The sequence below is a fragment of the Anopheles ziemanni genome, chromosome 3 (genome assembly GCF_943734765.1).
Source record: "Anopheles ziemanni chromosome 3, idAnoZiCoDA_A2_x.2, whole genome shotgun sequence".
NCBI classification, from domain to species: Eukaryota; Metazoa; Arthropoda; class Insecta; order Diptera; family Culicidae; genus Anopheles; species Anopheles ziemanni.
In genome coordinates this window covers 20,116,996-20,255,093 of record NC_080706.1, presented here as the reverse complement: position 1 = coordinate 20,255,093, position 138,098 = coordinate 20,116,996, and the positions used below count along the sequence as shown (strand labels likewise).

Below are 138,098 nucleotides of genomic sequence, written 5' to 3'. Positions count from 1 at the left end.
AATAACACAAACCTTCAAGCGAACAACAACCCTCGAGGTCACTTCTTTACGCTTCGGCTCCAGCGCCCAAAGTAAACATTCCAAAACTGTGCCCATTTTTACGAGAGCAGGCCAGTTCGGCTCAATTTCAGGACAATGTCGATCGATCGATCGAAAATGTGAAGATTAATAAAGAGATTTCCGAAAAAAGTGTTACCATAGAGCCAGGATAGGCATCATCACTACATTCGACTGCATCGTGTTTTGTTCACCAATCATTCTGTTTCTCACTCTCCCTCTCTCTCACTCCATCGTTTTTTCTAGACGTAGAAAAGGAATTCTTTAACTATCTTTCATGCTCATAGGAAACCATCCGATTTCCATAACGAGCCGCATCGAATCGAACGAGCCCCCATCTACGAACCGTAGAGCAGGATCGATTCGAGCGGAACAATCACCGATTGAAGATGTCAAACGTTTGAGGCTCGAGGGGAACAAATCAAGGCACTAGAAGATGACTGGCGGAGAGGCTTTGGAAAAATATGAAATATTAACAAAACAGAAATTATGACAATAACAAATAACTATTGACCATCGCTGCTGACAGACGAACGAGACCGGGCTCGAACGGTTATGGCGGGCTGTGGCGGACGATAAGAGATTCACCGATATGTTTATGTACCAACATACGACGCTTGAACATCAGCCTGGCGGGAATGAAGAAAACAACTTGCGCATGACTGTCGGCAGGATGGGAATAGAGCACAACGAATACACTGGAGAGCATTCGTTTGGAGGTACAGATTTACATGGAATAATCATGCGCAGGTTTTAGAATAATCAAAAACGAACAAACGAACGACTTCAATGTAAGCGACGAACTCTTTTATCGACTGATAATTTTTCTTTGTGAGGCCTCAGTAGAAAAAGTAGTATTGTAGGAATAATAAAAACTAAAAATTACAATTAATTTTCCTTTGTTTCTAAGTCATTGTTTGCTGTAGATTTTTCCTAATGCAGCATTATTCCATGCAATATAATTTGGATACACATTCCAAACATTCGTGTCACGTTTCAAGCGCGTTCCAATTCTAGTTAATTATTCTTCACATGAACACCACACGGCTGAGCACGTGCTTCGTTCCGCTCTTCCGTGATCTGTAAAATAAAATAAAATCACTCCACTTGAGCAACGCTTTCCTATCCTTCTTTCGTATCCCTCACCTGCCACGTGCGCCTCCGGAAGCCGTTCAGCTCAATTCAAATTCTTCCGGAAAAGAAAATTCAGCGGTGCTTCAAACGACCTGCAGAAGGGTAGAAGGGTGATTTTCAATCGTTCACCCTTTCTTTCGTCTCCTTGCACACCTGTTACGGTCTCCGCTACAGGAAGCGTGCGTTACTGGCGGACCATGTTATTCCGAAATAAACAAAACCCGGATGAAACACCCAACATAGTAATATCTCAGTGCCCCATAAGCCGTTCTATTACAGGACGTTTTTTTTCAGTTTCCTATTCAAAACACCAAACGTGTAACCCTCGAAGACGATCGTGAATTCTATCGATCAAACGAAAATGAGACCTTTCGCTCGCTCGCCTACAACTGATTTTCTCGATGGAGTTTTGTGTTTCGGTGTATTCTACCATCCCGCTTAGAAATGGCGCTTGCGTTCTCACCTTCCTGGCGGTCTACCATTGTGTTCCGTCGGAGGTCCGGCGCCGCTCAAAGTAGGAGTCGAATGTGATCATTAACATAATTTATGTGCCCAGTGCGTGTTTGTTTTTCTTCATGTATGAAACCATCCGTCGGCCGTTTTCTTTTACTCCGGAATTCGTTATCCGTAGCCAAGTGACAAATCGGTGCAACGGTGACTACAATATTCGTAGGTTTAATATCCACACCAGGCAAAACTCCTTCTGGACTTAAAAACAATCAAAACTTAGTCTTTCAGGAGCATAAGGGATGCCTTTTAAAGCGCAGTGATGGTTTAGAAATTTTCGTTTTCCTTTGTTGAAATGCTTAAGGAGCTACTTTGGTTGAAATCTGATTAAACAAAACAACTCGACATTGTAAAGTATTTTTCCTTAGGGAACCTCTGAACTTGGGCAATATACTAGCATGTAATGTAGTTGATGATTTTGTGTGAGCCTTTTTAAAACTTGATTGATTTTTATACATTCGCTAATATTGATGAACTATGATGAAAACCTCAATTGTAATTTAATTCCTCACAATCATTTTTTTTCCAGTTCAATGACACAGATTTGTCGTAAATAATTCACTTTGGCTCCAGCTATCCACGAGTATCTTAAGTTTCAAAAGCATCGAAACATTTGCCCAATATAAACTATCCCTGGTGGTGCCAACGCGGTTGCCAAATTATCTCCCAAAAATGGATAAAACCTTTCACCGCACCATACCAATCCACACCAGCACCATCCTAACGAACGAAAGGCAACATTTAAAAAGGAACACACCCACACAGACAGCTTGGATGATACGATCCGGTATTTAACCAAAATTTGGTACCAATTTTGCTCCCTAATTGACAACTCCAGGCGCCGCTGGTGAAGCTGCGAAACGCGCATCGAACCGGGAACCCTCTGGCAGACATCGATTTCGGTACGTTACCAATTCCGATAATCTGTTGTCACCGAGCCGAGCAGCTCGTTGCCTCTTCGTAGCACAAAGTTCCAGCAGCTTGTGCATAAGGGGAAACACTTTCTTGTACGTTCCCCACAGAACGTGTGGCTCCAAAGGCAAGAGCACCCGGGAGTAACCCAAATCCCTTCCGCTCTCCATGCAAGAGTCGCTGGAATGTGATCCTCATTATTATTCTCTCGATGGGCAAGACCCAGCAACAGGGAACTTTGAAAATAAGTGAACAAGCGCAAAGGGAAATGTTAAAAATAACAATATGAATAAAATACTTTTGCAGAAAGAACATTTTGTCCGGAAGGGGGTTCTTAAAAAAAAGCTTTCCCAAAGAGATCGGTATTGCACCCGTGCAGCACTATGACTCAATCCAATCATCCTAGAGGCGACGAGCGGAATAATATTGAACCAAAAATTGTTTTATCTTGACCAAACCAATATTCGAAGGGAATTTAACGACAGAGTAAGAAATGTGTAGAAGTATGTTTGAAAAACTTCGTTGTCTATAAAATATCCCATATTAAAATGATAAATTCCATTCAGGATGCTTCTTCAAACCTCATTAGCTCAGTTGTTTCGGATCAACCGCACCTAATCGCACCTCGAATCTGTCCATCGGGCTGCATGTGTGTGTTAATACAAACATCAACGACCCGTCGATCGCAATGGAGCGGACCCCAAGAGGGTGGCCAACGGGGGGCAGAAATTGAACTTTGATCAAAGGTTACGATAACGCTTCCGACACGGTCAAACGGGGTAGCATCTGAGCAGCTGTTAACCGCGAGCAGAAAAGGGCCCCGGAAAAAAGAACACCAACCGAACTCAAAGGGGCAGAAACGGCAGGACGAAGCGGGACGAGGTGAATTCAATCTCGATGACGATGACATCCCAACATCCACCGTCCTCGGCAAACGGGGCGAGACGATCGACGATGCGAAATCGGGCCCAAAATGTGGTACGCGTTTCCGCATCGAATCCTGCTGGCGGGCTCGATCGTTTACCGTTCGACAATGTAGTGGTCTAAAGCCCCGGCGTATGCTCATCGAAAACGGAGAACCTTCTTCGGAGTCCATCCTTCGAGGAGTGGAACGAAATGCTTCAATAGAACACCGGAACGTAACGAAAACGTAAATAAACGCATCGGAGAAGGGTGAATTAAGTGCAAAAAAATACTGGCAGTCAAACACACATACACAGCACACACACATAGCTGCACGGCGATGGAGCTCGCGCGTCTTGTACCGATCCGGGAGATTGCACTTACAACACTCATCGCGGAAAAATATTGGTTTTGATGTACGCAAATAATTGGCCACCCACAACTGGCACCGATGGCAAGAAAGCGAGAGCGAGAGAGAGTGAGAAGGAGAAGAAAGAACTGAGCAGAAACCCAGGAAAGGTTCGCACAAGAAACTTGGATCGCGAAATTGGCCGTCCGGAAACTGCGGGGTATTTTGGTATCGAGAACACTCCGGGCACATCAAGCAACCGTCCAAACCCGATCCCGCAGCAGAACCCGATCCAACTCGACGGAGGAGAGTCAAGATGTCCGCACACACCCACGACGATAAGGACCCGAAAACATCTCCGGCGTTGACGCAGGAGTCCCGTGTCGGGATGGCTCCGATCCGAACGCAGACTGTGTTTCTGGAGTAGGACAAGTCTTCGGTTCGTACAAATCGATTGATCTGATCAGCGTGTAAGTAGGAGGGCTGGTGGACGATGCCTGGAGGCTGGGGGAAGGTGATCGAAGAGCAATTTCCACGCGTCTTTACTTTTCCTTCTGAGCTCCAGGATACGGATAAAGCGAGGAGATGAAGTCAATATAAACTCCTCCTATACAAACACACTACACTTGAGTTGTTATGTTGCGTTTGCTTGAGAGCAAGATCTGAGGCTCTTCAATGTTCAAATGCATTCCCTCCTTTTCGCTCCACCTTCAGCTTTCTCGATTCGGACAAACTCCGAAAGTGTGGCTGGTTGAAAAATGTTGTAACTGTAGTAACACTCAATCCGGTGATCCCGAATCGACGATGATGAAGATGATACGCTGACAACGCTCGTTGTTGCTTTCCAGCGTTCGCAACACACTGACACTAACGTACGGAGTCTTACGGACGATTTGGTTCAAGACCGAAACCCACCGCAGCCAACCGTCATCCAGAGTCACCGGTTTTGATTCTATCAGTACGCGGCCGACGGTTCTGCGGGATGGAGGGAAGCTAACGTTACACAGCGGCAGCCGACGCCTTCCTCGACACCCCATGCGTCGCAATTTTCCGCGTAACAAACAGCGGAACCAACCTAAATACTTCGTTACTCGGTTGGTTTGAAGATGCGTAATCTGTTTCGCCGTGGCGACTTGCGATCGTTACGGGGCGCGATCGGCAACCTTTCCCATCTCGTACGTGCTCATGAGCCTTTCTTAATTAACTCTTTAAATTGCCTTTCTATGGAAACAGTGAACACGGGGAAGATGGATCAACAAATTCTGACCGTCTCGCCAAGAAGCTTGTTATCGTGTTTATCATCAAGCACACATATTTGTAATCCCCTATTACGTGTGTTTTTTATAGCAAACTTTCACAAAACATACCTGCTTTTGTTTTAAACTAACAGTTTAATCTTATACGATCGTAACTGGAATATATTGACCCCCTTTGTTATAGTTGTTTATACCACTGGTCCTTTTTAACTCACTTGCAATTTATAATTGTAACCCGATTGTAAGTTATAATAATTTATATTATCAATAAAAGGTTTCATCGTCCTTTTATTTGCTTCAACTAGAGTAACTAGTCCAACTCCAAACAGCATGAAACGCTGTACGTTACCGAGTAATCTCATGAATAAAAATGGTCTGAGCAATTGTGCATTGATGAATTGTTGGATTGGTAACTATACTCCGGAAACATTGACGAAAGGTCCCATCAAAACGGTTGGAGGGTAGTGTGAAGGGGCATAAGGTTCGAACTCTACGTAGTTTTCGACGTAAGGAATCCGATCAAGTCCATTGCGCAAGACAATCTTCGACGAGCATGGAAAATAAAGGCCAGGGACGGGTCTGGGTAAGCAGACAGTGGTGCACAATCCCATATTGAACCAAGCGCCACGATCGTCCAAATTGATCTGCAACAAAGAAGTTGACCACTATGCAAAGTCCTCGCGAGTGAATTATCCCTGGAGTCCGTACGCTCTCTACCAATACCATTCGCTCGCAAAGGCAAAGATATAGAAACAAAGAAAGGTAAAATCGTTTTCCTAACTGACAGTAATGATTGCCTTTTTTCCGAAGTCCGTCCAAATGCTCCCTCAACTTCCTGCAGCCAAGCGACGAACGCCTCAAGATGCGAGCGGTTTGATATGCAAAACAGCGCTGGCAGGCAAGCGTTGCAGCTCAAAACTGACGACCACCGATCGAACGACGACCGTGATCGGTGACAGCTGGAAAATGGACGATCATTTTCCCAGCAAGACCTACAAAAGCACACCAGTAGCACCCTGTTTCCTATTTACCCGGTACATTTCAATCCCACGTGTCGCCGTCGTCGATGAGGACAATAAAAATCACAGCAGTGCCACCAACGGCACCATCAGCAGGGAACGATGGCGCCGGCCCGATAAGCATTGATGGCCTTTTTTAGGGGGGCTTTGTCAAATGCTCCTTGACAGCTCAAGCGGGTCATCCGATAAGGTTGTTTACGGAAACAGCATGGAAGTGGAGGTACGGGAGTGGTTTTAATTGATACTTTGGCCACAAAGCAATTGCAATGGCGATGGAGGAGACAGATTTGAAAAGATTGTGCGGAAAATAATTGACTAGGGAAGTGTGTTAATAATATTTTACATAATAAACATCATCATTTTGTGATTCAAACGAACTATACTATAATCAAATATTTATGTAATTTTAAAAGTTCTCACCCGTTAGTGGGGTGATAAAAAGGTAAAAAAATAATTTATCCCCTTTGTGTATTCCATCACGTCCATTTTATGCTTTTACCATCGATCGACTCATTGATTCACTAAAGTATGCAGTTTGCCTGAAGCCCATTCTTAATGCGACCCAATGGGAAATTATATTTATCAGCTACGGAACCCACCGCCCTGCAACACCCATGCTGCGTTGGTATGTGTGTACGTAAGTGTGTATACTTAATTTATGTGCTGCACTTAGTCAGTGATCTATTTCCCACCGAGCAATAATTTATCTACCTTCTACCTCGTCCCGCCCAGCGGGCTCATTTACACCATCGTGGCCACCATGGCTGGCAAAGCACCCAAAATCTCGTCGGCTTTGCTCGTGGCCCTTAAAAAGCAATCAACGAAGGCATTTTTGTTGCCAAAGCATTGGAAGGGATTGAACGGCGGCGAACGTCCGTCGGCAAATATCCATCGGTTGCGTTCACTTACTGTCCACTGCCGTGGAAAAATTGTGCGAGTGCCGACTCCAAACCCCGGCGGTAGGGGTAGGCAATCGCCATACGGTACCGAATCTCTATTAATTTACTTTTATTTTCAACCCTCTCACCGGCAGGAGGGCTTTAGTTGGGGGTAGCAATTATCCAAGAGAAAACCTTCCCCAGCGTCCTGCTTGCCAGCCGTGAGGGAGATCTATTCACGCCGAAGGAAATGTGCATACTCTCTTGTGAGAACTGCTACTCATTGGCGCCCGCAAAGTGTATTCGTCGTGTCAGTGGTGTGAAAAAGTGAGTTGCAATAAGTTCGGTATGAAATTATAGATCCTAATGTTTCTTAGAAATTGTTGATCCCAATGGTTTGTTCTTAAATATATTTAAAAAAAGTAAAGAAAACAAATTATAAACAAAACCTTCTTACCAATATTACTGTATTCTGGGGTTCTCATAATCTGGCATAAAATATAATTGTTTAAAGCCCAACCAAAACCGTCAAGATCCAGCTACGATGATCTTCTCAGCATCACATACAAACACAACAGAACGTTTGGATTTGACTTTGGTTGTTATTGTTTCGCTGGAAGAACTTTTAACACAAATTAGAACCCCTGCCCCTTCCGACCAAGGTTTTCGTTCTTCACATTCGTTCTGAACGTCGCTACGCTTCCGGACCACAGACGACCGCCTATGGCTCCCACAGAACACGCCGAGCGCGCGAAAACCCGTTCCGTTAATCCCAAGGCCTCGCAGGCCCGCCAGCTACACCAGAGATGACCTCTTCCTCCTGCGATCCAAAGTTCAGGTGCGAGTTCACGATCGCACATCGCACGCCACAGACCGGACCCATCAGCGGTGGTAGACGGCGGGGTAGAACTCAAAACTAGTTCACTCGACTCGGGGGGTGTCGCGTCCCCTCCTTGAAGTGGACCATTTTAACCGACCAGCCCCTGCCAGCCGCATTCTGATAGCCCGAGGCTAATCACCCGGCTGGCTACCTGACTTAGTTCAATGTTTGCACGATCACTTCACACCTAGTCCGCTCATCCAAATCCAGTCCAGATCCTCTAGTAGCTCCCCGCTGTTTCCTAACTCGGAACCCTTCCAAAGAGGCAAACAAGCGCGGAGGCTACCAGTGGCCGGGCTGCGAACGCAATTAGAATCGACGTGTGACTTATCGATCGCTGCGGTTAATTCCGCTTCGAGCTGTGCTTGCGTCCAGACAGCGCGAGAGACGGCGAACGAACTAGCGAACCGGCTAGTTGCAACCGCAGCCGATAGGGAGAAAGTCTTCCTGAACATGAGGCAAAACAACCCACCGCAAGGGGGGTTTTCCCTGGGTTTCCAAACAACCCTACGGAACTGAAGCATTACCGGACACATGTTTCTTGGACAAACTGTGAAATGGATTCGTTTTAATTACTTCTTGTAGGCATCACCACCCATGGCTTGACCACACACTAGACGTGAAGAGGCAGATCCCGTACACTACGCGCTTACCGTGGATCGATTACGGTACCGAAACGATCATGGAACACTGAACGGTTCCTGATCCAACGGCCTTTCTTCTTGGGCTTTTAAAAAGACTGAGAGGCCCATCGAATCGACTTAAAAGTTGAAATCAACCAAAGATCACAATATATCGGCACCGGGCGTAGCTTCCAGCGAGTGGCCTACGATCCATCCAATCCACTGTTCATGGCGGGTTTAGTCAGAGTTCTCCAATCGCTCTTCGTTACTGGAAGTTGGATCACATTATGACACTAGACTTTCAGTGCTCTTAAAGGTGCGAGACACCGGCTGTCAATTTCTCTCGTGGTCCTTTCGAAAACTAGGTGAAGTAAAGCGATCCGTACCTTCGAAAGGACGCACCAGTGACGGACGGCCAGTAGCGGAACCTTCTGGGCTTTTAAGTCGGCCTTTTGTAGTCCGGCAATGGTCAGCCGAAAGCCGAAAGCCCGTTGATTGATAGAACTGTAACGCAGACTAATTGCATTCACGCCGACTTCGACGTTCAGGGAGCTCCCTGGCCGGTATGGGAAATGAAAGGAGTGTTTGACAGTTCACTTTCGTTCCATTGATTCGGGGCGCAAATGCGTCAGTCAGCTTCCAGGCGCCAGTAATGGCGTAGGCTGCCAAAATCCGACGATCCTCAAGCCAGTCTCACACAAAATCTACTGAAAAATAAAAGTAAACCTGTTGTTACCTTTACGTTGCCTTGTCGATGGCAATATCAGCGTACCAGTTGGCATATCCTTTGCATACGGTTGCTCCCTTTTCGTACATTGTATTCATTCGGATCCTATCTTGCACTAAACCGACTAGAACCGACAATGGCTCGAGGCTAATTGAAGCTATTTCTTACACTAAATATTATTTACCTGCGCAGCTCTGTTTACAACCCATCATATAACCATATGATCAATTGGGAGTTTAAATTGTAATACTCTATCAAAAACGAACATCTGAGTTACGACCAACCATTTGAAGACCACCAAAATCTTCACCGGTTGCCTGAACATTCCCTTTGCTCCTATTTTCGACACAAGCATTCGACAAACGCTGTTCACTAAGTGGCAACAAGTGTCGCCATAAAATGCGACCTCACCAATCACTGCCGAACATCAAAGTCAATCTTTACGGCTGCCTGGTAAACACAGCGTCCCATAAAACGCATCACCGAAATACTCGTCAAACCCGGATTAGGAATACCAACAAAAATCAACCCACTCGGCCCGAGTGGCAACAAGAAGAAACGAGACGTTCTGTGACGACTCTCTGCAGCACGTCGACCAGGCAAAGACGAAGGGGAAAATGGGAACCGGTGAAAACAGGACCGACTGATCGCATTTTACAGAAGCCTATAAAATTAATTACCTCCCTCCGCGCGTCGGTCGATCGTGGTCAGCAGGTTGGATGGGCTCTAAAAGTGGGCTCTTAAATTCGATTAGTCGAGCCATTGTTCACACATTAAGTGGGCCTATTTTTAATCCCATCAAACGTGTCGCTCCGGTCTGCGGTTCCACGGGATGAAAACACTCTACGCAATGCTAGCCTACCTAAAGCAGCATCTTGGCAAGCTTTTAAAAGTACGCCGGGGAAGAACGAGAAAGATAAACACACTGTTTGAAATTGTTGAACAGACAGTTGCGGGGAAGAGAGGTGCAATAAATAAAAGATTAATAGTCATTTGAAATGTTTTATAGGAAGATTATTTTCCAACGATTGAAACTACCATTCCAAATGATATTCTTCCTAAATAAAGTTTGAAAAGTTTTAAATATGAAAAGTAATGAAATATTACATAACGATGGAAACGTACGTACGTATAATTATTGAATGTATGAAACCATTTCAAATACCTTGTTTACCTGGTAAAAAAGGGAACAAGAACGCTCAACAAAAGAATCTTTTCGAACGAGTTGAACATTTTTTTGTTTCTCTCAATTCCTGGGTAGTCTATTATAATCAACGCCACACGCCAAGTGGGAATAATGAAGACCCGAAGACCCGCGACGACGCTTGTGGTGCGTACGCTTGAGCACGCGGTTCCTTACCTCCCTGCCCAGCACTCGCCCCGCCGGACGGGGACGTGGTTGCGCATGAGCGTAACAGCCGGGTGGCGCACATGGTGGCGCGTGTGCCGCTCATTTAAGGACCCAACGAAAAAGGCAAAACTTAATCGTAGACGGAACGGCAAGCCGATTCGGTGGAATGGACAATAGCATGAAAGAGAAAGGACGACACACACATAACGACAAAGAAAAAGATTCTCCAACCATGAAAACCTGCCCAATGTTTTACGAAGTGGTTATGTTTTGAGAATGTTAATTTGCATGTAACGGCTCCCGCTGACGATCGGACGATTTTAATTCTATCGATTGGGTTGTCGAAGTGCGGATGCAAGCGTACGAGGGATAAGAGAGAAGGAACCCAAAACCGAATCCTTAGCGAACAGCGATGATGTTGTCGATTACTAATTAAACTAATGTTCTGTGCAGTTCGCGCATGGTTGATAAATATTTATTAGGGCTGTCCAAATTTTATTCAAGCATAGAGTACGGTAGAGGCGCTTACTTTTTAATCCGTTCCTTTGATTTGATTTAAACTGTAGATAAAATGACGACTTACCTTGTAAACATGATGAAAGCAGCTTTCAGCACCAACCGATAAATATTTTCATAAAACTTTTCAAATTAACACTCCCCCTAGAAACACTTCCACCGAAAGCACATCACAATAGTTTCTACTAATGTATGACACAAATTTTAAGCTCACTTCAAACGACAATGCCGCAGCACATAATCACTGTTTTTGGGGCTCTCGAACTCGGGCTCTTGAGCACACATTTAATCACATTATACTTTTGAAAAACTCAACCGAACATAAACCTGCAAAACAGCGTTTAGAAAACAAGAAAATCAACTTGAACTCTTAATCTGAATACATATTAAATTTATGACCTGAAATTGTTTGCAATTCTGAATTCACTTTATCATAGCGTTCAAACATTTTCTTCAATGCCAGCGGAACGACGAGAAAAACAAATCCCACTCACAGCACCGTATTTTCCCAGGGAACGCATCTCTCCTGCTCGGTACGATTGATACACTCGCGCCACTGGACCATCAACACGACGCAAAGGGGTGCCATCCCCTCCCCTCCTCCCGTGGAGCCATTGGGCCGGTTCGGTTGGAAAATAAATGACAATCCCGCCAAGCACGCTGCGTGTCGCTGGACGCCGGGCTTGCGTTGCGTCTGGTTGAGTTAGTCCTTGCCGGTCGTGGCTGCGCTGGACGCAGGGTGTCGTGTCGGTTAGCCGCTGCTCCCAGCGCAGCGCTGGCGTGAAATTGTCGTAACAAAGTGATGTCATTAAAAAAGTCCGATGGTGGCCACCGGTTGCTACCAACGCCCGGTCCCGACTTCCAGAACGCACCGGCGGAACCCTTGGACGTCCCTCGAAGCGCCTACAGGAACAGGGAGCTTCCTGCAAGTGAACACTGGAATGAGAGAAAGAGAAAGAGATAAATAAAAAACGTAGCCTGTAGTAAAGTGTTCCAGCACAAGGAGAAAGCAGTGGGAAAGGGTGATGAGACAGACAAACAGCAATCCGGAACGACAACGCGACATGGAAACGATCTTGTTAGTGTCAGCAAATGCGTTGTGCGGGTTGTCGGTTGTCTACTGTTCCGCCGGAATGGGATCGATAAATTTCAGAGTTCGCTTCATCATTTGCGTTCCAACTGCGATCTAGGGAGAGCCAGAGAGAAAGAGAAAAAGTGGAAGACAGGGGCCAAACGGGCGCTTTCCAACTGGGAAGCGTGTAAATGACAACCTTTCCCCTTCGGCCATTGAGAGGGCCAACATCTTGGCAGGGCTTTCTGACCTACAAATGATCGAAGCCGGCAACGGATGCGGGTGGGAAAATTGTTTCCGATAGAAATTGTGGTACAACAACATGCCACGGAGCGCGAGAGACGGTAAAAAGCTTCTCCGCTCGGCATCGATCCAATTCGATGGCAGGATCGTCTTTACGAGCCTTGTCTCCTGTCCTGTTTTACTGCAGGCGAATTCATTTGTTTCACTCAGCACGCTCCATTTATTGCTCCCAGGAAGTGAATTCATAAAAACGATTTTTATTGGCTATTTTATTAGCTGCCATTCATGGGTTTGGACAAAACGATGCATTATATTATTTGAACATAACGCTTGGACATATTTCATTTAGATCACTTAGATGAATTGTTAAATGTTTATCTTATACATTTTTTTACAAATATTCAACCCACTAAGAAATCAAATAAGCATATTTTTTGCCTTTACTAAAACCAAAAACTTTTTAAGAAAAAGAAAAGAACATCCTTTTCGAAACAACCTTCTCACTTTCCAACCGCAAAACATTTCAAACCAACCAACGAATGCAGCAGCTTGTAATTGAACTGTTCCTGCACTACAAAGCGATCGCACAAGGAAAACCCACAGACTCCCCCGGTGACACCGGGACTGTCGGGATCGAACGCTTGTACTTCTTGACATCGGACACACTTGCTTGCAAGCTCAGCTCCGGCCTCGCATTCACTCTGCATAGACTCAATGGAATGAAGGAGGGACTTACGAGTCAACCAAAAAAAATCCAAAGCTTAAAACATGTCGCAAATAAACCAAAGTCATGTTGAATAAAGTTCACTGTTTAAAAGAATGGAGCTGCAAACGATCGGGTGAGGGCGATGGGGAGACGGCCTGCCCGAACACACAAACAATTTCCCCAGAAATGTGAAGGAAGAAGCGCTTGAACGAGGGGTGGCGCTATCTGCTGTTCCAGATTTTAAACCTTGCTTGTAGCGCTCGCCCAGAGGCAGACCAGCTTTACAGGCGCATCCAGAAAACATGCGGGTAGCGTGTAGTAGGGAAAAGAAAAACAAACCACAGTCGTCTATTTCCTACTCCATCGGAGCTGTTTGTGTCACCCAGAAGGCTTGTCATGTCGGACGCCGAACTGCCGCACCAGAACTGAATTCCCCACCAAGACCAATAGCTTCACTCTTTGACAAATCGGTTACATTTTAATTTCGATATCGGAACTTATGTTCTTTGTGCGGCGATGATGGAGCCACATATTCGTGGACGAGAATGGGTCGAATATCACCTAATCGAGTCGAATGATATCGAGAGCAGCCGTGACTCAGTTGGGCAGTTTTGTACGCCGCCGTAGCGCTGATAGCCGAAGGCCCGCAGCAAAGACCAAACGACACAAAAGTATGGTCCATTGGGTATGATTAATGACATGCCCAGGTGGGGAAAACCGGCGGAACCTATGGATCTTATCGGTGGCCTGTCGCGAACCATTTCTCTAGCAAATCGAACCTAAAGATGTCATCGTTTTCAAGGCTTCTTGGGCTCGTTCCGATGTTGAGAGCTTGTTTTAAATTAATGAATATTTTAAAATGCACCCTCTCGAAGGATTTTCGAACTAAACTAAATTCTGTGGTAAAAATACGAGTGGAATAGTAAATAATTCAATTTTCATGTTTTTGTATAATTAATCGAATCTATTAGGACACCTATGATAAATCATACGAACTTACGCTAAATTCAAAAACGTTATGATCTCAAATCTTCTTACGGACGAATTAAATACAGAAGACACGAATGATCAAACAAGTAACAACCTTTGGATGATTTAAAATGTGATTTGAATTAATTGAAGAAACTGAATATATACTATTCTAACTCAGACAGATAGTAAATAGATTAATGTCTTTGAAATGTTTAAAATAGTATTTATCAAACTAAATCATCAAGCTTCTTCCGCACCAGGTCCGCTGTTTAATGTCTCCGAATAGGAAATCAGTTCATTGGCCATTAACGTAAAACAACGGAATCTTTACTTGTTTTCGATTCCAAAACTGTTCCGAAAAACTGTACCTTCCCTCAACACCTAATAGTGGAGCTTATCGGGACATCCGCGTGACCAGACCACCGTTGTTCTTCCGGACAATTTAGTTCCTCAAAGAGTTTTACAATTCCGAGAGGATTTCATAATGCTTCTCGCACCGAAAAAGAGTTCTGATGGGAACAAATAAACAAACAAATAAAAAACCAAGGGAACGTGTTGCATCAACTCACGTGCTCAGTTATAACACTCCATCAGCAGAAACCACAGCATGGATGGCTGCATCGATATGCTAGATCTCGCTGGCAATTTAAATACCTTTGGATGCACAAGAAATTGCCCCTTTTTTCATCGTTGTTTGTTCTATAATTTCAAGCCATTCACATCGACGGACGGACGAAAAGGATGCGCGATCGTGCTGGAAAGTAGCTGCGATCCATTCTGTTTATTACTGCAGTCTCGAAAATAGTTCCTAAATTAACAGTAATAAGACGGGAAGCTCGATAGCTAGAACGGACTCCCGCCAGCGTAGACGGCAGGCGAACGACGCCTAGCCTCAGGTTGGAAAATTTGAACCAGGCAGTCTGCGCGAGAAAATCGATCGAGTGCAAGACAAGGAATCGTTTCTCGCATTGAAAGCGCGAACCAAATCCGGCACTGTACGCCACCACCAACAAACAGTGATCGTGGCGAAGGGGGGGCACATTTTCCGTGATGATGATTTCGATTCGCGATCGCCCGAAGATTCGAGTACGGATGCGCTTCGTATGCCGATCGTGGTCCTGCCAGCTCGTGGCAATCGAGTTGTTCCTCTTGAATAAAAGAAAAAGAAACACGAGCCTCCTTCTTCTTTATCCCGTCGTATTTTTCTAGTGTAGCTCAGTGAATTCCAAGTGTTGGGAAGAATGAGCAGGGCGGAAAACCGTAGCATTCCAGTGGTCCCAAGCCCAGCGCGTTCTGGCCTTGTGCCACGCCTGGGAAAATTTTGAAGCTCCTCTGCTCGCACCGCCTTTACCTTGCAATCTTGCGTATCCTTCACCATCCATAATTCGTGCTTTTCTAGTACTCTTATCCGTGGTTTCTGCCAAAGTGCAGTTTCAAAGCAGAAATGGTATTCATTTCTTTCCGATTTGCTTGTGCTAATCAAAACTAAATTTTTAACTAAATTGACAATTATGTCAAACTGTGTTCCCTACTCTTTTACTTCATGCCTTGTTAACTAAATCTGTAAGCAAAATTCAGGAACCCCGCCACCTTATCTCAGAATATTTGTTTTATACTTTAACTCTTCATCCGACACTTCTTTGAAAAGAACCATCAAAAACCGGGTTTCAACAAAAAGCACATCTGAAATCCAACACGTCAAAAACCACCCAGCTGGTGGAAAAGCTCCATTCCGAGCCAAATCAAATGGCGCCTACTTGAACAAAGGTAGAATGATTCTTTCATCAAACGCTCATTGAATCTCGGCGTCGTTGCGGGGTTGCGGATTGAGTTCGCGAATGATGAACAACCATCATCAAACCGCAGCCCTTTCAAGCAACATTTTGCGAGCTCAGCACACAGGACGCAAACAAACAAAACGGTTTAGTGTTACCGCAAAGTGTAGACAAAAATAAGTCAACAAAAATCCTTCGCCATATCGCACCGTATCGTTTTTCTTCTCCCCAATCAAATAAACTTCCTGCCCTTAGTGGGCCTTTTCCATCTTTCTCACCCTACGAAGACCGCTTTAAACGCAAACCGGGAGCTTTATGGAATACAAACGATCCGTCGAACGTAAAAGTTGTGCCAGGGGATCTTCGAGGATGGCTTACATGCTAAAAGGAATAAATAAAGCACGGCGTATGCAACCCAAATGGGTTTAAAAACGGCACTCCACCAGAAGAATACCGAGGCCCACCCCAATGCTGCGTGTTTTATTTTTCTCTTTTGTTTGTTTGTACTTGAAATATTACCGATTGTCCAGAACAAAAGAAATCATTCTCGGTCTCCCATTTCAATAAAATAAATTCCCCTGCCGGTTTTCCTCCCAAGGCGCCGGAGGATCGTCCTGCTCTCTGTTCGCGTTGGTAGCTTTCTCTAGCTTAAACTGCTTTTTTCCCAACATGCTACTGGAGAGAAGACAATCCTTCCTACCTTTCCCCGCCAGTACATATGCCGAACCAAGAGCAAAATACACGGTGGACTTACGGACCTACCTCTAGGCTTTTAGAGCGGCAACCTCGCCATGGGGCAGTACTGGAAAATTAAGACAAGCCCAATAAAAATAAAAACACGCAACCCCGCTGGCGGGACCCATCCCTTCCACCTTGTACGATGGGGCGCCGGAATGTTGGCGACATATTCGGAAAAGTCAAATGAATTTTCTGCTGCTCCCGCGACAGGCAAAACGTCCTCTGATAACAGATACACCACGGTGCATAGAAACCCACCGTCCGTCCGATCAGAACGTAAAGAGTACGTGTAGAGGAGAAGCATCTGCAGCATCCATGTCCTGCGAACGATAACCTCAATCAATGGACCCCTCGCAGAACGCGGGTGGCGAGTGTGGAACGACGGGAGAACATTTTTCTACCGACGACAACTGTCCACAGGGTGAGATTTGGGCTGCCGGGAGCGCGGGAGTACAATTTTCAAATATTATGTTCACAATATAAAAATCTCGAACAAGACATTGTTCTCGTGCTAGCATCGGCCGGCATCGGTTCGGAAGGAAAGTGGCGAACGATCGGGGCCTGGCGCAGGATGGAAAGTGCATGTACGATTATATGCCCGTGTATATTTATATCCCACCACCGTGCCGTGCCTTATGAAATGTTTTGTCTGCTGTCGGATTCCAGGATTGTTTCGTTTGCTTCTTTTTCTCGTATTCTCCTCTTTACTTGCTGGCATTTTTTCGCTCAATTGTATCGATCGATGCTTGTCGCGGGCGGTACAATCGGGTCGAAAGATTTTATTTTCCGTTTGTTCGCTCGTTTTGCTCCTGTTTTATCGTCGATTTGTTTTCCGTATCGCAGCAAAAAATTGTAGCTTGAGGAGCGTTTGCTTTATCGATCAAAAGTCAGCCCCCGCCAGGCGATCTCTACTACCGGATTAAATTCAACAATTGCTTTCCGTCCGACTCCCGTTGTCAGTAGGCCACCATGGTAAAACAAGCGCTAGCGTAAAATATCCTTACATATCATAAGCATGCATGATAAATGACAAGGCAAATAATATTGCCATTATTTATAAAATTATTTAAATAGTTTTTAAGCCGCTTAGTTATTCAATAACCATTAATGGTCTCCCAAGATTATCTGTTCAAACGTGTTGAAATATAATTATTGCACATTTCCCTTGTGGCTTAAACGGTTAATACAAACGTCCACTTGGCAGAACACTTCTTCGAGTTTCTACCCGTGGGATAGCTATCAATGCCTATGATATTTGTGCAAAGAATTCCCTGTGCACTTTACCATTCACAACGGTCGGGCGTCTTGTAGCTGATAATCGGGTCACAGCAGGAAGCTTATCGAATCGCAACCGATTTCCAATACTCCCCCTTCGAGCGCACAGCAGCCGGTTGGTAGAGGGAAAGCCTTGAAAGCCAGATCGTCCGTGTCGTTCGCCAAACCGCTCAGCGGTACACGGTTGGTTCTCCCTATCACCCTATCTTGATGCTAATGCCGATGGTCGATACGTAGTGCAGCCTGACGCAGCCTATGCAACAACGGTCACCTGCAGGAGGTGGTTGATAGCAGCGAACAATATGCTAGGGAGCCCAGCCAAATGTTACTCGCACAAACGTGTTGCGTTAACGCTTTACGCGTTTTTCTCCTACCTTTCTCAGCGAGCCAGTGTACGCTGCAGACTATCTGAAGAATGTCATCATCATACCAAGCCCCGAGGGTGCATGTGAGAAAGTGTCCTCAAAGTTGAGGCAAGAAAAAGCATGTGTACAGAAAACATTACGCGGATTTCCATGCGTTTGTCACGAGCGATCGGTTGTTGTTGATCTCTTAGATAGAAGCATGTTGCGAGTTAGTTTCATAAAATGCTAATTTCGAGATAGACAAAAACTAGCAAAGAAACACTGACCAGTAAAAGGTTGGAGCTGGTTCCGATTTCCCGTCGGGTATGTATAAAAAAAAATTACTAAGACATTGGCATGCCATACTTTGTACATTAGCTTTGGAGAAAACCGGATGTAGTATGGTTCACTTCTACAAATTTCCCCCTGGCTCTAATTATTATAATTAAAGCTTAAACAAAATTAGACTTCCAACTCAATAAAAAGTCAATTCAATTTTTTTGAACGCTTTTCTTCGTCATACACGAGCTGAAGCCGATGATACGCAGTATTTGCAATAATTTTCTAATTTCTGCACTGATTTTTGTCACCAACCTGTGAATGCTGCTTTGATTTGTTGAACAGTATTCTTCTTTATCATTTTTGTTTACTGATGCAAAAAAATCTTCACAACCATTAATTATCACAGCCGTTTCACACTGAGTTCACTTCATTTTGTTTAGCAGTATTACTTCGCTTTTCAAGCTATCGCTATGAAACCAAGAGGGGTTCGTCGCTTGTTGCACGCATGTCGGTCATTGCTGTCACTTGTTTGTTTCTGCGTTATGCGGTTGCGGACTGTATTAAACACTAACTGGTGTAGTTTTGAAATAAATTTCACTACATTTCCACAATATTAAACTAAACCACATATGCTACTTAACGTTGCGAAGTTTATTCAATCCATTTTCTAATGTGAAGATATATATATTTTTTTTCATTTGCATTAAATTAACTTTCCGGCTCATGCATATCTCATTCAATCATATATATTTTCAATCATTAGTTGCTTTTTTCACAAACACTGAAGTGAACTGAGTGAACCGCACGCGTCAAAAAGCACTATACAACAACTTAAATTCCAATCGACAAGAAACCAACAAAAATGTCGATTCGCGCGCACTGATTCACTTCGAACCGCTCTGATTTCACTCGCTAATATAGCGCTAATCACATCAGTCAACATAAGACACTCTTTGCAGTGATTTCCTTTTTCCGTCTAACAGTACTCTTGCTTCTGCATCTGTCTGTCGGTTGTCGTCAGATTAATCTTCGATATACATTACAAGCTGCTTTGTAGTTTCACATTGTTTTCTGTTGTTTTCATATTTCCACTATAACCAACTCATGATTACCAGTATTCAGTAGCAACTTACAGATGACTAAATAGACCTCTAAAGGGTCTTTTGCGACAAGACACTTTTAAAACTTCATTTTTTCTAATATTTCATGTTCACGGCTCAAACAATACCACATCTTTCCTAAAAGTTAACACGGAAGTTTGATCACATTTGACAATAGAAGTTGTTTCAAATAAATGGAGATATGCGTACACAAAACTTGTAATTGGTGGCGAGAATGTACTATCTCGTCGAGAAACACCACGCCACACGATCGCGTCTAAACAACGACGGCCGACAGAACGCGTCTAACAACTTCGTCCAAAGCGATCGAGGAGCGCACTGATCCGAACGTCACCTGGATCGATCCCACGAAGCGCGAGTGTTCGCGCAACTGAGGATCGCTGTTCGCGGAACCGAAACAAACCGGCTAACAACATGCCGTCCGCGATCACTCACACACCGTTCCAAAGGTATTGGTAAGCCAGCAGGTTTCTCCACCGATGGCACCGGAATCCCGGTATCCACCCGCTGGCTGCCCAGCAGCTACATCCAATCAGTAGCGTGCTACGATCATTTGCTGCTCCACCGACGAACAGAGACAACCGGATACGGTCCACGTGGGCTCTTACGATCGAGCGAGGAGACCAACTCGCGTCGTTATTCCAACAACCCGCGCAGGCCATTCATTCTCGCTTACTCCTCCTCTTTATGTGCATCACACGGAATGTGATATCATTTCAAACTTTCATTCTTATCACTTTAGCCTTACACCGTTTTTAAATCCCTTTTGCAACCAATATTAGCTTCTTTCTATCCTCTTGACTTCTCCAGGCAATTTATAGCTTCACCAGGACGTTAGTGGAGCAAGTCGTTCATGGTTTTGCATTGCTTTAGTCACGAAACGACAGCATTTCTGATCGATCGATCAATCGGTCGAAAAAGTCACGATTGAAAGGTATGTGATGTGCCTCTTTTGATCCTTCCATTCATTGCGAGGCTAAGTTGTCTCTCTATTAATATAATGTTCTTATAGATCCAATTGTTTGACTTATCTTCTGTTTTTTTTTTCATTCTATTAGTTATTGGTTTCACTGACATTTGTTTTGTTCTAATCTGTATATTCTATTTTATATATCTTACTATATGTGTATATACTTTATATTTACTTTTCAAATACACAATAAAATCTCATTGCTACAACAGCCGCAATAAAAAGCTAAAACACACATAATGATTTTTTTAGGATAAACTTAATTCAATTATAATTACACCACCTATAACACCAACGTAAAAGCAATAGCGAACATGAGTTTGATAAACCAAAAATTAAGTTTTCGTGGCGTACCAAAATATTATCAAACTCGATGGAATTTTGTTTATGATTTTTCTTCTTTCAAAATTTCATACTTTATCTCCAACGTATTTGGCAAACACAACCAAACCACATTGCTTCAAAGAATAAGAAATGTGAGAAAACAAATCGGAGGCAACCTAAAAAAGGATTTTAAAAACTTCATTTGCCCCCCTTTATGTCACGACATGGGCGTGGTCGTGCGGTGAAGCGTAAAGCATCATTTCAGGTGTAATAAATGTTGGAGACTTCAAGCAGTAACAACAACAACAACCCATAGCATTTAAAAAAAGATGAAATTATCGCCAACGAGTGAGCCAATGGTCAGCGTGAGAATTTCTTGGGCTACTGTCGCGGTACAATCGGATCACGATCGTATGAAGCCTCTCTCGTTCAACCTCACTGGTTTACCATCAAATGGCTTATTTGGTTTTTACATATTACAATAAATTCTATTTTGTTCGTAGAATACAAGATGTTTGCCTTCGCTTATAGTTTTACAGACTAATAAATTTTGTTGTTTAAATATTTTTCTGAAATTTAACCCTTCGTTTTCACAGACTGAACAGAAGAAAACGTCAAAGTTAGATACTACATTAAGTAGCAATTTCGTATGCACTGTTCACCGTGAAGTGAACATAAATCCAGTCCACCATTTTAAACTTCCCCGTTAAGGGAAAAAACTGGCTTTCCTTATTTGTTGAATGAACTAACATGTTGCCCGACGAAAAGATGGGGGCAATTAAATTCAGTTCAGTACTTTTGAAGGCAGCAACGGTAGTTTCGGATATTCAGGAAATAAACAGAAAACAACGACGGAAGCGTGACTGACAAAGTGAACCCGTGCGTAGAATTGTTAAGTATTGTTCTTTCATGTTTTAATGAGTTTCTCAGCTTCTTGCGCAGAATGACATCAGACCGGATCAACTAGTCTGAACCAAATGTAAATGATGTCTAAGTGGCCCCTTTCCTTGATACATTGCCGGACCACATGTTCAAGAATGTACTTTGAATCTTTACTAAGATTCAGTTGTAAACTTGTTTATTGGCATAGCAAATATGACTATGTTCGCAGATAAGTTTAGCTCTGTACCAGCAGCGGCTCTAACGGTAAGCGGACTAAGCGGCCGCGGAGGGCCCCGAGCTGTGGATCACAAAAATAATAGCAGCATTCAAAGCTGGATTTCAGCAAATCAAGGAAGCGTTAAATAAAATAGTTACTGCTGAAAATGAAAAACAGGGGACAATTTAGGAAGCAAAATCATTGTTAATAAAAATGTTTAAATTTGAAATTTATTTAATGACCATAATCTGGAATAGAATTTTGCAAAGAATGAATGTGACCAACAAGTCACAACAATCAGTAGAATGCGAAGTAATAAAAGGGTCAATTTTACTTCGATCTCTCACACATTTTGTTAATAATTTCAGAAATAATTTTGATGAAATCGAAAGGGAAGCTGCAAGACTAACTGTCTTATCGTTTAATTCGAATGAGCGAATTCGGAAAGGAACAAACAAAACTCTGAATAATTTCAGAGTCAATACCTTCTACAGCATTTGCGATAATATAACTGCCCAAATAGCTCAAAGAGCAGACAAATACGAAGAAACTATTGAACCGTTTAAAATATTTGTTGACTTGAATTTATCAATAGAACAAAAACTACAATGCTGCTAAAAATTAAAAGAAGTTTAAGCAAATGACATTGATATAAATGATTTGGACGATAAAATCGAACAATTTTTATTGTTACTAGCTGATTTGATTTTTTTTTTTGCATAACGAGCGGTAGAGCCGGTTAGAAAATCGGCCCATGAGCGCCGGGGCTCACCACCTCGACGGCGTGGATTCGAATCCCAACCGAGACCGGACCCTCCCCTGTACGAGAGGACTGACTATCCACGTACAACAGGGATACAAGTCTCGTAAGCCCTTAATGGGCAGGCATGACCAAGAGGTCGTTACGCCAAGAAGAAGAAATAATTATGTTTGGTGTAAATTGATTAGACCAATTTTGTGTCATTGAAAATATTTGTTACGAAGAAGAAGATAGAAGAAGTCTAAGATGAGATTGAGCGCTCAAACTATGATCATTCGATTTAGTGACCAAAATACTACGAAAATTCCATTCAATGTAGAAACCCCCCATAATGCCATTCAATGTAGAAACCATAAATACTGCGAAATTGATACCCATATTGCATTTTTACCATTTTTATATACAAACAACGGTGACTTTTATTTTTAGCCTTCAACCAGAACTCGCCCGAGCAGCCTTCAACCAGAACTCGTCCGAGCAGCCTTCAACCAGAACTCGCCCGAGCGGCCCTGAACCAAAACTCACCCGAGCAGCCCTGAACCAAAACTCACCCGAGCAGCCCTCAACCAGAACTCGTCCGAGCATCCCTGAACCAGAACTCGTCCGAGCAGTCTTCAACCAGAACTCGCCCGAGCAGCCCTGAACCAGAACTCGCCCGAGCAGCCTCGAACCAGAACTCATGCCATCCTCTACCAGGATTTCGTTAGATTGTTTCGTTAGATTATTCCCAGTCAATATTCGCAGCACTTGAGCCACTATCTTGCGTAACTCTTCCAACGTTTGTGCAAACAGTAGGATATCATCAATGTAGACACCTCCTTCAAAATTCGAGACACTGGAGCACAGTTCACATAAAACATAAGCCGCGTAAAACGGTACATGCCATCCTCTACCAGGATTTCGTTAGGTAGCGCTAATCGTTAATGAACTCAAGATGAGCTTCTGTTGGGTGCGCGCATGCCAAGCGCCAAGCGAAAATCGTCTTCACGAGCTCATCGAGCTGCCCTAAACCGTGCTCATCCCAAGCTGCCCTCCACCAGAACTCGTCCGAGCAGCCTTCTACCAGAACTTGCCCGAGCAGCCTTCAACCAGAACTCGCCCGAGCAGCCTTCAACCAGAATTCAACCTAGCAGCCTTCAAACAGAACTCGCCCTGCCAGTCCTGAACCAGAACTCGCCCGAGCAGCCCTGAACCAGAACTCGCCCGAGCAGCCCTGAACCAGAACTCGCCCGAGAAGCCCTGAATCAGAACTCGCCCGAGCAGCCTTTAACCAGAACTCGTTCGAGCAGCCCTGACCCCGAACTCACCCGAGCAGCCCTGAACCAGAACTCGCCCGAGCAGCCCTGAACCAGAGCTCGCCCGAGCAGCCCTGAACCAGAACTCGCCCGAGCAGCCCTGAACCAGAACTCGCCCGAGCAGTCCTGAACAAGAACTCGCCCGAGCAGCCCTGAACCAGAACTCGTCCGAGCAGTCCTGAATCAGAACTCAACCGAGCAGCCTTCAAACAGAACTCGCCCGAGCAGCCTTCAACCAGAACTCGTTCGAGCAGTCCTGAACCAGAACTCGCACGAGCAGCCCTGAATCAGAACTCGCCCGAGCAGCCTTTAACCAGAACTCGTTCGAGCAGCCCTGACCCCGAACTCACCCGAGCAGCCCTGAACCAGAACTCGCCCGAGCAGCCCTGAACCAGAGCTCGCCCGAGCAGCCCTGAACCAGAACTCGCCCGAGCAGCCTTCAACCAGAACTCAACCTAGCAGCCTTCAAACAGAACTCGCCCTGCCAGTCCTGAACCAGAACTCGCCCGAGCAGTCCTGAACCAGAACTCACCCGAGCAGCCCTGAACCAGAACTCGCCCGAGCAGCCCTGAACCAGAACTCGCCCGAGCAAACCTGAATCAGAACTCAACCGAGCAGCCTTCAAACAGAACTAGCCCGAGCAGCCTTCAATCAGAACTCGCCCGAGCAGCCTTCAACCAGAACTCGTTCGAGCAGCCTTCAACCAGAACTCGCCCGAGCAACCCTGAACCAGTACTCGCCCGAGCAGCCCTGACCCCGAACTCACCCGAGCAGCCCTGAACCAGAACTCGCCCGAGCAGCCCTGAACCAGAACTCGCACGAGCAGCCCTGAATCAGAACTCAACCGAGGAGCCTTCAACCAGAACTCGCCCGAGCAGCCTCGAACCAGAACTCGTCCGAGCATCCCTGAACCAGAACTCGTCCGAGCAGCCTTCAACCAGAACTCGCCCGAGCAGCCTTCAACCAGAACTCGCCCGAGCAGCCTTCAACCAGAACTCAACCTAGCAGCCTTCAAACAGAACTCGCCCTGCCAGTCCTGAACCAGAACTCGTCCGAGCATCCCTGAACCAGAACTCGCCCGAGCAGTCCTGAACCAGAACTTGCCCGAGCAGTCCTGAACCAGAACTCGCCCGAGCAGCCTTCAACCAGAACTCGTTCAAGCAGCCCTGAACCAGAGCTCGCCCGAGCAGCCCTGAACCAGAGCTCGCCCGAGCAGCCCTGACCCCGAACTCACCCGAGCAGCCCTGAACCAGAACTCGCCCGAGCAGCCCTGAACCAGAACTCGCCCGAGCAATCCTGAATCAGAACTCAACCGAGCAGCCTTCAAACAGAACTAGCCCGAGCAGCCTTCAATCAGAACTCGCCCGAGCAGCCTTCAACCAGAACTCGTTCGAGCAGCCTTCAACCAGAACTCGCCCGAGCAACCCTGAACCAGTACTCGCCCGAGCAGCCCTGACCCCGAACTCACCCGAGCAGCCCTGAACCAGAACTCGCCCGAGCAGCCCTGAACCAGAACTCGCACGAGCAGCCCTGAATCAGAACTCAACCGAGGAGCCTTCAACCAGAACTCGCCCGAGCAGCCTCGAACCAGAACTCGTCCGAGCATCCCTGAACCAGAACTCGTCCGAGCAGCCTTCAACCAGAACTCGCCCGAGCAGCCTTCAACCAGAACTAGCCCGAGCAGCCTTCAACCAGAACTCAACCTAGCAGCCTTCAAACAGAACTCAACCTAGCAGCCTTCAAACAGAACTCGCCCTGCCAGTCCTGAACCAGAACTCGTCCGAGCATCCCTGAACCAGAACTCGTCCGAGCAGCCTTCAACCAGAACTCGTTCGAGCAGTCCTGAACCAGAACTAGCCCGAGCAGCCTTCAACCAGAACTCGCCCGAGCAATCCTGAAACAGAACTTGCCCGAGCAGCCTTCAACCAGAACTCGCCCGAGCAGCCTTCTACCAGAACTCGTCCGAGCAGCCTTCAACCAGAACTCGCCCGAGCAGTCCTGACCCAGAACTCACCCGAGCAAACCTGAACCAGAGCTCGCCCGAGCAGCCCCGAACCAGAACTCGCCCGAGCAGCCCTGAACCAGAACTCTTCCAAGCAGCCCTGAATCAGAACTCAACCGAGCAGCCTTCAAACAGAACTCGCCCGAGTAGCCTTCAACCAGAACTCGCCCGAGCAGCGTTCAACCAGAACTCGTTCGAGCAGCCTTCAACCAGAACTCGCCCGAGCAACCCTGAACCAGTACTCGCCCGAGCAGCCCTGACCCCGAACTCACCCGAGCAGCCCTGAACCAGAACTCGACCGAGCAGCCCTGAACCAGAACTCGCCCGAGCAGCCCTGAACCAGAACTCGCCCGAGCAGCCTCGAACCAGAACTCGTCCGAGCAGCCCCGACCCCGAACTCACCCGAGCAGCCCTGAACCAGAACTCGCCCGAGCAGCCCTGAACCAGAGCTCGCCCGAGCAGCCCTGAACCAGAGCTCGCCCGAGCAGCCTTCAACCAGAACTCTTCCGAGCAATCCTGAATCAGAACTCAACCGAGCAGCCTTCAAACAGAACTAGCCCGAGCAGCCTTCAACCAGAACTCGCCCGAGCAGCCTTCAACCAGAACTCGTTCGAGCAGCCTTCAACCAGAACTCGTTCGAGCAGCCTTCAACCAGAACTCGCCCGAGCAATCCTGAACCAGTACTCGCCCAAGCAGCCCTGACCCCGAACTCACCCGAGCAGCCCTGAACCAGAACTCGCCCGAGCAGCCCTGAACCAGAACTCGCCCGAGCAGCCCTGAACCTGAACTCGCCCGAGCAGCCTCGAACCAGAACTCGTCCGAGCAGCCCCGACCCCGAACTCACCCGAGCAGCCCTGAACCAGAACTCGCCCGAGCAGCCCTGAACCAGAGCTCGCCCGAGCAGCCCTGAACCAGAACTCGCCCGAGCAGCCTTCAACCAGAACTCGCCCGAGCAGCCTCGAACCAGAACTCGTCCGAGCATCCCTGAACCAGAACTCGTCCGAGCAGCCTTCAAACAGAACTCGCCCGAGCAGCCTTCAACCAGAACTCGCCCGAGCAGCCTTCAACCAGAACTCAACCTAGCAGCCTTCAAACAGAACTCGCCCTGCCAGTCCTGAACCAGAACTCGCCCGAGTAGTCCTGAACCAGAACTCGCCCGAGCAACCCTGAACCAGTACTCGCCCGAGCAGCCCTGACCCCGAACTCACCCGAGCAGCCCTGAACCAGAACTCGCCCGAGCAACCCTGAACCAGAACTCGCCCGAGCAGCCTTCAACCAGAACTCGCCCGAGCAGCCTCGAACCAGAACTCGTCCGAGCATCCCTGAACCAGAACTCGTCCGAGCAGCCTTCAACCAGAACTCGCCCGAGCAGCCTTCAACCAGAACTCGCCCGAGCAGCCTTCAACCAGAACTCACCCTAGCAGCCTTCAAACAGAACTCGCCCTGCCAGTCCTGAACCAGAACTCGCCCGAGCAGTCCTGAACCAGAACTCGCCCGAGCAACCCTGAACCAGAACTCGCCCGAGCAGCCTTCAACCAGAACTCGTCCGAGCAGTCCTGAACCAAAACTCGTCCGAGCAGCCTTCAACCAGAACTCGCCCGAGCAGTCCTGAACCAGAACTCGCCCGAGCAGCCTTCAACCAGAACTCGCCCGAGCAGCCTTCAACCAGAACTCGTCCGAGCAGCCTTCAACCAGAACTCGCCCGAGCAGTCCTGACCCAGAACTCACCCGAGCAGCCCTGAACCAGAGCTCGCCCGAGCAGCCCTGAACCAGAACTCGCCCGAGCAGCCCTGAACCAGAACTCGCCCGAGCAGCCCTGAACCAGAACTCGCCCGAGCAGCCCCGAACCAGAACTCGCCCGAGCAGCCTTCAACCAGAACTCGCCCGAGCAGCCTTCAACCAGAACTCACCCGAGCAGCCTCGAACCAGAACTCGTCCGAGCATCCCTGAACCAGAACTCGTCCGAGCAGCCTTCAACCAGAGCTCGCCCGAGCAGCCTTCAACCAGAACTCGCCCGAGCAGCCTTCAACCAGAACTCAACCTAGCAGCCTTCAAACAGAACTCGCCCTGCCAGTCCTGAACCAGAACTCACCCGAGCAGCCTTCAACCAGAACTCGTTCGAGCAGTCCTGAACCAGAACTCGCCCGAGCAGCCCTGAACCAGAGCTCGCCCGAGCAGCCCTGAACCAGAACTCGCCCGAGCAGCCCTGAACCAGAACTCGCCCGAGCAGCCCTGAACCAGAACTCGCCCGAGCAGCCTTCAACCAGAACTCAACCTAGCAGCCTTCAAACAGAACTCGCCCTGCCAGTCCTGAACCAGAACTCGCCCGAGCAGTCCTGAACCAGAACTCGCCCGAGCAGCCTTCAACCAGAACTCGTTCGAGCAGCCTTCAACCAGAACTCGCCCGAGCAACCCTGAACCAGTACTCGCCCGAGCAGCCCAAACCCCGAACTCACCCGAGCAGCCCTGAACCAGAACTCGCCCGAGCAGCCCTGAACCAGAACTCTTCCGAGCAGCCCTGAATCAGAACTCAACCGAGCAGCCTTCAAACAGAACTCGCCCGAGCAGCCTTCAACCAGAACTCGCCCGAGCAGCGTTCAACCAGAACTCGTTCAAGCAGCCTTCAACCAGAACTCGCCCGAGCAACCCTGAACCAGTACTCGCCCGAGCAGCCCTGACCCCGAACTCACCCGAGCAGCCCTGAACCAGAACTCGCCCGAGCAACCCTGAACCAGAACTCGCCCGAGCAGCACTCAACCAGAACTCGCCCGAGCAGCCTCGAACCAGAACTCGTCCGAGCAGCCCCGACCCCGAACTCACCCGAGCAGCCCTGAACCAGAACTCGCCCGAGCAGCCCTGAACCAGAGCTCGCCCGAGCAGCCCTGAACCAGAACTCGCCCGAGCAGCCCTGAACCAGAACTCGCCCGAGAAGCCCTGAATCAGAACTCGCCCGAGCAGCCTTCAACCAGAACTCAACCTAGCAGCCTTCAAACAGAACTCGCCCTGCCAGTCCTGAACCAGAACTCGCCCGAGCAGTCCTGAACCAGAACTCGCCCGAGCAGCCTTCAACCAGAACTGGTTCGAGCAGCCTTCAACCAGAACTCGCCCGAGCAACCCTGAACCAGTACTCGCCCGAGCAGCCCTGACCCTGAACTCACCCGAGCAGCCCTGAACCAGAACTCGCCCGAGCAGCCCTGAACCAGAACTCGCCCGAGCAGCCTTCAACCAGAACTCGCCCGAGCAGCCTTCAACCAGAACTCAACCTAGCAGCCTTCAAACAGAACTCGCCCTGCCAGTCCTGAACCAGAACTCGCCCGAGCAGTCCTGAACCAGAACTCGCCCGAGCAGTCCTGAACCAGAACTCACCCGAGCAGCCTTCAACCAGAACTCGTCCGAGCAGTCCCGAACCAGAACTCGTCCGAGCAGCATTCAACCAGAACTCGCCCGAGCAGTCCTGAACCAGAACTCGCCCGAGCAGCCTTCAACCAGAACTCGCCCGAGCAGCCTTCAACCAGAACTCGTCCGAGCAGCCTTCAACCAGAACTCGCCCGAGCAGTCCTGACCCAGAACTCACCCGAGCAGCCCTGAACCAGAACTCGCCCGAGCAGCCCTGAACCAGAACTCGCCCGAGCAGCCCTGAACCAGAATTCGCCCGAGCAGCCCCGAACCAGAACTCGCCCGAGCAGCCTTCAACCAGAACTCACCCGAGCAGCCTCGCACCAGAACTCGTCCGAGCATCCCTGAACCAGAACTCGTCCGAGCAGCCTTCAACCAGAACTCGCCCGAGCAGCCTTCAACCAGAACTCGCCCGAGCAGCCTTCAACCAGAACTCAACCTAGCAGCCTTCAAACAGAACTCGCCCAGCCAGTCCTGAACCAGAACTCACCCGAGCAGCCTTCAACCAGAACTCGTTCGAGCAGTCCTGAACCAGAACTCGTCCGAGCAGCCTTCAACCAGAACTCGCCAAAGCAGTCCTGAACCAGAACTCGCCCGAGCAGCCCTGAACCAGAGCTCGCCCGAGCAGCCCTGAACCAGAACTCGCCCGAGCAGCCCTGAACCAGAACTCGCCCGAGCAGCCCTGAACCAGAACTCGCCCGAGCAGCCTTCAACCAGAACTCAACCTAGCAGCCTTCAAACAGAACTCGCCCTGCCAGTCCTGAACCAGAACTCGCCCGAGCAGTCCTGAACCAGAACTCGCCCGAGCAGCCTTCAACCAGAACTGGTTCGAGCAGCCTTCAACCAGAACTCGCCCGAGCAACCCTGAACCAGTACTCGCCCGAGCAGCCCTGAACCAGAACTCGCCCGAGCAGCCCTGAACCAGAACTCGCCCGAGCAGCCCTGAACCAGAACTCGCCCGAGCAGCACTCAACCAGAACTCGCCCGAGCAGCCTCGAACCAGAACTCGTCCGAGCAGCCCTGACCCCGAACTCACCCGAGCAGCCCTGAACCAGAACTCGCCCGAGCAGCCCTGAACCAGAGCTCGCCCGAGCAGCCCTGAACCAGAACTCGCCCTAGCAGCCCTGAACCAGAACTCTTCCGAGCAATCCTGAATCATAACTCAACCGAGCAGCCTTCAAACAGAACTCGCCCGAGCAGCCTTCAACCAGAACTCGCCCGAGCAGCGTTCAACCAGAAGTCGTTCAAGCAGCCTTCAACCAGAACTCGCCCGAGCAACCCTGAACCAGTACTCGCCCGAGCAGCCCTGACCCCGAACTCACCCGAGCAGCCCTGAACCAGAACTCGCCCGAGCAGCCCTGAACCAGAACTCGCCCGAGCAGCACTCAACCAGAACTCGCCCGAGCAGCCTCGAACCAGAACTCGTCCGAGCAGCCCTGACCCCGAACTCACCCGAGCAGCCCTGAACCAGAACTCGCCCGAGCAGCCCTGAACCAGAGCTCGCCCGAGTAGCCCTGAACCAGAACTCGCCCGAGCAGCCCTGAACCAGAACTCTTCCGAGCAATCCTGAATCAGAACTCAACCGAGCAGCCTTCAAACAGAACTAGCCCGAGCAGCCTTCAACCAGAACTCGCCCGAGCAGCCTTCAACCAGAACTCGTTGGAGCAGCCTTCAACCAGAACTCGCCCGAGCAACCCTGAACCAGTACTCGCCCGAGCAGCCCTGACCCCGAACTCACCCGAGCAGCCCTGAACCAGAACTCGCCCGAGCAGCCCTGAACCAGAACTCGCCCGAGCAGCCTTCAACCAGAACTCGCCCGAGCAGCCTCGAACCAGAACTCGTTCGAGCATCCCTGAAGCAGAACTCGTCCGAGCAGCCTTCAACCAGAACTCGCCCGAGCAGCCTTCAACCAGAACTCGCCCGAGCAGCCTTCAACCAGAACTCAACCTTGCAGCCTTCAAACAGAACTCGCCCTGCCAGTCCTGAACCAGAACTCGCCCGAGCAGTCCTGAACCAGAACTCGCCCGAGCAGTCCTGAACCAGAACTCACCCGAGCAGCCTTCAACCAGAACTCGTCCGAGCAGTCCTGAACCAAAACTCGTCCGAGCAGCCCTGACCCCGAACTCGCCCGAGCAGTCCTGAACCAGAACTCGCCCGAGCAGCCTTCAACCAGAACTCGCCCGAGCAGCCTTCAACCAGAACTCGTCCGAGCAGCCTTCAACCAGAACTCGCCCGAGCAGTCCTGACCCAGAACACACCCGAGCAGCCCTGAACCAGAGCTCGCCCGAGCAGCCCTGAACCAGAACTCGCCCGAGCAGCCCTGAACCAGAACTCGCCCGAGCAGCCCTGAACCAGAACTCGCCCGAGCAGCCCCGAACCAGAACTCGCCCGAGCAGCCTTCAACCAGAACTCGCCCGAGCAGCCTTCAACCAGAACTCGCCCTGCCAGTCCTGAACCAGAACTCGCCCGAGCAGTCCTAAACCAGAACTCGCCCGAGCAGTCCTGAACCAGAACTCGCCCGAGCAGCCTTCAACCAGAACTCGCCCGAGCAGTCCTGAACCAGAACTCGTCCGAGCAGCCTTCAACCAGAACTCGCCCGAGCAGTCCTGAACCAGAACTCGCCCGAGCAGCCTTCAACCAGAACTCGTTCGAGCAGCCTTCAACCAGAACTCGCCCGAGCAACCCTGAACCAGTACTCGCCCGAGCAGCCCTGACCCCGAACTCACCCGAGCAGCCCTGAACCAGAACTCGCCCGAGCAGCCCTGAACCAGAACTCGCCCGAGCAGCCTCGAACCAGAACTCGTCCGAGCATCCCTGAACCAGAACTCGTCCGAGCATCCCTGAACCAGAACTCGTCCGAGCAGCCTTCAACCAGAACTCGCCCGAGCAGCCTTCAACCAGAACTCGCCCGAGCAGCCCTGAACCAGAACTCAACCTAGCAGCCTTCAAACAGAACTCGCCCTGCCAGTCCTGAACCAGAACTCACCCGAGCAGTCCTGAACCAGAACTCGCCCGAGCAACCCTGAACCAGAACTCGTTCGAGCAGCCTTCAACCAGAACTCGTCCGAGCAGTCCTGAACCAGAACTCGTCCGAGCAGCCTTCAACCAGAACTCGCCCGAGCAGTCCTGAACCAGAACTCGTCCGAGCAGTCCTGAACCAGAACTCACCCGAGCAGCCTTCAACCAGAACTCGTCCGAGCAGTCTTCAACCAGAACTCGTCCGAGCAGCCTTGAACCAGAACTCGCCCGAGCAGTCCTGAACCAGAACTCGCCCGAGCAGCCTTCAACCAGATTTCGCCCGAGCAGCCTTCAACCAGAACTCGTCCGAGCAGCCTTCAACCAGAACTCGCCCGAGCAGTCCTGACCCAGAACTCACCCGAGCAGCCCTGAACCAGAACTCGCCCGAGCAGCCCTGAACCAGAACTCGCCCGAGCAGCCCTGAACCAGAACTCGCCCGAGCAGCCTTCAACCAGAACTCGCCCGAGCAGCCTTCAACCAGAACTCACCCGAGCAGCCTCGAACCAGAACTCGTCCGAGCATCCCTGAACCAGAACTCGTCCGAGCAGCCTTCAACCAGAGCTCGCCCGAGCAGCCTTCAACCAGAACTCGCCCGAGCAGCCTTCAACCAGAACTCAACCTAGCAGCCTTCAAACAGAACTCGCCCTGCCAGTCCTGAACCAGAACTCACCCGAGCAGCCTTCAACCAGAACTCGTTCGAGCAGTCCTGAACCAGAACTCGCCCGAGCAGCCCTGAACCAGAGCTCGCCCGAGCAGCCCTGAACCAGAACTCGCCCGAGCAGCCCTGAACCAGAACTCGCCCGAGCAGCCCTGAACCAGAACTCGCCCGAGCAGCCTTCAACCAGAACTCAACCTAGCAGCCTTCAAACAGAACTCGCCCTGCCAGTCCTGAACCAGAACTCGCCCGAGCAGTCCTGAACCAGAACTCGCCCGAGCAGCCTTCAACCAGAACTCGTTCGAGCAGCCTTCAACCAGAACTCGCCCGAGCAACCCTGAACCAGTACTCGCCCGAGCAGCCCAAACCCCGAACTCACCCGAGCAGCCCTGAACCAGAACTCGCCCGAGCAGCCCTGAACCAGAACTCTTCCGAGCAGCCCTGAATCAGAACTCAACCGAGCAGCCTTCAAACAGAACTCGCCCGAGCAGCCTTCAACCAGAACTCGCCCGAGCAGCGTTCAACCAGAACTCGTTCAAGCAGCCTTCAACCAGAACTCGCCCGAGCAACCCTGAACCAGTACTCGCCCGAGCAGCCCTGACCCCGAACTCACCCGAGCAGCCCTGAACCAGAACTCGCCCGAGCAACCCTGAACCAGAACTCGCCCGAGCAGCACTCAACCAGAACTCGCCCGAGCAGCCTCGAACCAGAACTCGTCCGAGCAGCCCCGACCCCGAACTCACCCGAGCAGCCCTGAACCAGAACTCGCCCGAGCAGCCCTGAACCAGAGCTCGCCCGAGCAGCCCTGAACCAGAACTCGCCCGAGCAGCCCTGAACCAGAACTCGCCCGAGAAGCCCTGAATCAGAACTCGCCCGAGCAGCCTTCAACCAGAACTCAACCTAGCAGCCTTCAAACAGAACTCGCCCTGCCAGTCCTGAACCAGAACTCGCCCGAGCAGTCCTGAACCAGAACTCGCCCGAGCAGCCTTCAACCAGAACTGGTTCGAGCAGCCTTCAACCAGAACTCGCCCGAGCAACCCTGAACCAGTACTCGCCCGAGCAGCCCTGACCCTGAACTCACCCGAGCAGCCCTGAACCAGAACTCGCCCGAGCAGCCCTGAACCAGAACTCGCCCGAGCAGCCTTCAACCAGAACTCGCCCGAGCAGCCTTCAACCAGAACTCAACCTAGCAGCCTTCAAACAGAACTCGCCCTGCCAGTCCTGAACCAGAACTCGCCCGAGCAGTCCTGAACCAGAACTCGCCCGAGCAGTCCTGAACCAGAACTCACCCGAGCAGCCTTCAACCAGAACTCGTCCGAGCAGTCCCGAACCAGAACTCGTCCGAGCAGCATTCAACCAGAACTCGCCCGAGCAGTCCTGAACCAGAACTCGCCCGAGCAGCCTTCAACCAGAACTCGCCCGAGCAGCCTTCAACCAGAACTCGTCCGAGCAGCCTTCAACCAGAACTCGCCCGAGCAGTCCTGACCCAGAACTCACCCGAGCAGCCCTGAACCAGAACTCGCCCGAGCAGCCCTGAACCAGAACTCGCCCGAGCAGCCCTGAACCAGAATTCGCCCGAGCAGCCCCGAACCAGAACTCGCCCGAGCAGCCTTCAACCAGAACTCACCCGAGCAGCCTCGCACCAGAACTCGTCCGAGCATCCCTGAACCAGAACTCGTCCGAGCAGCCTTCAACCAGAACTCGCCCGAGCAGCCTTCAACCAGAACTCGCCCGAGCAGCCTTCAACCAGAACTCAACCTAGCAGCCTTCAAACAGAACTCGCCCAGCCAGTCCTGAACCAGAACTCACCCGAGCAGCCTTCAACCAGAACTCGTTCGAGCAGTCCTGAACCAGAACTCGTCCGAGCAGCCTTCAACCAGAACTCGCCAAAGCAGTCCTGAACCAGAACTCGCCCGAGCAGCCCTGAACCAGAGCTCGCCCGAGCAGCCCTGAACCAGAACTCGCCCGAGCAGCCCTGAACCAGAACTCGCCCGAGCAGCCCTGAACCAGAACTCGCCCGAGCAGCCTTCAACCAGAACTCAACCTAGCAGCCTTCAAACAGAACTCGCCCTGCCAGTCCTGAACCAGAACTCGCCCGAGCAGTCCTGAACCAGAACTCGCCCGAGCAGCCTTCAACCAGAACTGGTTCGAGCAGCCTTCAACCAGAACTCGCCCGAGCAACCCTGAACCAGTACTCGCCCGAGCAGCCCTGACCCTGAACTCACCCGAGCAGCCCTGAACCAGAACTCGCCCGAGCAGCCCTGAACCAGAACTCGCCCGAGCAGCACTCAACCAGAACTCGCCCGAGCAGCCTCGAACCAGAACTCGTCCGAGCAGCCCTGACCCCGAACTCACCCGAGCAGCCCTGAACCAGAACTCGCCCGAGCAGCCCTGAACCAGAGCTCGCCCGAGCAGCCCTGAACCAGAACTCGCCCTAGCAGCCCTGAACCAGAACTCTTCCGAGCAATCCTGAATCATAACTCAACCGAGCAGCCTTCAAACAGAACTCGCCCGAGCAGCCTTCAACCAGAACTCGCCCGAGCAGCGTTCAACCAGAAGTCGTTCAAGCAGCCTTCAACCAGAACTCGCCCGAGCAACCCTGAACCAGTACTCGCCCGAGCAGCCCTGACCCCGAACTCACCCGAGCAGCCCTGAACCAGAACTCGCCCGAGCAGCCCTGAACCAGAACTCGCCCGAGCAGCACTCAACCAGAACTCGCCCGAGCAGCCTCGAACCAGAACTCGTCCGAGCAGCCCTGACCCCGAACTCACCCGAGCAGCCCTGAACCAGAACTCGCCCGAGCAGCCCTGAACCAGAGCTCGCCCGAGTAGCCCTGAACCAGAACTCGCCCGAGCAGCCCTGAACCAGAACTCTTCCGAGCAATCCTGAATCAGAACTCAACCGAGCAGCCTTCAAACAGAACTAGCCCGAGCAGCCTTCAACCAGAACTCGCCCGAGCAGCCTTCAACCAGAACTCGTTGGAGCAGCCTTCAACCAGAACTCGCCCGAGCAACCCTGAACCAGTACTCGCCCGAGCAGCCCTGACCCCGAACTCACCCGAGCAGCCCTGAACCAGAACTCGCCCGAGCAGCCCTGAACCAGAACTCGCCCGAGCAGCCTTCAACCAGAACTCGCCCGAGCAGCCTCGAACCAGAACTCGTTCGAGCATCCCTGAAGCAGAACTCGTCCGAGCAGCCTTCAACCAGAACTCGCCCGAGCAGCCTTCAACCAGAACTCGCCCGAGCAGCCTTCAACCAGAACTCAACCTTGCAGCCTTCAAACAGAACTCGCCCTGCCAGTCCTGAACCAGAACTCGCCCGAGCAGTCCTGAACCAGAACTCGCCCGAGCAGTCCTGAACCAGAACTCACCCGAGCAGCCTTCAACCAGAACTCGTCCGAGCAGTCCTGAACCAAAACTCGTCCGAGCAGCCCTGACCCCGAACTCGCCCGAGCAGTCCTGAACCAGAACTCGCCCGAGCAGCCTTCAACCAGAACTCGCCCGAGCAGCCTTCAACCAGAACTCGTCCGAGCAGCCTTCAACCAGAACTCGCCCGAGCAGTCCTGACCCAGAACACACCCGAGCAGCCCTGAACCAGAGCTCGCCCGAGCAGCCCTGAACCAGAACTCGCCCGAGCAGCCCTGAACCAGAACTCGCCCGAGCAGCCCTGAACCAGAACTCGCCCGAGCAGCCCCGAACCAGAACTCGCCCGAGCAGCCTTCAACCAGAACTCGCCCGAGCAGCCTTCAACCAGAACTCGCCCTGCCAGTCCTGAACCAGAACTCGCCCGAGCAGTCCTAAACCAGAACTCGCCCGAGCAGTCCTGAACCAGAACTCGCCCGAGCAGCCTTCAACCAGAACTCGCCCGAGCAGTCCTGAACCAGAACTCGTCCGAGCAGCCTTCAACCAGAACTCGCCCGAGCAGTCCTGAACCAGAACTCGCCCGAGCAGCCTTCAACCAGAACTCGTTCGAGCAGCCTTCAACCAGAACTCGCCCGAGCAACCCTGAACCAGTACTCGCCCGAGCAGCCCTGACCCCGAACTCACCCGAGCAGCCCTGAACCAGAACTCGCCCGAGCAGCCCTGAACCAGAACTCGCCCGAGCAGCCTCGAACCAGAACTCGTCCGAGCATCCCTGAACCAGAACTCGTCCGAGCATCCCTGAACCAGAACTCGTCCGAGCAGCCTTCAACCAGAACTCGCCCGAGCAGCCTTCAACCAGAACTCGCCCGAGCAGCCCTGAACCAGAACTCAACCTAGCAGCCTTCAAACAGAACTCGCCCTGCCAGTCCTGAACCAGAACTCACCCGAGCAGTCCTGAACCAGAACTCGCCCGAGCAACCCTGAACCAGAACTCGTTCGAGCAGCCTTCAACCAGAACTCGTCCGAGCAGTCCTGAACCAGAACTCGTCCGAGCAGCCTTCAACCAGAACTCGCCCGAGCAGTCCTGAACCAGAACTCGTCCGAGCAGTCCTGAACCAGAACTCACCCGAGCAGCCTTCAACCAGAACTCGTCCGAGCAGTCTTCAACCAGAACTCGTCCGAGCAGCCTTGAACCAGAACTCGCCCGAGCAGTCCTGAACCAGAACTCGCCCGAGCAGCCTTCAACCAGATTTCGCCCGAGCAGCCTTCAACCAGAACTCGTCCGAGCAGCCTTCAACCAGAACTCGCCCGAGCAGTCCTGACCCAGAACTCACCCGAGCAGCCCTGAACCAGAACTCGCCCGAGCAGCCCTGAACCAGAACTCGCCCGAGCAGCCCTGAACCAGAACTCGCCCGAGCAGCCCTGAACCAGAACTCGCCCGAGCAGCCCCGAACCAGAACTCGCCCGAGCAGCCTTCAACCAGAACTCGCCCGAGCAGCCTTCAACCAGAACTCGCCCGAGCAGTCCTGACCCAGAACTCACCCGAGCAGCCCTGAACCAGAGCTCGCCCGAGCAGCCCTGAACCAGAACTCGCCCGAGCAGCCCTGAACCAGAACTCGCCCGAGCAGCCCTGAACCAGAACTCGCCCGAGCACCCCTGAACCAGAACTCGCCCGAGCAGTCCTGAACCAGAACTCGTCCGAGCAGCCTTCAACCAGAACTCGCCCGAGCAGCCCTGACCCAGAACTCACCCGAGCAGCCCTGAACCAGAACTCGTCCGAGCAGTCCTAAACCAGAACTCAACCGAGCAGCCTTCAAACAGAACTCGCCCGAGCAGCCTTCAACCAGAACTCGCCCGAGCAACCCTGAACCAGTACTCGCCCGAGCAGCCTTCAACCAGAACTCGCCCGAGCAGCCCTGACCCAGAACTCACCCGAGCAGCCTTGAACCAGAGCTCACCCGAGCAGCCCTGAACCAGAACTCGCCCGAGCAGCCCTGAACCAGAACTCGCCTGAGCAGTCCTGAACCAGAACTCGCCCGAGCAGCCTTCAACCAGAACTCGCCCGAGCAGCCCTGACCCAGAACTCACCCGAGCAGCCCTGAACCAGAACTCGTCCGAGCTGTCCTAAACCAGAACTCAACCGAGCAGCCTTCAAACGAAACTCGCCCGAGCAGCCTCGAACCAGAACTCGCCCGAGCAGCCTCGAACCAGAACTCGCCCGAGCAGCCCTGAACCAGAACTCGCCCGAGCGGCCCTGAACCAGAACTCGCCCGAGCAGCCCTGAACCAGAACTCGCCCGAGCAGCCTTCAACCAGAACTCGCCCGAGCAGTCCAGAACCAGAACTCAACCGAGCAGTCTTAAACCAGAACTCGCCCGAGCAGCCCTGAACCAGAACTCACCCGAGCAGCCCTGAACCAGAACTCGTCCGAGCAGCCTTCAACCAGAACTCGCCCGAGCAGTCCTGAACCAGAACTCAACCGAGCAGTCTTGAACCAGAACTCGCCCGAGCAGCCCTGAACCAGAACTCGCCCGAGCAGCCTTCAAACAAAACTCGTCCGAGCAGCCCTGAACCAAAACTCGCCCGAGGCTCGTAACCGGGCCATGTAAATTGGCCGTGCTGCCGGGGGCCCTTGAACAGGGACCTGTCAACGGGTCCTGTCAACGGGTCCTGTAAACGGGTCCTGTAAACGGGCACTGTAACCTGGCCCTGTAAACGGGCCCTGTAACCGGGTGCTGTAAGCGGGGCCTGTAACTGGGTCCTGTAACTGGGCCGTGTTACCGGGCCGTTTTACCTAGTTTGATAAAGAAAAGGAAGCAAAGAATGAAATTATATCGAGAAAAGTATTATAAAGAGTAGTTATCAATAGAAAATTATCATGACGTCTCGGTTCGGGACTTGGATGCCGACCACAATGAACAGAAAGGTTCAGATCTTAGAAAACTATTTCAAAATTTAAGATTCATTAGTTGAATATGAAGAGTTACATATCAACAAGCAAATAAAGGAAAAGGAATAAAAACACCAAAACGGCTTTATACTATAGCAATAATTTAAATTCTTCTCCTGATATTTCCTATGTCGATCAATTAATATGTAAATCTATGGAAAAACATAACAACCGCAGTCATGACAATACTGCAAACATATACAATTGATTACAAGCCACAAACAAACAAGTTCAACTTTGTTCAATGGTATAGAAACATGTAGGGCAATGGAACTATCTGTAGGGCCCCGATTACCCTTGCGCTTGGGGCCCTGGAAAAGATTGATCCGCCTCTGCTCTGTACTGCTCAAATATAAAGATATCCTACAAATATCAAATAACATACATTTTTTATGTTGTTGCCACCTATTAATATGTAAGTAATTCATTGCAACCTATTAATATGTAATAGTAAATGTGTTTCGATTACCATGTTAGCACCTCAGCTTACCAACGCCTTATCTCACCTGTTTTATCATTTTATTAGCGTTAACGTTTCCAAAGCAATTTTTCGTGATCATTTCTTGCTGAAATAATTACTGATCGATTAAACCATGTTATATTTTGTGTAATACGCTCTTAACAATTGTATGGTCTTTAGACAAGCAATTCTTATAATTTCTTCATTTTTTCAAAAACCGTTAACATCTCTAGCGAAGTTGCGAAAAGGCTCATTTATTGAGAAATTTCACAAAATTCCATCATATTCGAAGTTGATTTGTCGTTAACAATTTCATATACTTTTTCTTTTCTTTTAGCCTTTCCTTGTTTAAAAATATGTATCAAATTTACATTATTTTTGATTACAAATAGTCGATCTTAATCGTTTAACGTTTTCGAAACAGATTTGTTCATCGAAACAGTGTTGCCAGCTTAAGCTGAAACATTTTTGATAGAGATGATGATACTAGCTCCGGAGTGGGATCAATTTGTTAACACCAATCCGCAAAAGGAGCGAACTCATTGGTTATGACTCCGAGAAAAAACATTTGTCTCAAACCGGTAAATTTTTATTACACTCGGAAACGCCTGAATGAAGGATTTCGAAGTAACAATCTTACCAACGCTGTTTCATGACTGCATATCTTATATATCCTTAGCATGTTGAGGCTTTTTTGATTCTTACTTATTGAGACAACTACCCAGAGTGCAAAATCATCGTGCTTTCTCGTTCTGTCTAATCGAACATTGTTAACAACAAAACGAGATAGCATGACGATTTTGCACGCTGGATAGACTACTCCCATTTACTCCCGGATCCAGTTCCTATTCCCCTATGCACGATGAATCCCCATAGGAGCTGATGACGAGTTAATGAGTCTCAAATTGGGATCGGGTATATCCATACGATCCAGCTCCGACCTTGTATCACTAGTTTGGATGAGGAAATCCGAATGGCGAAAGAAGAGAATGGTGCGTGATTGGCATAAAAATCACAAAAAGACATACTTGAGAACTCTTTCTTAAAGTTATATTATTGTATAGTGCTTGTGTAAAGTAGTAATAATACCAGTACTTCAACTCTTGCCAGCGCGTCCTTGCGAGAAGGTCTTGAAAGTCATCGCTTTCGAAAGTGCGCATCTTGTAGACGCGCGATATTTATTGAAAACATTCGCCAAGTTGCTCATATTACGAACTGTTTTCCCTTCGTTTACTAATTAACCAGTGCACATAGTGGAATAGGATTTTGGTATTTAGTTTCTTAATGTTTTTATTTGTTTAGTTTGCATTGTGACGCCTATTCCTCCCTGCAAACTACCCCGCGACCTTCCTGACAAAAGTTATCTTATCGTACGCGTGCCAAATTTGTTTGTGTACCCGCGTGTGTAGTATATTTTGGTACCGTCGCTTGTTTTGATTCCGTCGTCAGTGGACGCTTTTATAATAAAAACAATACAGGCAATTCCGATTGCCCAGCAGAGTTTGTAAATCTGGACAAAAACTTATCGTAAGTCAACGAAGATGTCTGACAAATGGATCGGCAAGTCCGTGTCGATACACTGCCGCGATGATATCGGCGTATTCCAAGGCATCATCAAGCGGGTCACACCTGCCGAGGTGGTCATTACGAAGGCTGTCCGCAATGGCATACCGTTGAAGAAGAACAGCGTGGAGGTGTCGCTAAGTGCGCGCGACATTGTAAAGTTCGACCTGATCTCGTGGAGCAACGTTCCTAGCATACCGCTGAAACCGGTGGCAACCGTTGCTGCCAACTCGGGCATGGTTACCTCCCTGGATGACCAATTCGATGGGATGACGTTGATGAACAATGGCAAGCAGCACCATCAGCTGCAGCAGCAGCCCCAACCGCAACCGTTTCATAACGGTACCGGAAGTGCATTCAAGTTGGCCAGTAAATCGCCAGGTCCCATCAAGTATGCCAACAACACAAACCCCGTATCGCAGAACAAAGGGGACAATGGTGGGTCGATCAAGAGCACCAGCCATCCGATCGACATTAACGGGTCGGCCTCCAAGTCTAACCACGTGGTAGCTAACTCGATGGCTACAAGTGCAACGATCGGCTCGTTCTTCAATGGACGACCGATGGCGATGAGCCAGTCGTTGCCGTATGCGGAGGGCAGTGCTAAAAAGAATCCCACCAACGGAAAGGTGTCTCGTAGCAGAAAGAATCTTGCCAAGGACAGCACGTTCGGTTCGCCTGACGACGATCCGCTTCTGATGGACGAAGAGTTTGACTTCGAGAAGAACCTGGCGCTGTTCGACAAACAGGCTATCTGGAACGAAATTGACGCAATTCAAACGAAGGCTTCGGAAGGGGAGAAGAAGCAACGGCAGGCACCCAACTCGGCGGCCAAAACGAAGTACAGACACGACGAGAACGTGCTTGCGTCCACCCCGGCTCAGTACCGGCAGATTGAGATCGAATGCCCGGCAACGGCTCTAGCTAGCCAGGAGTACGTGACGGATGAGGGACTGGTGATTCCTTCCGTGCCGGCCACGGTGCGCAACACGGTCGAGCAGCTAGCCGAAGGCAACGGTTTGTCCCGGCAGCGACAGAACGACTTCCTGGCGCGGGGTGCAACGGAGCTTGCGCTACAACTGCTCGGCGGCTCACGACGCCTTACGCCAAACAATCAGCACCAGTGGCCGAAGATTGTGGTTGTATGCGATGGGACACAAAGTGAACGGTTGAATGAGGTTGGATTTTCAACCGCGCGGCAACTCGCCTGCCACGGACTGGAAACGGTTGTGTACGTATCTTCGGTCACTGATCCGACGCGTGTCAGCACCGAACTACCTTTGTACATGGCTACTGGAAATAAGTTTACCCTTGATGTTAATAGTAAGTATAAACGATCGAGAATATCAAGTGTACGATTTATACAAAATCTCATATCACCCATTTGCTTCGTTCACAGCTCTACCTCCGTGTGATCTCGTGATCGCGGCGGTGACCACCCCCAAACTGAGCGAACGGTTACGCACATGGATCACGAACAGCCGCGCACCAGTTCTTGCCATCGATCCGCCGGGGGCCGGCCTTGAGGGCATCTCAATCAAATGTTCTATCTTGCCGATTCTGCCCGTGAACGGAATCGACGCGAACGACGCTTGCGGACGACTGTACCTGTGCAACATCGGCATTCCGAATCAGTTCTTTAACCGGGCGGGCATCGCCTATAAAAGTCCGTTCGATAAGTTCGTTATACCGATTCATTGACGAAAGGAAGATTAATTTTAACCTGCGGAAGAGGCAGTGCACCCTTTCTTGGACCACCAAGAGCGTTTTAATTTACGATTCGTTTTTTCTTCTACTTACGACCGTGGACAACGCAACAAGTAAAAAGGATTAATAGATCCTTACCCACCTACGTCCCGCTCGGTACCGGTGGCACATCATGAAACCCTTTTGAAACTTCTGCAAATATAGGTTGGGCACCACCCGATCGATGGGGAAAATTTTATTTTGTATCCTTAAAAGGGTGGAAGGTACACACAGGATAATAAATGCGCTAAAATAACATCAACAGCAGCAACCAAACAAACAACCGTGTGCCTTCAATTCATTTTTATTTACATTTTTACATGACCTATTAATTTTCACAAAGCTGGTCGTTCTTACGCAAAAATCAACTTTCCTCGCGAAAAATAAAAGGTACGTGAAACGGAAGAAATAACATATTTTGCTGCGATTAATATGATGATTAAATCCTGTATACGCTATGATATGCATGCACTGCAGTTACATTAAACAAATGTATTTCACCGAAAAATGAAAGAAAACAGAGAACGTAAAATTAAAAAGTAACATCTAAATATAAGGAACATCACGTCCATTTGTAGGCGATCCTTCGCTTACAAATTTTACATTTCGTCGATTGGCTCCAAGCCGAGCAAGTTCAAGAGGGTTTGCAAGACGTTGTATATGGCTTCCAGCAGATGCAATCTAGCAAACATAACCGGAAGCAACTTTGGTCTGTTGTCGGTCAGAATTCGTGTACTTCTATAGTACTTGCTAAGGCACGAGACGAGGCCAAACGTAAACTCCAACAGATGATGTGGGGCGATCCGTTCTAGGTCTTTGTCACCCAACGTGCGTCTCATGGCGTACGGAAATCCGATCACATACACGTACAGCAGATGCCACTCTTCCGGGTCGGTGAGCAGACCAAAGTCAACCTCGTTTACGGGTGGAATTCGTGGGTAGCCTTCCTGTTCCATCATTAGTCTGTACTTTTTAAATATCGACACCAAGCGGGCAAAATTGTATAGAATAAAGGCGGCCCCCTTGGTTGCAGTTGGTGTACGCGTAGTGCCTTGCCCTGCTACGCGCATATCGATTGTGCTGGAATGCTTCTGTTGAAGCACATCGACGATGGCAGCCGAGCGGCCCAAACTGGCCACAATTCTCTCGAGTTCGTTAACATCACGAATGCGCACTCCGTAACGATGTTGGGCGATCAATTGCATTTCGTTCGAACGTCGCTTAATATAGTCATCCGCATCTGCGAGGTCGGAACCAATCAGCACCGGGCCGGACAGTATTTCCACAACATGCTCGGCCATTTCGCCCAGCTGCTCGTTGGCTACTTTATTTTTTCTTTGGACAAACGCAATCTTCTTTACGGGTGCCAGCATATTTGTATCTTCCAGCTGGGCCTTTTCTACCATGATATATCCAGCATAGGTAAAACAGTTTTTCATAACCTTTGTTAGCGCGTTCGCCCGGAAATGTGCCATCGAATTTGAAGTGGCTGCTTGGATAGCCGGTGAATCTAGGCATAGTCGTTCCGAACCGTTGCTACGGTTTGTCATGGGCAGTTTCCATTCCATCGCAGCGATGGCATTACGAAATGCAATTTTTCGTTCAAACCAAATGTATACTACGTTACTAGCGATGGAGATGCGATATATCGGAAGCGGCCAGCATGTACTGGTTCGTTGAAGCGCCTCCACGTCGAAACTGATGTCGGTATCAGTTTTGCTCTTGATCATCAGATCGCCCATTTCACATAGCCTTTTGTCGAGAAATTTAACCGTTGTGGAGCATCCTTCGTTGTGAAGAAACTCGTTCAGTAGTCGTTTAATGTCGAATATTATTTCCATTTCGAATGTAGCTGATTTGGGCGATTTGTTTCTTGTCTCAGAACCACAACGGCGCAACGAACTGCGTAGGACTGGGAAATTCAACTGAACAAAACAAGCGGCCGTTGACAACAACAGATGACAGAGGCTGCAAAAGAGTAGATCCATATCAAACAAATCCGTTGGGTTTTGATTTGTAAGTAACTTGAGCAACATTTCTGAAAATATAAATACGGACAATAAAAAGCAATTAAAAAAATTTGTTTTTCCTACATTTCCTAGCGGTATTTTTATTGTTCAACAAAAAAATATTCTCGGGTCAAACTTTTCTTATCTGTCATCCGTTAGGCAACCTGGCGTGTGCTACAAGCACTTTGAACTATCGTTTCGCATCAGCTGTCAAGCAGACGGTCGTCGTGCTGTGGAAACTGCGAACGAACAAAATTGTCCGGAACGGAGCGCTCTAGTCGTAGCTGTGTTAAAGAGCATAAAGAAAATACCCAACCGTACGCGCCCCGCGAGGTCAATCTACATATTCGTTTCCGGTTTCATAGCAGCTTCTCCGTGCTTAGTGTGGAAATTGTAACCGAAGCGTGGTCGTGAGTTGTTTTTCCCCCTGCATTCCTTGTAGCTCGGCAGGCTCTGGCGACGATTCTCATATTCGTACGTGCTGCAGCGTCTGAATCATAGCGCATTACGATGTAATTGACATCGAATTCGCAATCTTGTGCTGTCCGGATTCTTGAGGGCAGTGGTGTTCAGTTGATAATCCTGCGGAATAATGTAACGTAGACCGAAACGTGTATAGTGGCGTAGGAAAAAAAGAGGCGAGCAAAATCTCAAGAAGTTGAAAAGAGAAAGAAAGTGAAGGGGAGGAAAGAGTGTAACGAAAAGTGCAGTGCATGAAGTGCAACAACGTTCTGGCAAGTGCGTACCAGAGCGTAATTGCTGTTCATTTCGATAGTTCTGCTGTGCATAGGCGTGAAGCGAAGTGTCCTCCCGTGCCCCGAGGCGGATGGACCCGTGTTGAAGGTTCATGGAGAAGGGCAGTGGGGCGCACATTCCGTTGCTCCCGTTCCTGCTCGATGTAGAATCGTTTTTCTATTTTCCCGTTGTCCGATGACTAACCCTTGCTCTGGCTAGAAGGCACAACACTAGCGTACCACCGGAAGTATTTGGTTTGCGCGGGTGAAGCAAGTGGTGTAGCAGTGGTGTGGCGTAAGCACTCATCCATTTGGGCATGCGATCGCACATCAGCAACCTTCCGTCAACCCTCCTGTATCGCGGTTCGCCATCGTCCGGTTCTCCTTCGCTAGCCGTCGATTCCCTCATGGCGCCACAACGGCCACCCCGCAGAAGGGCGCAGTCCGTGGGCAACTCGAGTTACGGCTCCAGCCCGGCGCTGGCATCCCACACGCCACGAGGATCACTTTTTGCAGCGGTATGTATTCCAACCATAAGTTTGTCGTTCGCCAGCCCTTTTAAGTATTATTACTACCAGTCTCCGTGCAAGATGTGTGTCACTGTTGCCGGAACAAAAGCCGCTGCAGACAGAAAGTTTACATGTCTGTTTCCCGTCTCTGTAGAACCACTGTTCATGGTGCACACAAAGTAGACCAAGTACCTCTTTTCCCTCGTCGGGTTCATGTCTCGCGATCTCAATGCCCGCCGATCGGGTGAGGATGAAATCTCAACCCACCGTCGTAATGGTTATGAGAGTAATTTGATGCACTGATAAGATAGGCCAGTCCACCGGATGTATGAATGTTGCGCAAAAAAAGCCAACTTGTGCTCATCATCAAAAGAGACAACAGGGCAGCTCAGTGGCCAACGAATGATATCTCCGATTACTGCAACTGGCTCTGCTTTTTGGCCTATTGTTGTCGGGTGTAGATAATCTGTAGACGAACAGCACTCAGACGACCTTCCCCGTAAGGCAAGATAGTAGGTATTTAACATATGGAATTCCGTGTGTATTCTTTGAGCACCCAAGTGGTAGTCGACGATCCAATGTTTATTTTCCCTTGAAGAGGAGGTATTTATAGTTCAAAATAAATTGCAATTCAAACATAAACTTTCCGCACACAACCTCAGCACGCCCGGGCGCCAATTGGTATATTCTAATATCAGTCACGTTTCGGGGCGAATGCAACGTGTTTGAATGCAAATTTTCCAATAACGAACGGCGCTGGTTGGATGGTTTTTGGTGGAAATGGTATGCGTCATCCAAAAATCACAAACTGGCAAATATACGTAGTAAAACAATGGTTGTTCTCATTACATGCCCACATTATTATAAAAAATTAGGATATTATAAAAAATGCTGAACGCCGTTGCACAATCTCAAAAGCTAATTTTAAGTTGATAATAATAATTTAACGATTACATGCTTCTTTAATCGTGCAATGTGGGATATTATAAAAAATGCTGAACGCCATTGCACAATCTCAAAGGTAATTTTAAGTTGATAATAATAATTTAACGATTACATGCTTCTTTAATCGTGCAATGTGGGATTTTTATGGTGTTTTAAATTTGAAAATAATGTAGCACTTTCTTATTATTGCTTTTCATAACCCACTATCAAAATATACAACTTTATTTGTTGCTATTTTGAATAACAAGCAACCGAAATTAATTAAATTATTATGCTTTTCAACATCAGTCCCCCGAAGGTTTCCTATCGGGTTCAACCAAATCACATGACACCAATGCACAAACGGACGGCATGTGCCCTTCCATTTCTATCCAAACACTTCACTACTAGATCGATCTGGATCTATCGACGTGTCACATCCGGTTAACTTCACTGCCCCGATGTTACATGCCTACTGGATGCGATAGAGGCTCGATGGATGTAGCACACGCACAGCTCGAAACGGGTTCTGTAATCCCGTGAGGAGGATGTTTTTTATCAATCCCCTGAGCCAATCCCCACCATCGAGGTATGTCGAAAATAAAACCGGCTCGCTGATTGTGATGTTTTCCCATGCGCCAGCGGTCGTCAACAAGTTTGACAAGAAGGGGCATAAAATGTACTGTTGTTGTAAATAAATATCTATTAAATAGACTAGACCCAGCTCAGCTCTACTTTCCTCATTCGATTTTTTTGCCCGTTAGGAGTAAGGGATGTTCATCCTTTTCGACCTTAATTTAGGTATGGTGTGCATACACATTTGCTTCAAATGGATCTGCACTAAATAGAAGTTGTCGATCCCTGCCTAATACCATATGGAACACAAAAAGAGCTTTTGAAAGCTTCCGTCCTTTTTATGCGCATTAACGAAACTAACACTTGGGTGGGTTTTTCCATAATATTGTCCCCAACCCTGTCCAGTTTACGCGATGAGCGAGCCACTGCGCGGATAGGAATATGGTTTATGGTTGGACGGACAGAAACGCTGACGATGCTTCTGGAACATCCGTATCTCCGCAGAAACCATGCTGATTTCTGCCATTGGAAACTGTTCAGATGTATATGCGTCACCGTGTGGCATTGCAACATACTCGTCGTCATCATCCCTGCATACGTAATTAATCCATTACGACCGGGTGTCGCCAAGTGTTTGGCAGTTTCGTTATCTTTTCGACCAGGCGGGAAGGGATTTGGTCCCCCTGCGATTCTTGCCGGCTTATCCAAACCTGGCAGAGCCCGTACGATAAACGCGATAGTGGGACCAACTCCTCGAGGTCATGAGTCAGGACGAGCGCCAGTTAGAAGATCCAACGTTGGATGTTCGGTGTTCCTGTTCGAACCGCGTACCGCCTGCTGCTGTGGTCGATGCTACTACACTAGAAGCCTACTACACAGGAATAACACGGTTGTGACACTATTCCTTTCACGCCATCCCAGGGACACTTGTTACACACACGCTTATCGGCTACAGGTTCCCGGCTGCCGGCCGCGCACCTCCCTTGCCACGTGTTATCGGTGCGTTAATTATCGCGTTGATAAGCGTCCACACTGCTGGTGCCCTTCACCGGGCCGCGAAAGTGTCTATTTTTGGTGGGACAACGGAAGGCAACGGATTCGGTGGCACTGTCACAGGTGTCGACGCAGGAAAGCGTCCAAAAAATGGACACATACTGAACCCGCTACCATCACAAACACCTTTCGGTTGCTAGCATCGCGATCCATCCTCCACTACAGCGATCCGCGGACATCATCATCGCCACGCCGTGTATGTGTGCTGGCAGGCTAAAACCAGAAATAGGTGACAGCGACTCGACGGCGATGAGTCGTCGATTAGTTCCGTAGAGAAGCAGATGTTTCGGGCTGCTGTCGCAGATACAACGTCGTCGGTTTGGCGTGTTGACGGTGGTGCTGCCGAGTGCACAAAAATATCGCACTTCGTAAAGTCCGCGACCCGCCAGCGGCGCGATGTAGCGAAATACGGGCGGCCCTAGCAAGCACACAGGAAAACAAAGGATAACTCTTAGTGTGAAGTTCCCAGTGGTTCAAAGATTAGTGACTGTCAACAACGCACTGAGTAAATACTTCCACCAGTTGCAGTGCGGTGCTGAAAAGCAACGAAATCGATTGAATCAATGACCAGAAGAACGATGCTGATTAATCTGGTACGTGTTGCCTACTTGGATGATGTCAAAAACATCACACCCGGAGTGGCAGACTGCCTGTGTGAGGTTTGCGGGGGGATTTTTCTTCCTGCCCCATGGAATTCGAATTTGACGATAAGAGGGACGGGAAAATTGAGATTAGTTGACCTGTCAAATTAGTGTGCGCGTGTGTTTGTTTCTTTTAAATGTTATTTGTTGATTAATTTACTACTGCTTCCGGTGCTGCATTTTTTCCGAAACAATCTCTACTAATCAATAACCTTTGACACTCTGTTTACTTTCTTTGATTGTCGTTCTGGATGGCTATGCATTGCCCGCTGGCTCCCATTAATCCGGTTGCATCATCACCCGGTGAATCTGCAGAACGACGAGGATGCCTGCTACGTCCGAATCAAGGTGATCGGGGCGAGCGGCTTGGCCAAGAAGGACATCTTTGGCTACAGCGATCCGTACGTGAAAATCGACCAAAACACCATCACCGGCGATGTCAACGTAGACCAGATGGTGACGAAAACGAAGCGAAGGGTAGGGACGACGCACTACGGAATGATTTACCGCTCGTGTGGTTTTGTTTAAGGATGCTAAATGTACAATATATTAATGGATATTTTTTTTGTATGAACCCAAGACGCTGAATCCGGTCTGGAACGAGGAGTTCATTTTCTGCGTCAAACCCAACGAACACAAGCTGGTGTTTCAGGTGTTCGACGAGAACCGGCTGACACGCGACGGATTCATGGGCCTGGTCGATCTGACGTTGATCAATCTGCCCCGTGAAGCCGAGGGACGCACGATCGCCACACAGACGTACACGCTTCGCGCAAAGCGCCAGCTAAGCTTGCGCATCAGCATGAAGATACGCGGTACGCTCGAGCTCTACCATGCGATCATGCGTGATGACGACCCGGCCATCGCAAACGCGACACCCCAAACGCCCGGTCAGTCGCTTCCCTGGTCGCCGGTACCGTCTGTTACCGGAGCCGGAAATCGGACTCCCGCAACGAGCACACCCGTCTCAACGCACCGGACGGTGGCGCCGTACCCGCAGCAGCAGCTTCCGGTGCACCACCCGCAGCACCACTACCATCAGCGCCAGCAGCAACCGGAGCCGTTGCCACCGGGCTGGGAGGTGCGTCAGGATCCGGTGGGACGAACATACTACGTGAATCACGTAGCCCGTACTACGCAATGGGAACGACCCAGCATCCTGCCAGCCCCACCGGGACTTAACGAAATGGTTGCCGCCTTTCAACGGCGGTTCCACATCAGCAACGATCCGGACAATGGCAGCAATAACACGAGCATGGTAAGACACAAACGCTGCTCGAAGATTTTCCTTGACAAAAAATGGAGTATTTTGGAACTTTTTGAAATATTTGTTTTTTTTTTCTTTTAATTCGATCGGGTTTTTCATTCCTGGGAATGTTTTCTAAACCCCGGGTGAGAAGAAACAGTAGCACAATTGTTTTTTGCCGGTTCCTTTGTACGGGTTTGGCCGATTTTTGCTGGCCCCCATCAGTTCTTCCCATCGTTTACATTTTCCACGATTGATTTCCACCTCCCTGTTCTCCCCATTTTAAGGCGGACAACGTCAGTATTACGTCGGACATTGGCAGTGGCGGTGGTGCGACGGTCGGGGCCACGTCGCCTGGCGCTGGCACATCCACTTCCGGTAGGGCCGCGACCGAGGGAGACACTACGGGCGGGGGTAGTACGCCACTACCAGGTGGTAGTAACACGGAACCGGGCGAACTTTCACCGTCACCCTCAAGCACTTCGATCACTAGCGGAACGGGTACCATTAGGCCGACCCGTCGCGCCCCGCCACCGCCACCATCGGCGTCGATCTCCGCCCGTTCTAGTCCGGCCGGCACACCGATTCCCAGCGAGCGGCGTCGACCCTCCCAGAACAGTAGCGTCACCTCCGACATCGAACGTGCCAATAGTTCCATGGTGAACGGTGATGGAGAGCCGGCGGCAACCGACACCAGTAGTACCGCGACCGAAGAACCAAATAATTCCTCCGACGTTTCCTCTAGTGCGGCCAACGGCGATGATGGCAGAGGAAGCGGTGCTGGTGTTCGAGAGGTTTGTTCATATCTCCTATACCTTTTCGCTGACATCATGCTCCAACGATGCAGCCCGCATACAGTATCAACATCATTGTGCCATGTATGAGTTGCTCAAATGTGCTCCACCAATTAACTTATCCGTCATGGAGCGGCAAATCTAACCTATACCGGAAATTGGCTGTTTTTGGTGGAAGAAATCGTACCTTTAAGCTTACTAACAAACGGAGAAGGCTATGCACTAACCGAACCTCCTATGATTGCGGAGACCAATGGGCTGAATGCCCTTACAATTTGTTTTCTAAACATAGAGGAGGAGTATTCACTAGTCGCACCTACTGTGTTCTACATGCCTAGCAAAGGTGCCAAGGGGACCCAGGTGACGGTCGCTTCTGATGCACTCGTTTCGCTCTGTCGCTCTTTCGCTCTATCACTTCAATCAACTGTCCCTCTAATATACTTCCTTCTTTCTCTCCTGCTTGCTATCCATTTCGACCTTTGATTGTGTCACATTCAACGTATACTATTGTTTCCCAATAATGTAAAAACACTTTTGTTTTTAAATTAATTTTACAAAAATCCCTTTTGCCTGGTATCCGCAGATTTCGGGCAAAATGTGAGAAAATGAGTCAAGAAATTGAAATTAAATAGTTTAAAACTAGAAAAACAAATCTATGGTACATTGTTGCCACACTGAATGATCATCGGAAAATTTGTTAAATGGATTAAAAAAACTAACAGATGATCTTTATAGTCTCATCACGTCATCACTTATCGATCAAGAGGGATTTCCTCTTAGTAGGTGTTTTAATTTGTTTAGTTGTTCGTTTTAGTGCATGATTGGAAATGTGAGATGTGTATACTCCACCAAAAAAGGAAAAGGGTCCAATGTGTACACTTTCAGATTTTTCATAAAGGTTTCATTTTCCACCCCCCACTTTTTTGTAGGCCAATGAGAGCGCTTCTTCTTCCACCGTCAGTGGCCAACCGGCATCCACGGGATCGTCGAATGCACTGCAGCCAGAGACACCAACTTCTTCCATTGCTCACGGCCAGCCAGGATCTCCTGCCGGGGCCATCACCGAATCACCCGGTAGCGCCCCGAGTGCCGCCGGTCTACCGCCCGGTTGGGCCGTACAGCTGGCTTCCAATGGGCGGCTGTTCTTCATTGATCATATTAATAAAACCACCTCCTGGGTAGATCCACGCACCGGGCTCGCCAGTCCCATACCGAGCGCCAACAGCGAGGGAGGCTCGAACGCGTCCGGTACGGCTAACGGGACCGCTGGCGGAGGCGGCCGGGATGCACGATCGTCTGACGATAATCTGGGCCCGCTGCCAGAGGGCTGGGAAGAGCGGGTTCATAGTGACGGCCGGACGTTCTTCATCGATCACAACACGCGCACGACGCAGTGGGACGATCCGCGGCTGTCCAACCCGAAGATTGCGGGCCAGGCGGTTCCGTACTCGCGCGACTACAAACAGAAGTACGAGTACTTCAAGAGCCAGCTGCAAAAGCCAAGCAACGTGCCGAACAAAATCGACATCAAGGTGCGTCGGGCATCGATTCTGGAGGACTCTTACCGAGTAATCCATGCCGTGACCAAAATCGACCTGCTCAAGACGAAGCTATGGGTGGAATTCGAGGGCGAAACCGGACTCGACTACGGTGGGTTGGCGCGCGAATGGTTCTATCTGCTGTCGAAGGAAATGTTCAACCCATACTACGGTCTGTTCGAGTATTCGGCAATGGACAACTACACGCTGCAGATCAATCCGAATAGTGGGCTGTGCAATGAGGAACATCTCAACTACTTCCGGTAAGCGCTAGCGGAGGAAATTCCACATCCTGGTACAAGACATGACCTGAATGGTAACACGTTTTTTTCGGGTTCTGTTTTGCAGATTTATAGGTCGCATTGCCGGCATGGCTATCTACCATGGCAAATTACTCGATGCGTTCTTCATCCGGCCGTTCTACAAGATGATGTTGCAGAAACCAATCGACCTGAAGGACATGGAAGCGGTAGACACTGAATACTACAACTCGCTGCTCTACATCAAAGAGAACGATCCGGCTCCACTCATGCTGACGTTCAGCGTGGACGAGGAAAGTTTCGGCACTACCAACCAGCGCGAGCTGAAACCGAACGGTGCCGACATCGAGGTGACGAACGAGAATAAGGACGAGTACATCAAGCTCGTGATCGACTGGCGGTTCGAGGCGCGCGTAAAGGAGCAGATGCAGGCATTCCTCGAGGGCGTCGGTTCGTTGGTGTCCCTCACCCTGCTGAAGATCTTCGACGAGAACGAGCTGGAGCTGCTGATGTGCGGCATCCAGAGCATCGATGTGAGCGATTGGAAGAAGAACACGATGTACAAGGGTGACTACTACGCCAACCACGCCGTGGTGCAGTGGTTCTGGCGCGCGGTTCTTTCGTTTAGCAATGAGATGCGGGCTCGACTGCTGCAGTTTGTTACCGGTACGTCGCGTGTACCGATGAACGGCTTCAAGGAGCTGTACGGATCGAACGGTCCGCAGTTGTTCACAATCGAGAAATGGGGCACGGTGAACAACTTTCCCCGGGCGCACACATGGTAAGGCCGAACGTCGTTCACGGAGTGTGTTATCGCTTTCTAATCGAAAACTCTGCCTTTCGACTTTCTTTTACTTACCGTACAGCTTCAACCGACTAGATCTACCACCGTACGAGAGTTACGCCCAGTTGAAGGAGAAACTAATCAGTGCTATCGAGGGCAGTCAAGGATTCGCGGGAGTAGATTAAACCAGCTGCTACTCTTGACGCATAATACAGCTCAAGTAAACAATATGGACTGCCCTTAGTCATTGGGGGGTTTTATTATTATGCAACTTAGCGACTACTTGTCATGGTAATCGATATCAATGTTGATGAAGTATTCCGCGTACCCATGTTTAGAGCGTGGTAATCCCCGACGTTTGTAGCATACTACCCACACTACTTTCGCTTTCGGTTCGGTTTCGAGAATGTCGAACGTTCCTTTTTTATATTTTTCACACAATCAATGTGAATGGTCCTATGTAGGGACATCACCTATCGTACATTCCGTAGAAAACGTCTCATAATTTTTGCTCCCATAAAAAGCTCGTTGGTTTGGCAGAGATAGAAAACAACAGTTTAATACAACACTAATGCAATCATCTTGCGGTCACGTTCTGCATTTTTTTTTTAATTTTGGAAACGAGGACATGATGTGCATCTATCCGTTTTAGAAAAGTCATCTGGATAAGTGATGGTATATCATGCATGCAAGTAACTCCAAGCCAAAAACATAAGTGATGTGGAGGAGCATCGAAGTTTGAATTACTGACCGATCCCTTGACTGTGTTTTCGAAGACGATGGCAGACAATGAATGCGTTAAAAAAATCAGTATTGCAACAGATAGAAACGGGGCTAAACGCGGACGGTTTTGTGAAAAGTGTAATTCAGTGCCTTCAGTGGTTTACTTCCGATACGATCTTATTCCGCCGTTGCGTGTGTCCTTCTTTGCGTTCTTTCTTTGGAAATTTTCATTTCATGCTAAACATTGTTTGCCCAACATGGTCGAGCTAACCTGAGATTCTGTTGATAAAATACGAAAATTTAATCATACCTGAAAAAAGTACACGTTCACTTTACATCACACACCAAAAAATATTAAATCATCGTTACAAAACAAACGGATGTAATCACCTGTGGCGTGGCATTCTCAGTGCGCGAAAGTCAGTTTAGTAGAGGCATAAGAAAGGGATAAAATCATGTCCGCTAACCGGTTCGAAGACGCAGTGGTGAGTGAGGTATTTAAGAGGAACATAAGATCCGGAACGATAAATCGGAACCGCCGGTGAGACAGAGTCCCACATATAAAACTATTGTTACTTGGTACTTTTACTACTTCGAAAATAATCAAAGTAGGCGTTGAATTATTCGGAGATTATTGCTGAAGAAGGAATACATCAGGCGCACAATTGCAAGCGTGATGAGGAGGAATACTAGCTAGTTTAGTCGTCGTAGTTAAGTAGGGAGAAAATAAAACCGTTCCGTCAAAGGCAACCGTGGTCTAACCAGTCCAACGCCATTGGATTTGCTGGCCCCCCAGGAAACAACCCAGCGGTTATATGCATATACATAATAGCTTTAGGTAGAAAGGAAAATGGTGCGCAATGTGTTTTTGCACCGTTGGTATATTTTTAATCGACTATAAGAAAAAAAGAAAGAAAGATTGGGCGATAATCGGAGGACGCACATGGACCGCAAGTAAACGAAGAAACGGAAAAGGTAATACATAATAAAATAAAAAAGTGATGCTACTTGTAATATTTTGGTTTTTTAAATAAAAATGCATTAAAAGCGAATATTGTAAAATTATAATTGTATGCTGTGTACGATTTCTTTAAAAAAAATCATTCTTCACTTAAACTTTGAACAACCACTGTAGAACGCTCTTTTATATGACAGTTGTCAAGATATCACAGAGATTTCAACAACAAAAAAGAAGAAATTGTCTACCGAAGAACTACGCCGGGTGGACAGAACTGATAGTAAAGTGCATTGAGTCCAAAGGCGTTCTTTAATAAGTTAGTAATTTGTTTAAAGAATATTTCGTTGTATCCTTGTGAAAAATACGGTCCAAAATGCGTTATCACCAGCTAATTCTCCTCGGATTGGCGACGCTTGCTCTGGTGCAGTGCGTAAGTGCAGCCGAGAAACTGAAAATAGGCGTTAAGAAACGTGTCGATAACTGCACCGTGCGCTCGAAAAAGGGTGACCTAGTCCACATGCATTACACGGTAAATATGCACTTATAAGTCGCCAACGCCCACAAACATTACATAGTTGATGTTTGTTTTCGTTTCAGGGAACACTCGAGGACGGAACGGAATTCGACAGTAGCATTCCGCGTGGTGATCCGCTTACGTTCACCCTTGGCATGGGCCAAGTAATAAAGGGTTGGGACCAAGGATTGCTAGGAATGTGCGAGGGTGAAAAACGGAAGCTTGTCATCCCGCCAGAGCTGGGCTACGGGGAGCGTGGAGCTGGCGAGAAAATCCCACCTAATTCGGTGCTTATTTTCGAGGTGGAGTTGATGAAAATAGAGCGCAAAACAGAACTCTAATTGAATGTACTGCTTTGGCGTTAAGGCCTCTGTGCTTGTGCACGATATCAAAGTGAAAATAAACACTTATTTTTACTATTCATTTAATTTTGGGATTGAGTTTGTTTTGTTTGTTTATTATTCGTCCGGTTGTAGTTGACAACATCTGTACGGTAAACAATTATCTTTGTAAATGGCAGTCAATATATAATGAAGAGAAAATCGGGATGTGGGATATATTATTATTACCAATTATTATTTCTATCGTACGTTAATGCTAATATTTTTTAATTGCCTTTCGTATTAAGGCTAAACGTTGTTTGTGTGCTTCCGTAACAGTTGCTCGCTTATAGGGTCTCAGCTCATCGGTTCCGAAACCAGGAATCCACATGTTCCAATTACGTTCTGTAAAGAAACGAATCGTTTAAAAGCCGATCCCAAATCAATCGTGAACCCTTCAACTTACCTAGATGCAACTGTACATCTCGCACTTCCACCTTTGGAACTTTCCGGTGTTTGGCCAGGAGACAGGCGGCGTTGACCGTGTTTTCTACGAAATCGTCCGCAATCTGCAGTAGCAATTCCTCGACCTCCTCATCCAGCTGCTCGGTCGGATCTATCTCTCGCACCAGCTCTTGGAGCCGTGGTTTAGTTAGCAGCTGTGTTGCACTATCGGTTGCGCTACTGCCAGCGCCAGATGAAGAACCTCCTGGGCCGGAACCCTTGGTATTTCCGGTGACATTCGATGATCCAGTAGTTGTGGCTCCAGCACCGAGCGCTGGACTGCTCTGAGAAGGCGATGCCATCGAAGTGTTATGCTGTGGACTTTACTGTTGATGATCGGTAGCTGTTTTTTGTGGCCGAAGAAAGGATAAGAAAAGACTTTGAGAACAAAATGAGAACAGGATGTATAGCGTTAACAAACAATCCGGAGGAAGATGGATCTCGGGCACTAGGAAAAGGAAACCCCAACTCGCCTATATGGGAGGCGTCCTCGAGGGTTAGGTCTAACTCACTGAGAGCGTCTCCTGAAGGACGCCGTGATGGATTCTATGTTACTTTCCTATTGCACCTAAACTCCTTACGTATCGTTATATGTATTCACGAAACACACAACTTTTAAAACGAACCTGTGCTTGGGCCTTCCGTCCACCGTCACGGCTGCGAGCGAATGATGCTTTGGTGGATTGTTTTGTTTTGACTACAAATTTGATGACAGCTAAGTTGTCGTTATGACGTTTACGATTTGAATGGATCTAAGCGACCGGAGCTTGAAACAATCGGTCGAAAAAATAATAAATTTGCGGAATTTCGTACTTAATAGATTTTATTTGCCATACACAATATTTTTCACAGCCAGAAATTCTCACTCCATCGAATTTCGAGTAATTTTAGCCACGGTGCACTTTTGAGTGTTTGTGAAATGGGGTTTTGTTTACGAAAGAAATGTACAGACAGCTGTTGTCGGTTGTGTATGCGTGCCATCCGGTCGAAATGTGGTACACGTTCAATTAACATCACGTTTCAATTCACATTGCTTTGGCTAAATTAATCGCACAAACGTCGTTGCCGCGCAGAAGAAACTCGTTCGTAGCTCGGAGAGCAATACAGTCGACCGTCTTATCATCACTGTCAACGGCATCAGCAATAGTAGCCAGGTGGGTAGCACGAGTTTGACGTAATCAAGATTACAATATTGAGTTTAGTGACGAGAGTTGTTCTGTGTTTAGAATCTTTGCAGCCTTGAGCGTTTAGATAAGATGTCTTTAATACGTTCTCTGAGCACGGTTCTAGGAAAGAGGGTATCATTTGTGCGGTTTGTCCAATCGGCAAAGGTAGGAGCATAGCGTGTCATTAACACACTGTTGCAAGTACGCAAAAGTATCGAACCATGAACGGAGACTCATTTTTCGGTATCCCCCTTCTCCTGTAGTGCGTTTCGTCGGATGCCGCTGCTAATAATGCACGCGCCGGAGGTAGCCTGTTGCACGCAAAGTTCCCTGGAGCCCTGGAAGCCTCCTTCGTGACGGCACCAAAGCTTTCGCTCCCGGCGGACATCGAACCGATTCCGATATATCGCGTGATGAACAGCGAAGGTGCGGTAGAGGATCCGACGCAAGATCCCAACCTCGATCAGGCAACCGTGCGAAAGATGTTCCGCGATATGGTGTTGCTCAACACCATGGATAAAATCCTGTACGAATCACAGCGTCAGGGCCGCATCTCGTTCTACATGACCAACTTCGGCGAAGAAGCAAGCCATATCGGCAGTGCAGCCGCCCTCAGCCCGGAGGACTGGGTGTACGGGCAGTATCGTGAGGCTGGAGTATTGGTATGGCGCGGTTTTACCATCTCCGATTTCATCAACCAGTGCTATGGCAACGCGGAAGATCAAGGAAAGGGTCGTCAGATGCCGGTACACTATGGATCGCGTAAGCTCAATTTTGTGACCATCTCCTCGCCACTGGCCACGCAAATACCGCAGGCGGCAGGAGCGGCTTACGCGTTTAAGCTGCAGCCGAACAACCAACGGTGCGTGATTACGTACTTCGGTGAGGGAGCAGCCTCGGAGGGTGACACCCATGCGGCGTTCAACTTTGCGGCTACCCTCGACTGTCCGGTGATATTTTTCTGTCGCAACAATGGATTTGCTATTTCCACGCCATCGAAGGAGCAGTACAGAGGGGACGGCATTGCCGGACGGGCGGCCGGGTACGGTATGGCGGCACTTCGTTTCGATGGTACGGACGTATTTGCGACGTACAACGCAACGAAGTTGGCTCGCGAATACGTGCTACGTGAGAACAAACCAATCGTGCTGGAAGCGATGGCATACCGCATCGGGCACCACTCGACGTCGGACGATAGTACCGCGTACCGACCGGCGGAGGAACTGGAGGTATGGAACACGGTCGAGCATCCGATCACCAAGCTCAAGCACTACATGGTCCAACGCGGGTGGTTTAACGAGGGGGAGGAAAATGAGTTCGTGAAATCCGTCCGCAAGCAGGTCCTGTCGCAGATTAATCAATCAGAGCGAATTCCCAAACCGGACTGGCGTGAAATGTTCCAGGACGTGTACACGGAAATGCCCGCGCACCTCAAAGAACAACTGCGTGAAATGGAGAAGCACGTCGAAGAGCACCGGGACCATTATCCGCTGAAGGACTTCAAACAATAATCGAACGGGTTTTACTTCCCTACTTATTGTCTTCCCATTCCAGAACCTCGTTCACTAAAGTGCATTTATTAGCTACGTAAAACGTTTTCAAAACGCCTGTAGGCAAAGGTTTCATATTTTCGGACAAATAGAAAGGACCAACAAAACGAGAAATTTTCCTAGCCTTTCGCGCAATCATGTACCTCGTGCCTTATTTTTTGCTGCAAGCAAAAATATATAACCACATTCAATTTACAAAGCATATTAGTGTAGTGTATTCTAGTGACCATGGCGTTTAGCGTCGAATGGAGAAATCTTTGAATGAATAACTAGTGACTTCCTTTGGTACGCTGAAAACCGCCTTGTCGATACGGCTCGATGGACTTCCCTTCGTCTGTAGCCAATACTTCCTGTTGGTATCGAAAGAAAGAGAATGATTGTTAAAGACAACGGTTGTTAGAGAGGCGTCCGGATCAGTAGTTACATTTCATTGAAGGGTTTTTCTTCTCCCTCGAGCTGTCCTTTGACCGTGTCATCCTTAGTGTTCATGCACCATCCACGAACGCCTAGGGTGGCTGCCTGTTTTTGAGTATACTGTACCAATTGGTAGGTAAAATATTGTTGCATAAAAAGACGTGGCATCTCATTCGACAGCATCTACTTACCTTACGAAAGAATACTCCTGCAATATAAATGTAAAAAGAACACACTTTTTAGTTGTTTCTTACAATAGAATACGAAGCTATAGGATACATACCCTGCACTATACCAAAAATCTCAAAATCACAGGATAATATTTTGGTGCTCATCGTTGATTGGTATCCAGAATCAGTCAGCAATGATTTGCCCTCAAATGGTTGGCGAACGTCTGAGCAAAGTACTAGTTCCTTTGCCAGGAGCCGAGTTGCTATTATTGCAGTAAACGAAACGAAAATAACTAGCCGATCGTTAGCAACCATTGCGTCCCATGTCATTTGTTGGTGTCTTTGGGAAGAGGCAGGCGAAAATAGTGTTCTAAGCCGACAACATTACAAAACCATGCTTGCAAGCGATCCACCATAAAGCTAGTTTATTATTTAGGGAATCGCGCGAAGAAAAATAAATAGGACTTTACTGTAGGATTAAAATAAGTCTGATTTTAGCCAGTGACTGCGACTGAACAAAATCTTTCGACTGTTTTCGATCATTTTGCTCAATAAACAATCCGCTGTCACATTTGTTGTTACCGATGGGCAACTGTCTTGGGCAGCTTTTCATTGCGCCAGTGTGTCGAAACAAAAATACGCATCTCGTTCGTCTTAACCGAGCCCACAGCATCCGCGAGTGCAAAGGATTATACTCATAACGTTAACAGCGAAAGAAATATGTTTAAAAGTGTTCGAAGAACCTTCACAATAGATCTTCCACAAGGCGGTGCCGTTGAAAGGTCCAAATAAGTGTATCAAAACACCTCGTCCCTAGCAACGTGGTGCACAGACACACAACCACACACCCCATGTTCGTAGCAGTCGAGCATCTGTCAAAATTGCGAAAGAAAATTCGGAACGTTGGATCCGCAGCAGTACGGGACGGCAACGACGACGATATATGGTCGAATGTGACGACTATCAGCAATAACAATAACAACAAGCAGTCCCGACAACCGCAGCACTACCAGTTGCTGTAACCGCGGGTGAAAAGTGGAAAGAAGAAAAGTGAAACGATAATCCCCTTGAAAAGAGAAAGTATTTGGCCCTCGCCGTCATTGTCGTGGGCCGCCATCGGTTACGCCGTCACATCGTCTTGCTCCCGGGTGTTTTCCTTCCGCCTGGCCCGAGAGTCTGTGTGTCTCGAGCATATTTTCTTCGCCCCCCTGTCAATCCTGCTGCGAAGTGCGTATCATTCGGAGGAGTGTACCCGTGTATGTTTGTGCAGCGAAAGTGCAGTCCGGAACTGTCGCAAGGTTCTCGTTCGAATTGGGGACAGTAGTCTAGTGAATCGTGGCTGTTTGCACCGAAGATATGTGAAGCTTTTTTGTGTAATTTAACCTTAGAGTGGACCAGTGTAGGCATCTTCTCCCTGATCCCGTCGAAAAATCCGTGTGTTCAACGTATCCGAACGTCCGAATAGCAAATAATCTTACGTGACACCAATGGTCCTTCAGTGTTTGGTTTCTTTTCTTCGTCGCGCGTAACGGATCGACTTAAAAAAACAAAATCGGTGAAAACCCCACAACGCGAAGAAGCAACACCCAACGTAACGTGCACTGCCGTATCTCTTGATAGGAACGACGCGTCGTGTTTGATAAGACCGCGGGTTCAACGGCAGCGTAACCGAATAATACTTGCCCCGCGGCCTCACTCCCCCTTCGGTGGACGCTTGGAAGGTTCAAAAATGTACATTGCTTTGCGCTGCGGGTACACAATCGTATCTTGATCGGTGTAAGATTCCCTTCTGACCCGCTTGTTTTGCTTCCGTTTGAAGCGGCCTCCCAAAAGAACTGCGCCGTAAGGTGCCTTCGGTACGGACTCTGCGAAGGACAACCACGGGGCAAAAGGAGCGAGTGTAAACAAGTTGGCCGACTGTCCTCGCGTCAGTGGAAAAACTGGGTGAACTGTATCTGGGCCATCTGGTGGGGATACTGCTCGCACTATTTACCAACTTGGAGGAAGCCAGCAGACTCTGGTCGAAGATACGGAAGAAAATGGATGGCAGCAGTGGAGGTGCTGGCGGTGGTGGTGGTGGTGCCCACAGTACAGTTAACTCTTCCATCGCTTGCCCAATGGCTACGGACGCGGACATGCTCCTGGATTTCCATACCGGATACCCAGAATACTCCTACCGGTACGATGGGAGCAACGGTGCAACGTCATCCAGCGCGCCGGGAGGCTGTAGTAGCGCTTTGATGAACGGTCTCTCCACTGGGAGCCGCGGTCGGGGCACGAGTACGGGTGAAGGTTCGTCTGGGAGCAGTGGGACGCCACGCAAAAAGAGTTGGTCCGAGCTGAAGAGCATCGTCAGTGAGAGCCGTCGGCAGATGGCAACGACGATGGCAGCCTCCTTCCCGATGAGCGTAAACTTCCGCACCCTGTCCGACGGAAGGACACGGGTTTATTTTCTAAGCCCACCACCGGCGAACGGTTGGGATACGATACTTTTCTACGCGGACGTTCCGCCGTTGGAAGCCGACAAGCAGGACGACGGCGAAGACGACACCGTCGACGATGAGGAGGACCAACCTCAGCCCAACCGGCACCTTGAGTGGCACCAGCTGCTCGAGTCCGTTTTGGGTCACCTATCGACCAGTAATTCCCGCGAGGTACAACTCCTGCTCGAACGGAAGCGGCTCTCCATTTGGGGTATCACTTCGTACGAGCTGCACAAATCGAGCGGGAAAATCGTTTTCCCAGCCTGCAACACACTCTACCAGTGTTTGGACACGGGCTACGAGGTAGGATAGAATTTATCCGAAGCGAATATTTTTAAACTTCCGTTCAATAAACTAACTGGTTAATAAAATTCCAGGAAAACACGCTCTTCCCATCGGAACTACGAATCTTCCAGCGTGCGGCTGCCATCGATCCCCAGATCTGTCCACAAAACTCCGACCTGGTGGCGTTCGTGTGCAACGGCGATATCTGGGTGGTCCATACGCACAGTGGGCACAGTGAGCGGCTCACGTACGCCCACGATGGACGCCGATCGTTCGCGGAGGATCCGCTTACGGCCGGTGTTCCATCGTACGTCATGCAGGAGGAGTTCAGCCGCTATCAAGGCTTCTGGTGGCAGCCGGAGAGTGACGGTGAGTAGCAACAGTTTTTGAAGAGGTTGGGGCAGCGTATTTTTCTTTTTTAGTAAACTCTTAATAATCTTCATTAGGCGCTGCAATAGCTTAAGATAAACGATTTCTATAGCTTGTCCTAAAATTAAAGACCGACATTGCGATACTGCCCATAATGAATTACGTCCTTGAACGTAATATTGTTTGGGTGATTTGCAATCGACATGCGCTAGCATTGCCAATATCCATATAACCGGAACCACTAACCATGGCTTCCTCCGAATTGCCTCACACGGATGGCTTACTTTAAACTGAAAAACAAAAACAAGCGAAAAAAAACCTCCAGTAGTCTTTCACCGACGACTCGAGTGGGCATATGGTGCACGGTGCTGTCCATCCATCAGCATCACCGTTGACGATGCAATATTCGAATGTAACTATATCCGTGCACTGCGAGTTGGTCTGTCCTTCCGAGCGAAACCCTCCCGATGCACAGTATCGGTTTGTGCGGTTCGGAAATGATCTTTTACAGAACACCTGCTCTTCAATCGATCAGTTTCCGGCCCTCTGCTACTGGTTGGAACACACACGCGGGACATGTTACACTAATGCACAGTTTGCTCATTCAATTTGCTGCTCTATTGGTTCTTCTAATATGTCAGTTGATAGTTGATCAAACTTGGAGCTAGAGATTTAATAATGCTAAAAAATATAATAATAATATTGCTTAATGTTATTTGTGATATAAGGAGTACATTTTATTAAACTTGGTCCCCATCTTTATTTCGCAGTTTTCTCGATTTTAAGACTTGTCCATTGCACATACTACCATTATTAGTGGAACACTTTTTCTATCCATTAAATCGAGAGTGATAAAAGTTTCTCGCCAAAACTGTTCGTGATCTATCTCTTTGGTTTCACACAAGCATTAAGTGTAACTCCTCAACTTTATTTATTTTATTGCTTTAAACATCCGTTTGAACTAGGTTGTAACTTATACGTTATATAACAAGCTTAGGAACGCATTTGGCATCTACATTCCAGACCATAATCGCTTCCGGCAGTTGCAGTTGCCTGTTTTCCCGTTCTTCTTTACGGCTCTTTGCAACGACGATTTGCGTTTGGTTTTGCGAAGCGGTTCGTTAGATGATGGTTCGTTTTTCTGCAGGTTGTTTTCGTTTATTTTGGCCATTAATTATCCAAAAGCTGGTGAGCAGACCAATAAAACAAAAAAAAAGAAATATTGTGAAACAATAAGTTAGTGCAGTAAAAAGTGTTAAAACCGCGCTGTTTTACGTTTGGTAGTTTTGATGATGATTACCGCAGCGTTTCGCGTGGAATGCACTTGTTGTCTGCATTTCCAAACCATGCAAAACAAAATTATTTTGTTTTTTATTTAACTCATCTTTCTCTTTGTCAGTAAATAATATTGAAATCTATGTTGGCTTTCTTCTGTTTTCTTCTATAAACACAATTAACTTTTATTAGGAAACATTCTTGATAAATTGATGTTAAAAAATTGATATTGTGTAAACAACGTCTGAAGAAAATCCGCGGGACCTCATTCACTCCTTAAAGTTGACTTTACCTTCGGTGCCCTGGGGGTGCCATTTTACAACCAGCAAATATATACAAAAAAAAAAAGAAGGATGAAGTCAATGCCCGCCACCGAAACGTGTCGAAATTGAGTGCAACTTTGATGACTTGCGGATGCGGTTTTTCGATGGTTTGAAAAGCAATCTAGTTGGAAGCATAATTTCGACGGAGGAATAAGAAGCAACCCTAATAAAGCTACCCCGAAAATGAAAGCGCGCCTCCCTTGCCCGGTGGACGCAACGTGCGCGTACGCGTGCTCACGACCTTCACCGCATTCGACCACAATCTCCCTGCATCGGCGTGTGGCGCACGTGTTGGGTGAATGTTGAACGGGGTTGTCGGCCGGACGGGAGGGTGGAGGAGGTGGAGGAAAAAGAGCGATCTCCCAGTGGGTCAAAGGTGTGTGTTGAGAAAGGGGTCTCCGACACTCTCCAAAACTATTGCCAACATCCAATTGTTGTATTGCGCACCACAAGCGAAATTATCCCGGACGAAATTATGGTTTGATCTTTGGTTGATCTTGGATCAAACATAACTGTTGGGTGCTCGAAAGAGAGACAGGGTACCACTGTATTGGTGAATCGTTTCGAAATAAGTGTTTCAATCAGTAATGAGCTGTGAATTGCATTTTTGGTACATAGATTGCTTGCTAGATTGCCAAATTATTTCTTATCCGTATCTTCCAACGGTTAATTCCACAACGAGGTGTATAAATCCAGAGGTGTGGCGCCTTACATTGATCGCTGCTCGTCACCACCTGTTTTGCCCCGAGTGCTGATACTGAAACAATACGGAAATCCATCGGCAAACAAACAATTATCAAATGTTGCCGCAAGTTGTGTGCGGTCGAATGGATCGGTCGGGGTTCTGTTCGATACACGGGTATCACTACCTTACCATTTGTCTGCGATTGTTTCAGCACCTCGACACAATGATTGCCCCCGGGCGCTTATGATATGATGGTGGCCGGCGGTTCCCCTCCGACCCGAACGCCGCCACTCTGTTTCAAACCATTTTTCTTTCTTAGCCGTCTGCATACCTGCCGATCGGGCGGCAACTCCTGATTAAAAATCCGCTCGATCAACCGATCGCCCACCCGCCCACCCGTCTCCCCGATAATGCTAATAACGTGTGACGCCGGTGGCAGGTGCTAATGGCAAGCAATTGCATTTCTCGCATCGTTTTTCGACCGCCACATAGAACGCGTGCACGCGTGCAACTTGCGGTACCGTACCGATGCGCCATACACGGCATACGCAAACGAGTCCCCGATTGTGGGTGTTGGTTGTTTAAAAGTGGAGTTTTTTTCCTCCTCACTATCGTGGTGAAATGCTTGCATGAATGCATCAAGCGCATATGGGCTTCTGTTTCCTCTGCATCTGCATTCGAAAACGCACGGACGGAGGGGTGTGTGTGTTTGTAGAGGGTTTGGTAACGAGTGAGCTTTTGAGGCACTGTTAAGCAGTCGTTTAACAATGTCTGCATATTTCGTGGTTGTGTTATACTGGTTGTTTTTTCATGTCCTTTTTAATTGCATTATTGTGTTTTAGCATTGCGCGCATAGTTTTACGTCTGCTGGGGAGTTCGAACCAATTGATTTAAATTGCACTTCCTTATTTGGCACCGTTAACCCGCCCTTGGTTGTAATTACTCTTTTAGTTGATCACCCGTTTTGTATGTGTTGTAGTACAGTGGTTGATTTACACAATCTATCTATTCATCATAAAAAAAGATTAATTATCCTTAACTCTCTTTAATAGAAACGAAATAATCGTCCTATTCAATTGATTTAAAATGTAGAGCATCTTCTTATCTAACCATTAATTAAAAAATGCCACGCTTTTTATCTTTTTGATAAATCCTTTAAATGATTTGTTACCCTTTCATGCCGCGTTGGGGATGAACAAGGTTAAGTTTAAGTGTTTACTACATGTTCATTGTAAAATAAGTATTAATTGATCTTACGACCAGATGATGATGGAAATGCTGAAATTAATATTTCTTTTAATGCGTTCTATGGGGTCCATGAGACAGACTCTATTATTCGTGTTAAACACATATTTGTTAATGCTCCATAATTTTTTTTTTCTGTGTTAGATATGGTTAATTTCAAAATGCTTAATTAATGGGAAATGTTAACTACAGCTGAATTATTTGTGGCTTTTTTGCTATCTTCTCTTTAACACCCTTCTTTGTTTATAAAAAAAGAAGCAAAACTCGTTCATTTATGATATTATTTTTGGTACAAAGGGTGTTAAGGTATATAGATTTGCAATACTGATCATCAAATTATATTTGAAGAATTTGCTAAAGTGCAACAAAATTTGTACAAATTAGTCACATGGAATAGAATAGGGTCTGGGATTTGGATGTCCCGTACAAGACGCGGAAAAGAAAAGTGTTAAAAGTTAAACATTTAAATCATTCGTCATTTCAACCACCAACTTGCATAATCTGTCATAGCGAATATTTCCCTGAGTAAAATCTCACATCCATTTGTCATTCACGGAACGCACGGATGAACCGCCAGAGCAGAAATATTTTTCAAAAAAGCACCCTGTCATCAGGCGCCAATTGAAGCGCCACAAATGATAGCTTATTAATAACCAATCCACTGCATGCACACTGCACTCCTCGATTAGACGGTTGATATCGATCACACTAACGCGATCGTGCCACGTGTGACGTGTGACAAATGGTTCGAAACAGTACCAAAAGTACCGCACCTTTAATTCCGATTCGGACGTAATAAATCTTTACGTAAAACTGTCACCCAAACGTACCATCGGCCCGGAGAGGGCGTCATTGGGAAACGGTGGGTGTTCAATATCTTGCGGGAGTCATCTGTGAACACGGTTTTGCGAACGCGTACAAAACAGCACAAACTGAACACCACCGCGATGTTTGATTTTCTTCGTACGATGTGTGATGTTGAACTTTCCGTAACTCCCTTCACAGTCCCAGTGCTACTGACTTTGCTCGCTAGCGGTCCAACACTAACGGTCCCTTCAGTCACATTTTTGTGAACCACATACCCAACATTCTCCTCCGGTCCGGTGCTCCACATGCTGGCGGGCGCCGGGAGTCCTCATCGCGTGACACGATTTGTTTACGCACGAAACTACGTCCCAATTGGGAATATTGGCTGCAAAAAAGATTCAAAGCAACACGCAGAGCCGGAGCGGCGCGGCAACATGAAAACCTTTGCCCACAGCCGGCCGATGAAAAGGCCAACGACGGGGGAAAGGAAGCGGAGTGGAGAACAGCCCATGGTGGGGTTGGCGTTTAAAGGATTGCCTCAGCAAACCCACGGCGCCACCGATGCGCTTCGAGAAGAGCCTCCTTTTTCCCCACCCGTACGCCTTCTCTCCGACTGCTGGTGGCTCCATCATGGTGGTGAGTAGTGGCAGTGCCACTTCTGCCCACCACTTGTTACGGCTGCAAAGTTGAACTATAAAACCGCCCGGTGGCCAACGGTGGAGCATCATTCGTCGGTGTTCTCCAGCAAGACACAGGTCGAATCGTACCGAGCAACAACTTGTAGTATCAGCAGTTTTGCCTGCGATAGAGAGAGAGTTCAACAGTTTCCAGCTTCGGTGTTGAGTGAGGTTTATTTCAATCCTGGTGATCTCCTGCAGTGGTCGTCCAGACTAACGTGAAACCCACCATGAAGGTAAGTAGGTGACTGCACTCCAGGCACGCTCCTTCTGGAAGCTTCTGCTCGAGCACAGTTGATCGCAACCTGCGTTCTACTCCGACTGTAGACTTTCATCGTGCTGTCCATGGCGTTGGCCATCGCGGCCGGAGCCGCCGTCGGCGAAAGCGAAAGCAAGGTGAAGCGAAGCAGCTGGGACTTTGGTGGCGATGACTTCGGTGGGCACGATTTCGGCCACGAGCACAAGGAGGAGGTGGTGAAGCACATTACGGTCGAGAAGAAGGTCCCGGTGCCGTACCCGGTCCACGTGACCAAGCACGTGCCGGTCGAGGTGAAGGTACCGTACCCGGTCGAGGTGGTCAAGAAGGTCCCGGTGATCGTGGAGAAGAAGGTGCCGGTGATCGTCGAGAAGAAGGTGCACGTCGACCGCCCGGTCCCGTACCCGGTGAAGGTGCCGGTCAAGGTGCCGGTCATCCACAAGGAGTACGTCGAGGTACCGAAGCCCTACCCGGTGCACGTTGAGAAGCATGTCCCGGTCTACATCAAGAAGCCGGTGTACATCGAGAAGACTGTCCCCGTGTCGATCCACATCAAGAAGAAGTCCCACTGGCACTAAGCGGGAAACCCGTCATCGCGATCGTTAGGAGGCAGAAGCGGCGACACATTCGAGACACACACACGGGCTGCGTTAAAATGTTTTCAATCTGTGACTGAAGTTACCGATCTCCTCCTCAAGCACAAGCCCGCTCGGAGGTGACGCAGCTTTCCTTGCGGTTGTTATGCTTTGTAAATAAATTGACTCTCTAGAGACTAATCGCGCATGTCTGCTGATAGACATGGTAGATATTAAAACATTCGTTGTTTTCATTCGTTACTCGGGAACCAATTGGCGTTCTATATTGGGAAGAACTAACGATCCATGAAATAATTGGGAACAAGAGTTTTTTCTCATGAGATTTAAAATTATTGGAGTTTGATTGCCTCAAAATGGAACGCTACGACTGCCATGTTTATCTACCAGTCGTATTAAAAAAGGTAGAAATTAAATCCATTTTTGTTCCATTTGCCTAGACTCAATTCTGGCGTGCTTATCTTCCTGCGCTACAATCCTAACTGAAATATTTAACGTAACTCAAGAGCTTTATACTGTCCTACTGACGTTAAGCTGGCGTTCCTTTGCCGTAGTCGGCCCTGGGACGGTTGCATAAAAAATCGAAAACAAGAAACAAACTTCAAAATCAACCAAAGTATCACCCCGAACGCATCTTCAACACGTCAGACTTTCGTTGCCCACGGATGCACCGAATCGAACGTTGCAAAGGCGTGGACGGGGATTAAAAAGGATCGATCATGTAACGGTGCCGCACGGTGCCGATCCTCCTTATTGGGTCACCGCGGTGGATCAGCGCGAAAAAAGAAACACTCCTACAAAACACGTTCAAAACTGCAATTTTCCAACTACCAATCTGGCCCGCGATCGGGGGGCCCTAAATGCACACTTTAACCAGATCGGTATCAGCAAAAAGGGTGAGGGTAAACATCTCACGGTGACGGAGACATAGCACGTGCACATTTACTCCGCAGCGGCCCGGAGGGAACAGTGCGCCACCAGTGTGCCGCCACTCACCCTAAATCCATCACGTGGATCGTTAAGTAATTGCTATCGGCGCGATCGGATGGAATGGCCGCGAATTGAGGATAAAAACCTCCTTTAGAAAACCGGCGGCCCGTGTGGTGTCCTGTTGTCTTGGCAGCGGGGCAGCGGTGCTAATGCGGGGAAAATGAAAGTGAACTCCTAGCCGCGGCGATGAGTAATTATTAAAGAAGTTGTCGAGCTTTTGGATTCTCTTGTGCAAGATTAGCGCCACCAGAAAGGGAAGCGAAAAAGTGGCAATTAGAGATGCGAACGCCAGTTTTTTACCCCTCCCGTCAACTTTCAACTGTCGAAGAAGAGTGACTTGTCCACAAATGGAGTAATCGGCTAGCTAGTAATCCAGAATGTGGAACACGGTGGCAAACAGCCGGTGAAAAAGCAGGTTCACTTATATAATATGTTGAAGTTATTGAGAGAGCGAGTACTTAGGGCCACCGGGAGTTTCGCAGTCCAAGCGCGTCTAATAGTAATATTTCGAGGGTTTTAATGTTCCATTTGACGATAACGAAGTCTTCAAGACGTTGAATCTTACCAAAAAGGGAGAGTATTGCGCAAAAAGTTCGCAACATTGTTATGCAGTTGTCGTGTTGTGTGGAAGCTGTTATTCAAACGTGATACATTTCGTACCGTCCGTTGCATCGCGTACCGGCCGAGGTGCCCGATAAAGGAGCCGCAGCTGGCCACGCCACCATTGACGTAGGATGCTGACCGTCGGGAGTGCAGTAACCGGCAGATTAATTGACACACGTTGTTATTACTTTGTAGCCTCGTTGTGAATTCGCTTTCGAACGCCATTTGCATCATGTCCACCACTCGCCGAGCCGGCTGTTTGCCTCGTCGCCAACTGCTGCTCTAACTCTGGCCCCCCTTTGCCATTATTGCCGATTTTCCTTTTTCGGTCCGGTTAAACCCGGGCACACACTCTTCAGCTGAACGGGAGAAAGACGCATTCAAGCGCACGTGTTAAGACGCACGCACGCACGAATCTGCACACCGGCAATCGTGTGTTAGTTGTGTGTCCGTTTTCTGCTTCACGTAAACACCACGTGAAGTTTTCGGTCAACTTTTCGCGCACACCTTCGGTTGGTTTTGCGTGGTGCACCCGACGAGGAAGTAGGCGTTGGAAAGCCTTTCAAAGCCAGTTTCCACAACGTTTTCCAAACCACCCCCCGGGGGCGTACTTTGTACTAATGAGGGTACGTTTTCTAGAAGGTTCCCGCTTCCACAACCGCCGGTGTGGAACCGTACTTGCGAGATGTTTCCATCGATATTATCTAACATCCAAGAGAAATGTTTCTTCACATCCTTGGAACTGCTTGCAGAGAACTAAGAAATTTATTCATACATTATTCTGTTTGTTGCTTCGCAGATGAAATCTACCGCATCGTGTACGAGGAGGTTGACGAAAGCGATGTCAGTCTGTACACCTTCCCGTCGTCGCAGTCGTCCAACCGGGACTTCGAGGAGTACCGGTTTCCGCGGGCCGGCACACCGAACGCCAAATCGAAGCTGAAGCTGGTCCAGTTCCGGCTGTCGGAGAATCTGCGCATCACCGACATCTGCATCAAGGAGCTCCAGTGTCCGCTTACGTTCGCCTTCCCGTGGCTGGAGTACATCGTGCGCGTGGGTTGGACTCCGGACTCGAAGCAGTAAGTCACAGGAATATGTGTATGTGGTGCTGTACCAGGTTTGATCAACTCTCTTTTTGTTTTTGTTTTTGCTTTACAGTGTTTGGGCACAGTTACTCGATCGACCTCAGCAGCGGCTCGAGGTGGTGCTACTGCCGGTGGATAACTTCTGTGAGATCTACAGCAGCTCACCCTCGTCACCGAACGCACAGGCGAGTGGGTCACAATCTTCGCCCGGTCAGCATCAGCAAAACTCACAACAAACGCATCACCATCAGCAGCAGCAGCAGCAGCAAAATTCGGGATGGCGTTCGCCGCTGGACAAAACCACCCGACCGCTGCAGGTGATCTACTCGGAGACGTCGACCAGCTGGGTGAACGTGCACGATCTGCTACACTTCATTGAGCTGTCCGAGCACGAGGTGACGTTCCTGTGGGCCTCTGAGGAAACCGGCTACCGCCATCTGTACTTGGTCACATCTAGTCTTACCCCCGTCGGTAGTAGCAATAGTAGCAATAGTAGTGGAACCGTTAGCAATAGTACGCGATCCCACCACCAGAGTACGAATAGTCTTCACAATCAACACCAACCCTCCGTGCAGCAGCAGGAGGGTAACGGAACGGGACTATCGGGACACTCGACTACGGGGTCCGGTTCAAACCAGTCGCTCCCATCGATGGCCTGCATTGGGAGTACACTGACCCCACGGATTACCAGCAAGGTTGCCCTCACCAGTGGCCAGTGGGAGGTGCTCGGACGAAATGTTTGGTACGACCGGACCCATCGGATGGTCTACTTTATGGGGCTCCGTGAGACACCGCTCGAGAAGCACCTGTACGTGGTGAGCCTGGCGAAACCGAACCACCTGCGGCTGCTTACCATGCCCGGGTACTCGTTCACGGTTGAGTTTAATGACGTAAGTACAGATGATTCACTACTTCCCGTCAATCTCTTCCTATGCTAATGCTTGTCCCTCCCGACGGATTCTGCAGGACTGTACCGTTTTCCTTCAAACGTACTGCAATATCTACACGCTGCCATCGTGGGAACTGGTTAGGATAAGACACGCCACCGACGGCGGAAGTAACCGGCCGCCGGCGGTGGACGGACTCAAGCTGATCTCAGTGGGCTACCTGGCCGAGGGTGGAGCCTCGGAAAATACTCAGTACAATCCCTCCATCCACAGCCCGCGCATCTCGACCGGCGACGTGCTGTACGCGATGGTGTTCAAGCCGCACAACTTTGCGCTCGGCGTCAAGTATCCGACCGTGCTGAACGTGTACGGTGGCCCGGAGGTGCAGACGGTTAGCAACACGTTCAAGGTAAGTGCTCCGGTCATTCCCGGCGCGGTTGTGGATACTTCGATGGGGGACAAGAAGGGAAACCAAATTGTTTCATCCTCCTTTTTTCTATGTCCAGGGTATGCGTCAGCTTCGGATGCACATGCTTGCCTCGCAAGGGTACTGTGTGGTGTGCGTAGATTCGCGTGGCTCGCGCCACCGAGGGGTGGAGTTCGAGTCGTACATCCGGTGCCGGATGGGCACGGTTGAACTGTCCGATCAGGTCGAAGTGCTACGGATACTAGCCGAGCAGCTTGGCTACATCGACATGGATCGGGTGGCCATCCACGGTTGGTCCTATGGTAAGATCCCAACGTCTGTTTTGTACTTCATCTCATCCTTTTTCCCTAACATCTTAGTAGATTTAGCTTATTTAAAATATAGGTCTCCAGAATTTTGTTATCACACAAATCACATAATGATAAAGTTATGGTCATCAATAACATTCCCGTGGAAAGGTTCAGAAGAGCGCAGTTAAATGTCAAGCTAAATTTGACTGTGTTTTATATAAGAGAAATTCTTTTCCCACCGTTTATCAGATAGACTCATGATATCTAGAAAGAATTTCGAGGATTTTTCCAGTACAGCAGGAATTTTAGCTTGGTGACCTCAGTTGTAATGGAATCAATCATGCCGCGTTACTCTTTTCCAGGGGGTTACTTGAGTTTGATGGGACTGGTGCAATATCCGGAGATATTCAAGGTGGCCATTGCTGGCGCCCCGGTTACGAGCTGGGAGTACTACGATACGGGCTACACCGAGCGCTACATGGATCTGCCGGACAACAATCGGTCCGGTTACGCGGCCGGTTCCGTGCTGAGTTACATTCAGAAGTTTCCCGACGAGTAAGCAAGCTGGCTGTATGTGGCGTTTCTTGGGTGTATGATCATCCTCCGTTTGCTTTTTTCCCACAGGGACAATCGTTTGCTCATCATCCACGGGTTGATCGACGAGAACGTGCACTTCTACCACACCTCGCAGCTGGTCAATCGGCTCGTGCGGGCCAACAAGCCGTACCAGCTGCAGGTCTACCCGAACGAGCGCCACTCGCTGCGCAACCTGGAGGCAAGTAAGCACTACGAGACGAAGCTGCTCTCATTCCTGCAAAATCATCTCTGAACGCCGGTGCCGAACGTCGGTGCAGCGCGACGATCGAAACGATGGACCAGGATCCGACCGCGGTCACTAGCTAGTCGCTGTTTTTCTTTTCGATTTCGAAAATCATCGGTTCGTCGCTTTCCCTCGGACGATTCGCAGTGGGGAAAGGGTTCACTGCCGGTGGACCAACCGTCAACATCATCCAACTTCTCGCTTTGCTCCACGATGGCGGATTTGGTGCAGAAGCTTCGTGGGTTTCGCTTTCGTATGCTTCGTGCTACGCGTGGTGCTACGACTAAAAGTGCTTCCGTTTCGCAAGTGTAGAGATATGTGTATGTGAGCGCAAACTCGCTCACATGCTGTGGCTGGTGGAGACTCGCCCCTGCCCTCCCCCCCGTAACGTCATCGGGTCGACGATGGTTGGAAGAATGGTGCTTGTTAATTTTAATTGGAACGTTTAATAGAGTTTTATCCACTTTTAACTTTTGCTACCATTTTGACAAAACAATGGGTGTGCGAGCATTTTGGGAGATGAGAAAATGAATCCTGCGGCCCCTTTTTGCCTCCCGTTCGGGTGGCCAACATACTGCACTACTGCCTGCACCTAAAACCCGGTGATACTCTCCGCGCTGCCTTTTTTTACCTATCAAACCCACCTAACCCCAATCCCGAGCGCGTGTTTTCAAGCTGTTTTTGTTTGCCTTATCCTTTCGCTTCCGGGATTGCTGGTGAGGGAGTGTGTGTGTGTGTGCGTGTATATGACTGTGTGCCTATGTTGGTTCTGTTGTTGTTTGTGTCTTTTAGCTAAGTTCTCTGAAAGTAAGTTGCCAGTTTTGCAAGCTGTTTGTTACGTTGACCCATTTTGTACTTGAAAGGATATGTCGCTTTACTCCAGCGGTACGCTCCAACTAATACCACGTCTCGTTTAGACTGCTTGCTCTCCCGCCCTGCCAGGGCCGGTAGATTCTACGCGATCCTATCGGTGCCACTGAATTAGTTCTAAGTCTACACCACAGTACCACCAGCAGGAGTTATATCGGTTGTTTTCTTCGTTCGAACTGACCGGTCGCGCGTACCTTCAAATGTAATTTAGGTTCGGTCCGTTGTTAATGAAACTTTTTTGTTTAGATTCACAAAACTCTGTAGAAAAGGTTGTGTATAATGCTGCCCGTGCTACTAGCGTTCCATCGGACGGGTGATTTTATTTTTGTGGTGGAACGTTTGAGGAAGAGCTAACATGTACTAGTTTCCCGCAAGTTCAACAAGGTCCCATCGGACCAAAACAAAAACCATTAAAACTGACACACTATTAGAGTCGCTTGCAATCGGACAGTGGACACGTGGTTATTTATCGCCTCCGGACGTCCAAAGCAGGGCGTATGCCGGTGTGAGGGAGCGTATCAAACGGTTGAGCAATAATGCAAATAATGATGGTGAAGTAGCTGCTGTTAGTAACATTTAAAATAAAAAAACAAATCCTGATATTTATTGCGAAAAATTTTAGAATTACTCTTTACCTTTCGCCGACCTTCGAAGAAAGAAAGCGCTTAGTTCGGTTTCATAGATTGTATATTTCTTATAAAAAAAACTCTCATATTTCGTCGTAATGTTATGCTAAAATGTCACTCTTTTATATTTTTGATTATCAATCTTCTTGTCCGAGTGACGAAAACCAAATGGACGAATCTATCGTCTTCGTAACGTCATGCAGCCCTCGAGCCGTCTCAACCCCTAACTACGCTACGTTTTCACTGTATTTCCGATGGTATTTGCGTTCTAGCTTTACGTCCGGTTGCGTTCGAGCGGTTCAGCAGCCGTGTGTGCCGTCTGTCTGTTTCAATAAATATAATCCTAAAAAACACATCATCTCCCTTCAACGGGACGTCCGGTGGTGGGTCACTTTGTATGTTGTGTTCGCCAGCCTCCAGCCTGCTCGTTACTCCGGCCGACGGTAGACACCGTTGAACAGGACGGCCCGGCTCGCATAATCGTAGATAATGAACACGAACGGATGGGTGCAGTGGAACATGGCCGGATCGGCCGGGCGGGACGATCGGAAGCTGAACGCGATCGTCGCCGAGGCCGCAACCGAACCCTCCTCGTTCACCTCGATCTTGGACTTCTGTATCATCTCGTCGAACCCGATCGGTTCGCGGCCATCGGTGAACGTTCCGTAGTTGGCGCTGGAATCGAACAGCTCGCCCATACCAAGCCGCTCGAGGACGGGCCGCATCTCCACCTGCTTTTCGATGCTGAACTTTGGCAGCTTCACGTCGACCTTGCGCGAGATGCCATCGTTGACCACCTCCTGCAGGATGTCGGTATCGGCGGCGAGCCGGGCCAGCAGTTTTTCCAGTGCGTTCGGTTCCTGCGGGGGAAGGAAGACGAACATCGACACCTGATTGTTGCTGTCGTCGTCCGGGCCGGTGCTGTACGGAAGTTCTAGGATGTGGCAGCCGAGCTTTTCGTTGGCAGCTACAGAAAGGATAAATTAAAAACATTTATGGTAAGTGAATCACATTTATTTGCTAAACTAACAATTATTTAACTTGCCATTTTGTAATCTATGTTAAGAACCTATTTGACCTCGTTTGAAATCAAACTTACCGTGACTGAATGTTCCTTCGACGTGCATCATTTCCACAAACTTCCGTTCGTCAGCGGAGACGTAGAAGATTTCCATGTTCGTTTCGTTCGGCTTGAATTTTGTCTGCCATGAGCCCTGCAAAGATGAACGAATTCATACCAATAAACATTCGTCATAAGTACCATATAAAAACGGCGCGGTTCGGTAAAACCCACGCTGAACCTACCTTGAAGTAGGCCGCATTGGCCACCGCCAACTTGGTGTTGCGCGTGATCGCACCCGGAATCAGCAGATCCTTAATCTGGCCACGGGTTGTCTTCTCCACCCACTGGTTGATGTACACCCGCTGCTCTTCCGGCTTCGTCTCGTAGTCGAGCAGCTCGATCGTGTCGGCAAACTTCTCCTGCATGCAGCTCGCGATCGGGATCTGTCGGCCAAAGAACAGCTTGTCGACGGAGCTGAAGCCAACGGCGGCACCCTCGCTGAAGCGGCCCTGCAGTGATTTCCGCGCCGTATCGTACGCCTCGAACACGGTCGCCTTGCTGTCGGTCCACTGGAGGTTAAGGCCCTTGCGGATCAGCTTCTCCGTGCCCTCCCGGGCCCCGAAGTACATCATCAGCAGAACATTGTAGAGGCTGTACGGCGAGAAGAAGATGTTCTCGTTCGGTGTGGCCGTGTTGATTGCGTCCAACAGCTGCAGCGTGAAGATCGACTCGCCCTTGTACAGGCGGTTCTGGGATTGGGCTGCTTCGTCTTTGGTGCTTCGTTTGGCGTCGTCCTCCGGGAAGCATTGATCACTGGAGGTTGGTTGTGCCGCGCTGACGGCGAATAGTCCTAGCAGGACTAACGCTCCTGCCATACGTGACTTTGCACTCGACAGTCTCATTGTGAATGCTTTCTTCGTCGGTTCTGGGGGTGATAAGAAAAAGTAGAAAAATTAGTGACGACCTAACCTTGTATACCTAGGACATCGCTAGATACTTCTAGACGCCCTTCTGCAGTGTCGGACATTGGCACACGTCGTCCGGTAAAACCCAATCCAGTAGCAGACACACGCAACCTTCAATCCGTGTCGATTGCGGGCGTAGTTTGTTTCCCTACTCTAGTGTTTTTGTAGCCCTGTCTGAATGTGTTGTTTTAGCTGTTGTTTGTATGACGCCACCCGACGAGGAACTATTCCTTCGCAAGCGGCAAGCTCCTCATGGTCGTAGACATGGAGACATTGAAGACGTCACCACGTGCTCAGTGATTGATTCATGGAAAGGAATTCCCCCGCAGATGGTACGCGCGGGTACAGGAAAATACGGAACTCTCACTCGTTTACCGGTCGTGCCTTAATTGGGACGATCTTGTTTTTGTTTGGTTGTCCACCGTGAATGACTCAAACGAGTTGATTGTCTCGTTTAACAGACGTTAGACCTTTTTTATACTTCAAAGGCGCATTATCTATGGTTTGTGCGAAAGAATATCAGTACAGTTGAAAAAGCCTTACAAAGGCAAGATGTTTGCGGGTTAGAAAAATACAACCTTCAAGAAGTAACGTCTGATAGGAAAATCTAAGTTGAAGGACAAACTCAAAAGGAAGCGCGGCAAAGACGTTCAACTTTCCCCCAAGACGGCGGTGAGTCTGTAGAATTTCATTGCCACGTCGATGCACCTCCCTCTCGGGCACGATGCATCGCGCCGGTTGAAGGCCATCGTTATCGCCGTCAATCGGACTCGGATCCGACGGTCTTGTTGTGACGGAGGATGGAACTAAACACGGCAAACCGAATGGCTACACAAATATTAAGTCTTTGGTCTTTTAATCTTATTCAAATTTTGTTCGTAATTTATGTAAATTCTTAATGTTGAAAAAAAAAATCAACTAGATTAAACGTTGCTCCAGCAGCTTCGGACGGCATCAGACAATAGAAGCCACTGCCGGCACAAACAGTATGTAAACAGAAACCAGTTCTTTTTATTACTATTCATTTGTAAGGGCCATTAGTATTCAAATTCACAAACGACAATAATGCCTGTTTATCGCCCACATCATCGCGTTCCTATAAATGAGTAGTTTATTTTCGCAGTGTTTTTATTGTGTATAAGGGTCGCAAACGTCGAATAAACGAGTTTTAGCAAATTAGCTTTACCAACCGCGTTTTTGGTACTTTCGTGAATGAAAACGCAATTTACATATTCAAATAAATCATCAAATTTACGGTAGTTCTACAAATGATGATTCATAGCTCGTTTATGTTGTTGGTACTAAAATGGTATTCAAATCTTTTTAATGGCGTCATTTAATTGTTAATCTATTTTATTTATTTTTATTTTATTTATTTGTTGGGGTATGACGGACATTGCCGTATTGTTAGAGCCAACATGCTCTAACAGACTTTTTTGTTCTTAGGGCATTTCCTCCCTACGGTTAGGCCTTGCTATTGTTAATCTATTTCTTGAAGGAATAATTGTCAATTTTTACACCATTTTTAGCTCCAAGACACACTAGAAAGAAGCTAGCTCCGATAAATGACAGCAATTTACCTGAAACAGTTTTTTTTCAGTTACAACGTTTGACTTAAGGATTTAGTTGATCCACGGACGTAGTTGCAAGTAGCTTTGTTGTCGGTAGCCGTGTTTTATTTATTTATTTTTTTTTTCAAATTTTAGATTTAATATATTACGTTGAATCTTCAAGCCGGTTGTGGCCTTGCTTGAAGCAGAGCAGAGAAAGCTCAAAACGTATGCGATTAATCCGAAGTAGTTGATGTTGTTTTGCTCGATTCAACAACACCTTCCATGTGTGTTATCAATTAATGTAAACCAATTGGTCGCAAAAAAAACCCGGTGCAATTTCGTAGCGCATTCAATTCGTCCGGTATGAATGTTTATTTTCATCCGTATTCCCGACACAAAATGCAACACATGGTGGCTAACATAATAAAACACGCCAATCAACGTAGGGAAAAGTGATGATTTACGCACGGCGGCCATTTACCGACAGGGCAAGGTTTTGCCGGAACAATGTGCATTGAAGAAGTTCATTAATCGAGGCACTGCACCGGCGTCGCAAGTACTTTTCCCAGACGTACTAACAAACAACCCGGACCCCAGAAAGTGTCTGTTGGTACAGAGTGAGTAATTTTGGTTTTTGCAATACCGGCCTTCATAGGCAATGGCGATGATACGACGCGGATACGGTGAAGGAATTTGGCACGGATATGAAATATCGAGGGTTTGAACCCACGCTCAACAACAAGACCACGAGTAAGACCCCTTGGAGGTTTACGTAAATCGATTGATTGCATAAAACAATTATGTAAAATCATTAAAGCATTTTTGTTTTGCGAGGAATGCAACTTTACTACCTTACTTTTAAGGGAGTTCATTTGTATTTCCTTGCGTTAGTGCTAGAAGATTGTTGATTAAAATATTATTTAACATTGAAATTCATTGTATTCCGCGCTTGAATTTGTTGATAGTACATATTCTCCGAGGTACGAAATGCACATAGAAAAGTGATATTTTTTCAGTGACTGCCTTCAAAACAATAAAACTCGTACAAGAGCAACTTGCCGGTACGGTTGTGGGGTTTTCCCTGAAGCAGGAAGTTTCACATGCATGACCCCAAACCGGAAACCGGCAGAAACCGGGGTGTGCATTTTATCACTCCATTAAACAGCGGAACAAAGGCACAAATGAAACAACGTTGAATCTGGCTTCGGTTGGCCAAACACACACACACGCCTTTGGTTGGGAGGCACATCATCACGGCAACGGTTACTAATCGGAAGTGCAGGGAGCATTCGTTACGCCGCGATCTTTTTCGATGGCTACTGGATCAAAATAATTGTAACATAAAGCGTAGAAATCAAAAGCCTCCTTCATGGAGCGATGTAATGCAACCGGTGTGAAGGTTCAACTAACAGTTTAAAAACCGAATCTAATTGCTAATCGACGATGTGGTAACGGTTTGTGAAAAATGGCTAATCAATTTGGGGGATCCGAGCCCCACCATCCGTTGCTAAAACACGGGTGAAGATGAGACAATGAGATGCATTTTGCATATGTCATTTAGGCAGGCGTACTTTTCCGTCCACATCCGTCTCGGTATCCGCGTATTTTGCGTTCCTTTCGCATGCCCGCATCGAAATTTCCCAACTTTCCATCACGGGCGGTAGAAGCTTGCAACATACCCGGCCGGATGGGTTGGCCATGTGGCTGGAGGAGGCGCACGGTGTTACGCGTGGGTTAAACGCTGACAATGCAGCAGTGACTCATGTTCACCCCGTTACTTTACGTTAAAAAATAAACAAAAACAATAAAAACCCCGAATGTGGGAGGAACTTCGTTGGTTGTACAATGGTGAACCACATCCCCGCCTTTCCAGCGACCAAAAGCCCAACAATAAATTGTATTTATTTATCCATTCTTTTTTCGCTCGAACAAAATTTGAATATCAAGTCCTTGAAATAAATGTAAATTTCACACACACGTTACACACCGTTGGTGTTAAAAAGTGTGCCCTTCTTCCCTCGCGGGCCGCTATGGTTTCTCACGTGCTGGGGAGCCTCAAATATAAAAAAAGGTCACACGTTCCATCACCGAACGATGTAATCTTATTTTGAGCTTTTAGTGCGCTAGCCAAGTTACCATTCCGGCCGTGGGCTTGTCAAAGGAATCCGGCTGGAACCGAAAATTGACACTCACTGTGTGATCAAACGGGTTCGAGATGGAAAAAGAAAAGAAACGGGGAGCTGCAGTTAGCGCTTTCTTGGTTGACTCATATTCGGCGTCTGGCCCCAACTAAACACACACACACACACAAACGCCCCCAAACGACCAAGGTGCAACGTCGCGTTTGCATTGCGTTACGACAGCCAGTTGGAGAGCGCGCGCGCACATTGGGTCATCCTCGGGGCCACCAGCATACGGACGCCATTATGTAACGCAGCTCTCGGGCCACCGCTTACGTACACACACGCACACTGTCGGTTTCTCCTTCACGCGGGACGCGACCCGTCCGGGAACCGTTTCCGTCCCCTGCCACTCCGGTTCCCCCGCCGGTTACTCAACTTCGCCGAAGGTGGATGCGATGATTTCACCCTGCATTCCCCCGACCCCCTCACGGCAGTGGCCCTCATTGGGTTGAGCCAAGGCAAGGCAGAAAGAAACAGCGAGATTGCGCACGGCGTATGATCCTCGATGGATCGGCCTTCTTTCTCCAAATTCGCTCACCACCACCACCAGCCGCATTCCCCGCGGGTCTCCGGTAAGATGCGGTGCGCGAAATGCGATAACTTCTCCACCGATTCACTTTCATTTTCAAGTGCTATTATGTGGGAAGCTGATCCGGTTCTCTGCAGTCCGCCTCATTCGGTTCGGTTTCCGTCACCAGGTGGACTTCCGAGTGCGGACTCGAAATCGGCACTCGCTTCCGAAAGCTCCAAAATGGAGTTTCCAGTGCTTGGCCTCTTTGCCGTTTGGTCGACACGATGCCGCTGGCTGGTTGGCTGCTGTAGCTTATCTCCATTTTGAATCCGGTTTTGCGGTGAAATAAGAGCGACATACTAAAAAACCAACATACACATAGTCGCGCATCTACGCATCGAAAAAACACGGAAAACCCCATGATGAACTTAAATGGAAGTTTAATTGTACACACGAATCGGTAAACTGATTGCTTCCTTATCAAAACAAGAGACACTTTGCCTCGGTTGAACGTACTAATTACTAAGATACATAACACCATACGAAGATCGCGAAGATCTTCCCAGTGTGATTACTAACCTCCGGTACACTAAATCACTAATGCACACCAAACACGGATGTAACACACTTCTAAATCTCTGCTACCAAACAGTCGTCCACAACGTTTATCTAGTTTTTTTTTAATCTATTTCACCAGTCGATCAAGCTCGATCGATGATCGCACTGCTGTGGCGTTAAGCCGTGCACGTTTTCGTCCAAGTTTCGATTCGTTCGCGACCGACGCGTTTTAAGTCTGCGACGCAACTGAGGCGCCTCCGTTTGCCAACCAGTGCTTATGACTCCCGTGCGGCTTCCCAGCTTCACGCTCGGTGCGCCGCCACTACGCCGCGGAGAACCCCACGGAACAGATTAAATGTGGGGAAAAAAAAGATCGCGGCTCAATTGTGTGCGCCATCGCCGTTGTGTGGGTATAGAAAACACACCGTACCCGGGAGGGCCCGAAACAGAGCTCCATATGCGAGATTAAATTTAAAAAAAAACTCAGTCAAATTTAAAGCAATTTTTGCTTCTTTGACCTTACTTGAAGTTTATCTAATTTTATTTTTTGTACAATCTATGCAAATATTTATTTTTTATTTTTCTTTAACAATTATCATGAGCTTCGGTGTACGTTATGCGTACGCAGCAGTGGTGGTACGAACCGATCTAACGTTTCCAATGCACCTTGGTGCAACTCGATCGTACACCTTCACAAGGGGAAACGTTAGATAAGCAACCGCTTATGTTAAGCAGCTTGTAAGGGTGGAGTGAGTAAAAGATCGAGTACGGCAGCGATCCTACACTTGAATAGGCCAGTCCAGCCCCCAGCCTGATTTATTGGTAAAGTTGGTTGTTTTTTGAAGTTTCAAAATGAATTCGATTTAAGTAAACATTTTTTAGATTCTACGACTTAGTAGAATTGTGATTAAATTAATCAAACTTGTGGGTCAATCAATCTTATTTTGATTAAATCCGTTACTTCCATATCCATCCAAGAAGGCATACCTCACGCAAACAATAGATCCGACGCGGAAGTACTTTGAAACCATTCGGGAAAGGCTATCCAGTCGTTGACATCGACGGCCTGTTGGAATCCCCCTTGCGATGCAGTAGCGTTTTGTAATTACATTCTGCATCCGTCCCAAAACCTCAAAAATTCCACCGAATATTCGTGACACCCTATAAAAGGCACGATTCTATAAGCCTCTAAGTGGCGTGCGTCAGCAAAGAAAAACAAAGTAAATAACCCAATACAACAAAATGCTAATGTACTGACGCCTTGGGCCGGCGCGGTTTGAGAACCGAACCGTTTCAATTTTGCGGCCAAATGTGAACGATCTTACCCGGCCCAGCTTTGACCATGACCACGGGCCACAAGTTGGCAAAAAGGTAAACCGGTGTGCAGAAAAGCGATCGAAACGGAAAGCCACAACCGTGCCACGAATTTGTGTGCGTATCTGCGCGGCAGAGTTACGATTATTGTAAAACCGCCGATGGAGAAGAAACGGAGGCCGACACGATTCGCCAGGTCGGTACGTACCGAAAGTGAATTATAATATTGCAAACTCGGTACGTATTTCATAGAGGCCATTTAAGGGTACAACTTCTTCTGAGCTGAAATCGAAACATTTTGATGTAGAAAAATTAATAATGCATCTACGTTAAATAATTTAATCAAGCTGAACCACGCTAAAATAAATATTCCATTTCTGATGTCTAGAACAGATTTGATCTGGAGCCACCCTTCGAAGGATCATTACAAACGTGCTCAACCGGTATAGCTTTGCAAGTACTCTCGCACTGAACAGCATTCATCATTGAAACGAGTACTTTGCTTTACCAATCCGTTAGCACAGCTGTATGGAGAGCTAGAACCTGACTGTTGCCGGTAGTAATTAGAAGCTGGGAAATCCCCCTGTAGCAAGCAGTGCAACCCTTGCATAGCTGTGCATAAATATTGACGCCCTTCAAACAATTGGATGGATTGCAGTTCAGCATCATCTCCGGCTGTAAATGCGACCAGACGTTAAGTAATTGTTCTAATGCAGGGATTTCCCAGAGTGTCCCTTCCAGAGGTCATTCTAGAGGGTGAGGGTGTGGAAATAGAATGTCGGCAGTAAAAGTTAAGCGTCGTGCAAATTGTCAAACTTGCACATAAGTACATATATTATTTGCGCGACGCGACCACAAAGTGCGAAGATGATTTATTTGCCATCTGCCACAAACATGCCGGATAATTCATACCACACTGCTTGCAGCTTTTGTATTTTGTATCGGAAATGCACAACGTAATAAAGGGTATGACAAATCTTGTGGTAAGGTTTTCTGTGCACTCAACGGTTATGAAAGTAATTTATTTGTCGTAAAATGTCAACAGTTACATCCACAACGAAGAGGTATGTTTCTGAATACTTGTTCCTGTGACTATTGATAATCTAAAAAGTATTTCTCTTTATCGACCCATTGTTAATGACTCAACTGAAAAATTCTAACGTTCTACCGCTTTTAAGTTGTAATAAAACTTCTTTATTATACATAACAAAATAAAATGGTGAGAAGAACAAGTTGTTAGGTCCATACGCAACAAATTAAGCGATGCACTGTTCTTGGGCCAAACTGTTTTGTTAACGGTATGGTAATTTATTATAAAATTTCGGACTCAATGAATCGAAAGGTATTAGAACACACATGTTTTGCATTCGATCAAAGATGGAAATTTTCTCCCGTCTGGAGAATGGCAAGCATGAGAAGCAACATTTTCCATGCAAGCATGCTTTCTTTACGCCGGAAACCAACAACGGAAATTGACCGATTGTCGGCAGCTGTTTTTTGATGCCGATGTTTTACCTTTTACAGTTTCTTCTGTACCAGCAGGAAAAGCGTTGTACGACGGAAAATTGTGGAAACAACACAACGGCAAGCATACGAAACCGTATCAACCTATCCGATTCATGCTTCCTCTCCCGCCAGCCGTCCGGAAACAGATTATTGTGGGATGGTTACGGAAGTATAATAGCGCCTAATGATGGCGGCGCGTTTGCAATTCAGCCGGGCTAAAGCCCGCGAGGGAAAGATCATCGTTGAAGCCGGATTGACTAGGGCGTACATGGAAAAACTAGGTTCAGAGGGTGATGCTGCTGGCCGCTTGGAGCTAAACTAGCCGGGAATCAGAACGAGGACCCATGATAAAAGCGTGAGATTTACGATTGCTTTTGACTAATACATACGGATGGAATTGTTCGTTGACAACCCTATTTTTCACAAAATTGTGGGAAATACCTATCAGTTAAATGATCAGAATTAACCTTGGCCTTAGGCTTGATTTTCTCGCGTGCTTACTGTCAATGGGTCTGTAACAGATCTGATACGTTTTGATTGAGTTATTGGATTGTTGAAATCAATGGTAAAATAATTAAATTTGGTTGTATGCAATAATTGATTTCTGTGTTAAAGTTAATAATAACAATAGGTTATTATTTATCGGTTCAGAATTTGAGTAAACGTTTTCATGAATTAAACTTTTGTTTATTTTATGACTGTCTTGCGAAAAGCGACGATAGATTGTAAAGTATTATACTTTGTCTAATTCCGTTACAAATTGAATTTCAATTAATACAGAGCTCTACAGCAATTGTTTTTACCGACCCAGGTCTAGATAGGCAGCCCTGCCTTGTCAGTACTAGTGGTGGGAAAATTAAATTTCGGTAGAGACTCGAATCTACATAATCAAATCCGGGTTAAGATCCGGATCCTAGTCCGTCATATCATGAGTCAACTTGCCGATTATTTTTATCATATGTTGAATTCTCTTCTTCACCTTTGATGACCCGCTTACAGTTGAGCATGTCCTGCATAAATGGCCTAATCATCCATCGTTCTCTAGAATACACGGCTCATGGTTGTAGTTCTCTCTCTCAGGTGTTATCTCGGATAATAGACATTCTACTGTTTTTCTCTATTAAAGTGGAGTCATTGGTTTTTTCTTACTCGTGGTAAATTGCTCAAAAATGTTCAAAAAAGAGTAAACGATTCGAATAAACTGAATTCAATTGCATCCTATCTGCTTCCTCTCCTATTGTGTCTAAGTCGCCTTGTATCGTTTCTGAATCGTCGCACATCGAGTTTAAATAGATTCTGGTCAAACCTGAATCGTATCAAATCGAAACCCAAACGTGTCAAATCTGATTCGAATCCGTTAAGAGGGATCCAATCCGATAGACTCCATCAATGGAGCGAGTCTTTGAATCTTCCGAATCTCGATTTTGCCAACACTAGTCAGTACGAAGTGAAAATTATTCGTGTCTCGAGCTTCGAACGGCCACGGAACTGCGTATCGTTCCGTGCAAATTGTGAAAATGCTGTGAATAGTGACACCAGTTGGCGTTCAAATACAACGAAATGGCCACCCAGAAGCCAGGCGAATGGGCCAACTCACTGTTGGCCCGCTTTGAGGAGCAGGTACGTGCCGAAATACATTCCATTTGCGTCGCATCGTTCGGTTTGCTGGTAGCGCTCCATTTGGGGCCATTGCTGAGCTCCAGCAGTTCGTGGGTCCAGCAGGGTTGGTTGGCGCAGGGCGACGTGAAGGAGTTGCAGGAAAATCGATAAAATCAGTCCCATCATCCGCCCGCGCAAAAAGTCTATCGGAATGTATGTTCGTGTGTGTCCATCTGTTTGCATGCGCGCGCCTCATTTCTTGGGCAAGCGCTTCCCATTGAGAGACAGGCGCCGTATCGCGTTTGTGAATGAAATTTCCTCCTCACCCTCATCTGTCTACGGCGTTCGTGGGGAGGGGTGTTTTGATCGGTTTGTTTTTGTTTTTGTTCGACTGCGACTGCGATGTAGTTGGTCTGGGGTGTTGGTACCGGTGTTTGCCGGCTTTTGAGAATGGAAATGTCGGAAACTGTTGATGTTTAATTTTTCTTTTATGAAAAAAATTACAACGCCTCAGATGGGCGAAATGAACTTCAAATAATTTTTCTAGATTAATTCAAGTAACATTTCGCTAAAGAAAACCGGTTAAAAAAATCGATTTCTTTACAGCTTCCCTACCGTACCGGTCCCCATGGAACTCAGGCACGGCTCAGCATCGACGAAACGATGAACTGCTTGATTCAGATTTCACGATATCGTTTCTCGCTCGTTATATCCGGCCTAACGAAAATGCTGCAACGGGTCAACGAAATAGTGAGTACCAATCTCGTCTGTCCCAGCTCCGGACGGCTCCCACTAAACACACACGCAGTAGTAGCTTGCTGGAACCTGAGCCTAGTTTATTATTTTACAGTTTCAACCGCCAGCCTGTCGAGGTCACGAACCGGAACGATGCTGCTACGACTCGTTAATCATCATTTTGGAGACACTTGAACGGTGCCTGTCGGGACAGTCGAAAGACACGGCACGTTTCGAGGAAGCCATGAACGTGAAGCTGCTTCTAAGAGAAATTTGTCAGTTCATCGGTATGTAATGGAGCTTGCGGAAACAAATGATGTAAAGTGAAACGATTCTATTTATATCCTTCTTGCAGATATTCAGAATGAAAACAACCAAAATGCTACATCCCTCAAAGCACTTGCGTCCAAAGTGTTATTTGCACTATCCCAAAACCACTTCGGGGCCGTTTTTAATCGAATCTCAGCCCGCCTGCAAGAGTTGAGCACCTGTGCCGAGGAAAATCCGGACTACAGTGATATCGAGCTTATCCAGCACATCGACCTGGACGTGCACCGGTTGACGAAGCTGCTCACTGAGACGATACAGAAGTTCAAATCGCTCAAAAAGTCCGCCCACATGATACTGCTCAGTTCGCTCGAGAAGGCTCTGTGGAACTGGATCGAGTTTCACCCGAAGGAGTTCGAAGACTTGCAGCGTAACCCGAACGACGAGCTGAGCAAATGCTGCGAAACTTTCTTCGACATACTGGACTCGTATTCGGAGAACAAGAAGGCTCGTGCGGCCGTCTGGCCATTGCAGATCATGCTGCTCATTCTCAGCCCCAAAGTGCTGGAGGAGATTGTGAACGCCGACTCGGGGGCGCCCTGTTCGCCACGCCATCTTAAGAAAAAACACTTCATGGAGGGCATCAAGAAGGGCCTGGGAGCTCACGCGTCCTCCAAGCAATCGACCGAATCGGCTGCCATTGCGTGCGTAAAGCTGTGCAAGGCGTCAACCTACATCAACATCAACGACTCGAACAACGTCACGTTTCAGCTGGTGCAGAGTGTCATCAACGATCTCAAAGCGTTGCTGTTCAACCCGGCGAAACCCTTCTCACGCGGGCAGGGATTCAACTTCCAGGACATTGATCTCATGATCGACTGCTGGGTGTCCTGTTTCCGCATCAAACCGCACAACAACGAGGCGCTCAAGGTTTGCCTGAGCCTAAACTCGCCACCGGCGTACCACTTTGTGATCGTCAGTTCGCTGCTGAAGATTGTCACACAAGCACGCCTACCTTGGTGGCCTCAGATCGATCTCGTGTACGCCCGATCGGGTGAGTTGAGGGGACTCTTCACGGACACGCTCAACAAGGCGACGCAGGGTTACATCGCGCACACCCCGCTCCGTATGATCACCTCGTTGACGTTGAAATCAAAGGACGCCCAAAGCCGACTCACTCGGCCGGATGAAGGACCGGCTCACAAGGCACTGCTACTCCTGATGGTCCGATTGATCCACGCCGATCCGATGCTGCTACTGAACAGCCTCGGAAAGGCCGGTCATGAGGTGCAAAGTTCAACACTCGAGCTAATCAATGGACTCGTGTCACTCGTCCACCAACCAACCATGCCCGACGTTGCCCAGGAAGCGATGGAAGCCCTGCTCGCCCTTCATTCACCGGACAAAATCGAGGTGTGGAATCCGGAGGCCCCGATCAACACATTCTGGGACGTTAGCTCGCAGGTGCTGTTCTCGATCTCGCAGAAGCTCATCCAGCACCAGATCGCAAACTACACGGACGTGCTGAAGTGGCTCCGTGAGATTCTGATCTGCCGCAACACGTTCCTCCAGCGGCACAAGGATTATGCGAACGTTGGTAGTCAGATTGCCATCTGCCGCCAGGCACACATTAAGCTCGAGGTCGTGTTCTTCATGTATCTCTGGTCGGTCGATCTGGACGCGGTAATGGTGTCGCTGTCCTGCTTCGGCCTCCTCTGCGAGGAAGCAGAAATTCGCTCCGGTTCCGATGAGCTGACGGTGGGTTTCATCCTTCCCAACTATCACCTCTACCAGGAGCTGTCGCACACCTCCGCCACGCTTACCTCACCACAGAATGCCGAATCTCGGTACAGCTTCTTCGAGCACACGCACGGGCGTGTCACGCTGCAGCGGAACATTATGTCGTTGCTGCGGAAGATCGAACACTGCGTCAACGGCGTACAGCCGGCGTGGGAGGAAACGTTCCGCAACTGGGAGGTCACCAGCAAGGTGCTTCAGAACTACCCGAAGGGAAAGCCGGAAGAGGGCCAGGCGGAGGTGTTCCACCGGAGCATGGGCAAGCGGCGTGCGAGCCACCAAAGCTCGGAGCACGATCTCGAGGAGCAGATAACGGAGTGGGCAAACATGACGTGGTTCCTGCTGGCGCTCGGTGGCGTTTGCCTCCAGAAGCCTCGCAATCAACGGCAGGCACAGCAGCAGGGTTATAATCTTCCCATCGGTACCGCAGGCCCATCGCTGATGCAATCAACGACGTCCCTTTCTAGCTCGAGCTCGGGCCGTGGCTCGATGCATCCCATCATGGGCTCGCTGGTGTCGTCGATCGGACCGGGCAGCAGCCAGGAGGTGCAGTACTGCCCGGTGACCCAGTTCATCGGTCAACTGTTGCGGCTGCTCGTGTGCAACAACGAGAAGTTTGGCCCGCAGATTCAGAAACACGTCAAGGAGCTGGTGGGGCAGGAGATGTCCGCCCAACTGTACCCCATCCTGTTCGATCAGATTCGCTCGATCGTGGAGAAGTTCTTCGACCAGCAGGGTCAGGTGGTGGTGACGGACATCAACACGCAGTTCATCGAGCACACGATCTACATCATGAAGTCGGTGCTGGACGGGCGGCAGAGTAAGGATCATCAGAACGATCAGCCGGCCAACGCGGAGCATCTCGGTGTGACGAGCATCGAAAACCTGATGCTGGCGATCGTACGCTACGTGCGCCACCTCGATATGACCGTGCACGCGATCCACATCAAGACCAAACTCTGCCAGCTGGTGGAGGTGATGATGAAGCGGCGGGACGACCTGGCCTTCCGGCAGGAGATGAAGTTTCGCAACAAGCTAGTCGAGTATCTGACCGACTGGGTAATGGGCACGTCGCACCAGATTGCCCCGCCCGGTTCGGGCGATGTGACGATCATAACGCGCGATCTCGATCAGGCATGCATGGAGGCGGTTGCTGCCCTGCTTCGCGGTCTCCCCCTGCAACCGGAGGAGTCCGACCGTGGCGATCTGATGGATGCAAAGAGCGCCCTCTTCCTAAAGTATTTCACCCTCTTCATGAACTTGCTGAACGACTGTGTCGATGGCTCGGAGGCGGATAAAGACACGAACAATCCACCCTTGCTACCACCACGTCCGCGGGTAGCGGCGGGAAAGCTGACGGCGCTGCGAAACGCCACCATTCAAGCCATGTCGAACCTGCTGAGTGCAAACATTGACTCGGGCCTGATGCACTCGATCGATCTGGGCTACAACCCGGATCTGCAAACGCGGGCAGCGTTTATGGAGGTATTAACGCAGATCCTGCAGCAGGGTACCGAGTTCGATACGCTCGCCGAGTCGGTGATGGCCGATCGGTTCGAGCAGCTCGTGCAGTTGGTAACGATGATCAGCGACAAGGGTGAGCTACCGATCGCGATGGCGCTGGCGTCCGTCGTCACCACCTCGCAGATGGATGAACTTGCGCGCGTGCTGGTGACACTGTTCGACGCGAAGCATCTGCTCTCGCCACTGCTTTGGAACATGTTTTACCGCGAGGTCGAAGTGTCCGACTGCATGCAGACACTGTTCCGCGGGAATTCGCTTGGCAGCAAGATTATGGCGTTCTGCTTTAAGATTTACGGTGCGAGCTATCTGCAGGGGTTGCTGGAACCGCTCATACGGCCGCTGCTCGATGAACCGACCAATAGCTTCGAGGTCGATCCGGCACGGCTCGAGTCGAGCGAGGACATCGAGGTGAACCGCAAGAACCTGATCGCCCTGACGCAGAAAGTGTTCGATGCGATCGTCAACTCGGCCGATCGCTTTCCGCCGCAGCTTCGCTCCATGTGCCACTGCTTGTATCAGGTGTTAAGCAAGCGGTTCCCGAATCTCCTGCAAAACAACATCGGTGCCGTGGGAACGGTAATTTTCCTGCGGTTCATCAATCCCGCCATCGTGTCGCCGCAGGAGCTCGGAATCGTCGGCAAGCAGGTACCGACGCAGATCAAACGTGGCCTGATGCTTATGTCAAAGATTTTGCAAAACATCGCCAACCACGTGGAGTTCTCCAAGGAGCAGCACATGCTGTGCTTTAATGACTTTCTGCGAGCACACTTCGAGGCCGGTCGGCGTTTTTTCATCCAGATCGCTTCCGATTGCGAAACGGTCGATCAAACGTCACACAGTATGAGCTTCATCTCGGATGCGAACGTTCTGGCGCTGCATCGCCTGCTGTGGTCCCATCAGGAGCGCATCGGAGACTACTTGTCAAGCAGCCGGGACCACAAAGCGGTCGGACGACGGCCGTTCGACAAGATGGCGACGCTGCTCGCATACCTAGGACCACCGGAGCACAAGCCGGTCGATTCGCACCTCCTGTTTTCGTCCTATGCCCGCTGGAGCTCGATCGATATGTCGTCGACAAACTTCGAGGAGATCATGGTCAAGCACCAGATGCACGAGAAGGAGGAGTTTAAGACGCTCAAGTCGATGAACATCTTCTACCAGGCCGGCACGAGCAAGGCGGGTAATCCGGTGTTCTACTACATCGCGCGCCGCTACAAGATCGGCGAAACGAACGGCGATCTGCTGATCTACCACGTGATCCTCACACTGAAACCGTTCTGTCACTCGCCCTTCGAGGTGGTGATCGATTTCACGCACACCTGCTCGGATAACCGCTTCCGGACGGAGTTCCTCCAGAAGTGGTTCTACGTGCTGCCGGAGGTGGCGTACGAGAACCTGTACGCGGCCTACATCTACAACTGCAACTCGTGGGTGCGCGAGTACACCAAATTCCACGATCGTATTCTGGCCCCGCTCAAAGGGTGCCGAAAGCTGATCTTCCTCGATTCCCCGGCCAAACTGAACGACGTTATCGATCCGGAGCAACAGAAGCTCCCGGGCGCAACGCTATCGCTGGACGAGGATTTGAAGGTGTTTAACAACGCGCTCAAGTTGAGCCACAAGGACACGAAGGTGGCGATCAAGGTTGGTCCAACGGCGCTACAGATCACCTCGGCCGAGAAGACGAAGGTACTCGCCCATTCGGTTCTGCTGAACGACGTCTACTACGCGTCGGAAATCGAAGAAGTTTGCCTGGTGGACGACAACCAGTTTACGCTCTCGATCGCAAACGAAAGCTCCCAGTTAAGCTTCATCCACAACGATTGCGATAACATTGTGCAGGCGATCATCCACATCCGCAACCGCTGGGAGCTAAGCCAACCGGATTCGGTTACCGTGCATCAGAAGATTCGCCCGAAGGATGTGCCCGGAACGCTGCTAAACATGGCCCTGCTTAACCTGGGTTCATCCGATCCGAACCTTCGTACGGCCGCCTACAACCAGCTGTGTGCGCTGACGGCCACGTTCGATTTGAAAATCGAAGGGCAGCTGCTGGAAACGCAAGGTCTCTGCATCCCGTCGAACAACACGATCTTCATCAAGTCGGTCAGCGAGACGCTGGCCACGAACGAACCCCATCTGACGCTGGAGTTCCTCGAGGAGTGCATCCAGGGTTTCCAGCGGAGTACGATCGAGCTGAAGCATCTGTGTCTGGAGTACATGACACCGTGGTTGGCGAATCTGGTTCGCTTCTGCAAGCCTTCGGACGAGGGCAAGCGCCAGAAGCAGGTCGCGCTGATCCTCGAGAAGTTGATCAACCTAACGGTCGAGCAGAAGGAGATGTATCCCTCGATACAGGCGAAAATCTGGGGCTCGATCGGCCAAATACCGGAGCTGATCGATATGGTGCTGGACAATTTCATCCACAAGTCGGTCAGCTCGGGGCTCGGCTCGCCGCAGGTCGAAATCATGGCCGACACGGCAGTAGCACTCGCCTCGGCCAACGTGCAGCTCGTTGCGAAGAAGGTGATCGGGCGACTGTGCCGGGTGATGGACAAGACGTGCCACTCGCCAACCCAGTACCTCGAGCAGCACATGATGTGGGACGACATTGCGATCCTCGCCCGGTATCTGCTGATGCTGTCGTTCAACAACTGCCTCGACGTGGCCCGCCACCTACCGTACCTGTTCCACACGGTGACGTTCCTCGTGTGCACCGGCTCACTCTCGATGCGTGCGTCCACCCACGGGCTCGTGATCAACATCATCCACTCGCTCTGTACCTGCACCAAGCCGTCCTTCTCGGAGGAAACGCAGCGTGTCCTGCGTCTCTCGCTGGACGAATTTTCGCTGCCCAAGTTCTACCTTCTGTTCGGCATCAGCAAGGTCAAGTCGGCTGCCGTGACCGCGTTCCGTTCGTCCTGCCGCCACCCGAACGATCGCTGGCTCGGCAACGAACGGGTCTCGCAGGCCCCACCAGCCGATCGCGAACGTTTGGCACTGCCCTCGCTCGAGGTCATCACCGAGGCGCTGCTGGAAATCATGGAAGCCTGCATGCGTGACATTCCCGACTGCGACTGGCTGCAGACGTGGACCTCGTTAGCAAAGAGCTTCGCCTTCTGCTTCAATCCCGCCCTGCAACCGCGCGCCCTCATCGTATACGGGTGCATCTCGAAGAGCATCACCGACCAGGACGTGAAGCAACTGCTGCGGATTCTCGTAAAGGCGCTCGAATCGTTTAACGACATCATCCTGCTGGAGGCGCTCGTCATGTGTTTGACGCGCCTTCAACCGCTGCTCCGACCCGAATCCCCGATCCACCGGGCCCTGTTCTGGGTGGCGGTCAGTGTCCTCCAGCTGGACGAATCGACGCTGTACGCGGCCGGATTGGCGCTGCTCGAGCAGAACCTGCACACGCTCAACTCGCAGCAGCTGTTCGACAATCAGAACATCGCCGACGTGATGATGGCGACACGCGAACCGCTCGAGTGGCACTTTAAGCAGCTCGACCATGCCGTCGGCCTGTCGTTCAAATCGAACTTTCACTTCGCGCTCGTAGGTCACCTGCTGAAGGGTTTCCGGCACCCAACGCCCACCACCGTCTCGCGGACGTCGCGCGTCCTAACGATGCTACTCGGCATCGTGGCCAAACCGCACCGGCGAGACAAGTTCGAGGTGACACCGGACAGTGTTGCTTATCTCACAGGTACGGGGAAGTTGATACCACCGTGAGGCAGATTCGTATTGGCGCGCATAGAAAAATCAAATGTAATTTAGTTTGCAATATTTTTAGTTCCTTCTTAACTTAGTAGGTCAAATTTCTTTCAAATCAATAATACAATCAATGTCTCGATGTGTCTTTTTTTCTGTTAATTTTTAACTTTTTTTAATACAGGGTGCGTGACAAGTTGTTGTAGTAAACTTGAATGAATTATTTACGATCATTGTACCATTTTTTCTGGTATATTACTCAATAAGGTTAGAAAATTTAGCGTGGTCAAATGTATCTGAATAATGGTACCTTATTCCATTTGCCTTCTATTTTATATTTTTAAAATTGCCTGTTTTATTATGTTTGTACATTAATACCAGTATGTATTTTAGCATGTATGTTTTTTCTTTTATTGTTTTTCCTTCGTGCCATATGGCGACTCTTTTCTGTCAATTAATTAATTTTGTTTATTAATTGTAATTGCAATACAGCAAGTGAGGTATGATCGCGTGAATGAAGACGTGACCGTAATGCTACCTTGACTGAACTATTACTTTTTTCTTCCAGCGTTGGTATGCTTCTCCGAGGAAGTGCGCTCACGGTGCCACGTGAAACACACCGTACCCCGGTGGCCGGTAGAATCGGGCGGTTCGGGTGATTCGGCCAGCGGCAGCAGCAGTGATCCGTCGGCCGCAAACTCCGTCGGCGGTGGACCGCTCTCCGGTGGTTCAGGCTCAACCGGCTCGAACGCCTCCGGAGGCCACAGTGTGCGGCGCCAAAAGTCCTGGGATATGCTCGACCAATCCGCCATCCAGTACGCCCGGCAGTCGCACAAAGTCCAGCAGCATCAGGTAGGTTTCGATAAAGGTAGCCCAACGGGTGGATACAAGCTGTGAACAAGCTCTGCCGCGCTCCTTCATAGCGCATTTTTTTTTTTTGCAATCCGTTGTCTGTTTGCGGTCACTGTCAAATTTGAAAAATGGACCGACAATCCTGTCTTATGAGGTTTCTTACCAGTCGGATGTTGGTTCTTTCTGGTACTCTTTCTTAAGTTTCGCATAAGTCGATCCGATCGTCGCGTTCCCTTTGGTTGTTCATTTGTTTCTCAGTGTTTTACAGATATTATAACAAAATTAACTCACTAACTGCGCCCTAAACCGATGGCCCATACGATGTCGCACACATTGAATAATCTTTACGTTCTAACGACTCCAGCAACAGCTCCCTTTTTCCCTCTCTCTCTCTTTATATCTCCATCTCTAAAACAATTTGTGTCCATAAATCGTTTCACTGTAAGGTAGTATTGTTGATTCAATTCCTGTTGGCTGTTGATGCGTTCCGTTTATGGTTTCCTTCAATAGTTGGATTTCTACATTCCACGGGTTGATTGGCGCTGTCTCATTTTTATTTCTCCACCTTTTAGAAGAGCCTAAATTGTTGATTGTCTCCATACGACGCCAGTTAACTTTTCGATCTTTTAGAGATCGGTTTTTGTTTTGTATTATTGATTTTCGTTTCTACTCGTTTCGCTCACGTGTTGATCGTGTTTGTTATTTTTCCGTTACTTCATGTTACTTGAAACATTGTTCACTTTCGTAAACGGTTGTGCTTCGGTTTGTACATAAGTAATTGTACAGTAGAATCATCTATCACCCACCGTAACTGTCCGAGATGGTTGCTGCTCCGTATCATACGACGTCCCGTACTGTAACTACTCTGCACCATCTTTGTTCTTGTGTTTGTGTACTGTCCCATTTGTACATATAGGACCACCCCCGCCCCATTGTGGGTGGTGTATATTTTTCGTGTTTATGTGGTTTTTTCGCCCTTTCTCGGTATACCTGTAGCAGGCAGAAGCATTGTGAACATGTTCGGCACCATGTTGCTCTTCGTTGGATTTTTTGTGTTTAAAGTTCATTGTGTTCCAGTAGAACAGATACATACTATGTTTGTCAACAATCAACAAATCACATGCACACGCGCCTCAATGCCACAGAAAACAAGGTATTCTACATTTCATGGATACATTCACTCATACACAAAAAAAAAGTTGCATCAATTTCCACCCTATTGTTGAAATGATGGAGATTTCCTCTCGGTCACAGACGGGGAACCGTAAACCGAACTTAAATTATAAACACCAAAATGTCCAATGGAATCTCGCAATCCGACAAAACAACCAGCCTAACCAGTGAAGCAACCCGAAACAAAATGCCTCCATCCCTTTTGCCCGCTTTTATAGGAACCGGTGGTAATCAGAGGAAAGTCGTGGAGAAGTCTCGATTCGGCGCACAATCCGCACCTGGGAATGATCAGTCATTCCTCTTTCGTTACTCATCTCCTCAACAACACCACCACGAACAACATGATGAACATGATCAACACCAGCAACACTACAGGCATGCCTAACATCATCAACAACAACAACAACAACAGCTCCCTTACTAACAACATTAGCAGCAACACTAACAATTCGTCCACCGCCTCGTTCGCTACCTCCGCGGCCGGTACCACCCTCGGTGCCGGCATGTATCAAAGCCAGCGGAGCGATTTCCGGAACCGCCGCTCATCCTCCGAACCGGTCAACCACGGTCAGCTGGTGCTGATGAACCCGAACGTGGCCAAACTGATCGCCCTCAACCAGGGCCACACGCCTGCCTACGGCTATGGTGCTGCCAGTGCCGGTGCTGGTGCCGGTGGTCTCCAAGCGTCCTCGCCGCATCCACCAGCATCGCCACTGCCACCACCATCGGCGTTAGCGTCGGCGACGGGTTCAACAGCCGGCACCAGCACCGCCTGTCCGTCCCCTTCGCCGTCGGGAGTGGTTGCGGTTCCGGCGACGGCGGCGGCGGCGGTGGACGATGACGGGGCAACCGCCGAACCGCACGGGGCGTCCAAGGGGGCGTCCAAGGACGAGCCCGAGAACTTTATCGTCGACTGCTTGCAAGACATATCATCGATCAAAGTAAGGCCACTACTTCCGTCCCATCTGTTTGCGTACAACCTTACGTACATCTCCTGTGTCCAGTATGTCTCTTTTTTGTTCTGGACGTACTCTCTGCTACTACCTATTACTGCTCTTCTTTTTTGCCTCTTCAATATCGAATACAATAACCACCGTACGATCTTTAAAACCACACCACCGCCACTCTAAAATCCAATGCTGCGCATCCTGTAATAAAACAATTAACAATCTTACAAATTCTCTCTTTCTCTCTGTCTGTCTTATACACACACACACACACACACACCTACACACAAAGTTCCACCTTTTAACTCCCGATTTGCATCACGAGAAATCTGTTTTCCTTTCCCCGTTTGTACTAACCCTAGTTTGCTCTATTGGTCTTACTCGAATGTCTTCCATCCGACCCGCACTTGTGTGCCTGCGTGAAGGTGTGCTGTTGTTGTTATCCTCGTTTCACTCTCCACTCTCAACTCCAAAGTTTCAGATCTTCGATCCTCCGATTGTTTATCGATCTGGTTTGTTGTAATGTAATTGCACTACGGTTTGTTGTTGTTGTGATGCTCGGTTTTTTGCTGGGTATTTTAACTAAACTACTTCAGTGTCGCTTGCCCGTGTTGTGCGAATAATTGTTTCTTTTTGCTTCATTCTCTCGTGCACTTTATGTCTAATAATCATCATCAACTTGTTTCCCCTTACTCCCATGGGCAAGAGAAACGTTTTACAACAATCTGATCAGCAAATAGTAAGAGTTTGTTGACATGCAGTATAATATCCAGGAGGTCCACAAGTATAATAAACTATCATAACTACCGTACAAGTCAGTACTATCGATCTTTGTAAAACATACAATGTCCAAAGCTGTGAGTCTGTGTTACATTCGTGTCGTTCTTTTTTCTCTTTTCTCCTTTCACTGTTTGCTTCGCCATAAATCGTCACCACATGTTCATCGGAACTCAATGATGAGACTGTTTGAAAATGCATATGCAACATATATTGCTAACCGTGTCATGCATTCACTTAACACGATTTCACACACTGCCGGCTCAATTGCACTCAACCACTCACACATCGTGTTGTAAATTTGCCCTCACAAATCTTTGACAATATGATGTGATCTTTTTATAATTTGTTTTTGTTGTATCATGTTACACTTTTTATTATGTACTTTTATTTTGCTTTTTCGTTGTATTTATACAATTTCTAAATATTTTCTCGGCAATTGGTGTTGTTTTTTACTTTTTCGATGTATTTTATTCTTCTTCTCTGGACTGTTCATCAAACTTGTTAATCGAATTTATTTTAATGTTCAATCCTGTCAATCCCTTTGTATCTATTTCTGACAACGATCGTACCTGATCGTTGTTCCACTTGGTTTACTCTACTGTTGTTCCACCTTACTACGCCTGTTTACTCTCATAATCTTTCTTCCTATCTTATTCCATCTTTCACTGGATGTAACTTGTTTTTTTTTTCATTCTATAAATGTTTCTTCCCTCTCTGCTGCATGATTATGTGCGCCATTTAATGTCGTCGGGAACGAGCGGATCTTTTATGGATCATTTTGTTCGCACTACTTTCTGAAACTTAAATTATTTCCATTCAATATCCTTTTTTGCACTATTTCTTCAAATTAAAACAACACTTTTAAACACAATTTTCCTTTCTTAACTAAAAAAATATGTGTACTCTTCAAAAACTTTTTTTGATGGTTTTTGTGCTTGGTTTTTGGTTGATTCTGATACACTTTTAACTGTCATTACCTGTCAACACTGATACGTTACAAAAAAAAAACTATAACCACATTCCAAAAGATTGCACGAATGCTCTTCAAAACCCACCGCTCCTTCTCCGTTCCAACGACCAAAGAACGTACGGTCAAATCGTCGCGGATTGTCAGTCGCCAGAAGGTATCGGAATGTCATGGATTTAAAACAATCTACCAGCACTTGTAGCGTTGAAGTTATTATTTTCATGTTTTATATGTGTCTCTTGTTGCTCTATCCCTAAATTGCTTTGCCCTTGCTCCGCCATTGTGTATATAAATGACACCGTATAATATTTAATTGTTTTATATTAATTGTGTTTCAAAAAGTTGTGAGTGTAGCCCTATGCCACCATCGGAAATTTTAGATCGAAAATGTATCACTTTCATTGGATACTGATCAGCCACTCAAGCACTGCATGTTTTTCTTCTCCACGCTCAACTAAGTACGAAAAGTCACATGAGTTTTATGATTTTATGTATTACATTCTTGTACAATTTAACTGTCTACATCGGAAAATCTACTTCTGAAAAAAAAAACTATCTAGGCCAACAAGATTTTCAGTGCGTCAGATCTTTCATTCTCGATGTTTTATTTAACCCCTTCTCTAGTTTGCTTCCATTTCTTCAAACTGTGTCTTGTCTCCCCTATTTACTTGTATAACATAACCCGTTATTGTTCTTTTTCTATCTCTACACTTGATCTCTCTGTCATGTTTCTTCCCATGTGTGTCGGTCATCTTCAGCATTGAGTGTGTGTGTTTTTTTCTCTATGTACATTTCTACCGTCTACTCTATTAGTCTATCTTCTTAGAAATCACTTTCGTCCTGTCCCTAGGGCAATGAAGACTATCGCGCAAAATACTTAGCAAACACAAGCACATACACACTCATAAAATGGTAGCAATTGCATTGTGCTAGAATTTCTGCAGAAACTTGACCTATCCGCTCACTTCTTCTGCATTACTTTTCTTATCTCTGTTACACGTGCTTTGAAACAAATTTGCCCAACCTAGGGGAAAACAGAAAAACGCACCCTGCATTGTTCATTTCTCTCCAACTATCGTACCGCCGATGGATTTCACCAGTCTCTTTTCCGGTGGATGAGATTCACATTTTTGTTTCCGTGTTTCCCTCCCGCCCACCTTCGTTGATCCACAGGAACGGGGCTCCCGATCGTCCGTGTCGAACGAATCGAACGTACTGCTCGACCCGGAAGTGCTGCCCGATTCTTCCACCCAAGCGCTCGTGTTGACGGTGCTGGCGACCTTGGTTAAGTACACCACGGACGAGGCGGAAACGCGTGTTCTGTATCAGTATCTGGCGGAAGGATCGATCGTTTTTCCGAAAGTATTTCCTGTAATGTAAGTATCACTCCGTTCCGGTTGGTAATCTTTTGCTAAACAATGGGATTTATTTTGGGTGTAATTTTTGGAACAATTTTTCGTTGCAGACATTCGCTGCTGGATCAGAAGGTGAACAATGTCCTATCGGTGTCGAACGATCAGATCGTACTGGCATCGGTGCAGAGCATCATCCAGAACATGTTGGCCAGCGAAGATGCGAGCCAGCAACCGTTGCACTTCCTGCAAAGCTGTGGCTTCGGTGGACTGTGGCGTTTTGCTGGACCATTCACGAAGGTTTGTACTCTAGACACACATGTTGAAAACATCACCGCCCCATCTCACCCCCACCCGTACCTCTGTCCCTCTTGCAGTACAACATGATGGTCGAATCATCGGAGCTGTTTGTGAACTTCCTGGAGGCGATGGTCGAAACATGCCTGCCGGTCGAGGAGAGCACCCCGATGCCGCCGTCGCCGCGGCCGTACAATCTTAGCTCCAGCCTGAGCAGCCTCACGCTCGGCTCGCCGACCGATAAAGGTTCCTCCTCTAACTAATACTAGACCGAGATGTTCCTCTGTTTTGGTTCCGTTTCGCTGTTTTCCCGGTGTACCGGCGTGCGCCGCGGTAGCAACGCCGCCCATCGCCGGGACCACCAGTCGCCCTGGTCGGACAGTTTCTACCGGCGGCTGCGGTCGTTCTTTACCCGCTGTGTGGATCACTTTCTGTAGCAACTCTGTGTATTTATGTGTTTGGCGTTTATTAATTACCCATCGGTTCAGTTTAGGCTTTTTTAGTGTTACTCAAATTTATCTTAACTTTTGTGGTTGTGTAAGCAAGTGTCGGCCACAGGGCTGACACCCCTACCCCTATCCCAGTCGGCCTATTTGGTTGTGCACGTTGTGTGCCTTTTGCTGCTCCTTTTCTAAGCTCAAGTTAAATGCCTTACTCTCTACTCTCTACGCCTTCGATGTGTTTGTTTAGTGTCGATGTACGTCGTTATAGTTTACTGTATTTCAGAGGAATTAGATCTCCCGATTGATTTGAGCAACAAGCAATGAGCAAACTAACAACAAATGAACCGCAAGAGCCTTTAGTACCTGTACTCTAGCATACTGCATTCGAGGCACAGAATGTGAACTGTTACTGATGATCATGTTAAGTACGGATTCATTCTCACATCACCTCTTCCACCCCACAAGGCATATCGGTAGTAACAGCAAACGTATGGAAACTGTTATCATACCCATCGTTTAGATTATGTCCATGTGAGCCCATTGACCGTAGGTTAAGAGAAAGCTTATACCAATGATCAGATGACAAGTGAGCCGAGCTCGTAAGATACTAGTTTAGTTTGACTGCGCATTTTAGACCGCGTTCGGATCCATGCACTTTAAAAGGGGAGCTCGCCATATACGCCATTGCTGTGTTATTACGATGCCATTTTATATTTACCTTCTATTTCAATCTTTTCTTATTAATTATATTTATTCACATCATCATTATCGTAGCCATCTGCGTATTTATGTGTACAATCGATCTTCTTATACGATAGCAGCATTAAGCTCCTCACTCCCTTATTGGTACATAGAAAAACTCCTTGAGATGAGGAGGCATTTAAACAGACGTTAACTGTATGCATTGTTTGCCGTACAATTTATTTCATCATCGGCGGGGGAACAACATTCTACCATGTCATATTACGATATCCATAAAAGTGTTGTATGATTTTCAAGCTTTCGTTACGCTAAGTATGTTTTTTCGCGCATGTAAGATCTGATGTTGGTTGAACTTACTTTTCAACTAAATTGGTGTTGCCTTCCATTTTAAATCAAAGCTCACAAACTTCTTCTTATCTCCTATCAAATTTCTTCTTTCTCTCTCTCTCTCTTTCTCTTTCTCACTCTCTCTCTCTCTTTCTCTCTTGTCTCTTTTCTATTGTTTTCTTCTGCGCTGATAACATACTTGTTGGGACTTGTCGTAACGTCTGGATACGAATAACATCAACTTTTAAATCGTTCCGCTTATCTTTGTTGCTTCAAATGTATGTCTCTCGGTTGGCTGTTGTGTGCGGCCGTTTCTTTGATTTTGTTCCACCTTTGGCCGGTCGATCGCCGATCGTTGTACCCATTGTTTTTCATCCGCCCCCTCCTTCGACCGACCCCCCCCGGTAAACTTTTAACCCGTAGCATTCTCGTCAGAATCCCTAGATCACGATGGCTTTAGCGGTAGCGTTAGTTCGCTCCGTCGCGCTTCCTGCAGCAAGGCACGAACCGGTGGCAGTAAGCACCGGTTCATAGACAGCCCGACGCACAATATTTAGTCGGAAATCTGGTGGAGCGCTGGCGGTGGGCGGATCTTGCCCTCCCTGAATGCAACCGCTGCCCGAGCCGGAGCTACCACCAACGAACCCGCCGAATCTTCTCAACGGCCAACGACCACGACAACAACGACCACGACAACAACGACAACGACAACGACGACGACGATGATGCCAACCACGCCAACGACGTACAACGAGCGGAGTCCCTCCGGACAACCGCCCGACGGTGCACAGAATGTGTAGGTTGATAAACTTTGCTTGTTTGCACCACGGGAAGTACACGCACAGGAGGGTACAGGGGACGAACGATTTCGAAACGAACATCTTAGAAGCTTATTGGCACAACATACATCAAACACTACGTGTTGCTACTAAAACATGCTACCAATAATAGCGCTAGATCCCTCTTTTCGCATTAACAATTGGTGTACGTCCGTCAGTGTGAATATTAGGTGTGGCAATGTATTTTAATATCCTCTTTGTTGTCTGCGCACCGTAAACCAACAACGAGATTGAGATAGGTGGTCGCTACAGAATCGTATGCAACGATCATGTTGATAATGGACTGAAAATGAACGACTTTCGAAAGCAACCCAGCTACAGAGCATAAGTGTAAGAAGGAAGGATCAATCTTGTATAATCTAAAATGGTTAGAGGGATGACTCTTGGACTCTTCCTCGTTGAATTTTTTAAACACATGATACCAAAGTTTCCAGCACACTGATCCTTGGCCATGAGGCGTACCCTGCGCAATGGAAACGCAGTGTTATTCACGATTAAACTATGCCTATAGACAAAATGGCATGTATACAAGCAAAATAACAACAGCACCTTAAAACTAAGGACTCATTCTACCAAACCATCAGAAGAGGGATAGTTTTTTGTTTTCCCCACGAGCAAGGCTAATGAAATAAATGTGGCTAGTGCGAAAGAAGTATTACAAAATCGTAACAAATCCTACCCCTTTTTGAGAGGTGCACCCCATGCACATAAATGGATAAAAGCGTAATGCGTGGGAAACTATTTTCGCTAGTAAAAGATTTGAATTTTAGAACCATGTTTAGAGTGTGGAATGATAACTGCGTATCACTCATATTAAATGTATATTTTATAAATGGATTCTATGATAAATAAATGTTTGCCCATTCTATCGTATATCTCGAAGTTCGCCACTCGGTTGGTAACAAATCATCCGAACAAATTTTGCAGCTAAACGTGCGATCCGACACGTGTGCGAATTTTTCATCGTTCATTTCACGTGGTACACCTTCGCTCGAGTTAACTTAGCGACGGGCGAAAACCGGCTGTCAAATGAAGCTGTCATAATGTTCCGAGGTTTCCACCGCGTTCCGGCAGGCAAAGCTGGCAGACAAGCAAGCAAAAGAAGCATTACCAACTGAAGTCGACGCCATTTTGGAAGGCAAAAGCAAAACGCGACCGGGTCTACGGGTTAAAAGTTGCACGTTCGCTGTTTGTGGTTCGTCCTGACGTGCTTTACTAGTGAATTTTTCTTCTTCGGTGCAGTTGCTCGGTGTCACAACGCCTCAGAAGCGAAGTTCAGGTAAATTTAAGGTTAAAACGGGATTGATTGTTGTGCGAGCGTATGATACACCGAAGTTGTTACAAAGTGCTTGTAACTCGGTGATTTGCCGTACGGAACAATCGCCGTTGATTGAATCCAAGTTGTCCATTGTTACGCTGGTCAAAGAATATAAGCTGCCCGAAATATAAGATTTTGTTTCAAAAGAAACGAGCATTTTATTGATGTTTCTTTCCACCCTCGGACCATAGTAGTGAAGGTACCATTAGATTATCGATTTTTCTTCCTTTTTTTTCTGTTTCATGCTCCACAGATTTGGCAAGGGTTTGCTAAAGCTATCAAAATATACAGAATGATGGATATGTCCGGACCCCCGAGGGGTGGATACCGTGGTAGGGGTGGTCCCCCACGCGGTGGATACAGTGACCGGGGCAGGTACGTTGCTGCAGTTTCCGGAGAGATGCCCGTGTCTGCTGAATCTATGCCCGCTCATTCTTTTTCTCCTCTATGTTACAGCTCACCGTTTCCATTCAGAGGCCGAGGGCGCGGCGGTGGACCTCCGATGGGTGGCCCACGGATGGGCATGGGTGGTGGAGGTCCTCCGGGAATGATGCGCGGTCGTGGGGGAATGATGCGAGGAGGCGGTGGTCCGCCTCGTGGTATGGGTGGCCCTCCTAGAGGCGGTGGTGGTCCACCAATGTCCCGCGGTGGCCCCTACGGTGGTGGAGGCGGCGGTGGTGGAGGTGGTGGCCGTCCCATGGGAGGAGGGGGTCGGTCAAGCTATGGTGGCCCACCGTCTTCGGTGACGAACGGTTCCGGTCCACCGGCCGTAATGCCAGCGGTGGAAAATGGTGACGGTGGTAAACCGGTGGAAGCAAACGGAACCACCAAAGCTGTTGCCACCACTACGGGCGGTGGTGCTAGTGCGGCCCAGGGTGGAGGAGCCGGTGGTGCCGGCGGGTCGGGTGCATCGCAATCCAGCGCCCCTGGTGGTGGAGGTGGTGGCGGCTCGGAAGCCGAACATATGTCACCGAAGCAGTCGATTAAAACGGCCGACTCTAGCAGTCTGGCCGTGGCCTCACAGGAATCTTCGATTCAATCGACACACTCCTCCGGTGGCCCGTACCACTCTTCGTCGCGGGGAATGTCGCGCGGACGGGGCGGTTTCATGTCTCGCGGCATGGGTCGAGGTCGTGGAGGGGGCGGAGGAGGATACGGTGGCGGCGGAGATTACGGCGGACCTCGTCCGTTCCGCGGTGGTATGGGTGGTGGTCGTGGGCGGGGTGGTGGTGGCGGAGGCTATGGAGGTGGAGGCGGCGGTGGCGGCTACGGTGGTGGTGGTCCATCCGGTGGTTATGGAGGTGGTGGTGGCGGTGGAATGGGCGGCGGAGGAGGTGGCGGAGGATACGGCAATGCCCCTCCCTCATCGTACAATCCGATGGGAGGATACGGACAGAACAATGGAGGTCCGGGCGGCGGTGGTGGTGGCTACAATGTGCAGTGTCCTCCGCCACCACGCCAGTTCGATCGGCAACCCTCGAACCAGTCGGCCGTACCACCGATCAAACGAGGCGGCATGCCCGGTCAAGGTGGGCCACCGGGACCGAAGCGAGGTCGCTACGACGCCGGTCCACCCAGTCGTGCCCTGCCCCCCAAGGCGATGCCCCCGCACCATGGTTCGGCGGCTCCCGTACCCTCGTACAGTGCCCCTCCGCAACCGATGGCCAACCACGGTGGCTACAACGACCCGAATGCGCACGCCCCGCAGATGGAACACCAGTACACACACTCGGCCACGGCAAACACAGCCGGGTATGGAAATACAGCCGCGCCCCAAACCGGCTACGCCAGCAATGGCTACAGCCAGGGGTCGTACGGCACCACGACGATGGCCAGCACCGGTTACCCAAGTACAGGCACCGAGTACGACACCACACACTACGATTATAGGTACAGAAGAAAAAAAAAATTCGTTTGCGATAGTCTTGTTCTTTTTTAGCCTACCTTCACTCGCCAGAGGATGATTCTAACGACGCCGCTTACCATGGCGGGGCAGGGGTAACGTGTGAAACCATTTTCACTAAATGTCCTCTCTTTTGCCTGATATATACACACACACAGCAACTCCGGCACCTACGACACACGGTACCAGTCCGGGTATACGCAGGACTATAGCCAGGCTTATGGCACGACCACGGATTACAGTGGAGCGGTATCGACCGACACTTACGCCAGCCAGCCGTATGACGATCGGTCCACCGCTTACAGTGGCTATGGTAAGTGCAACCCCTTTTCAGTTCTTATGACATCCTTCTTCCTTTAGTTTCGCGGGTATTTTCCTTTACCTTACCACAACTATAATCCTTTTGATAGCAGAAAACGAACGAACGAAAAATAAACAATACAAGGGAACCACCCGTATCGGTGTGGTTAAAATGAATGATTGGGAGGGTTCTGTAGGGTATGTTAATGAAGAGGACGTTAGGAAATTGAACAAGAAATTCGCTGTCCGAACCTAGTTCACATGGCAGCCCCAGAGACGATCGATTTAAGCCTTATGAGTAAAATGATAATCACAAACTCATAATAAAATACAAAAAAAACTTTAAAACAAAGATGCAAAAGCAATACACAAACTCAATATGATAAACCAAACAGAGGGATCACGTATTTTAAAAGAAATTAAAGAATAGATTCAAAGTACTTGGCATTTATTTTGCCATCATATAACTGAACAGTTAACGCTAAAACGTAGTTAATATTTTCATTTGCACAGTGTCAATTGAACTTACTGTCAGTGTTTATTATTTTCCTCAAAGGTACTACGTATACAACAAAAGTTGTTAGGTAAAAATCTTTATTTCACCTTTGTTTTATGTTATCGTTTGTTTTTTTTTTATTAATTCGTAGCCAACGATGTGGGAAAGCGGTCGTAGTTGAGAAAAAATGAAAGACAATCAAAGCGTTTGAAACATGAATTTTATCCATTGAATAATGATACATATTTGCCGAATGATACATGTTTGCCCCCAAAAACAGCGAATGCACGCAAATTCAAGCGAAATGCTTAAAACCAATGAAAAAGTTTTTACGGAGCGTTACAATATGAAGTTGTCTCCAAGTAGAAATAACAAAGCCAAAACCAAATATGCAAACAGTCATTGAAACAAATGAAGCAACTAAATTGAAGAAGTATTAAACAAAAATAAGAAGCAAGGCGGCCGAGCACAATTCCAAAAATAGCAACCAAAGGTAGTAAGAACGTTAAGGAAACTTAAGAGCAAAAATTAAAATACAAAAGAACAGCGGATGAGTAAGCTTCGCACGAAAATCATAACAATATTTAAACAAAATCTGATGGTAAACAGTTTAAAGTATCGACATGTTGACATGACAAAAATCATCATACGAACAATCGAACGCGATAAGAACGAACGGGAAAGTTCGACAAAAATCGAAACAGAAAAATCTGTTTTCCAATTCAAAAACTTATCTCAAGGATAGTTAGCATCACCGTGTTAAACACACGTAAACACAAGCTGTGTTTGTTTAAATCTCAGAGCTTGTTCAAAGTGCAAATTCAGCGCTTCTATATGAACGTGTATCAAACAGCCTTCGTAAAATGAATCTCAACTGCGATCGTGGGGAAACACTTGCATTTATACGTTACTTTCCGTTTGAATAAGATAACCTGTTACACATGACCTGACTGTTGTTGATAGAATAGAACAAGCAACTGGGTAGAACATCGGACGAAAGGCACGGCCTACACTTTAACTTGAGAATACTCAACATTCTGCGTACCTGCTATTACTCTTTACTTTCAATTAAATGATTGACAATTCGTATTACCAAATTCTATTATCCTACTATAAAGCAAAACGGCTAACGGCAAATGATTTCGATTTTTCCTCCTTTCTCCAACCCCCACCCTCTGAACCATACCTCCACTGGCCAACCACAATCTTCCTTACCTTTTCCCGCCTTGCCCACCATCCAACCAAAACCAACGTTTCATTCTCCATAGACGCGCAAGCGTATTCGCAGGGCTACGCCAAAACTGATCAGTACGCTCACAGCGGTTACTATTAGACGGTTACTCTATATAAAACCATAACAGAGTCGATGCAAATCCAAAGCAGGCTGGTAAAAGAGAGAGAGAGAGAAAGAGTTTACAAACAAAAACAAACAAAGCAAGAGAACCGAAAGCAAAGAACGAAAGCGAACAAACCAAACATCCACGGGAACAGCATACAGGCTGCTACGAGATCGCTTAATCGAATCGAACAACAACGGTCAACTGCTGCAAATCTCTTACACGCAAAGTATGATTGAATCATGGAAAAGCACACAGTCATAGTGTTGTCTGCACGTGTGGGGCCAAGGACGATAATAATGATGGGGTGGCCACGATGCACCTGCAAACGATTTATCCAACTACCCAGTTTCAACGCAAGACAAGTGGCTACTTTAATTTAAAGAGAAAAAAAACCAACCACGCTGAGAGCAAATATTCATACAGTAACAGGAAAAGAATGCTTAAGGCGAAAGGAAACCCGCGCACCACCTACTATGGTTGCACAAAATAAAAGTGAATACAAACTAACGGCGAAATGAGACTAACGAGCGTGGACATCACAATGTTTGGTGAAGTGAGTTCAGTTGGTGGTATAAGAGAGCCAGTATGACGAGATTTATCCATCATATTTTGCACCCTTTCATTTTTTCTACAATCGTTTAGTACACCATCAAGCAGCAGGGAGCAATAGTTTTAGCAGAAAAAAACATTAATCGTTCAATTTTTCGAGTCCGAGCAAGGGTATCAGAAAACTGTGCGTATGTGTGTGAAGAAAGGGAATAATGAAGACACACATGAAATATTTTAAACCACATATTAAATGTAGTAAGAATAGCTAAGGTTTAGCTGGTAAGGAACTATAGTAGGGGCAGTCGGCATAACAAAAGGATAGGTAAACAGCGCGGCAAAGGAAAAATCGGTCTAGCGGCCTCCTGGCCGGTCGGAAAAAAGGGGAAGTTTGCACTAAATATAAGCTGCAAAAGTGAAACCTACTTAACGGATTATACATGCGGAGTAGAATAAAGAGAGGAATAACAGCGCGTAGTAAATAACAACTCTTGACTAAGCAAAACTCTTAACAGATTAGTGATGGCAAATTAAAGTAATTTAATAGACTTAGAATATTTGACAGTGCATCAAATGTCTCCAGCTTGGTTTTCTAAATTCTATTCCGAGAATATTTGGTCATAATTTTTATCGATGCTGTAGCAGCTTTTTTGTTAAATTCATTACTATCCTGATAATTCTTTGTGTATAGTTTGTATAATAAGCTTTTTTTCAATTTTGACCCTTTTAGTTTTTCCATTGAACAGGTATTTTTTTTAATGTGACTACATTATCATGGTTGAGCTATTAATTTTCTATTTTTGTTTACCGAACTTGTTCAAGATACAGCCATTGTCGTAGAAATAGGTGTAAACAGAGTATTCCCCCAAACGTGCAGTTAGTCATCGTCAATAACTTATGAATATTATGAAAAACTCTATCGTGTATCACTTTTGCGAACAGGTCAGGTATATGCATAAGCAAAGAATTAAATGCGTTAAGGCCCGCTGTAGACAGTTTGAACAGGCTAGGAAGGATATTCGCTAGCACAGAAGACGAACATTTAGATCAAGTAGGGAGCCGTTTATATTCATTTTTCACTTCAAAAAGCAAAAGCTTCACCAGACAGCAAAAAGACGTAGGTGTAAAATTTTCAACCAACCTCGTATGGTTCATCGGCATCGAGAAGGAAAAAGATAGTGAAACATGTGTACAGATCGTCGTAAACGTATGGCCACGTCATGTGCAACAGCAAGTATAAAAAAAGTAAACAACAACTACAAAATTAATTAAATACCGAAATAAATTTGGTAACAAACCAATCCAACGTGTATAGGCCGCGTTTCATTACTTTCCGCAATTTTACTCTGACGAGCCGTAATACGAAAAATTTGAACATGAAAACACATATTCTGATGAACAGCAAACCACCTGCAAACAAATAGGACCCGTAGGGGTCCTCTCAAGAGCCGAGGCAAAGAGGTGGCCTTCAAAAACCTACGACACAACAGAGATGTACCCTGAGCAATGATGAAACGTAAACCCATACCTGTAGTACCTGAAGTGATTCGAAGAAAATTGCTTGCTGGCGGGAGATCAGTATTTTGTTACCTGAATATAAATGTCTTCAGCAGATTTTGTATCCATAAATCTGCCTCAGGTGTACCTGAAAAAGAAAAGTACCAAATATTTTCGAAACTAATTGCCTATACATACATATTACATCAAATGAATGGACCTGCAATCCATTCGTTCCAATTCTAAGATGAAATGAGGACATCGCTATTTTATTATAATTTAAATTTTTCTTCAACGACCACAGGTTTTAAAATCATTATTTTTAAATTGGACTAGATTTGATTTTTAAGTAGAATCTTGTAGAAGCTAAACATTTGATTAATGTGCTTAAACCATGCCATATTTAAATGGCAACGAAAGAAGCTAATGAAAGGGTAATGCCCATCACCCTTAGCTTTTATTTAGCTCATTATACCGGCGTATTATATATTTTTTTTATATCATGACTAATGTAGCCAAAGGGGGTAAAGTCTTTAAATCTGGTGTGAGTATGAGAACCGTCCCAAAGATCGCAAAACGAATGAAGATCTACTTGATCGTCGAAAACTGAGAAATTTCCAACAGATGACATGGTGAACTATTATTTGTTAGTAAAAAAGCAACGAAATATACAAACATACGCCTGCATGACTAAATAATCAGTGATATTTGAACAAGAAAGAATCGAATTGGTTCTATTATATTTATATTGTGGTAGTGCGCGTTTTTCGTATATTCAATGAATATATAACGAAAGACTATATCTTATAGTAAATATTCTTCGGAAAAAGAGATACTGAAAAAGATATCCCAGTGCAAAATCACGAAATAGACGTATACCAACGTAATCGACGAAATTCAATAGTGAACACGAACGAAAAAAAAAAAACGATTGGAAGCATGTGAAACATTCTTCGCTTCAAAATGCCATTTACATGCTTTTCATAACTAAATTTAAACACTGATGTACCAAAGGTGTCCCATAAATGGTCATTAATGGGCACAAATCCACGAAGGATATTTTAAGAAATCCGATCAGTAACTTTAACAGTCAAGTGATGTCGAACGATGAATAAGCGACACAAAGCTTAAACTAGACAAATGTTGAAGGCAAACAAATTCTCAAAGTTCATTTTACATATCATATTTTAAGAATGCCATTGTGTGTCGTTGTCACATGAAAACTGAACCAAGCTGTTACGATGGCTTTGTGCGAATATCAACCCTCGAAGAAAAAACCTCACCGAGTTTAAGTAAGTAATACTTTAAACTTAATATGCCATAAAGCGAAACGTCGACTACCCATTCCACCATCAAAACCCAAGATGAGCACAAGATCTAAGCAACTGTATGCACACAATGAAAAATTATTATTCGTTTAAACCACTCATTTTTTGATGATAAACATTTGATTTACCAAATGCGTTTCATGCTGCTATTGCACGAAATAAGTATGATTCTTATTTTATGTAACCAATTTCGCGGGTTAGTTTGTACTGAACCGATAGTGTTTGGCATATTTATTTCACAACTTTAATAACGCAAACTGTTCATGGCCTTTATCAATTACTACATCTGTTAGTTCCAATCAAGTTGCTTCCAAAATTCAATTGAATTAAAAAAGGCCAACGATGTTGATGATAAGAAGCAGTGGCAATAGAAATTAGGCTGCGATAGAGTTCACTTAACGTAAGTGGCAAAGTAAACATGCAATTCTAGCTGTTTTATGTTACGTTGAGGATACTCTTTAGTGGAACTACACTGGTGAATAGGTTACAAGCATTTAGAGTAATTAAAACATCATAAACTAGCTGTAACCATACATAAATTTCATCGCATACATCGCAACGATTTTTATTCAGGTAAGTTTTCACATATATATGCCAGTTGAACATAATAGCAACATTTTGGAAATAAAGTACTTTTTTTACAACGAAAACTATGCGGTCTTTTCATCGTTGTTCTTATTTAAATTTATAAAATAATTTATCTGACATATTCGCCCACTGAATTCGCCGGTTGTTTCTGAAAGCGGAACGCGCATGCGCGACAGGAACGGATGGAAAGCAGAACAGGTATGAGTAGGTGTGTTGGTGAACGATTTTCCGCCGCCAAAAAGCTTGACATAAAATTTCGATGGAGCAGGCTCAAAATTTGATAATAAATGGTCAGCATAACTGCTCTAGAAAATAAAGTATAGCCTAGGAATAATTGGAAACTTTCCCCATTGTCCCAAAAGCCCGAGTTCTATGTACGATTTAATGCGACCGATAACTTACTTCAACTACTCGAACCCAAGCGGTTCCGCGAACATCCGGTTAGAAAGAAATCTATCTGGTGAATTGATTTACAGGAGTAAAGAGAATATTATATTAGATTAAGAAACTAATTGGTGTAAGAATGCTTAATGAAGAGTAATCCGGGTAGCAGTAGTGAAAAAAGAGGTTATAAAATGTTCCTTTTCTTATTCACACTGCCGTAGAGGTTATGTAGCTAGACGGATGATACTTTTGATTGGTTTGCATATTACCATACATAATTTGGTGGAAGTATTCATTCAAATACTGACGAATATTGAATTGGTTTGCTGTAGGACTGTATAAAATGATGATACATTAAGTAAAAAGTTAAATAAAAGATAGACGGCGTCGGAAATTTCGATTGCGGATTATTTTAGTTTGTGTACGTGAACGATTGATTGTTCAGTTTCACAAACACTTCCAAACAAAACAGCGAAAACTGAGTTAAATACACGGCCACACCAACACCATTGCTTCGTACCGATACGAGTGCGTCACGCACACAACGTACGTTGAAGCTGTCATTATAAAAGACGACCACCGCGTGACTCGTTCATTTGCTTCGCAGCCTTCGACGGAGGGACACGTTCGTCGGGCGTTCCGGTTGCCGGATGCCTGGCGGTGCTTGAGTGGTGGTGTACGCTGATTTCGCTAAGATGGCTGCCAACGGACGTGTGCTGCAATGGTGCGAAAAGACGCTTGGCTTCTGTGCGTGTGCCGGTTCTGAAGTTTACGAATTCAGTAAAAGTTTTTCGGAAAGAGTAAGCTTGGATTAGCGCAGAAGGGCGTAGTGCGAGCTGCATTGCAGAAGAATCGGGCGTTTTCATACCGATGGAAACTAGGCGTTCTTGCCAGTGCTTCACGCCGTGTATGGTGTCTTCCGGTGCCGGTCATCCAATGGCTTGGCGTCGTGCTAATGGACGAAAATAGATGGTGAGCATTTGGTTGCGATTTTCTAAAGTGGTGTGTGTTGGAAGATGCGTGGTACAGTATAACTAATTTCGATTTTATTTCCCCTTAGGTACGCTGCGCTAGTTTGCGGCCATGATTTCGACCGACATCGCTAAAGGAATTGCTGAAGGAGCGGGTTTGTTAACTATCTAGCAAACTCATCCCACGGGCTGTGATGGAAAGGCGTGGATTAAGATGGTTTCACCTCCGAAAATTCACCTTTCAACTGTTGGTCGTACGTGAGCAACGGTTAGTCATCGCAGTGCTGTGAGCCTTTCTTCAGTTCGTTCCAGACGCTTCGCTAAACTTCGAGTTTCATGGGAATAGGTCGTAGTCATATAGCATGACTAATGATCTCTCATTACTCAAGTTCTTATACCAACTTATGGAATTTCGGATGTAATTTAACGTAATTTCACTGGATCGGCGATAAAATTCACGCAGATCCATTTGAGGGAGGATCTTTTAAGTCCCTGCAGACGCAGATGCAGGGAGCATCTTTTTAAGTCCCTTTTGGGGAAAGTGGGCGTTAATAGGGACGTCCATTTGTACCCAGAGGGCATTATAGGCAACCTCCTAAAATTTCGGATATTATTCAAGCTAAAATCATTACTTCATAATGAGGAATACCTTCGTGTTCTGAACCAACAATTTGGTAGTCAGGTTTTGAATGGGATGTCGTGTCAGGCGGTTCAATGTGGAATAAAAATTGTATGTTGAAAAATGATAAAGTTAGTATTGTCTCTCTTGGAAAGAAATATGGTGATCTGAAGTCTCGTTTACATTCTTGTTAGAATAAAAAATACTACATTACGGTGAATAGACCGTACCTAATCTAGGAAGACGGTGTTTGTATTCCCAAGAAGTTATCGTATCAATTTGGAATCCCGCAAAAGATCGACAAAATAACGACATTAATTCAAAACTTGTTCGTTCCCTCTTTGTCGACGAGCTTCAAGCTTGGCAGAGAATGAAATATTTCATGATATTCGTAGAAAGCTTTCGTTGAAATTGTTATAGCTGGTCGATTTCATGCTTGGAAAGCACAAGCATCTTCCGCGTGTTTCGTTAAAAACATTAGCCTAGCCGAACCTGTTTCATTTAGCTTCAGTCATCGTCAGTCCGCGTGCAGCCGCCGTACCGTTCGGATGTAGTTCCGGGTTAGCTTGGTTCCTGCCGTCTGCGTGTACCGCGTGCAATATCGCGTGTGATTGTTTTTATTTGTGACTATTTGCTGGTGGCGTTGTTTCCGATCAGCTCTGCACCCCGCGATGAGCCTTGTTTAGTGTTTGCGTACTGCTGATACGCGATAAGATGATCTCTCGTTCCATGTGGGCATCCCGTGTCGAAATGCTAGCCCGCTAGTGTTCCATCGTGTTTGCGTGCTGCATTGTGTGCAAGAAAGAAAAAAAACACAAAAAATACCTGTGAAAACCGGCCGGCGAAAGAGGTCCGATCGGATGATCGCGGGCTCCGAGACCAACCACAATAACAAAAAAACACAAGCCAATACGAGTCGACAGACGGATTCGGTGGGCTTTGCAAGCAAAATAAACAACAAGGTGAGCAAAAAGCAAAAGCCTTTCCGCGTTCAACAGCATCCATGCTAGGGAGGTATTTGTTGCGAGCAAGAAGATCACAACCACTAAACGCGAAGCGTTTCTCGCTGTGCCTCTCCTCGCCCTGCTCCTGTGGCGGTCTATTATGTTCATGTTGTGGCTTGGTGCAGCAGCCGGTCGCAAAGGTTTCGTTAAATGTTGTGGTCGAGTCCGATGAAAACATCGTGCCGCGAAGTTTTTCGTCGGTATGCTGTTGTACCAATATGATCGAGCGTTTCTGGGATGCTAATATTGCGAAAATGTTTCTATTGCTTACATTCTAACCATGCTTTTTATTTTTCACCCAAAACACTGTTTGTTTTGATAATATTGTTGAGCTGTTAATTTGTTAAGAAAAGCTAAAGAATCTCTACTTTGAAGGAATGCACTGAGAAACACTGGGCAACAAAGCTAAAGTAATCCAATCGGAGTAAAACGGAAATTGGGCACTTATACCACACGAACTATGGGAAGCTGGGGGTGTATCAAAAGGTAACTTGTTCAAGACGGGCCAACTTATCGAGCATCAATGTGTCTACGAAACATTGGACTTGGCTTCAATCAGCTCGAAGCAACCAATAAATGTGTCCCTCTGTAAGGATCAAGCTTCTTATTAGCATCCGAGAACCATTACGCAATATCATATGAATAGTCTGGATCGTGGATCTAGAAGTGTTCTATTAACCATACGGGTTTCAAAATATAGACCTGTATGATTTTGAGAAGTATGTATTTTAAGAAATCCACGTAATCTCATGCAAGCATGTTTAGGAAGCAGAAAGACGAAAATGATGTTTATCTTTCTCCTTCTACGAACAAATAAGCAACCATATGGTTCTTAATCAAATTACAAGAAAATACTTGGTACGTCATATAAAAAGTTCCAATCTTACCCTTCAAATGGAAAATTGAAAATAAGCATAATAAATCAAATGGTCAACAATAATTAACTAAAACATGTCAATTTAATAATTTAATTTAATGACATTTAATTTGCATAATACTCTTTAAATCTCAAAAAAATGAAAATGAATGGTGTTCGTTGTACTGAAAATCAAAGAAAACAATTCAAGTATACCAATAGAGTATATATTCATTCCAAAAGTTGCCCTTAATAAATGCGTCCTAGTTTTCATTCTACCGATTTATCAAATACAACACTAGCAAAATGGATCCCATGACACCATCGTTTTTACGTCGTGCTCCTGGAAAAATCCAATCCAATCTTGCGTAGGAAGTAAACCACAAATGTTACTAATAATTAAAACCAACTCGCTCGTCGAATTGGATTCCCGGTTTGACTATTAGATTCTCAGAATGGGCTAATTGCAGCTGATGGGCTTTGATTTTGCTGAATTCTGTTCTAATCCGATACCTCCCAATGTGCAAAGGAATCTAAACGGCATTAAGCTAGAGAAGGGATAGTTTCAACGGCTTTCCGGGCAGTTTATCCATTCGGTCGAACCACAAAGACATCCATATTGAATGTGCAGCTTCAAGCGAGGGGTAAAGAACGCATCCAGCGGACTTTGGCTTTCTAGCCGCCCTAGGCAAAGACCGTAGACTGACCGCTCAATGGGGTGCACTGTGGCCAACCGGGAAAAGCCATCGGGAAATGGATGCCATTTTCAAACCACACCGCTTACGAGCCAACCGTTCGAATGGCTTTTTAACGGTGGGTGAAAGGAGCATTCGCGAAACACCTGAAGATGGCTGTTGAATATTTGAAAGGGTTTCGTCGTCCCCTCGTGAAGTCTCACCAGAAGGAAAGACAACTTCTAACGTTCCTTCGTCGATGGCAAGACGGCGATGGTGTTGGCGGAGGTTTTGCGCTTCCAGGGTCGTCGTATCACGGCGTCGTGTAGTCGTCAACGTCTTGCACCAAACGAGGGAGGGTCTCGAGACGGAGAGAACGAAATATGTTCATTCATCTTTTCCGATCCAATGGTGCGGGAGAAAAATAACATAGTTAAGAAAACAAGTCACCTTAACGGTGAGTCTTGGGAGATTCTTTGCTCCCAGGTAAGCTTTGTTTTTCGCGTGTCGCTAGCATCCTGTTTTATCTGCGAAATCGCGACCATCATCACGAAAATGTGTTTTATGTTGGTTCAGCTTTTTAAAAGTGTTTTGCTCAAATTGTTGTCAGTGGGCTTCCCGCGATCCTTTCAACAATTTTAGGAATTTAATTTAATTTACAAAAAAAAACAACCTACTTTTATAGTAGGCTGCTGCTTCACTCGGCTTGTTTTTGTTATGTCTTGATTGACGATATGTCGTACCATTCGCAATGACGCGGGGTTAGAGTCCTTATCTTTAATCATACGAATTGTGATGGCGCGAGTAGAATCTCTCTAATTATTCGATCTTCCAACACTGACTGCATGCTCTCTTCTTTCGTATTTCAGATTAAGCGTTGAAGGCTTTTGATTGTGAAACTCACGTTGGACGCAAACGTAAACTACGTATTACCAACTTTCGTGTTCCAACCTTGGTCTTGTCGTTAAAACGACGCATATAAGCATATAACCTGTTACCGTCGTGTCACATGTGAAACATTTCCGTGCGTTCAGTAAGTGTTCCGATTGACGGGTTTATGCACAAAAGAAAATTAATTTCAAATTTCTTCGTGAAGAATTTGCATTAAAGCTGCTGGAAAGTTACCACAAAGTTAGCAGTTACCAGAGAGTGAAGGTAGGTCATGATGTTAAATGGGTTAACGATTCCCGGGAAAAACAATTTAACTTATACTTATACTCTTGACAAACTTCCATACTCTTATCTAGAACATAAAAAAGATCGATAAAAATTGAAAAAATTGAATATGTGTACATTCCAGTGCGACATTGGTTTGGGGGCCAAAAACCCATATGTCTTTGAGTATTTCTGTCCCACAAAACATACCAAAACAGCGCCACGATACAAGGTTATTAAGAAAAAAACGATTTAGTATTTTCGTAACATAAATTTTTTGATTTATTAGGTGTACAGCAAAAACCGCACCCGACAAAGGGTGGAATAATCAAACCCTATAAAAGCTGATCGGGAAAAACCAATCGAATAACAATGCCTAGCTCAACAAAACGCTCCCCGCTCCAATTTCCCAAACAACGGGGTGAACAATTTAACGAAAACGCATAAATTTGAAACCAGGAACAATGTTGCTAATGATAAAATAGGCAAGATACTACGCGGCAAAGGTTGTGCTGATTGCAAAAAACACAATCCAAAAAGAAATCTGACATCAAGCTACAAGAAGTATGACAAATTAATAAAGATTAAAAAAGAACAGTTTAAAAAAAGCTGCATCTTCAGCCGAAAATCAGTTCACTTTTGGTCCAAGGTGGGTTGGATTTCTTTTTTGGTTTATGTTCGACCCGATTTTGTGGAGCTAATCGAAAAACTTAAACACATGCGTGTTGCCGGCCAGGCCTTCCGGGTATTGCTCCGGCCGAGCACATGCTAACGGCCGCAAAAATTCGCAGGGGCCAAAATTGTGGGTCAGAAAACATCATTTTTCATCGTAAGCTTTTCTCCTTTTTTTGGATTTGGTTTTTACTCCAATTTGATATTGTGACAGTTTTTTTTTTCCTATAGGAGAGAGGTCGTATTTTGTTCGAACAAATGTTCTTGCGAGCTCGAACTGGACGTTACTTTAAAAGTAGGCTGCATTCTTAACTTACATGTTATATCCAGCTTTTTCGTTTTAATTGTTTTTAATTTCGTTTGTTCGAATTTGTTTATTCGAGCATTTTTTTCAATAAACTTTTAACACACTCTTTCTGTTGACTTATATCTCGGTTTGTCAGTGTTTTGATTATGCTTTTGCTCTGCGAATGATTTCACTGCTGTTAATCAGCTCATTGGCCTAATGCCATGCTCTTTATTCATTAGAAGTCACGTGTTTTGTTTTACTTTTCGCTGCTACACTTTTGCGCTACTTTTGCGCGGGGTTCTTTATCAGCCTGTTGTTAACATGCTCGCATCAAAAATTCATTTGACACTTCACACACTGCTGCACAGCCGCTCTTATGTTACCATCACGGCGATGGCCTCCGATCGTTAAGTCCTAGCCCGGTTGGCTCGGGTTCGGTTTAAAGTCTGTACTTTTTCCTTCTTTTTTATCCTTTTTCCTTCCTCCAGCTTGTACGGAATGTCACTCTTTAGACGGGTTATGCAGTTTCTGCGAGGTCCGTACTGCGGGTCGATGAAATATGCAAATTTTGGCTTTTTTTTTTTTGTTGCTGTACCTTCCCTCGGTTTGATGCTTCTTTCCACGTGACACATTTAATCCTACATGTTGGTGTGTGTCCGTATGTCTTTCGATGTGTTTTATATTTTTTGCTATTTGCTCATCCTTGAGATTGGTGTTCGAGTTCCGTTCGGAGAATTTTATAATACGGGGTTCGCCTTAGATGCGTCTTGCGTCGCACGTCTTTGTCCAAGTTTTTCCTACTGCCTGTCCTTCTATTCATTTTTGCTCCCGAAAGCACCATGCTGGATGGTGGTTCCCAGATCCAATTGCAAGCGATGAAGTTATCCGATCGGCAGGCAGCAAAAATAAAAAGGAGACAAATAAACAAAAATAAAAATAAAAACGAGTGACATTATGGACCGATTTCTTTGCGGTTGTTGTTGCGGAAGACGAGCGAAAGCCAGCGAGGAGAATTGGACGCGTGGTTCGGCGTGTCAAATATGGAACCCGGTTGGAGCTGGGGAATGCTACACCGTCCATCAACGTCAACACAAGACCCACCAAGGTCGACGTACGACGCGTCGTTTAATGCTGACATAATCCACCGCAAAGATCAACGCCATTCGAGTTTGTTCAGTTTCGGCCGATCGGTTGTTAGCATAAGTCACGCGAGAAGTCCATCTGCGCACCGGCTTGTTGGCAAAAGTGAATGAACCTGGATACATTTAAATTCCGCTCCATATGCTTATCCCACACACATATGTATGTAGAAAGAGAGAAAAATAAAGTTTTGGGGCATTATCCTATGAAGATCAAATTAGTAAATGCGGTACAACAGTTTCGAGGAACGGTTTTTCGTAGTTCGAAAGCAACATATAGCGTCATTATCAAGAACAATTTCCGACAAATTGCTCAAAACTGTTTAGTGTAAAATTTGAATTTTTTTGAACAACTTTTTACTCACATTCTTGCAGCCTCGTGATTATTATTATCATAATTTCATCACTATCTTATTATGATCACCACGATCAGCAGTCGATCATGCAAATGGCAGCTTCCCTTGGGCCTAGAAGGCGTTTGCTCTTTTCATCGTGAGCACAATTGTGCGAAGTCGATGGTGGTGCATCAGCGGTTTGAGCAAAAGAAGCAAAAGCTATGCGCCACCAAAATGGTGCATTCTGTGCACAGTCCCCCCCCCCCCGCCCCCAGCTTCCCCGTACCGTTTCCACAGTTTGGTGAAGGAAGTTTTGCGGTGTTTTCGGTCTACAGTTCAATATTGTTGCAACGTTTTTCTCTCTCTCTCCTCTGACGCGCGTTCTTCACTTTACAATTATGATGTCTTCGGGGCAGAATTGTAAGTAAATTCATGCTTCGATACCCCGCGCCGCTTCGTCCCCAACCCCTTAAAAGGCGGGAGTGTCTGGCCGATCCGAAAGGTCTGACACTGAACCAAACTTGAAAAGTAAAATCCTCCAACCGTATATGTGTGTCCGTGTTCCCTCGGGTCAGCTGAGAAGAAGAGCATAACAAAAAACCGGTGGAGGTTCCGGTTTGGTCTTCGATTTTGTGGTTCGATTTTCTTTACCTCCCTCGTTGTGTTATTCGGGGGAAATTCTGTCCGTATTCAACGACGGTCGCCAAGAAACAGGAACTTCCGAAGGCAGGACTTCCAAATCGAACCGGGCCGGGTGGAAGTGCGACGGCCCAACGTGACACTTGGGGTGCGGAGTGGGCAAGTTCGGTCGTTTATTTTTACTTGCGCCAAAGCGTGGAGATAAAAAGCCGCCAGATCGGGACTCGCCTGCAGACTGCGCCGTCTTGCGCCCTTTGCCGTAACATGATGCGTGTGTGATGGCGCCAGCTGCTGCTGCTTTTGCTGCTGCTTGTTGCTGGCCGTCCGGCACGTCCGACGTCGCATATTCGTCTGGGGGTTTCCTCAACGTCCCGCCCCTCTGATTCCTCCGGGAATGCACCGGCACACGGAGGTGCATCCTTGCTTTAGCGTCAAGACGATTCCGCGCGGTGGTGGGTTTCGATTTCGAAAGAATTTCGAAAAGTGTGTGCAATGTATGTGAAGGTATTCAGCTTTTATTTTTTGTTGCCATCCCATCACTTTGGCTGTGGGCTCGAGCTGCTGCACTGTGCTTCCCGTGCCGGAAACGGAGCCAGCAGTCTTGGAGTGCATTGGGCACATCGAGGCATGGGTTTGCTTAAAACGTGGTGGAAGATGATATCCAGCCCTATCCTTTAGCGACGAATCTGTCGCCGACTGTCTCTATCGGGTTTATTTTACTTATTCATTTGTTCCACCGGGCAACCGCAACGGGGTTGTAATCTCGCAATGTATCGTTCCTTCTGTCATTCTCTGCTTTTCCGAACCTTTCCCCCCCGGAAGGGGTAGGAAGGATACCGATTGGGGGTATGAAAAAACCATTACAATTATTGAGCCAACCCTGTCCGCTACCCATTTGACAGGTCTTGCTTTTTTGCCCTCACGGTTCAAACAGTACACACCGTTCGGTAAGTGGTGTGGTTTTATTTTACTTTTTTTTTGGCAAAAAATAAAAAAAAGGGAAACATAACCCGTGTACGTCGTCGTGTCCTTGCACGCACGAGTTATTTCCCGGCATGCGTCGGTGGAGGATGCGATAAATTATCTCGAGACACATATCCTAGAAGAGTGGGGGGGGGGGGGGGGGGGGGGGGGGGCGGCTGGTGGAGTCGTGTGGAGTCGTTGCAGTCGTGACCACGAAGGAGACATGAACGTAAAAAAGTGGTTCAACCGGCGTCGTCGGATGTTTTCATCTGCGAAGATCACTCACGTTTATGCACCAAGCAAGCACAAAAAAAAGGGAATAAAACGTAGCATAAAGGGAAAGACGGGAACGCCTTAAGTACGGCTTGGCTGGTTTGGCAAAATAATCGTTCGCGTGCGTTTTGGCTCGTTGAACATTGGCAAGATTTCTATTCGGGCTGGTTTGGCTTCGCGTCGTATGAGTTCAATTTGGAGTTTTTGTCCCCCGTTCCTCCCTCCCTCTGTGTTCTTGCCCAAACTCTTTCAGACATCCCGGTTTATTTTTCGCCTGTGGCTCGACGAGGAGCTCCGTTTCGTTTCGACTTTTATTTGGCCGTTGTTGTTAGAGTATCAATTTATTTTGCCGGCATTTATGCTGTGATGGTGGAAAACTGAAACATCGTGTGTCGAGCAGGACTCGACCGTTCCGTCCCATTGGCCGCGTGGTGGAGGGAAATGGAGGGGAAACAGTACCGAAAAAAAACCGGACCTGCAGCTGGCCGGACTTGGTTTGCATTATTTATGGACCGACCGACCGCATGATAGTCCAGCTGTCCGAAATGGTAACGTTGTAACTAAATGCACCGATACCGATTAGATAAACGGAGACGTAAGTGAGGCCAATAATGGTGCGGCTTAAAGAGGATGATTCTGAGTCCACAAGCAGTGGTTGCATTGGGATGGTTAATATTTTGTCGCCATAAAATGGTAAACACTTTTAGTCTGGTTTGGTCATTTATATCATTAGCTTAAACCTTTGCAGGTGAGAATAGTGTTAGTTCAAAAACTTTTTTAGTATCCATAAGTACCATAAGGAACTCTCATGATTTCCGGTTCCAGTGATGGATTATATTTTCCGAGCGAAATGTTACTGCTGCTCGAAGCGAATCGCAAAAAAACTCCCACCTTCCGTTTTCGATCAATGTTACATGTAATTTTCACAGTCGGCAAAAACGTTATTCCGTTTCGTTTTCATCTGGCGCAGACAGCGGCAGGAAAAGCGATAAAAACGGCGTCCGATGCTAGCGGCCTGACGTGTTCGTGTTCTTGCAGGGAGTTTGGAAAGACTAACGGAAATACCCGGAACACCCGCGGGACCTGCCTGGACACGCGAGGGCCAGTGCAGTTGGCGTGAAAAATGAGACCAACGTCCGGAGTGATGGAAAAGCTGTACCGAATCGAGGTGTTTTCGCACCGGAAAAGAAAGTGCATTTTATTTTCGAGGAGGTCATTCCGAAGTGATGGATGGCAAGACGGATGGACCTTTGGAAGAAATCACGAGAATATGAGGAATTGAGAGGCTATCGATCAAGTAATACCCCAATCGCGGGAGTCTGTCATGGTTCAGACATTATTTTTATTTTATTTACGATATCCAGAACAAAAAGTTGGCCTTCCGATTCTAGGAGTACCGAACGCCATTCAAGTGTGCAAGTAAGGAATGGCCACTAGCTATCGTTCAATTCTATTTTATTTATCGCAGTTTTGCAGATGAGTGAACCTTTCAGGAGGAACTTTAAACACCAAAAGTTAACGGCCAGTTATATGCAGCTCAATCGATGAGCTGCATCGCCTTGGAACGGGGAAATATTTTGCCTCCGTGTATCAGTGCGTCAAAAGGCGGAGGCTTCTAACGATAATTAAACCAGAAAGGTGTAAAACTCATCCCCACCGTTTGATTGGCAGGGAGTGGAAACTGTGCGCGAATCGACCGGGCGATACCGGTGGAAATGGCGGGGCAGAGTGCATCCGGCAAGTACAAGGGAAAGCTGTCAAAACTGACACGGCTTCGCTTCCAGCTGGATGCGTTGAACTTTTGAACTTTGCCGGGCTACTGCGTCGGGAAGCATGCGGTTGGCAAATGGACGGAAGCTCGTGAAGTAGATACATTCCGAGATAAGCGCATTCGCTTCCAGTTTATGAAAAAAAAGCGCTCCAGTGTGTCGGAAGGGATTGGATCGGATGGAAATTTGTTTCGTTTTTCGCATCCTTTTTTCTCTCTGTCCCTCGTTTGGAATCATGAAGAATCAAACCCTAGCATTCTGGTTCCTCGGCCGACCTAAGAGGAGGGTCTTTTGCGCCTAGAATGGTGGAACTCCATAGGCAACCGGTATCCTGTCGACAGTTTGATCTTTGGTCTGCATGTGTTTGTGTGTGTGTGTGTGGGTTCGTCGGCAACCAGACAGGTGCAGGTGCAGCAAACGCTCGTAAAGTTGACTTCTCCACTTTGCATTCGTGGCAGAGCGCAGCGATGCGATTTCTTTCTTCCAATGTACCGGCTACTCCTCTCAGGCATTCCGGTATGCCCACAGATTATCATCAGCTGCTGGCGTAGAAAAACTCCCCTTTCCCTACGACGCATCGCTGTGATGACAGCCGTCCCTGGCCTGAAGAGATCCCCGTAGCGTCAGGGGAGTATCTGCATTCGGAAGGTCTGTCGTACACGGCCCACCCTTACACTTGTGCCATTTGTTTGCTTCATTGCTGTGCAGTCTAGTGTTCAACGTGTTGGGTGGGTTATCCTCCCAAATGCTCCGCTGCCTCGCGGAGCTATTTTTATGCGCGGCTCTGTTTTATATCGCCTCCTCTAGAGCGCTACTCGTCGCCCTTGCGTGACTCATGGTAGAGCCGTAGGCGAAGGTCAGCTTACTTACCGACTCGGGTGGACATGGCGAAGCGATGTGGTGATCTGGCTGTTGAGACAACTTCATCCACCGTGGAACGTTAAGCTGATCCTGTTCGCACAACATTTCCTCGCACTGGGCACTCAACAAAGCTGCGTGCTTACGATCGTTCGATCGATCTTCTCCAATCCGATGGAGAAACAAGTAGGAGCCCGCTGAAGGCGATCGAGTAGAGGCCAATTAAATTTGTTTATTTTAAGCAATTAGTGCAAAGGCCCCGCTGATCTGCGCGGCCAGCACGCGACGTCACGTTCTGCTACTGCCGCCCCCAAATGCGTGGTCTCTAGGAGATTTCGTTTTCCCGCTCCGTACGTCGAGGTTAGGTTCACTCCACTCCACATCCGACGAACGCGGCACATGTGTTAAGTGATCATAAATTTGGATAAACTTCTACAAACCTTCCTTGGCATGTGAGCATGGATGGCTGTCCTTGTGAGACGTGGAGGGGGGGAGAGGGAGCTGGTTGCTGGTGTACGCATAAAATACGACCCGACGGTGCGTGTGCGAAAGTTAGTGTGCAAAAGTGCATTAGCGGCTACGTGTCGCGGTTTGCACCCGGCCTGAACGCGATGCAGTTTTGTTTATTTTCGTAAACCACTAGTTGGGAAGGAGGGTTGGAGCAAATACACACACACACACATACGCGCATAAAAACGGTTGTTCTAACAACATTGGATCGTGGCGCGAGCACGTGATTGCATCGCTGGTGCAACACACACGCCCGGTGTACGGTGTCAGTGTTTGCCGTTCTCTGCCTTCTCGTATGTTGACAGAGGGAATACCAGAAATGCTTACTCCGATGAATCATGTGTCTTTCTAGCTTCCCTTGCCCCTGGCCGGTTTTAAGGGGGTTGTGGCAGAGCGTGGTGGAGGGCACTGATGACAGTTGCTTAGAAATCGCAGAACTCATCTTGAGTGCACTTGTTTCCGTCCTACGCCGTCTAACTGAAATGTTGCCTCGATAAACATTACTTTTTCATTACATTTTTTATTCGTCCGGGTGAGTGGAGGACTACACATTCGCACAACCTATTCGACTAGAAATGAACCCCGGATATGTCTTTGCGGTGGAATCTGCTCAAAAAGCACTTTGGCAAATGGTTTCTAAAATATTCACATCGTTCAGCCTATCGTAAGTTAATATTTACTGTTGACAAAATTCTTTTTTATCCCTTTTACCGGTGACGGTATGACGCAAGGAGTAAATAAGTCTCAGAATCGACTTTTCGCCATTGGAGCGGTGCGGCGGCTTGTGCATGATGGCCGGCGAAAACCGGTGCAAATAATCGGCGACGAACTTTTGGGGCAGCTCCAAAACGAAACGTTCCACGTCAGTCCAACACCGGTATGACGTCATATGGGGCGGTGAGCAAATGTTAGAATGGACGCGGACGGATGTTGATATTTGGTCATCCCTAGAGAATGACGTGTCGAGTCGGTGAGATCCCGATTCGCAAATGGACAAGTAAACATCAATCGAAAAGAAGGTGATGATTATGTTCACTAGAAAGGTTAATTTATCGCAAAGGGCGAAGAACTTACAATTTGACCGCTCGTAATTTGACTTTGTTGGACGAAATATTACTAGCATATGCTAGTTGCCTCTACTAAGGGGGGTAATAAACCACTTTAATGTTTAAGTACCCGGGGAGAGACTGTTAAAATGGCTTAATGATAAGTTTAGTGACCTTACCCTACGCTCAGGTGTATGTTTTACTATTCGTAAATATTCTATTTCATCTCATAAACCACAGTGTCTACACACACACACATACCGGCTCCGGATTGATTAAACAAACATGCGAATTTCCAGCGAATAGGTAATTATTTATTCACCGGCTTGGAAGGTAGAGTTAGTCTTCAACAAATAGCTATATAGCAACGGCTCCGTCTTACGCTGATGAGAGGAAGATGTAACACTTGCTGCCACCATTGAATTCACCCCCGAGAGTAACTTCGGACGTGCTAATCGGACGGTTTGGCAGCAGCGACGCCAGTTCCATTGCGTTCCCTGGTGGGTTTAAATAATTTCTTTGCTCCGCTGAGCGTAACCCGGAGACCAAAAACTGTTCAATGACACCATCGTGGTTCGCAGTCCGTTATCGTGTGTTATGCGATGGATGTCGGTACGGCGAACGTCATCTACATCGTTGGGGTGTCTAAAGGAAAGGGTGGGCTATTGCTAAGAACCTTACTTTTGGGTAGTGTGGCTTCGGTTCTGTTCAGCAACATGTTTCTCCCCCTCCTTCGGTTGTGATGTATCCGATTTGCATCAACCGTTGCGCTAAAATGACAGGTAAACTCCCTAAGGTGACTTGCACACGCCGCCACCGGCACTTTCGAGGGAAAACGGTTTCGGATGTGACGAGCGTCTCCGCAAAACCCAAACATTACACATGAGAGTAGAAACTCTTCCAAGCAAATTTCGGGTCACCGCCGGGTGGGACGGTATTAGAAAATTTGCCCGTGCCCTCCATCTTCCCGTGCCCTTAATGTCCCTCACTACTAAAAGTGCATGGCGGAAAAGCGTCTATTTGCCACCGGTGTGCCAACTTCTCATTCCATAATTAGTTTATGAATATTTATTGGCACTTACAGTGATTTTATGCCACTCACTCGGTTGTCGGCACCGTCTCGCAGGTGGACTCAGGTTGTTGTTGAGGAACGTCGATGGTTATCGGTACTGATGGAAGTTTTGGGGGTAGTAAAGGAGGTGGCAACGACGAATAAATTCCATGTTTAGGTAAGCCGATCGTACGGAGGATGGGAAGGCTAACGAAAATATTATGATCGAGGGTGAGACCACCCTTCATCGAGCGGTGCTAATGTTGGTGTAGGCGTGGAACACCCCGGGTCCCGAAATGTGTCGCATTTCCCCCCACCCCAGTGTGTGTGGTGACCATTGTTATGGTAAGCAAGGACCGACGGCCGAACGGTAAGCTTCCCGAATTCGTAAAACCAACTCCCGGGGATGGTTATTAGGTGTGAGACCCGATTTTGAATTGTCCCTCGTTGCACGGTGGTAGCGTGCTCGTTTGGGTCCTTTTCTGCCCCTATCTCTCTCCTTCTCTCTCTCTCTCTCTTGCCGGTGGAACGAAGCAAAATGGTTTATTGGTTAGTTTCGTATGATTTTCCCACCTCGAATCGCGGACCTCGCCGGGAATGTCGTAAATTTTATCGCTTCACCTTAATCTCTCCAACCGGTAAGCCGCGGTTCTGCGGTTTGGGGTAGGTTTGATCTACACTTCCATGCTTCCTGCACCCACCTTCCCCTCCCGGAATGGGGCGTGCGGCCGGAGGGTTTTTGGGTAGCGAGAAAATGGTGGCCGATTTTATGACTTAATGAATGATGGCGGTTTGGTGGGCAATATGGTATGGAGCCTTAGTTATTTTCATAGGAAAAACCAAAACCCATGGTGCCACGTGCTGGCACTTCCACTTAGTCGTGCGACGTAATTGTTTGAAACGTGCTGTCGTGTTGTGGTTGACCCGATCCGCTTTTCTCCGTGCCAAAGGTCAAGTGAAGCCGTTTAAATGCATGATGCGAGTTGAAGGAGAGAACTTTGTTTTTCACCTTTCAAAGTTCACAATTATGAATTGTAAACGTAGGATTGGCGAAGCATCAAACAAACTTTGTTAAATGTAAGTAATGTTTTGCCACACTTTAAAATGAACATATTATTTACCACATTTTTCTTCAAACTTTCAACAAATCGACCAGGCCCACCAATCAACCTAAAAAAGAGTTTCCTTGTACATGAATATGTAATGTAATAAGATACAGAAACTCCTTCCAAGCGTTTTCCTTTACATTCTTTCCTTTTCTTTCCTTCAAGCCATGCAGTACTCCAATAACAAGCGTAATGCTCTCGTTTATGGCTAGAAACAACAATCAAACATTATGCTTTCGTCTCCCACTGCTTTTCCTGCCTGCTGTCGAACATTGCCGTGTGAACGCGATTACGATCAGCGCACCAGCGTGGGGGAGGGTTGTTTATTTTCGCTTCGATTCGGCCAATCGATTAGGCCAAAAAAAAACGACATTGTAGAAAATCACCGTGTACTTTATCGAGCGGTTTTTGCGGCACCCTTTGCCTTCCTTCCAGGTCCGATGGATGGCATCCGGCCAGAGGAACCGTTTTAAATTTGGCCAGTGATCGTTTGTTTATTGGACGGCGCGGATACGCAGCGTGAGCACGTGTGAATGGACTCGGTTTTACTGGCCCTAATGGCAACACCGGGTTCGCATATGCAATGGCTTTTAATTTCCATTTGCCAAACTAAACGGTTGATGGCCTAACGCGAAATGTTTGGATTAAAACCGAATTGCAGCCCCTGCTTTCAGGAAAAAAAAAATATTTAAGTTTCGGTAATGACAGTTCCGATCGGCTCCTACCGTTGTATACTTTTAAATGAAACCGTTCTCCTAGTATGTAAAATTGATGTAATAAGTAATTAAAAACTCGAGAGTAAATTATGTTGCGTTTAATGAGTCCAATATGCCCGGTAAATAACCATATCAGAGAAAATTATCGATACGCCGGCGGTACCTCTTAATCCCTACAATGTATTCTATCATACCCTGCCATCCGTAACGATCACGGCCAGGTTCCCGCATCGTACAGCATCCGAGACAAATTATGCTCCCATTTCACCGATCAATGAATGAAACCTGTTGGGTCATTAGATCCAGCAAGTGGCCAGCACAGATAAGGGTACGTGACAGAGCAGAAGATAACCGCCGAAGCCGCCGTTGATCTGGTTCAACCCGTTTTGTCCGCCCTGGGTCCAGGAACCAACGGCCGTGGGAGATGGTTCACCATCGTGTGCACGCGAAAACCCATCAAACCCCTCGCTTCCCCGTGGACAGTATTACATCACCTCGTCAGTACTACGCCAACCGGTTTCCAATCGATCTCTCACTCCATTTGGCACCTGACTTCTTGCAGCTGGTGGCCGTGTGCTGTCCATCCGTCTATCGCTGGGGACGGGATCTGTCGGCCCGGATTTCTTCACCCAAGATATCGGATGCCAGCCGGTAGTGTGTGCACACTGAGGTGCGAAACCAACTGCCAAACTCAACCGGGCTAGGTACGGGATGATGCGGTGGACAGGTGATCCAGTTGCCACCAACCTGCAAGGGCCTTTGCACAGGCTTAACATTCCTTCTTGGTTGGATTTGCAGGCGAAATTAAGGGTTTCCTCATGGTCGGTAGTTGATTTACGAAACGCGACGTACGAGACTTGTGTTTCGATAAAGCCCTCGGTCGAGGAATTGCTCGGAAGACTTAAGAGTTTCATTTTGATGTTGCACAACAGATGATAGTCAGTATGAATCGAGTTACACACAGTAGTACAAGCGATTTGCACGCGTTTGCTAATAACGTCGATGCAACCGATTCAATCGTGGATTATTATCAACAAGTATCTACGTCTGTCTCTTTCCTGTGTATGTCAGCATCAAGCTGGTATTTAACTGGATTTTGCTTGCATCCAGTATCGGTACACTTGTACCCCCCTGTACGTCACGAGTGCAGGTTTGATGAACATCAGGGCCACTGGCATGTTTGATGCTCATTATGAAGCACACCGCACCAGGTTGTGAAGATCTTACCGGTGCGATATTTTGAACATCGGTGTCAATGTTTTTGCCTTGGAATGATCTACAGCGGCTGTTAAGTACTGCTACTATAGTATAACTTAAAGCACACAAAAATAGTGGTTTTTCCAATTAAATATTTTCCCTCAGAAATCTTCTTTAAAATGAAAGTTTAGGTGAAATCAAAAATAATTGGCCTAGTTATAGCTATTCAAAATACATTGAAATGAAGAAAAAGGTAATTATGAAAATTCTGAATATACTACTACAACTACAGTAGAAGTTAAAATATTAAATATTATTTTTCGATCTAATACAAACTAGAAGGTCTAATCAGTCGCTTAAGAGCTGTCGTTTCACACAAAATCGTTTTTTTTAAATTCTCACAGTAACTCAACTCTCTTTCTGACAGTTCGCCGATCATTTATTCTGTTGCTAAATCTCGCCACAATTGACACAAGAAATCAAGTTCTGCAGGTTTCGTTTGCAATGCTCATGACATTCTATATGGTCTTATCATGCGTTGCTATACATTACGCGTCAAAAAAGAGGGAAGATAAATCCATCCGTTGGTCTGTGACTGTACGTTATAAAAAACTTCATAAAAAAGTGGCCCAACTCCATCTGTTCTGGGAGCGCATATCCTGTAATCAATAACTGTCAACAGTGGCGCGGACGTGAGCTGCACCGCCGTTTCGGTTTAACGTTTTAACTCGTTTTATTCCTTCACTCAGCCCAGACTGCTATACCTGGACCAAAATGTTTCTGCATCGCATATGCACCCCCCTTTTTCATGACTCCATCGATGTACCGACGGAGTATATCGAACCGTTTTTCGTTTCTCTCACAGCCGGTATTTTTAGTATGTATGTTTTTTTTTGTATTCCGCAAGAACGAGAACATGATGTTGCCATTTGTTTTCCAGGGAACGAAGGGAATGTAAATATAAAAACAAACAGAGTTCCCCGTTCGTTCGGGGTGACAAATTATGTCTGGTGGGAAAGATATGATTTTGGAACCTGGCAAGCATCCGCAAGTGTGTCTGTCGTGGATCAATTAATCACGTCGCGCTCAAGGGACCGCTCGACGGCTGTCGGAATTATGAAGATATCGGCGAAAGGTTTGCTGTCTGCCGCGAACAAATTGCTGCGCCGGCGTTGACAAGAGGTGTTAGCGATATATTCGACCCCGAGGGCTAACCGGTTGTTCGTTTTTCTTTGTCACTTGAGAACTAGTATATGAATGGTTAATTCGTTGTTTGACTTTTTGACATGATGAGCTTATCCATCAATGCAATAGTACTTACCAAGACATATTTTCTCTGGTTCATCCCACGGCTCGACCTACATTCTGCTCCACAATCTATATCTCTGAATCATCTCTTTCGCTAGGTCAAGTTTGTAATTCCAGCTATGAGAAAATTAACTTATTTCTCCTTCCAACATCATTTATCAATTTTTCTCAACCGTGGGCATGCCGATACCAAGCCTTTCTCGCGGTAGAGAGTCTAGCGCTGTATCCTGCGGGCCATAAGATCGAGCAAACCAGATTAACGTCCACGGTGATCAACGTCGTCCACATTATCACGCGATCCGATTTGATTATCCAATCTAATGCCACCTTCCAGGCATCCGGGCAATGTCTTTCCTGTTCCTTTCTCCGCTCGTGTGACGTTGGCCGTGAAGCACCTCGCGAAGCAATCGGGAGCGCCAGGCCGATGCTTGTCGACGGCATGGGATGTGTATGGGACGAAGATTGCGGGGAGGAAGTTTAGCCCGGTGACCGGAATTGAATAATTTGGTGGGACAAAGCTACCGCCACGGCGGGCTTGTGGTCGCAGGGCGCAACACCGCCTGACGACCATCTCTTTATCTGATCGTCGTGGGCAACTATGGTGATCACGAAGGAACTACTGCTATCTCCCCTCCTGTTCGTTGGGGCTATCACAACGATCAGGTGTCTTTGGAATGTTTTTTTTTGTGGGGCAGTTGGACAACGCGCATCGGTGATCACTTTCTTTTGTAGGTTTTAAAAGATAGCGCGAATAGCCAGAGATTGTAAATGTTTCCCAGCCGAGGGAACGAGGGCGATAACGAAAAGTAGGCCTCGGGACTGCTGCACCTTCGGCAGCCGGACCCCTGCATCGTTGGCCAGCGGTGAAAAGCGGGCCCACTCGTGGTGAGATTTGCAGGGCTTGTTGTCCCGGAATGACTTGCGACACTCCGCGTAGGCCAAAATGCAGATAAATGATCCGCTGTTCCATCGTTTGTGGCTGCGGGTGTAAGTGAAAGCGCTGCAGGCAGCTGGTAACTTTAAATTGAATCCACCGAAGGTTACTCCCGGGCAATGTCTTGGCTCACCTACGGCCGACCTCGATCTGTGTCACCCGAAGGAACGCCGTCGTGTGAGGCGGACGATGTTCTACTCTTGACCTGAGGAGAGGTTTCGCCAGATCGGATCAATCCCTTACTTGAGTTAATCCGGTGATCATTCAACGAACTGACTGGTGAGCGAGAATACCAAGAAAGAATGTAGATAAACCTCAGGTGACGGCCACTTGTAGGAAACACACACACGAGAAAGTTAGTTCAGCTAGAGTTAAGTATGGAGATTCCGAGATGGATGCGGGCGTCGGTTTCCTAGAACGTCCACATTCTCGCGGGAAGCGTCAGCAACGAACCGAGCCCTTAAGTCCTTGGATTGCGGCAAGTACGCGTTGATAAACATCTCCTGAAGAGTCCGGCCCATCGCAACGATCCACTCCATCGCTAATTCGATGGATGCAATCAGTGAAAATTAGATCGTTAACAGCCGCGTCCAACGCTGCCGGTTGGTGACGGTGACGTCCAGCACAAAGAAGGTATATAAGTTCCTTCGACGGGGCGATCGTCTTTCCTCCCGCGTGGAGATGGTGGTGATGGCTCGTTAAGAAGCCGCTCTCACCCCAAAACCGGAAGGCGTAGGCAGCTGTGCCGGCCGCCGTACTGGCGTGGTGACGGCGGCGTTTATGTGTGTCACTAATAATAACTTTTACAGAATCCATGCTAATGTACACTTGCTCCGGGTTCTCCGTACTACGTAGTGGGTACATGGTAGTCCTGACGCCTTCCCGCAGTCGGTCAATTGAGTGTAGTTAATTTATTATCAGGCACGTTTGGTACGCTACCCATATATGAGTGCAGAATATTAACTTCAGCTGCAGCTTACTTTATGAGCTGTGAGTAACCTGTCGAACGACTGTCTGGGTTGTACTGAACATTACCAATACTTGTTAAAGAAAATGGACGTAGTTGGTTGAAGTAGATTTACCAGATCAATAAATTTCTAGAAGAGACGGGAGTGAATAGGTTTTCCTATCGTTCAGCATGTTGATGCAACATTGGTTCAGCTTTACGTGTACTACACGTACAGGAATCATGCAGATGCATGATCATCAGTTAATTTATGGCCAGAATAATTCTACTCAACGCCACCGGACGGGATGCAACAGTCAGCCGGTTCGGAACCAAATACCAACTCTAGTCCATATTCGTCCACATGTGGTCTTTGTCGTCCACTCTTTCGCGCCTTCTCATCGCTCACAGCTGGCGGAACTTAGCAGTAGTGTTTTATTTTATGTTATTTTCTTCGAGTCATATTTCGACCGAAAACACACTGCCACAGCCGGCCGGAATCGTATCGAATCGTGGAACGAATTAGTATTCCCCCCGCTCGGCGAGCCTTGACACTTGATCTGTAAACAAGGCGCGTTCTCGTGTTAACCCTGAACGCGGGCGGATGGTAATGGACACAGGTTCGGCCCAATTTGGGCATCAAATTCGGCAAAACGGTCGGAATGGTAATGAACGGCGACGCAAATGATTCTTTTTGGTGGTTTCGTTCTGCCTTACTTTTAGATTTAGAGACTTGTCTGAGACTGGAGTGCGCGATGGCACGATCGTCTCCTACGTCTTCTCTGCTGTTAATTTTCACGCGCAGGTTCTTCCTTTCGCCCGAAACCTATCCGCCCTGTCCCATTTACGCAACTCACTGTAGAATAAATAGTCGTGTCTGATTACTTCCAAATCGTACACTAAGGGAATGCCGTGACGATCGACAGGAGGGATGTCGCGTATAGCCGCTTAGGCAGTGGCACCAGCTTAGTCTTGCGTTCGAGTCCGTGGCGTGATGTTTTTTAATGACCATCGGGTCCTCGGTTTTCCCACCCCGTGATGTTAGCTATTGGGTGTCAGCTGTCATCAGATGGATGTGTTTTGTGTGCGTGTGTGTGAGTTTCTAGAGTCTAATGTGCATATTTTCAACTTGACGGATGATCGCTTCCTGTGGTTTGTGGGCACAGGAAATTTTCTGCTGCCAAGCGCTGCACGCTGGATCTGGAAAACGTTAATTCCAAATTGTAAACGTTATCCGAGTGCGTCGCCAACGGTGCGGTCGGGGTCTCCCAGTGAATAACCCTGCCAATTGCTAGCCGATCGTTTCGTTCTGCAGCACAGATGTTTTCCGAGCGATAATAGTAAAACCAAATAAGTAATGGTTTCTGGTCACAACTCAGGTTTCTGGTCACAACTCTAGAGTCAAGCAGAAGTTTTTTCTAAAGAACAAATAAACTTGTTTGCATCGCACATAGCTGAGTTGGCTTTAATCTTTCTCCGTGGCGCCCTCTAGCGAGGTTCTTTTCCGGGCACAGAAAGTGCAAAGAAAACATTTGCTGTCTCAGTCCCCCCCCTAAATATGCCTGAGAGTTGGAGACAAAAAAATGTAGAAAAAAGGCCAGACATTGGGATCGAGCATATTCTCACGCTTTTCAATCACGTGCTGCCCAAAAGCGGAGATGTAGCAAGCACGGAAGCATTAAAACCGTCTGCCTTGTGGAGCAATGGGGTAGCTCCAAAAAAGGCGTTAAAACAAAAACTCAACATGTGTGTGTTGTTGTTTTGTTGTCGTTGATCACTATTTTACGGACACTCATTACTTTCTTCCGCTTTGTGGAATGGGTTAGTTTCCTGCTTTTCTAGGGACAGTTTTTTTTCCATGTAAAATATTGCCATCACTTTATTTAAGGAGGGTTTAAATGTCTCCATTGGGCTTCCAGACGAGGCCCACAACGAATGATGACATGTCCGGGTACTTCAAGCATTTTGGAAGTACTGGTAGCGCTTTTAGTCGGTAGTTTTACGAGCCTCTGCCACCAACATTGAGGCTCGCTGGACATATGGAGGTTTCAACAACGAGCAATCGATCTGCCAATCTAAAACGGAACATCGGGAAATAGATGGGTACTTTCGTACGAAACTGAACGAAAAGGTTTCTGAAATATGGAGATACCATAAAAGAGACAGTATACCATTTTATGGTTGCAAATACATTCGACGGCTCGGTCTCGGACTTTGAGCCCAGTCCAGAAGAAACCAGTAGACACACGGCTACATAAAAGTTCTACCACGCCCAGCGGGAAGCCCTCCTTGCCGAAGGCTTTCGGGATGGAAAAAGTGAATCAGAAAAGCCCTCCTTCACCCCCGCTTAGGACTGCACGGGTTACTACGTCCACCCCCTGACGTTCTCACCCCGAGGGGATGATGCGTCCGGGAAAGGTTCAATAAGCTAATAAGACTTTTCTCGACCCCTTCCCCCTGGAAAACAGTATAATCGAACAATAGACGACAGCGTCGACAGAGAGGACGTGACGTGGAAAGTGAATTATGATGCGGCACATCTTTTTTAGCAGCGGACCGATGTGAAATTGCCTATGAACAATCGATGCCGCATCGATCGATCGATGATTCGCCGGAGGGAGTTGTCGGTGCTGCTGTGGGTCGACGCTACCCCGTCGATCGGTATAAATAGAAATGTTTATGGGAGCAATATGAATTCATATCACACATGGTCCAGGAGGAATGGCCACGGGGTCGAATTGGTACCGGCATGATGAATATTGGGATTTTATGGGAAGCGGGAAAATTATGTGCATACTGCAATGGCATAATTGATTCGATGGCAATCCTTCTTCCATTACTCTAATGCTTTATCGAGAAAACTATGTTGTAAAATTTGGACCTCAAGAAGAATTGAAGGTTAGATAATATATTCGTTTTAGACATGTTTATTTCTGATAACTTGTGCTTTTAACATTTGATTCTCATACAATATCTTCATATGCTTTCCGTTGCATTTGAACGATGCAAAGGATCGATCAGCCGATTAATATTTTCACACCATTTACCCATCGACAGCTGCACTCGGCGTAGTGGGTTCGACTGCTGAAATCCCATCTGTTTTCCCATTTCCAACGCTGACGTCATAGCGTCAACGAAAGCGGCTTGAGATTTTGCGATTGCACAAAAGTACCAAAAAAGAA

General features: G+C 47.5%; 10 protein-coding genes across 10 annotated transcripts; 6 read left to right on the top strand and 4 right to left on the bottom strand.

Moving 5' to 3' along the window:
• Window positions 1-40,898: 40,898 nt before the first annotated feature.
• On the top strand, window positions 40,899-43,508 carry LOC131286383 (enhancer of mRNA-decapping protein 3). The gene is made up of 2 exons (XM_058315330.1): window positions 40,899-42,815; window positions 42,892-43,508. Exons 1-2 carry the CDS (start codon window positions 41,471-41,473, stop codon window positions 43,191-43,193), a joined length of 1,647 nt encoding a protein of 548 aa, XP_058171313.1. The 5' UTR covers window positions 40,899-41,470; the 3' UTR covers window positions 43,194-43,508.
• A 329-nt stretch (window positions 43,509-43,837) lies between these two features.
• On the bottom strand, window positions 43,838-45,022 carry LOC131287627 (DALR anticodon-binding domain-containing protein 3-like). Its single transcript, XM_058316691.1, has one exon. It carries the CDS (start codon window positions 44,978-44,980, stop codon window positions 43,838-43,840), a length of 1,143 nt encoding a protein of 380 aa, XP_058172674.1. The 5' UTR covers window positions 44,981-45,022.
• Window positions 45,023-49,351: 4,329 nt separating this feature from the next.
• Window positions 49,352-74,863, top strand: LOC131284309 (uncharacterized). The gene is made up of 19 exons (XM_058313164.1): window positions 49,352-49,636; window positions 50,000-50,161; window positions 50,265-50,942; window positions 51,218-51,724; window positions 52,654-53,525; window positions 53,611-54,303; window positions 54,389-54,482; window positions 56,376-56,516; window positions 56,585-56,788; window positions 58,755-59,937; window positions 62,558-63,144; window positions 63,190-63,411; window positions 63,486-63,762; window positions 72,016-72,295; window positions 72,375-73,191; window positions 73,268-73,597; window positions 73,695-73,917; window positions 74,268-74,460; window positions 74,530-74,863. Exons 1-19 carry the CDS (start codon window positions 49,607-49,609, stop codon window positions 74,732-74,734), a joined length of 7,698 nt encoding a protein of 2,565 aa, XP_058169147.1. The 5' UTR covers window positions 49,352-49,606; the 3' UTR covers window positions 74,735-74,863.
• LOC131286899 (peptidyl-prolyl cis-trans isomerase FKBP2) lies at window positions 56,328-56,919 on the top strand. The gene is made up of 2 exons (XM_058315907.1): window positions 56,328-56,516; window positions 56,585-56,919. Exons 1-2 carry the CDS (start codon window positions 56,361-56,363, stop codon window positions 56,840-56,842), a joined length of 414 nt encoding a protein of 137 aa, XP_058171890.1. The 5' UTR covers window positions 56,328-56,360; the 3' UTR covers window positions 56,843-56,919.
• LOC131286897 (transcription initiation factor TFIID subunit 12) lies at window positions 56,972-57,643 on the bottom strand. Its single transcript, XM_058315905.1, has 2 exons — window positions 57,288-57,643; window positions 56,972-57,226 (listed from the first exon to the last, which is right to left on the bottom strand). Exons 1-2 carry the CDS (start codon window positions 57,625-57,627, stop codon window positions 57,099-57,101), a joined length of 468 nt encoding a protein of 155 aa, XP_058171888.1. The 5' UTR covers window positions 57,628-57,643; the 3' UTR covers window positions 56,972-57,098.
• On the top strand, window positions 58,504-60,220 carry LOC131286896 (2-oxoisovalerate dehydrogenase subunit alpha, mitochondrial). The gene is made up of 2 exons (XM_058315904.1): window positions 58,504-58,656; window positions 58,755-60,220. Exons 1-2 carry the CDS (start codon window positions 58,582-58,584, stop codon window positions 60,000-60,002), a joined length of 1,323 nt encoding a protein of 440 aa, XP_058171887.1. The 5' UTR covers window positions 58,504-58,581; the 3' UTR covers window positions 60,003-60,220.
• On the bottom strand, window positions 60,248-60,940 carry LOC131286898 (acylphosphatase-2-like). Its single transcript, XM_058315906.1, has 4 exons — window positions 60,739-60,940; window positions 60,647-60,663; window positions 60,466-60,575; window positions 60,248-60,391 (listed from the first exon to the last, which is right to left on the bottom strand). Exons 1-4 carry the CDS (start codon window positions 60,938-60,940, stop codon window positions 60,277-60,279), a joined length of 444 nt encoding a protein of 147 aa, XP_058171889.1. The 3' UTR covers window positions 60,248-60,276.
• A 1,524-nt stretch (window positions 74,864-76,387) lies between the features above and the next one.
• On the bottom strand, window positions 76,388-83,311 carry LOC131289151 (serine protease inhibitor 88Ea-like). Its single transcript, XM_058318357.1, has 4 exons — window positions 83,076-83,311; window positions 77,527-78,209; window positions 77,321-77,435; window positions 76,388-77,188 (listed from the first exon to the last, which is right to left on the bottom strand). The coding sequence occupies exons 2-4, from the start codon at window positions 78,184-78,186 to the stop codon at window positions 76,650-76,652; spliced, it is 1,314 nt and encodes a 437-aa protein (XP_058174340.1). The 5' UTR covers window positions 78,187-78,209; window positions 83,076-83,311; the 3' UTR covers window positions 76,388-76,649.
• Window positions 83,312-87,434: 4,123 nt separating this feature from the next.
• LOC131288710 (neurofibromin) lies at window positions 87,435-102,351 on the top strand. The gene is made up of 8 exons (XM_058317881.1): window positions 87,435-87,494; window positions 88,080-88,223; window positions 88,309-88,495; window positions 88,564-95,502; window positions 96,076-96,359; window positions 101,400-101,602; window positions 101,692-101,878; window positions 101,956-102,351. The coding sequence occupies exons 1-8, from the start codon at window positions 87,435-87,437 to the stop codon at window positions 102,136-102,138; spliced, it is 8,187 nt and encodes a 2,728-aa protein (XP_058173864.1). The 3' UTR covers window positions 102,139-102,351.
• A 2,957-nt stretch (window positions 102,352-105,308) lies between these two features.
• On the top strand, window positions 105,309-109,599 carry LOC131287105 (uncharacterized). The gene is made up of 5 exons (XM_058316123.1): window positions 105,309-105,465; window positions 105,758-105,879; window positions 105,961-107,394; window positions 107,566-107,720; window positions 109,472-109,599. Exons 2-5 carry the CDS (start codon window positions 105,797-105,799, stop codon window positions 109,534-109,536), a joined length of 1,737 nt encoding a protein of 578 aa, XP_058172106.1. The 5' UTR covers window positions 105,309-105,465; window positions 105,758-105,796; the 3' UTR covers window positions 109,537-109,599.
• The last annotated feature ends 28,499 nt before the right edge of the window (window positions 109,600-138,098 follow it).

Excerpts from the sequence above, each read along its gene's own strand:
- LOC131287627 (XM_058316691.1), bottom strand. The coding sequence starts at position 44,980 with ATGGGCGATCTGATGATCAAGAGCAAAACTGATACCGACATCAGTTTC.
- LOC131286383 (XM_058315330.1), top strand. The coding sequence starts at position 41,471 with ATGTCTGACAAATGGATCGGCAAGTCCGTGTCGATACACTGCCGCGAT. Across the intron at positions 42,816-42,891 it reads GTTTACCCTTGATGTTAATA|CTCTACCTCCGTGTGATCTC; the intron begins GTAAGTATAAAC and ends CTTCGTTCACAG.
- LOC131286896 (XM_058315904.1), top strand. The coding sequence starts at position 58,582 with ATGTCTTTAATACGTTCTCTGAGCACGGTTCTAGGAAAGAGGGTATCA. Across the intron at positions 58,657-58,754 it reads GGTTTGTCCAATCGGCAAAG|TGCGTTTCGTCGGATGCCGC; the intron begins GTAGGAGCATAG and ends CTTCTCCTGTAG.
- LOC131288710 (XM_058317881.1), top strand. The coding sequence starts at position 87,435 with ATGGCCACCCAGAAGCCAGGCGAATGGGCCAACTCACTGTTGGCCCGC. Across the intron at positions 87,495-88,079 it reads TGGCCCGCTTTGAGGAGCAG|CTTCCCTACCGTACCGGTCC; the intron begins GTACGTGCCGAA and ends ATTTCTTTACAG. Across the intron at positions 88,496-88,563 it reads AGAAATTTGTCAGTTCATCG|ATATTCAGAATGAAAACAAC; the intron begins GTATGTAATGGA and ends TCCTTCTTGCAG.
- LOC131286897 (XM_058315905.1), bottom strand. The coding sequence starts at position 57,627 with ATGGCATCGCCTTCTCAGAGCAGTCCAGCGCTCGGTGCTGGAGCCACA. Across the intron at positions 57,227-57,287 it reads AGATGTACAGTTGCATCTAG|AACGTAATTGGAACATGTGG; the intron begins GTAAGTTGAAGG and ends GTTTCTTTACAG.
- LOC131287105 (XM_058316123.1), top strand. The coding sequence starts at position 105,797 with ATGATGGATATGTCCGGACCCCCGAGGGGTGGATACCGTGGTAGGGGT. Across the intron at positions 105,880-105,960 it reads GGATACAGTGACCGGGGCAG|CTCACCGTTTCCATTCAGAG; the intron begins GTACGTTGCTGC and ends TCTATGTTACAG. Across the intron at positions 107,721-109,471 it reads CACCGCTTACAGTGGCTATG|ACGCGCAAGCGTATTCGCAG; the intron begins GTAAGTGCAACC and ends CATTCTCCATAG.
- LOC131284309 (XM_058313164.1), top strand. The coding sequence starts at position 49,607 with ATGACCAGAAGAACGATGCTGATTAATCTG. Across the intron at positions 50,162-50,264 it reads TGACGAAAACGAAGCGAAGG|ACGCTGAATCCGGTCTGGAA; the intron begins GTAGGGACGACG and ends TATGAACCCAAG. Across the intron at positions 63,763-72,015 it reads GTGGCAGCCGGAGAGTGACG|ATGAAATCTACCGCATCGTG; the intron begins GTGAGTAGCAAC and ends GTTGCTTCGCAG.
- LOC131286898 (XM_058315906.1), bottom strand. The coding sequence starts at position 60,940 with ATGGTTGCTAACGATCGGCTAGTTATTTTCGTTTCGTTTACTGCAATA. Across the intron at positions 60,392-60,465 it reads GAAAAACCCTTCAATGAAAT|GAAGTATTGGCTACAGACGA; the intron begins GTAACTACTGAT and ends CGATACCAACAG.
- LOC131289151 (XM_058318357.1), bottom strand. The coding sequence starts at position 78,186 with ATGAGACTGTCGAGTGCAAAGTCACGTATGGCAGGAGCGTTAGTCCTG. Across the intron at positions 77,436-77,526 it reads CCAATGCGGCCTACTTCAAG|GGCTCATGGCAGACAAAATT; the intron begins GTAGGTTCAGCG and ends TCATCTTTGCAG. Across the intron at positions 77,189-77,320 it reads CGAAGGAACATTCAGTCACG|CTGCCAACGAAAAGCTCGGC; the intron begins GTAAGTTTGATT and ends TCCTTTCTGTAG.
- LOC131286899 (XM_058315907.1), top strand. The coding sequence starts at position 56,361 with ATGCGTTATCACCAGCTAATTCTCCTCGGATTGGCGACGCTTGCTCTG. Across the intron at positions 56,517-56,584 it reads TAGTCCACATGCATTACACG|GGAACACTCGAGGACGGAAC; the intron begins GTAAATATGCAC and ends TTTTCGTTTCAG.